The 142923-nt window shown below is 43.9% G+C and overlaps 5 protein-coding genes and 1 pseudogene across 11 annotated transcripts in view; 4 read left to right on the forward strand and 2 right to left on the reverse strand.

Moving 5' to 3' along the window:
- Positions 1-11994: 11994 nt before the first annotated feature.
- On the forward strand, positions 11995-19703 carry Ppp1r1a (protein phosphatase 1 regulatory inhibitor subunit 1A). The gene is made up of 7 exons (XM_021184174.3): positions 11995-12223; positions 15560-15620; positions 16475-16512; positions 16868-16931; positions 17489-17644; positions 18494-18600; positions 19001-19703. The coding sequence occupies exons 1-7, from the start codon at positions 12140-12142 to the stop codon at positions 19004-19006; spliced, it is 516 nt and encodes a 171-aa protein (XP_021039833.1). The 5' UTR covers positions 11995-12139; the 3' UTR covers positions 19007-19703.
- A 100-nt stretch (positions 19704-19803) lies between these two features.
- On the reverse strand, positions 19804-46436 carry Pde1b (phosphodiesterase 1B). The gene is made up of 16 exons (XM_021183379.3): positions 46277-46436; positions 46066-46188; positions 29876-29989; positions 28447-28629; positions 28216-28282; positions 27765-27881; positions 25478-25618; positions 25028-25128; positions 24812-24937; positions 24591-24692; positions 23532-23652; positions 23227-23308; positions 22823-22931; positions 22239-22369; positions 21626-21748; positions 19804-21155 (listed from the first exon to the last, which is right to left on the reverse strand). Exons 2-15 carry the CDS (start codon positions 46173-46175, stop codon positions 21645-21647), a joined length of 1608 nt encoding a protein of 535 aa, XP_021039038.1. The 5' UTR covers positions 46176-46188; positions 46277-46436; the 3' UTR covers positions 19804-21155; positions 21626-21644.
- A 4175-nt stretch (positions 46437-50611) lies between these two features.
- On the reverse strand, positions 50612-97734 carry Nckap1l (NCK associated protein 1 like). Its single transcript, XM_021182905.3, has 31 exons — positions 97590-97734; positions 96491-96601; positions 95651-95743; positions 88834-88890; positions 87390-87532; positions 86472-86562; positions 86247-86384; positions 84631-84679; positions 84383-84539; positions 78225-78281; positions 77887-77983; positions 76665-76774; positions 76372-76504; positions 75941-76022; positions 75691-75749; positions 75344-75489; positions 73549-73681; positions 73186-73305; positions 70836-70981; positions 70392-70523; positions 67467-67685; positions 66001-66131; positions 63209-63306; positions 62999-63092; positions 62767-62849; positions 62436-62516; positions 59553-59646; positions 58611-58727; positions 58077-58186; positions 56358-56447; positions 50612-52251 (listed from the first exon to the last, which is right to left on the reverse strand). The coding sequence occupies exons 1-31, from the start codon at positions 97689-97691 to the stop codon at positions 52120-52122; spliced, it is 3405 nt and encodes a 1134-aa protein (XP_021038564.1). The 5' UTR covers positions 97692-97734; the 3' UTR covers positions 50612-52119.
- Positions 97735-99246: 1512 nt separating this feature from the next.
- Positions 99247-105292, forward strand: LOC110310112 (MARCKS-related protein pseudogene; annotated as a pseudogene).
- Positions 101643-112300, forward strand: LOC110310856 (gametocyte-specific factor 1-like). 2 transcript variants are annotated; one of them, XM_021183975.1, is made up of 7 exons: positions 101643-101684; positions 106461-106558; positions 106752-106872; positions 107030-107131; positions 110055-110121; positions 111624-111691; positions 112195-112300. In XM_021183975.1, exons 2-7 carry the CDS (start codon positions 106466-106468, stop codon positions 112206-112208), a joined length of 465 nt encoding a protein of 154 aa, XP_021039634.1. In that variant the 5' UTR covers positions 101643-101684; positions 106461-106465; the 3' UTR covers positions 112209-112300. The 2 variants fall into 2 exon arrangements, with proteins under 2 accessions (XP_021039634.1, XP_021039633.1); XM_021183974.2 differs by lacking the exon at positions 101643-101684 and adding an exon at positions 103120-103240.
- Positions 112301-123227: 10927 nt separating this feature from the next.
- Gtsf1 (gametocyte specific factor 1) overlaps positions 123228-142923 on the forward strand; it is a 19784-nt gene continuing 88 nt past the window's right edge. The window contains exons 1-10 of one of the 6 annotated variants that reach the window (XM_021183899.2): positions 123422-123501; positions 123683-123818; positions 125281-125325; positions 127876-127976; positions 131976-132102; positions 132744-132827; positions 133260-133323; positions 135645-135739; positions 140602-140635; positions 142902-142923. The exon at positions 142902-142923 is cut by the window's right edge and continues 88 nt beyond it. In XM_021183899.2, the coding sequence (XP_021039558.1) occupies positions 125310-125325; positions 127876-127976; positions 131976-132102; positions 132744-132827; positions 133260-133323; positions 135645-135739; positions 140602-140618 (504 nt within the window). In that variant the 5' untranslated portion in view covers positions 123422-123501; positions 123683-123818; positions 125281-125309 and the 3' untranslated portion in view covers positions 140619-140635; positions 142902-142923. The other 5 variants (XM_021183896.2, XM_085831581.1, XM_021183897.2 and 2 more) reach the window with 5 other exon arrangements.

Consider the following 142923-nt stretch of genomic DNA (forward strand, 5'->3'; position numbering starts at 1 on the left):
TTAATTATTTTTTATTTTATGTGTATAGGTGTTCCCTGAATGTACACCTGTGCATCATGTGCATGCAGTGCCCTTAGAGGCCAAAAGAGAGCATTGTGTGTACCCTGAGACTGAGTTATAGATAGTTGTGAACTACCTTGTAGATGCTGGGGATTGAATTCAGATCCTGAAGGAAGAGCAACCGGTGCTCTTAATTGCTAAGCCTCTTGCCAGCCACATAAGTGGTGTTGATGGTATGATGGTGAGCATATGCCTTCTGGAACATTCTCACTGCTGTTTGCATAGCTGCCACCCTCTCCTCCTTCCAGGCTCAGCTCAAATGCTCTGCTCTTGGAGAAAGCCTCCTGGGCTACCTGACTCTTCTTTGACTTACATGTTGCTTTTGTCACCACACACTCATCAACCACTCCTAAACTTGCTATGCTTCCAAGTCATCTCATTTGTATATTTGCTTACTAGGTTGTACATGTTTTACCACAAAAAAACAAAAACAAAATCTCTATTCCATGGAACCTGGGAACTAACCGATTGTTCCTACTCACTACTTTCCCCCTGCACCTTGAATCGTGATTATATGGCGCAGCTGGAATTCAATGGATTAGTTAGAATTGAATTCTTGAGCGAAATGAATAAGTGGATAGATGGGTGATGAATCAGCCGTTCCTTTCCCAGCAAACAAGGAACAGAAAGAGACTCTAAGTGTCCATTAGCTCAGGAAGAGATTAGGTTCTCTCCTTTGGTGAAAGTGACCATAAAGAAAGATGGCAGATAAGGGCCTCTTACAGTGGCTGAGAAGAAAAGGACACTGGGAAGGATTGAGAAGGCCTCTGTGCTCCACTCAAGCTTCTGAAGGGTTAGAGGAAAGATGAGGAAAAAGAAAGCTGCTTGCCCAGAGACTGCAGTATCTGAAGTCCAGCCACAGTAAGAAAGCCTGAAGTCATGGTTCAGGAGGGCTTCTCAATGTTTCTGTATATGGGGTGGATTCAGGGTTTTGTAAAGGCATGCAGTCTTCCCCCTCTTCCAAACTTCTGTTATAGAGTACAGAGTTCCAGAATGTGGGGCAGAAGGAAGAATGGGACACCCCCACAGACCTGCACTATAGCAGGTTCTTCCCTAATGGGAGACAGGACAACCATTTATTCATATGGCCTGGCTCTGGACTCTCCTGGTTTCTGGAGCCCTCTCCTTTAGTGGATTCAGGATCTTTCACTCGTCCACCATAGTTTTAGAACCACTCAGGATCCCAAAGCAGGATCCAAGTTAGAAGGAGCTACCCTCCTTCCCCCACCACTCAGCTTCTGCTTCAGCACTTCCAGCTAGAGGTCTCTTCAACACAGGCAAGATGCTCCAGGCTGTGGCAGCTCCAGTGAGCAAGTCCCCTCTGAGCCATGCTGAATCTCCTCTCTTCTTCTAACTTGCATCACTTCAGTCTTAGAGAAAGCACAGAAGGTTTGGTTTAAACATCTGAAGGTAATTATCTCTTTAATAATGAGTGTTCCATTTGGCAAACTGTTAATAGGAAAGGAACAGTGCTGAGAACTTTGTGGGCCTTATCTCATGTGATACCCGCAATAATGCTAGGATATAGGAATTATTATTCCCATTCAACAGATAAAGAGATGGGCTCAGAAAAGCAAATCGCCAGCCCAAGGTCACTCAGTTACTAGAAGAATCAGGATTGTCCCAGGGCCAATCTGACTCCATGAAAGGTCTACACTCATCCCATTCATTAAAACTCAGCCTCCTGAAGCTGAGTCTCCTTCTGTGCTCAATAAACATCATATCTAAGTGTCTCTGCTCTGAGATTCTTAAGTTCAAATCCCCTATGGTAATATCAAAATCCAATAAAAACCCTTTCACCATAGAGCCTCAGATCCTCCTCCCTGGTACTGGAAAATGATCGCTTCCCACAGCTTTCAAGCTGTACCCCAGTCTCCCATCAGCCCTCAACACAGCTCCAGCAGCCCCAGGCATCTGTCTCCCCTTTTCCACCTTCCTTACTATGGCTCATTTTCCTCATCTCCCCGTACTCCCTCAATCCATCTCCCTCTTATTCTCACATTCTTCTTCCCTCAAGCCCTACTCATTTGAAAAAGAAAAAGAAGAGGAAGGAAGGAAACTCCAATTTGTTCTCCTTTGAAAACTTAAGCAGTTCCTTTAGCTGCTCTGTCCTCGGTGTTCTCAGACCTCTTTTTTTCTTTCGACCCTGACACCACAATTGCTGCTGCAGATCTCATTGCCTGTAGATTCTCAGGACTCCCTCCCCAGACTGGATTCACCAGGGCTGTGAGGGTGGCTTCCACCTCTGCACCCCTCACAATGTGGGTGCTAAGTAAGCAGCTGTCAGTGTCAGATGTGGACTGATTCGCTTTAGATACTTCAAGACGAAGAAGTATGTTAGACTTCAGAAATCCAGGGAACCCTCTGAGACTCCAGAAGAGTTGAGCCTACACCCACCCCCTTGGGCACCTGGTTTCCTGAGACTGGATAAAACAAATCCCCCTACTAACAAGAGGGAAATTGATGGCCTAGTCGGCCATCACTGGAGAGGCCCATTGGACTTGCAAACTTTATATGCCCCAGTAGAGGGGAACGCCAGGGCCAAAAAGTGGGAGTGGGTGGGTAGGGGAGTGGGGGGGGGAGTGTATTGGGGACTTTTTGGATAGCATTGGAAATGTAGATGAGGAAAATACCTAATTAAAAAAATTAATTCTAAAAAAAAAAAAAAAAAAAAAAAAAAGAGGGAAATCATGCCTAGCGCTGGAAATCTAGCCAGCTACCAAGGGTTGGAGAAGTTGTGGCTCTTACAGGAGAATCTACAGCCATCACTTTACTAAACCAGCACAATCCATAACTACATTTGAATTAAATAATCTTTTTACCATCAGACAAGTGTAGTTCCCACCCTTCATCCGTGAACTGCTCTCTGTAACAGAGACCATTGTAGAAAATCCCAATTGATTAAAATGTGGAGTTGTGGAGCTGAACCCTAACTTACACAACACATTTCCTATAGCTAAGGTTCATGGTACATTTTGGAAGGGAGGGGGCACAGAAGTCTTTTAAGAGCCTGAGAAACAAAACTCTGCTGTGAGACTGTGTCTCCTACAGATGTCAAGGAAGCTACACCCTTGAAGTCTCATCAACATGGCTGCCTAAACAAAGGCCTTGTTGATTCTGGGCCTGCAGTGAGGCAGGGCATATAAGCAGGAGTATGTTGACAGGAAACAAAGGAAACTGTAAGAGAAGGGGCCAAAGCAAGATGGAACCCCCAAGGTCATGTCACAGGGACCTACCTTGACCAGGCCTCACCTTCCCACTTTCATCATTTCTCAAGAGTATTGTACTGGCTGGTTTTATATGTCAACTTGACACAGGCTGGGGTTATCACAGAGAAAGGAGCTTCAGTTGGGGAAATGCTTCCATGAGATCCTGCTGTGGGGTATTTTCTCAATTAGTGATCAAGGGGGAAAGGCCCCTTGTGGGTGGGACCATCTCTGGGCTGGCAGTCTTGGGTTCTATAAGAGAGCAGGCTGAGCAAGCCAGTAAAGAACATCCCTCCATGGCCTCTGCATCAGCTCCTTCTTCCTGACCTGCTTGAGTTCCAGTCCTGACTTCCTTTAGTGATGAACAGCAATGTGGAAATGTAAACTGAATAAACCCTTTCCTCCCCAACTTGCTTCTTGGTCATGATGTTTGTGCAGTAATAGAAACCCTGACTGAGGCAAATTGGTACAAGCATAGTGGGGGATTCTTGTGACAACCTGGCCATATTTTGGGGAGGACTGTGGAAGGACTTTGGAACTTTGGGCTTGAAGATCCATTCGTTGTTAAGAGCTCTGTCAGATGTTGTGTAGGAGCTTGGAAGATAATGTTGAGAACAGTGCAGAAGAGGGAGGTCTGACTTGTGAAATTTCAGAGGGAAAATTAAAGACTCTTTTCAGGGCCATTGCTATTTGGGTTGTGAAGATTCTGTGGTTCTGGTCAGCTGGGGCTGAAGAATCAGCTGTGATTAACAAGATACCAGAACTACTAAAGCAAAAACTTTGCATTACTGGGACTATTGATGCTGGTTAACTGGAGCTAAGAAATTAACGGTGATTAAGAAGAGACCAGCATCATTGAGGTGACATCTTCTGGGAAATATTTTCTGAGAGCACAGAGGCTGTGTTCCAGAGATAGCCAAGGTTGTACCTTGTGCTGTACCTGGACTTGGTAATGTGTAAGAGTTACCCAGGTGGTACTGGTTTTGAAGGCATGAAGGGGTCACGCAGAACAGCTGAGGCTCGGCACTGTGAGAGGCCTTGGAAGGCCATTGGTGAAGGTCTGGACTCAGTTGCAATTGATGGCCCAGGACTGAAGGGGTCATGCAAAGGAGTTAAAGCTTGGCACCATGAAGAGAGCCTTGAGAGGCTGTTGGTGAAGCATAGTTACAGTGGAAGACAGCAGCGTTTTGGAGATGCCAGTACCATGAGAAGACCATCAAGAACAGCAGCAGCAGTGGAGTACAGGCAGCAGGAGCCTAAAAGACAGGCGTGTGCTACAAAGGGCATGGCTGGAGAAGTGACCCAAGCCCTTGGAGGAGCCCAGAAGATCGTGAGTTAGATCCTAGACATTAGAAGGTTGGAGTTTAATTTTTGCTTTTGATTGTGACTGTGCCCTGATATTTTTCCCTATTGAAGGAAGAAAATATTTTAGTGGATCCCACAGTTAAGAGACTTTTAATTGTAAAAAGACTTTGGATTTTAAATTGAACTTTTAATATGTAAAAACTGGGACTTTTAAAGTTGTTTAGATCTTGGGGATGAATAAGAACTAAGGGTTGAGGCTTACTAGTGATGTGTTTGTGTGTCAAGTTGACAAGGGGTCAATTGTACTGGCTGGTTTTATGTGTCAACTTGACACAGGCTGGGGTTATCACAGAGAAAGGAGCTTCAGTTGGGCAAATGCTTCCATGAGATCCAGCTGTAGGGTATTTTCTCAATTAGTGATCAAGGGGGAAAGGCCCCTTGTGGGTGGGACCATCTCTGGGCTGGCAGTCTTAGGTTCTATAAGAGAGCAGGCTGAGCAAGCCAGGGGAAGCAAGCCAGCAAGGAACATCCCTCCATGGCCTCTGCATCAGCTCCTGCTTCCTGACCTGCTTGAGTTCCAGTCCTGACTTCCTTCAGTGATGAACAGCAATGTAGAAATGTAAGCTGAATAAACCCTTTCCTCCCCAACTTGCTTCTTGGTCATGATGTTTGTGCAGGAATAGAAACCCTGACTAAGACAAGTATATTCAAATATTTTTAGACTTATGTGTATGGGTGTTGAGGTTTGGTCTTTTGCTATCTGTTGTAATGTTAAGTGTGAGGCCCCAAGACCTGGTTGTCCCAGATAGAATCCAAAGTACACCTTGGTCCCAACTTATTTCCAATTGGTAAATAAAAATGCCAACAGCCAATAGCTGGGCAGAAGAGACATAGGTGGGGTTTAGGTTTGTGGAGGGCATGGGGTCAGAGGAGAACAATGAGGAGAAGAGAAGTGCAAAAGCAGAAGGAGGAGAAGCCACATGTGTTAGAAGTCAAGAGAATGCATCCCTGAGGGCTAGCCAATTGGAGTCAGGAGCAGTCAAAATGAAACATTATCAATAGGAAAGTAAATCCTAGTAGCATAGAGACTAGGCAGCTGCCCAGCTATTGTATTGTTTACGGCTTATTGTAAATACAGAGGTTGTACGTGGTTTTTATCCGAGAATAAAATGGTATAAGATGGGGTAGAAATTCCATGCCAAGATTAAATCATTTCTACAACGTAAGGTATTTGGCTGCCTATGTGTCTGTGCACAACACACATGCCTAATTCCCACAGAAGCCAGAGGAGGGGATCATCCCTTGGAACTGAAGTTACAGATGACAGTAAGCTGCTCTGTGGATGCTGGGAATCAAACTTGGTCCTCCGTAGGAACAACAGGTGCTCTTAAGTGCTGAGCAATCTCTTCAGGCCCTCTGTTCACATTTTGAACATATCAGTGGATTAAATCATTGGTTAGTTCGGAGACCCCTCACAGACACACCCTGATGTGTTCACAACCCAGCCAAGGAAACAATCTAGATCAACTATCACAGGCAGCAAAGTGCTATAGAAGAGGCGTCAAAGAAAGGGCCCAAATAATCACATGGAGAGATAAAGGGAATTTTAAAAAAACTAAATCCCAGGTACCTCAACCAGATCAAGACTCTTGGAGTAGAGTGGAGTGTCTCAGTAAGAAGAGAGAGGCATTTGTGAGAAAGAACAGCATTCCAGCCCCATCCCTTTCCTTGCCCCTTAGCCTAAATCTCATGGGACACTGGTACCTGTTTTCCCTAGAACTGAATATGTAGACCCTGAGAAAAGCATGTTCTGGAGCCTGGGTGCTAATAGAAGCTTAGAAGAGGATCATTAAGGAACTGCAGCCAGGAAAACAGCTACTGGCTCTCAGAGTTTGTCTAGCATGGTGAGAATGAGACTGGGCTTCTGGTAGAGGGGCACAGGGCTCCTCATAGGTCTGTCTCGGGCCCATTTCAATGGATCTACCTGATGGGACAAGGGGATCCTAGCCACTGAAGCATCCTCTTTGAAACCTGAGACCTAGCCCAAGCTCACCAGGGTCCTGAGCACTTCTGGGGACAGAATAGAAGCCCAGAGTCACTAGCCTCCTGGGCCATCCTGAGCACAGGTACAGCATATAAGATGGCTGTCCAGATACTAGCTAGCCCTTGTCCTGTCAGGCCTTCCCTTCACTGTGCCAGGCTTAATGCATGTTCTCTGTAGAACCTCAGAAAGGCAACTGAGTCACTGATGTTGTCCTTGCTTGAGTGTCCAGGTGAAGTTGCCTTGAATTTAAGGTGGGCTATGTCCCTATAAGAGGAGAAGACATATAGAGACACACAGGAGGAAAGCAGGCACATAAAGATAGTTTCAGTAACTGAAGCTGTGCTGTCATAAGTCAAGAACATCTGGAAGTAGCTGGAAAAGGTAGGAAGTACTCTTCTCTGGTGCCAGGTTCTTCTGACACCTTGACCTGAAACCTCTAGACTCAGAACTGAGGATGAATTCCCACCATTGTAAGCCTCCCTCCCCCACAAATACTCTAGGAAACCATGGAGTCAGGTCCCTTCAGCCACAGCAGTGATGGATGGCTAGCCCTTGGAAAAAATGCAGAGCTGGACTGGGGCTCAGAGCTCTCAGACAAGCTATAACTTTCAAATGACCCCTCCTACAGCCACTCTCCCCTGCAGAGAGCCCCAGGAGGAAAGCTGGCATCTGTTCCCCCAGCCACCTACAACAACACACCAGAACCAAGGGGTGCCTTGGCCTCCCTTCTCCTGGTAACCTACCCTCATTCTATCCTGTGGCTAAGGAATTTTCCATCATCCCACCTCTAAGTCAAAGTCATTAGATTTAATCATTAACAGGGTTTGTGTTAATTAGTAGGGTAGGATGATCACCCATGCTGATAAGGACACAGCTGGACACTAGGAACAGCTGATCTGACAAGCATGGGGAGAAGCAGAACCTAACTTAAAAGAGACAGGAATGTCCTCCTGATATCCTCCCTCTGAATTCTGAAAGCATCAATAGCCCCTTCCTCTGTCCTGCTTTGGCAAGCAGGAAATGGATGTAACCCATTTGGGGACTCCATCAGTCCAATCCTTTCTATGTAACAGGATTGCCTGTTGTTAAGCCAGTTTTAACGCTGAGGAAATTGAGAGTTTGAAAAGCTAAGCAACTTATTTAAGGTCACAGACACTAAAGGATGGAGCTAGCATTTGAGCCCAGGTAAACCTTCAAGCTGAAGGGACCTAAGTATGGAGGAAAAAAGCACAGAAGCCCAAGATCATGCTAGCCTCTCTCTCTCTCTCTCTCTCTCTCTCTCTCTCTCTCTCTCTCTCTCTCTCTCTCTGTGTGTGTGTGTGTGTGTATGTGTGGGTGTGTGTGTGGGTGTGTGGGTGTCCTAGGAGTTACAGCATCTTGTCCCTCTGCTTTTATGACACTCCAGACTGATAGTAGTGGCCACCCACCACCAGCTGGCACTTAGGCTGACTGAAAGAGGTCCAGAGACAGACAGATAGTGAATCTGTTTTGAGTTCCACTGTACCTGCGGCTCTTAGTATAGTACCTGGCAGGTATACATCTTTGTTGAAAGGATCAATTCAACCTGTAAGAAGGTTGTGGTTAATCGCTACCTCTTGGTTGATCTTCTAATGAAGATCATCTGGGCACCCACGTATTTCAGAAAGTCATCTAGGTCATGCTTTGCCATTGGCCTCTAGCTTGCTGCAGCAAGGGCACTGACATGATGCCAGTCCCTAGGTCAAGTGCTTCTAGTCTCTAACCTGAGAATTTAAATGACTGCTCCTAAGTGTCTTCTACCTCAATCAGTGTTCACCATGGTTAGTGGAACAGTAAAGCACTTTGAAAGAGAGTGAATTGAATGAGCAGTGCCAGCACCATTCCCAAGAGCACCTGCGACAGACTGCCACCAGTGCCTGGCAGAACTGCAGTGACAGGGCTTTTTCACAGGCAAGTGGGCCTTCACAAGCTCCCTCTTGCAGCTCATCACAGAGACCATGCATCCATGCCAATGGGACTTTTGTACCTCCAATAGGTTCTAGAAATATCTCCAGCGGAGAGGCCTTTAGATGTGGGAAGCCTGCAGAATCACAGTCTCCAGAATGGTTCCCACTACTCTTCTCCAACATTCCTACTTCACAGGACTAGATTCTTAACGACTCTGGAATTTTCCAAAAGAGCAAAGTCACTCCATAGGTCAGAAGTCACAGTGAGGATGTTCAGAATGTATGCCACAAGCTCTGAAGTGGTTCCAGAAGAGGTTCTAGAAAGGTTTAAGAAACAGCAGCACCTAGCATGAGCACATGGCTTCCCAAGAAACCATGCAGATGGGCTTGTTGCTCCTTTGGGGGTGAAAAGCAGCTGCTAGCCTTCCTTCTGCAGAACTGTACAAGCAAGTGTGTACAAACAACTGTGTGGACAAGTGTGCAAGCACCATGCACTCCACCCCCACACACACAAACCCTCCCCCCCTTCACCCCCGCCCCCCCCCCCCCGCGGAGTGCACTTTGCTGCCTGACCAAGCCAAGGTGTCTGGAAGCTGAAGGCAAGGTCCTTCCTGCTCTCACCCTGACCCTGTGACTTCCTGGCTGAGGCTTGCTCACCTTAGACTGAACATTAGAACAGGAAGCTATCTTCAGGCTGCCTTGATTCCCAAAAGGGAGCAGGGGGCACTGGTAGCAGAGGAAGGTTTTGAACTTGACCTCCCAAATTCCAGCCTAGGTGACTCCATTTCTCTACAGCACCCTGGTTGACCCCCCCCCCCAGGCTTAGTTGTGGGGATTGGTGAAATTAACACTGAAGTTAATGGAGCAAGGAGGGTAGATCAGCAAAAACAAGGTGCAGTCCATTAACCTGGAAGACTACAAGCAGCAGGGAGAGTGGATCATTAGGTAATGGCATCACCAAGTCACATCCCTATAACTTTAAATATTCATAAGCCATAAGGGTGCCCTAGAGTAGTTATGGCTCTGCCACCTGGGCTGCAGCAGAGGGGTGACCACTTGGCCACTGCTCACATAGACACATTTGAAAAGGGAAAGAAACAGGTTCACTCTTACTCTCCAGGCAGGCACAGGCCTCTGCAACTCTCCAGACCTGTGTATACAATCCTCTCTGCTTCCCACATGCATAGCAGGTGCTCACAGCTACTCACTCAGCTCAGGGCATAAATAAAGGTCAAAACGACATGCACACACCTTCACAGTCACCCCTCCACTTGGCCTGAAAAAGCTGTGCTAGGGCCCATCCCACCTCCCTCCTGCCAGTCAGCCCTTTATCCTTGTGCCAGGTAGTTATCTTCCCACTGGCTCTCTTCTCTAACCACCACCTCCCCCAACCCACTATATTCAACCACCACCCCTCTCCAGCTGCTCTCAAGACCCCCTTTTTTCATCTCCCCTAAGTATCTCTTGGCCCCCACCTAGCCTGGAACTTTCAGATCAAGGAAAGTCAGAATCTGGGGGGTTGAGAAGGGAATCCCAGGGCTGAAATTTGAGAGATATAAAGGAACATGGAAGAAATCTAAGCAAACTGGACTACCCCATAATAGTGTAATCTCATAACAGCCCAAATAGAGAAACCCTCAAGCTGGAATTCTACATGAAACAAGCCAGTATTCCCCCCCAGCACTACATTAGATGTGGCCTGCCTCTGTGTCAGGTCCCTTGCTCCATGGATCCTCAGATATGAAACATGGAAATTCTAACACTACAAAGGAGATGGAGGCTGAGCTCCTGAATCAGGGGTGGGGACTGTGCCTTCAGGCCTGGCCAAGAGGATAGAGAATGTCCCTCTCTAGAAGCAACTATGCCCCTAAGTGTATGTGTGGGAGGGAGAAGCAAAGAGAAGGAAAATAATGGCCCAGCCCTAAGACACCCTGTCTGCCCTGTCTCCCATATTATTGATTCATCACCTCTCCGTGCATACTGCACTGGGATGGGGTACACAGACATTGGGATCCAGGGACACTGAACATTTTCCCTACTATCCAAACAGAGCAAAAAGGCTGGGAGAAGCATTCCCAGAGTCCTATTACTTCAACTAACAGCAAATGGAGGAGCAACTGGCTATAGAACCTTCAGGGCTGCTGAGTGGCTGCAACCTGGCCTTGCCCTGGAGAAAGCTGAGCCTGTCTGCTGTGTAAAAGGATCCCTAGGGGAGGAAGGGGGTGAGGGTGGGGCTATTTTTGGAGGGAAGAGGGGAAGGGGCCATGGAAAACACACCAGAGAACTCCAGACTGAGGTTTAAAGCTGCCCCCTAGAGTGGGGGATGACCAAGGCCCCATTCCCCTGGAGCCAAGCTTAAACCTAGATGGACCCTGCCCTCTGTTCAGTTTAAGACTACAAAGAAACTGATCTCCCCGCACTTCCATACCCCTCCTTCAGCACTATAGGCTTTCTCCTTCTCTATCTCAGTTCCACTGTGTCTCCTGAATCTATTAGGAACCCTCCCACCTCCCCAGCACCTACCTCTCTCTGTCTAGTGACCCTAACCCTAGTACAGAGCACTTCAGTTCCTATGAATATCCTGTCGCCCTCACTGGTTAGTACCGAGTGGCATGTTGATCCCATACCAACCCAGTAAGTTCTTCTAGTAGTCTAACTTCCATGCCAATAGTCACGGCAGAGCAGGGCAGAGCATTTTCATTGTCCTGCCAACAGTGAAAGTGGACACCAGCCATCTGTAAACAGGCCACCCCTGGTGGGGTGTCCTCCACTCCCCATCCCCATCCCTGTAATCCCCTTAAAGGCCTTTCACCTACTTTGCAGCCCACAATGTAGCAAGCAGAAAGTGAAATCTATTTCACAAGCAGGATTGGCTTTCACCTCCATGGCTTCTTCTTTACCCTAAATGGCCCTCCCCCCAAGCCCTTGGTCCACTCACACTCCAAAGAGTCTTACTCTGCAGACTCTCTGAGACCTTCCCCTCTTCTCTCTCTTGTCCGGGAGTGTTCCCTGAGCAGTAGCCAAAGGTCGCACCTGCCCTCAAAGTTTTCACATCCACTCTAGTAATTGACCTCAAGGGGAAGTTCCCTCCCAGTCTAACTTTAATCCCTCCTGCTGTGTACCTAAACCTCCTTTCAATCTTTTCTCTTTGTGAAATCTCCTTTAGATCATAAACATAATCTACCTATGGAGCTGGGTCCTTTCTTTTTTCCAGACCATGAAACCTGCACCAGCTTGAAGAAGTTCTTGATAACACCTTTCCACACCCACCCCCTGCCCAGAATTCTAAAATACCTGGATGCCGGCCCGCGGGTGGTCTAGGACAGCGACCCACCGGGGTCTGGCTCCTTAGCTTGAGGGGCGGCGACTTGCGCAGCCGCCAGCACAGCCACGACGGGGTTAAGGCTCGGGACTGGGGGAGGAGGGGGCCGGGAGGGACGTTGGCGAGCCAATCCGCAGCAACACAGTCCCCAAGCGGAGCGGGGCGCGCCGAGCCAGGAGCTGCAAGCCGAGCGCCGGGCTGGGGCCGGGGCCGGAGCGCAACAGAGAGGGAGCGCGCCCGCCCCAGCCCGAGGTCCGCCGCTGCCGGACCAGGAGCCATGGAGCCCGACAACAGCCCACGGAAGATCCAGTTTACGGTCCCGCTGCTGGAGCCTCACCTGGACCCGGAGGCGGCCGAGCAGGTACAGGCAGGGCGGGGCAGCGGGACTCGGCGAAGGACTGGGGACCTGGCCGTGAGACTTGAATCCCTGCCTTGCCCCAGCGCGGCACCGCACCTCTTCAGGAACGCACTCGCCCAGTTTATGGGGGTCTGCATACCCTCCCCCAACAACGAGGCCACACCTCGGTCACCAGTATGGGTCCCTGTGGCGGGTGTCTCCAAGAGCGTTGTTCACTCCCAGCCCAGCCATAGGGACACGACCCCTCCTCCCCCACTGGTGACCTTACAGCCCCTCACACCCAGTCAACCCCCAGAGTTTCCCGGCTAAGTGGCGTTGGTAAGCTGAAGCGTACCGCCGGGAGGATGTGCAGGGCGGGGGGGGGCGGCAAGTGGGCAGAAGAGACAGCTCTGCTCTCCTCCCCTCCGTGTCATCTGCACCTGGGCTCTGAGTGTGGCACCCAAAGGGATGAGGACAGCTATGGAGGAGTGTTAGAGCAAGGGCGGGGGGGGGGGGGGGTCCTGCAAGCTGATGTTCCCTTCTGCAAGTCGGAGCACGTGGGACCTGGGTATAACTCTGCCCTATGGAGTAGGGAGTGGGGGTGAGATGCCGGGCGCAGCGCGGCGATCTGGAGCGTCTGGGCCTGGGGTCCAAGCTTAGCCAAGAGCAAGCCACCGAGAAAGCTTGGCTCATCGGGTGGGAGTGCAGGGCCCTGGCCCAGCCTCCTGGCCTGGCCTATTTTTAGCTCTGAGCAGCCTGGCAGAGGCGGCAGTGTGTGAGTGAGCAGTGTGTGTCAGCGTCAGTGAGCGTATGGAAGGGGCTACTATCTGCAGCCTGCCTTCTTTTGCATTCCCTGGATTGTGAAGACCATCCCTCCCCAAGAGCATCCAACTCCCCAGGACTCCTGCCCCCAGCCACTCACCGTCAAGCTCTCCACCTGAAAGAATCAGACCTCTGGGGATGAGCAGGAGAAAGAGGTTTCCACATTGCTAGAGCCGATTCATAGAATTGGGTGTGGATGAAAAGGGACCCAGCAGGTGTACACTTTGAAACTTCTACTTCTCAGATTCAGGGAGGGACAGGTACCCAGCTTCTCCTCTCCCTACCTGGGGACCAAGGGGCTGGAGAGGGAGTTTGAGACCTCACACACCTGAGATGAGGAGAATGAAGGCTTTTTCTATGGACTCAAGAAATATGCCTATGCCCAGAAACAGCAGATTGGCTCAGACGACTTTTGAAACAGGAAAGCAAGCCCAGAAGTGGAGACTGTGGGAGCCAGAGGTTCTGAGATCTGCCTCCCAATGGCAGACAGGACCTGACACCTGCTTCTGTTTGGTGTCAAAGGGGTTTGAAGGAGGGCAGGCCAGCTGGTTTACAGAGCTGGGGACAAGGGAACACAAGAGGGCACATGACAGTGTTGGGGAGTCAAAGTGAGAGAAAAGCTGGGACTCTGTCTGCTCTTTTCTAGTCTTCAGAAATCTATCTCCTGGGTCTAAAAGTTTGCCCTGGTCCTTCCTGCTGTTACCAAGTATGTAGGCAAAAGCACCAAACATAGCAGGAGCTCCTACCCCAACTTCCATGGGGTGGGAGTAGGAGGGTGAAGAAAAAGTGGGAAGCTGAGTGTACAGCAGAGTGTGGGGGCAGCCCTCCTCCACAACCTTCAGATGTCCTTGAGAGCTAGGTTAGGTAGGGGCAGAAACAGAAAAGAGCCATCTCTCTTGGGATCCAGGGAGTCTGCCTCCTGCCTCCTGCCTCCTGCCTCCTGCCTCCTGCCTCCTGCCTCCTGCCTCCTGCCTCCTGCCTCCTGCCTCCTGCCTCCTGCCTCCTGCCTCCTGCCTCCTGCCTCCTGCCTCCTGCCTCCTGCCTCCTGCCTCCTGCCTCCTGCCTCCTGCCTCCTGCCTCCTGCCTCCTGCCTCCTGCCTCCTGCCCCCCTGCCTCCTAACACCACAATTCTCAAAGACTCAGAGTGCTTCAAATCCCTGTCTGGGGTTGGGGGGGGGGGAGTCTGTTAAGTAAGGTAAGTAAGGGTCTGTCCAACCTCATAGCCCTGCTGACCTTTGGTCATGGGCTCCTTGGGTTCCCAATACAGGTACTGCATCAAGTCACTGATAACCCCTTCCACAGTCTCAGTCACTTCTACTATTCTCCAGTGGCAACCCCACCCCCACCAAACAGAAAGAAAGGGATCAAAGGGATGGTCCCACTCCCCGAAGCATCTTGTACCAGGAGCAACCAGAGAAAATTCACATTCAATATTCACACACACACATACACACACACACACACACACACACACATACAGGTCTGGCTCTGCTGGGACCTTGAAATGTCACTAAAAGCAGATGCCACTAGTTTTCCCTGAAGCAAGAAGTCATTCTGTTCCATACATGCTGTTTCTTTCTTTGGAAAGAGCCCCCTCTCTGGCTCAAACAGTCCTTCCTACTATTCCCACTTTCTAGGTATCTTGTCACCTCCAGCCACCACTGCCAATGCTGATGATGACAAGAGACAAATATGAACAGATCTAAATCTGATCGATTGCGTCCTCACTGGACCCTGCTTCCCCAGGACTGCTAGCTTTACCTACCACAGCCCTGAGAGAACAGCAGGAGCCCCACCCATGTGATGCCACTCTCTTCCAAACCTTCCCCAGAAAAGGAAAAACTACACATCCCAAGAGTCTGTAGGATTCAGCAACAATCAGCTTAATAGATAGCAGGACAGGAAGAAAAGCCAGCAGCAGGAGGGGGGCGTTCAGTTGGAACTCTAGCCACCGGTCTGCTTTATATGATCATTTCCCCGGGGCTGGCCAGGATTCTACCCAGGACCCCTCCTCAAGTCCTGTTCACCATTGGGACCACTTCCCCTATTCCCTGGCCAATTAAAAAGCCATTGTGTCCAAGGCTAGTGAAACCTTAGAGTATTGAGGGACCATGGTGGCCAGGGGAATGGTGCACTCAGCCCTTCCTTCATGGTGGATGAGCCTAAGGGAGGCCTTCTGAAGACAGGTATGAGCCCACAAAGGGTTAATGTCTGCTTCAGGGGTGGACTGGAGTCTGAGGGAAAGCCCTCTGATCTCTCATGTTATTTCTGACCATTGATCCGGGATGGACAGAAATCAATGCACAGAGTGGACAGAGTTTCCGAAAGGAGAGCTGGGGAGGACAAGGAGAGGGTGAAGAAGCAGTACAAGGAAGGGACTGTGTAGTTTCTTGTGTCCCCAAGAGCAGCTCACCCCTGAAGAAGGGAATGGGCCAATGGAACTCCAGAGTAACCAGTAACTTTTGGGGGGATGTGCAGAGTCGGACTGGGAGGTATTCCTAGCGAACTTGACCTCTTATTCTTCCTCCCCTAACCCAGATTCGGAGGCGCCGCCCCACCCCTGCCACACTTGTGCTGACCAGTGATCAGTCCTCCCCAGGTAACCCCTTGTAAGAGGGGATGGGTGCTAGAGAGAAAGGGCAGACCTCAGTAATAGAGATTTCCCCACGCTGACTCAGCAAGATTTATTTTGCTTTTACAAATATGGAAGTCTGCTAGGAGGGGAGGGGACAACATGATTCCTAAGCCCCCAGGCATCAGGATGGTCAATTTGGTGCAGGTTGCTGTGACAACAGCCTTGTAGTTTTCTCCAGCAACTAAGATGTCGCTATCTCCACTCCAAATGCAGTAGTGACAGCTGTGAGGGGGGGAGATTGTCTCCATCATCTAGCATCAGGTCCCCAGAGGGTGAGGTTAGAAACAGCTCAGGGAGCAACTGGAATTCTGGTCACCAGACTGCCCACCCGTGTCTGAGGACACAAGGTCTTAGAGAATGTCAGAGGAGCTTGGTAAGTATAAAAAAGTGACCAGGCTAGTCTGAAATCGGGCCAAAGTCTCCAGCTCTCCCCACCCCAACTTTCATAAATGGAGCACATCTATGGACCCTGACCAGAATGAGTTTGCTATTCTCTCTCAGGGAGCCCTGCTCCTGTGAAGGCTCAGCTCTGGTCTGGGGGTGAAAGAATGACTGGAAGGGAAAAGAGACCTGGATGCTGCAGAGGAGGAAAAAGAAACAAAAACAAAAACGCTGAAGGGCCACACATTTGCCTTCACAGTCTTCAGGGCCTGAGGCCAGGATGCAGGCTTAGGCTGGTCAGAGGGTCCACTCTGTTTTGACAAAGCCAAGCCACAGTACAGGGGGATCTGCTGTGTACCTTCTTCTTAAGAACTTGGGTCTTGAGGAAACCTTTGGGTCTCCTGCTCTTATCACTGTTTTTCCCCTACTTCCCCCAGAAATAGATGAAGACCGGATCCCCAACTCACTTCTCAAGGTGAGCTGGCCCCTACCATTCAGCCCAGCCCTCAAAAGCCAAACCCTCATCCTCCAGATCTGGGGTGTAGCTCAGTAAAGAGAGCACCACTTAGCATATTCAGACCCGGAGCACCCAAGAACCCAAAACAAAAGCCTTGTACCTCACCAGTAGGACCTTTGATGTCCTCTTCTATGCACCCCAAAAAATGCATGCCCCCCTGCCATCATATACTGTCTCCAAGCTCACCCTGTTGGAAACAAGAATTTCCTCTCGCTCCTAAAACCCACCTGCCCTAATCTCTAATCCAAAATCATGCCAAAGCAGAAAAGGGTGGGAAGAGCTGGCACCCATCCAGGCTCTGTGTCCTTCACAGTCCACCTTGTCAATGTCTCCACGGCAACGGAAGAAGATGACAAGGACCACACCCACCATGAAAGGTTTGGCATCCCCTTCCCAATTTCTCCTCTGGCTGAAATTGGAGAGTAGATCTAGTAGTAACCCTTTGCAGGGAGTCCTTGGGAGGTTACTGGGTCTGCCTTTATTTGAGTGGAGCTATTGCGATGTGAAGAAGGCTCCTGTGGCTTGAGGAAGCTGGTCCCTAGACCAAACCAGAATACCACCTCCTCACTATGACAGAGAAATAGTACATGTAACCTCATCAGCACAGCACATGCAAGGTACTATATTCCCTGAGTCCAAACTGAGGCTTCTCTCCTGCCTCTAAGGAGACCACAGGTCCTAGTGCATTAGAAGAGTCTTCTGCGCTGAAAGGCTCTTCCCCTCTGTTTGCCTTTGAAAAGACATTATGCTCCTGCTTTCATCTCTCCTTATTGCCCAGCAAATGTTCCTCCTAATTTAGAGCCCAGTTCTGGGAAATTAAAGCACCCAGCAACATGCACAGACCCAATGGTAGGACTAGTGAATTTAGGAGACCTCTCACAGGAGATTTTAGGCAGTTATATCCAATGTTTCCTCCCTTTCTCTCTGCCTCCAGAGCTCCAGACGATGGTTGAACATCACCTAGGGCAACAGAAGCAAGGGGAAGAACCTGAGGGAGCCACTGAGAGCACAGGGAACCAGGAGTCCTGCCCACCTGGGATCCCAGACACAGGCTCGGCGTCAAGGCCAGATACCCCCGGGACAGCACAAAGTATGTACAATCCTGGGAGGGTAACAGAATGCAGTTCCCCAGCCTTGCAGGAAGACAGCTTTACCCAGTGGGGTATAGGGAGGAGTCACAGCCTGAGAGGGATGGAATAATAGCTAAAAGCCCAGTCAAGGACATGGGTGTATTCCATACATCATGATTTGACTCACTTTGTCTTATTGTAGTTACCACCTTAGACCCCAGAGGTCCTGCCCTGGCTGGAAAAGGAGGGAAACCCCATCAGACTTAGATCAGTACTTGACCCTGTATGGGAGCCAGGGCTACAGTTCTGCCTTCGCCGCTGGCCACTTTACCAGCAGGGCTGGCGTCTATTTTGCTGGAGTTGTTTTGGAGTCTTCCAATGAGTGTGGCTTAACACCTGACACATACAAAGCCTGCCATACAAGGAATGTGGTGCTGGTGGTGCTAATCCACAGCCACATTCCCTTCTCCCAGATGCGTTCCAGAATTCAGACCATTTCCAATTGTGTGAAAGTGATATAGTACACACATTTCGTGTTACATAACACACCCAGCAGAGCATCCTGTAATTAAGCACACTCTTTTCCTATAATCCAGTGTCTAACTGGGATAGGTAACATCACTTGAGTTTAAACTCTTTTATTTACATATTTAGTTAGTGAGTTTTTAGGGTTTGGGGGATTTGTTTTATTTTTACTTTTTAATCTGTGGTTACAGGGGGAAAATAGTGAAGCTATCATATTAACTGTGATCAGAAAAACCCCAGATGGCAAGGTAGATCTGCTCCCAATGGGTCTTGGGCCCATTCTCAGCAGCTGCACACCTCTATAAGGGTTGCCTCTCCCTCCATGACCCACTTTTCCTCCCTAGAGTCTGCAGAATCCAACCCCAAGATTCAGGAGCAGTGTGGTGTGGAGCCCAGCACAGAGGACCCTTCAGCCCACATGCTACCACTGGATTCCCAGGGAGCCAGCTTGGTAAGCCCCTTGGCCTAGACTTTGGGGCCTTCAGGAGAGCAGGCTGTATGGGTTAGTATTTGAAGCAAACGTGTAGACAAAGAAGCAGCTTTATTTATTCACTAAAAAGTTAGCCTTTGTGCTAAGAGACTCCCTCTGACAAAGAAAGGAGGGATTAGGTGACTGCAGAAAGGATCAGACCGAGAGTTTGTTGTGTGGACCTTCTGGAACAGGTGATGGAAATAGAGCATAGACTTAATTTTATTTTTTAATAAAGGGCAGTTGGAACCAAAGTACTGTGGGCCTAGAAGAGATGGGGCTCGGACTGAGATCCACAGCAGCAAGGTGAATAGCTGGGCTAGCCAGGAAGAAGGATGAGTCTATGGCCCTCAGCCACCTCCCCTTTCCTCCCCCGAAACAGGTCTGACAGACGTTGGTATCCGGGGATCGCCACTGCAGTGTGGAAATTCATGGACACTGGATGTTTCTTAATCTCTTGTTTTTAAAAAGTGATAAATTTGTTGTTAGGTCCTTGGAGCTTTTCTTCTTTCCAGCCCGGGGATCCCTTCCTCCTTCAGCTCTTGTCTGCACCCCACTGCCCCCACCCTCAGGACCGATTAAGGAAGGAAATAGCAAACTGACAAAAGCCTAGCCTCCACTAGCAACATAGAAAAATAGACGTCTGGAAGTAGGAGGTCGCCTCAAGGTTTTCCTTTCTTACTGTGGAAAGCTCTGCCCACAGAGCAGGGCAGCCTACTTGGGAGACTGCTGCTCTAAAGCGGGTACCCAGACCAGTGAGGGCTTGCCAATGCGCCATCTGCTGGACATAAAGGGGAAGTGCATCTTGTCCCTAGCTCCCTGAGAAACCTCCAATTGTGTGGCCACTGTTCCTTGTTCAAACCTGACACAAAGACTGTCAGAAAACACTGTGGCTAGAAACCCAAAGGGCCACCTCTCCCATCGTCCTACATGCTAAGGTCAGAGCAAGACTAACACCACGCACAAATAGAGAAACGGTCTCTGCTGCTAGCCAGGCTTCTGTTGTCGATTCTGATTTTCCCAAAGAATTAAAGCGATGAAGGGAGAAGACAAGATTCTTTCACCCCCCTTTTCTTCATCAGTATCACACAACTGAAAACAGCATAGCCTGGGCAGTGAAGAGCTGTGTACCCCACCCTACCCCACCCCCACCCCCCAGATAGGCTTCACTTGAATCCCTCTCCAACACTCAAGGAAAATACTATGGCAGGGTTAGTCCAGCTTAGAAGATCACTATAAAAGACACGTGAGAGATCTTCTACCTAATGAACACCACACACATCCAGCCGGTCTCCCTTCTTTATTGATCTCTGGCTATAGCAGGGGCCTGGGAGACCAAGAGCATGGGGGAGTCACATGCGGTTCAGAGTGGCAGGTCTAATGACCATGGAGATGGACTTCACAAGAACAGGGCCCACTGTACAAATGCATGTATTTACAAGAGAGGAGGAGGCAGTCACCTGGACTTGGCCTTATATGGGGTGACGTGGGGCAAGGAGCCTGAGGACAGGAAGAGGCTTTACCTGGCTGCACTCGCTCTGGGTGCTCCAAGTTGCTACCGCCCTGAGCCCCTCCCCATCTGCCTTCCACCCACCAGGGGCCCCAGGGAGGGGGAAATCTCTTAGTGGGCCAGTTCGGGGAGAAGGGAGGCAGGAAGGACCTGCTCTGTGTCAACATTACTGGGTAATACTTCCCCCTGCTTGCACTGGGGCTAGCTGCTCTCTCCTTCCTTTGCTTGTAAGATACATCCTGAAGGAAGACCTCAGAGCGTTTACAGACATTGGTCGGATGAGGGCTTCCTAGTTCCCGGGGACAGGAAGGAGGCAAAGGGTCAGAAACCCATCTAGATCAGGGTACAAGTCCCTCAAGCCCAGACCATCCCCAAGTTCTTGAGGACTCCAGGAAAGACTTCCCTCAGACAGAATCCCAATGGCTCCTCTCCTCTCCCAGCCACTGTCTGGGCACAGGAGAGAGAGAGAGAATTTGCAAGGGAATGGGGCTGAAGAAGTGCAAGTATGGGATCAAGAGGATGTTCCCCACTTCATCTTAGGAAGGAACCTGAAGGGACACCTGCCCTTCCCATGCAGGGCTTTGAAAACTGCCAGCTTCCTATCTTATTCTGGCCCTTTCTCAGGGAAGAGAAGGGAAACCCAGACCTGCCAGCTAAGATCTGGGGTGGGGGACTGAGGGAACCCCCAAAATGTATTGCTTAGAAACTTGGAGGCAAGAAGGATGGGGAGGGCCTAGGGGGCTGGCATCTCTGACCCTCCCCTCCAAACTGTAGGAAGCCTGCAGGGAGCTTACTCCTCCCAAGTGGCCGCTTGGCCAAAGAAGGAGTCCAGAGGCAAGGGATGGGCACAGTGACCACTGGGGGCCTGTGGGTGGGGAGGGGCCCTTCCCACACCCCACCCACTCCAACATTTGGCTCTCAGGTGAGCTGTCTCTCCCACAACCAACACACTCCCTTGGAGCAGATGGGGGAACCAGTCCTGATGGATAGTGCTAATGACATCGAAGACTTTGGACTCAGTGAGGACCTAGAGAAAGAAGGAGACACTTCAGAGTTCTGTTCTAGGATTTCATATCTAACCTGACCTTCCTTCTCCAAATTCCACCCAGTCATCCCTTGATCTCTATTTAGGTGCTAATGCCCTTCAAAAGCATGGCAGCCAATGGCGTGAGCTGGGCTGAAATAGAAATCATATTCATTCACCTGCTCTCACTGAGCCTTGCAACCAGACTTGGTGCCTGTTTCCTAATCTCACAAAGGCTGATGTATGTGTTGCCCTACCTGCACGGTCCTGTACTTTCTTCCTTCAAGAAACAACTGTGGGACCAAAGAAGGTGGTAGGAGTCCCTTGCTTCCCACCCCTACCCTGGCTTAGTCTGATGCCTCCAATTCTCTGCTTTACTGCCTGGAAAGAGGAGAATCTCCTGCTGAGTGGAGACCAGAGATGAGCCACCCGAAGCCAAACTGGCCTGGCTAACCTCCTGCCTCCCAGCTCACCTGGCCAGCCCCCAGTTCCCTAATCCAGATTCCCATTCTGGTTGTGCTCATCTTCTGCAGGGGAGGATGGGGCTTCTTCCTCACAGGGGGACAGTTCATCAATGGACATCTGGTTGGTGATGCCTACAGAGAGTTCCAAGAAATCTGATATTAGGCCAAGAAGTAGTTTTTCTAGAACCAAAGGTGTATGTGAAGAAAATAAGAGGACTGACCCTCATCTACCACCTGCATCAAAACTGAGCTACATGAACCCCTTCCCATATGGAACACTCACAGCCCCTGCACACATTGCAGCCAGCACCACCAAGTTACCCAGATCTCTAGGGGTGCCATTTGGAGACAGTTAGAGAATACAAGGGGTCCAAACGGAATGTGCACAAAGTCCCATGACTTAAATTACTATGGCTGTCCCTATCATCTCTTCAGCTCTTGTTCTAGAACAGCCCAAGTCATTCAAACAGCCTTTCCTGTGGCTTCCTATTTTAGCCAGACTGGTTCCATTCCCAACTCCAGGAGCCAAGGAGTTTCCTGGGACTTAACAAGAAGGGGACTGCTGTTGCGCTGCCAGTCAGTCCTAGAATGTTCACACATGTGCATACATAACAGCACCCACCGCTTGCTGCCCGTTCCTTCCACTTCTGTTTGTTCTCTTGAATGTACTTGGTCCAAGTGGCACGGAAACTGATCACATCAGGGTTGGGGTCTCCTACGTCCACATCTAAAGAAGGCTGGCGCCACTGGAAGCTAGGAATAAGACCCCATACACACACCCAATTCCAGATATAAGACCCAACCCTCTTCAGAACCTACTTCTTAGCCCTCAGCATAGAGATAAAAGATCAATAAAAGGCTGAGGGGTCAGAGTTCTCTTTTCCCTCTTCTAGATACCCCCCAAAATCCTTGTCTCTCTTCCCACAACTATACCCCTTCCTGTCCACTCTTTTTCTCCTGGTAGAAGAAAAACAAAAACAGTATTATCTGAAAGACAGCATAGACCCTTAAAGGAAAAACAAATTTTGGAGGCCTAGGTATAAGTCACACCCTTCTAGTCCCATCCTTTTGTGACAAGCAGAGAGGCTCTCAAACCTAAAGCAGCCCACCTCCCTCCCACCTCCTTCTAGCCTGTGTCTCTTCTCATAAAGGTGTCCCCTCTGCATTCAATGATCCAGGACACATGGTTACCCCAGCCACAGTCACCTGGGCTGACTTTTAGGCTTGGAATCATCATCTGCCAAGGGCTGGACACTCTTTTCTGCCATATCGGTCAGCACAGAGAAGGTTGGCTCCACAATGAAGTCAATGAAACCTGCAGGAAGTGCTTAATCAGCAAAGATGTCTCACTTGGAGAGCTAGGCAGAGGTGAGAGGAAGCACAGCTGTGAGACCCAATTGCAAATAACAAGGCCTGGAGAAATGACTTGAAGGAAGAGCTTTCCCATTGGGAACAACTTGGAGAGCCCAGAAAGATCCTTCTCCTTTGTCAGAGTGCCCCATCCAGCCCTTCATCCTTGCCTCAGCAAGAAAAGCAGTTTGGGGGGTTGGAGGCTTGGAACAGGCCTAGCCAAGCCCAGACATCTCCCTTCCTCTTCCCCTCAGACTCACCTATCTGGGACTGGGCCACCAATGTGGAAGTGCGATCACAGAGTGGAGAGAAGGGCAGGCCCAGCTCTGCCTCCTTGTCACCCTGGGGAAAGAGGATAGATGCCTCAGGGTTGGGAGGGCTGGGGAGATGAATGACTGCAATGGGAGAAAAGGATGCTGCCCCTATGACCTGAAAACAAGGGTGCATAGCAAAACCCAAAGTCCAGGTGGGCTGATAAAGACCTTACAGGGTTGGGATCCATTCAAGAGTAAAAGGTAGGAAACTTGCAGAGCAGGGGGTAGAAAGGCTCCACTGACAGGGTTACCTGGCGGAAGAACTCTTCCATTAGGGCCTTGGTCCAGCGGCTGTGGACTGACCACTGCTTAGTTGGGTGGCTGATGTCAGCAGCATGTAGCAGAAGAGATAGGGCCTTGGACTTGTCAATCCTGGTTAGGGGAAGTGTTAAAGAGAAAGAAGCTGATCTTCTAGGAAAAGGAAACCTTGGCCATTCTCCAACTTCCAGTCACACACACATACACACACACACACACACACACACACATTTCCACATAACTCTCTTAGAATCAATGGACATGAATTCAACTCCCTCTCATATCTACCACCCACTAGTTGTGAGACACTAAGCAAGTTACTGAAAATGTCATAATTCATCTTCTTCAAGACAAAAATGAGAAGCCACACATTGAGTTGTTCTGAGAATTAAATGACTTATAACAAGTATTTCAAAGTGTCTGACACATGATATGTACCCAGTGATGTTATTTACAATGATAATCATTGTTCTTGCTGTTAACTAGCCCCCAACAATGTCCTATGACGACGCCATAGTTTCTATCAGACACCATACACACAGGTCAACACATACCTCCAGGGTACCAAGTCCATTCTTGCTTATACAACACTTATCCATTCCCAGCCACTTCTAAACAGCATTAATTAGAATTATAACATTTGTCCTGTCTTCATTTTTGTTCTTTTTTAACCTCACACAACTCTCCCAGTAGCTAGAATAGGAGCTAGTGTGGAGGGAGGCACTTCACTGTTCCCATTTCAGACAAGGACATGTCCAAAAAGATTGATTTTATTTCCCAACATTCCAGAGAAATCATGTTCCGCAATTACAATAAAAGCCCATCCAAGCTCCTCCTGGTCAATGCCCTCCATCAGACCAGTTAGACACAAATCCAAAGCCACATTCACAAACACCACACACACTTACCCATGTATACTCAGATGAGTGCCTAGAGCCAGGAGAGTCTCTGAACCCAGGTAAGAACCCAGGCGTACCACTGCCCATTGTACCCTGATCCACAAGGCCTTCTCTCCGGCCTAGCCCTGCCCCACATCCCTCCATGTGTGCTACCTTTCCAACTGCTGCAGTGCTGTCTTCATAGACTTCACTTGCTGGAAATGGCAGGACATGTCTGTGGCCAACACCATCTCAATAACCAGGGCCCGCAGCTCTCTAAGTGGACAAACAGAGAAGAAACCAGTCCTTTCAGCAAGGGGTAGGACTAAAAGATAAGGGGGGAAAGAAGGCTTGGCTAAGAGTTTCGGGGATGGCACATGCTGGCCTGTACTCACGCAAATTCATCCTTGGTGAGATTGATAAAAATGTTCATCTCATCATCCTGCATCATTCGAAAGACAGAGCTGATGTGGTGATTCTCCAGCACCGATCGATCATTGTACAGGATGGCACATTCTGACCTGTGAAGCTGTATGTCATGCCCAGCCCCCTATAAAGGGCTCCTCTGGCAGCTTTGGCCCCTCCTGCTCCTGCCATGCCCCATTGCTCACTTGGTCTGAATGTGGAAGCTGTTGGTTGTGCCTGTGTGCTCATAGTCATGGATGGCTGCAGCAAAGATGATGGCCAAGACCTCAATCTCTGACAGGCAGTGCTAGGGGAAGAGGAAGAAAATGAAGTAGGGCCAGCACTCTGCCAATCACTCCCAGACATCTCCTCACTCCACCCATCATCAAAGCTAGCCATGTGTTTCAACTCTCAGAATTGCCAGGGACCTTCCTCTGTTCCCACCAGTCATATGCCAACTACACCCCATCATGTGCCCCCAGCAGTGCACAGGAAGTACACCTGGGAACTCTCTGGAGGAAGTGAATGCAATTTTACTCTGAAGGTGTTGGAATTCCAGGAAGCAGTATAAGTAAAAGGGCACTGAAAGAGCAGCCAAGGCTTCCTAGTTCTAGATCCACAGGCCCTAAACAGCAGGAACATGGTCAGGTACCTACCACCATGCCTGTGCGGAGAAGGAAGCAATGGACAGTCTGGGTCACATCGGCTGCGTGGATCTGGTTGTGGTAAGGATTCTTATATTTCCCATAGCCTGTCTCCAAGGCCTCCAGAAAACTCATCAGAAACACTGTGGGAATCTACAGGAGGAATAGTGACATCAAGGATCCACAAGAGTAATGAGACAGGCAATCCCAGCACTCTTTTCAAGGTAGTCAGGTGTGATGATCCTCACTCTTATCCCAGCACTTGGCTGAGGCAAAAAGTGTGCAAGCTCTAGGTCAGAGTGGACTCTATAGGGAGACCTCCACCTCACTTCATCCACCCACCTTCCCCAAAAAGAATTGGGAGTGACCTAAAGGACTAGCATTGGCTCTGCTAGTTCAGATTCAGGCTCTACCACCTGCAGCCTGTGTGACCTTGGATAATCCACATGTTTTCCTGTGCCTTCCTAGTTGCAAAATAAAGATACTACTACCAACCTGGGATTTAATGAAAAAAAAGTACAAGGCATTTAGTAAGTACTCTCTGAAGAGCATCTATAATTATTATTTCCATGGAGATTTCTAAGGAAAGGAAAGAAAGCCTCCCTCCTACCTTCCAACCACCTGCACCACCCCCAAATCTAATACCATGGAGAAGGGCTCAGAAACAAAGGAAGAATAAGATGAGCTACAGAGCATCCTTGTAGCAGATATGGAGCATCTGTTCCTCTGAGAATTCCTCCCTGACCACCTCCACCCCACATATGCCAATAGGCAGCCCACCAGACCCACAGCATTTACCCACATGTGCACATACCCCAAGAGCTAGGGCTCTAGCCATCCACTCTCAATTCTGTCCCTGACAATATATGCCCTTGGGATATCTCTGCCTCTTTCAAGAGACTCAAGGCTCCTAGAGGGCAAGGCTACTCTTCACCAGAGTCCAGGAAGGGATCCAGGGCTCAGGACTTAGGGAGGCTTCTGCAGATAAGCTTCAGAGTGACAATGGACAAAGAAGACATGCCACTAGTCAGTCCTGAGCATCCCCCACCCTTACCCCTGGAGGGCTGTGCCCCAAATTCAGGGAATTTTAAAGGACTGTTTCCATGACAACTGCCCTTGCTTTTGCGTTGCCATGGTGTCCCTAGAGGGAAGGGAAAAATAGGGGGGAACAGGAAGGGAAGAGACCATGGAGCTTGGGAAGGAAGCCTGACCATGATGCAGTAGACACCCCTATCGCTAACAGTTGTAAAGCAGTCAGGCAGGCTAGCTAAAGCCAACTCACTGCAGCTACTCTTGGGGGCTCCCTAAATCTAGCCCTTCCACATAGGGAGGGAGTTAGAAAAAGCTGGTATCTGAAGTACATCTGAAAACTACATATCGAAACTGGAGCTTGGAAAGGGAACCCACAGTTCTTGGCCTGAGGAGACAGAGCTGGAGTGGACAAGGAAAGTTCAGGGGGCCAGGTCTCATGAAGCCCCAGAGGAGAACCCGACTGAGCAGCTCAGTCAGAAGAGGAAGAGTCAAAGGTCAGGGAGAGCCTACATGGGCAATGTTCCAGTGAAGTAAGAGAGGACCACTAGGAGGACACCCCCGCCTTTACTACTCAGACCATACCCTTCAAAATCTGCTACTTCACCTTCAACATCTATTGCCACCCCAGGTGCCACCCCATGCATGCCCTAGAGCCACCTGTCAACCCTTCACACTCCTCTTCCAGAGGTGAGTTCCAAAGTGTTCGTTCCTGGCCCAATTCCCTCCCAGTGCTGTTCCCACCAGCCAAAAGACCTGGAGCAGACTTCTTTCCAGATTGTCTTCCTTTCTGCCAAGCATACAGCCCTTCCCAGTTCTGCCCAGAGCTAGTCCGCTCCAGACAATCCCCAGCACAGACCAGAGCTGGAGACCTAGTAGTCAGGTTTGCATTCTAGCCCCTCCCTTTCCCCCAGAGAACAAATGGAGAGACTCTAATCCCAAGGGATGACAGCACTGGGCTCTAGACCTCCAGAGTCCACAGACAGAAGCAGAAGGGGAGACAGATGGCAGCCAGCTAGAAGGGGACAGGCCAGGAAGGAAAAGGAACAATATCCCAAGCTAACTACTTGCAGGCTGATACCTCAGGAAGCAGTGAGTGAAGTGAGAAGCCAGATTACAGCAGTTTCAGGGGATGCAAGAATGGGATGGGCAGGGGTGTCATCCCTGACACTGGGACAGGATGAGGGAACTACGCATTGGGAACCTTTTAGGACAGAACAGAGAGGAGTGGGGAGTCCTGCCTGGAGGTAGAGGTAGAACACTGCCAAACCTTAAAGCGGCTGATGAGGCTATGCCGAGTCAGCAACTCAAAAACAATGGTCCTCAGAGCGTGGTCGTCGGCTGCCCGGTTCAAGGAAAAGACATCAAAGCACCAGAGGTCCAGGTTCTGTGGAAAAGCAATGGACTAGGCAGGAAAGCTCCCCTCCAAATCTCCCTTGTGATGGCAAGATCAGTTAGACTTCTAGGTGTACTTCCCAATGAAGCAAAAAAGCAAAGGTGGTTATGTGGGTCTTCTTCAACCCAGGTGTCTCTCAGTACCAGAGAGACAAGAAGACAATGGTTTGCCTCTTGGGTAAGTAAAAGTTGTCCAGAAGAACATAGAAATAGTTAAAAGAGGAAGAAAAAAAAAACCCACACCACACCACAAACAGAAAATCTGGTAGTCTCAATGGTTATTCAACCCCCAACCTTCTCCTCTTTCCCAAAAACCCAGGGGTCACCTTGAGACATTTGTGGACTGCAGTAGAATATGTGGGGCCCACAGAGGTATACGTTCTCCGGAACATCCTAAGAAAGAACATAGAAAAATCAGGGACAGCCTAGGGAGGAGAAATTTGGCCAATTGGGGCTGTGGGAATAAGTCTCAGGATAGGTAGGGTCATGAAAGATTAGGCTGACTGGGACAGAGGGCACAACAGAGGCCAGGGAGGTTGAGAATGGGCAAACCTCACCGCTCCACGAAGATCCCAGCCTGCACAGCATGCACGATGCTTCGGAACTTGGGTTTCTCTTCTGCCCTGCGACCTTTGGCTCGGGTCTGCTGGGTGAAGGTGGAAGCCAACCAGTCCCGCACCTCTGAAGGCACGGCATCTGACCGAAGTTCCCGAAGCTCATCTTCAGTGTCTAGGATTTGCCTGAGGACAGAAGGAAAGTCACAGCTTGAGACCCTGCACCCAGCTATACCCACTTAATGTCTCTCCCACTCAATCTTCATCTTTCCTTTATTTTACTACAGCTCTTTGTATCTATCTTCCTATGGAACATCTCTAACAGTGAAACAACCCACTGTGTATGGCCGTGAGATCACTATGGACATGACTTAGCAAAGGGGAACACTACTTTCCAGGGATGCTCAGGGCAGCATAGCCCATCAGAAATAAACTACAAGGTTCACATACGAATTTTTTTTTTTAATTTTAGGTATGGTGGAGGCAGAAGAACCAGGAATTCAAGTCAAACATTAGCTACATAGCAAGGTCAAGGCCAACCTGGGTGACATGAAGTCATGTCTCAAACAAACAAAAACGACAACAAATAAACTTAAATTATTCTTCTAGTAGCTACCTTAAAGTAGTAAGAAGAAACTGGTAAGGGCCTTAAGAGATGGCTCTGTGGTTAAGAACACTTGCTATTCTTGCAAAGGTTCAGAGTTCAGTTCCCAGAACCCACATCAGGCAGTTTACAACTACCTGTAATTCCAGTTCCAGAAGATCCCACACCCTCTCTGGCCTCTATGTTGGTACCAGACATGCATGTGGTGCACATATATCCATGCAGGCCTTCACATATACAAGTAAAATTAACATAAATATTCTTTTTAAATTTCAAGAAAAAGAATGTTTTTAAATTGGTAGAATGTTTCATGACAAATTTTATTTAAGCTAATCCATCTAAAATATTATTTCAAGAAAAAAAAAACTAAACATATAATGAGTGAATGGCATATCTTGTGTTCTGTTTTTCTATCTTTAAGAGCCAGCATATAATTTACAGACATATTTCAATTCATCCTTGTACTATAAGTCCTCAGTAGCCAAATAGAACCAGAGTCACCTCTCCTGGCCAACACGGGTCTAAAGAGGTATTCCATGTGGGTGAGGTTAGAACTAGATGGTTTCTAGGGTCCCTTGCATCATTGTTTCTACCTTTGTCTTTCCCAGCACTGGGGATCAGGCCAGGGTGTCAGGAATGTGAAGCAAACACTCCACCCCTGAGCTCCACCCCAGCCCTTTCCAGGCGTTGTCTATCTCAGCATCTCTCCACCTCTTTATCTCTGCCCCATCCTCTTTGTCTGCAGCCCTCATTCCAGCCCTTCCCTCCTCCCTCTCTGGGGCTCTGCCTATCTAACATCTTCCTTCTCCATCTGCATGCCTCTCTCACCTTGTCTCATCAATGTAGACAGCTTCCAGCAGGGAAGCTGTGTATTCCAGGTTTTTCTTCAGCTCCTCGATGTTAACCTCCCCATTCTCCAACTGCTTCACCATGTAGCGCAGCCTGCAGGGTGTAAGTACAGATGCTTAGACACTACAGCCCATTCAGGGGGGTTCCCCCATTAGGGGGCACTTTGCAGAAACACTTTCAGTCTTCTGAGATGTTAATAGTCCTAACATTAATGACAACAGCAGTCAGTGTTTTTCATTCCAGGCTCTGGCTTCTACCTATAAGTTAATATACACCCCCCTCCCCACCACCCCCCCCCAGTTTTAGCCTAGGCAGTTGGCAGTCCCAGGAGGGATGTTGCAGGAGGTGATTTGTTTCAGTCTCCATACTTCCCTAGGAGAGATGGCTTTGGGATCAACACCAATCAAAACAGTCCCCAGGATCCATTTATTATCTTGGTCAAGGCAGGGAGGGGGAACACATCCACAGCCCCTCGATCCAGGCAAGGATGGCAAAGGCACAGAACAAAGACCAATCTGAATGCTTTTGCCTGGCCTCACTCCACGCAGGCAGAGCTAATGGATTATGATTCCAGAATCCATCAACCAGGACAAAGCAAGTTAACCCCTGGCTGTCCAGGCCACAGATAGCCTCAAGCCGTCTCTGACCTAGCCAAAATTTAACCCTCGCAAAATGGTAGGGTGAAGCCAGGTTCTTTCTCATTCATCTGATGCCTTCCCCTTCACATTTTGCAGCTTTGAATTCTGGGGGGTCACTAATTAACTGAGAGGTTTCTTGGAAGTCTAGCAAAAGCAGCTCAGAGTTGTAAATGACACTAGGGCTCCCTCCCAACATCCACCCCTCTATACGAGGCTCTCCCATCCAGACTGGGTAAGACAGTAGCTAGGACAATTTCCCACTGAAAGGGGTTTCAGCAATCCAAGGTCACACTGTGAGTCAGGGAGGAAAAGAGAATGAGTCAGGGACCAGAGGCTGAAATTAGCATCAATTCCCAGGGATGCTGGGGGGTGGGGGGGGGAACAATGGCATTCCTGAACAGAATCGGCTATAGAAACCTGGGGTCTCAGCAGCTTTGGAATAGGGGCTCAAAATAGCTAGCCCCAGGAAGTATCACCAGCCAAGTTCCACCTCAGAGCCCAGCCCACCTGGCCCATATGTCTGAGAGTAAATAGGGCAGAAGGGAAAGGGGCCAGTCTGGGGGTGGGGAGCTGGAAGGAGGAGCCCTGTGCCTCTTGAGTAGGCTCTTGCCCACCTCATTACCCATGCCTCACTGGTTCCATGTAGAAACAATCAGTTGTCGACAAGGAGGGTAGGCTTAGGGAAAGCTCAGTCCATTTCTGCTACACAAGGAAAGAGAAACAGAAAAGGGACTAGACATCTTGGAAGGCTTTCCCAGCCAAATAAACAAGAAAGGGCCACCAGCCAGGAACTGCCAGAAAATCACAGAACAAAAAGGTGCACTCTTTGGGCCCAGACAGGGCCTCCCTCTCTACTTAGTCCTGGTAACACAAAACAGAAAGAAAATCTTCTACTGCCTGTGATTTAATTCTCCTCATATTCCACACCTTACCCTCATCTGCTACTTCACTCACCAGTCCCCCACCCCCACCCAAAAACCCTGTCCCCAGCATTCAATACCCACCACTGTCTTTTCCAACCAAGCTAAGGAAATATAAGGGCTGGCTCCCAAATGAACAGCCACACCCACGAGTTCTCATTTGCATTTATTTGCATAACTGCTAACAATGCAGCCAGCTCTACATTTTGAAAATGTTTTCTCCTATTTTATCTCATTTTATCCTCACAATGGGCCAAAGAGGGAGAAAGGTAGGGAAAGGATTGCAAACCACATTTCCAATGCACAAACCCAACTCCTTGACATGGTTTTACCACACTGTAGTCTTTGAGGCTGAAATCCCAGGTTCAAAGCTCACTTCCTGAGATACATCCCTGGACCAATCACTAATTCTAATCAATGTGCATTAAAATGTGGCCTCGAGATAAAATAAAAATAAAATGTAGCCAAGAGAAACTGGAGAGATGGCTCAGTGGATGAATACTTAGCTACTTATCCAGAGGACCTGAGTTCAGTTCCTAGCACCCCTGTTCTTCCAGCTCCAGAGGATTTAACACCCTTTGCTGGCCTCACACACAGTTGGTATACACATACCATACACAAAATCATACACACATACACATAAAAGCAAAATATTTTTTTAAAAAGCATGCCTGAACTCCCAGCACTTGGGAGGCAGAGTCAGGTGGATTTCTGAGTTCAAAGCCAGCCTGGTCTACAGAGTAAGTTCCAGGACAGCAAGGGTTACACAGAGAAACCCTGTCTCAACACTCACTGATAGATAGATAGATAGATAGATAGATAGATAGATAGATAGATAGATAGATAGACAGACAGACATATAGATAGACAGATAAAAGTGGTTTAGAGACAGCAGATACCAACATCACCTTGGATCATAATTCTAAATTAGTAGATTCTAAACCTCACTGAACATTTGCTAGACCAAAGGAAGGCATGCATTTTTAAAATTTAGTGTGTGTGTGAGTGTGTGTGTGTGAGTGTGTGTGTGAGTGTGTGTGTGTAAGGTAGAGGACAATTGGTGTACTCCATTCTCTCCTTTGACTATCACAAGAGTTATGTGGATTGAAGTCGGGTCATCAGGTTTGCCCCAGAAGCTCTTTACTCCCTGAGCCATTTACCATTTCCTTGTCACTGGCCCCCACTCTGCCCCAACCAGTCCTTTAAATCCAGCAAGCACTTGCCTGTTCAATCCCAGCCCAGGAGAAGAAATCCAGTTTAAATGGAGATGACAGAAAATGCCAGTGACTAGTGACTATACAATTTAAAACCTCATTTGAATCTCACAAGAGTTTTAGGAAATAGGAAGCACCTTGAGCCCAAGATCACAGGACTTGTCAGTTTCAGGTTGGCAAGGCTAACAACTCACACTAAAGTTAAGGGGACCTACCTATGTCCCTGTACATTGGTAGTATTAAGACAGCCCAAATCTGACAGTGTAATTAGCATGTGGAGAGACACAGGACATTGCACCACAGCCTCAGCCAGTACCTCATTAATGTTCTGTTGTCTGGACCTGTCAGTGAACTATAGGGCATGGCAATTATCAGTGTGGTACAAACAGTGCCTGGTTTACCTTGGTCTCCATACTCAGAGCAAGTTCATCAACTAGAGAAGATTTGGGAAGACTATCAAGTGAAAGGCCATCTGCCAAAGCTTACAAAATGGCACTACCCAGCCAGGCTTCTGAAAGACTAATGATGAGCCCTGGGACAGGAGCGAAACCGTAGGTTGACTTTAAACAGCCCATTCAAGTTCCACCTTCTGTGGCTGCTAGAACTGACCCAGGATCTTCTGTGGGAGTCTGAACAAAACATGATCCAGACACCAGAAAGACAGGGAGAGGGAGAAGAAGATTAAAGAGTAAATTTGATAAACAAGGAATTCAAGAAAAGGATCTGGACTCGAGCAGCTGAGAGGATCCCGGTGCTGAACTGCACCCTCCTAAAGCCAAATAAACACACACACACACCATATGCTAGGCAGCAAGGCCTCTTTTATCTCAAAGTCCTTCAGAGAGAAGACCCCCTATGCCTCACTAGCTACAGTCCTTTTCCTCACCTACAACACTTCTAGAACAGCCCTCTGTTTCAGACCTCAGAGAGTTCGACCCATGAAAAGCCCCTTCCCTTGAGAAGAGGTTCAATACTAACCAGCCCTTATCAAACTTCCACAAAAACTGAAGTTTCCCAGAATTCCTTCCATTCCCAGCCATACCAATTCCACCATCACTTTCTTCCTCCTTTACTTTTAGCCCTCCAGTCTTGACCCTGGCAGGCCCCAGACGCCTCTAACTTCAGTTGGAAGAAAGACTCTAGAAATAGTAGCCCACAGAGAAGACTGCAGCCCCCACCAGCCCATCTGGGGATTTCCAAAGCTGTCTGCCACTACTTCCAGTACTAAGACTGCCACAAAGATCTCTGTAAACAGGAGGCTTAGAAAAAGACTGCCTCAATCCAGAGGAGGGGGAGATAAACAAAGGGTTGAGGCATAGTAGCTCATCGGTGAAGCCCTTACTTAACATATACAAGGCCCTGTGCTCCCCTCCAATAATGGGGGTTTTAAAAAAATAGTCCTGGCACTTGGGAAGCAGAAACAGGAAGAATGCAATGCATTCAAAGCCAATCTGGCCTACAGAGAGAAGAGAGACATGAGGGCTGGGGGCTGGGGGTGCAGGTATATAAGATCTTAATGATGCCAGGGATCAGGAAGAACAGAGAGAACCCCTGTGAAAATACCTGTCATAGTCAAGCAAAAATAGCAGAGAGATATAGAAATAGGAGATATGATAAATAACAGAGAAATGGAAATATGAGAGTTTACAAGCAACCTGTCCTCACTCCTGCAGCCCTCTTCATGCCCCCCTTCCTGCCCTCCCCTCTCCTCCTCTCTCCCTGGCACCTACCTGAGGATGGGGCCCTGGAGGTGGCTCCTCTGGACAGGAACAGGGTTTGCCATGGAAATCAAAGTTCCCTACTTCAAAGTATCAAAAAGCTGACCCCAGGGCACAAGGGCCCTTACTGGGGAACAACTCCCTCTCGAACCCCCAACTTCCTCTTCCAAATCCCAACAGGACTGAGAAACTGACCAGAGAGCACTTTGTGAACAGGGAACAGAAAGGGCCTGGCTAGAAGGGTGATGAGACAGAGACCTAGCCCACAGGAACTGGGTGAGAGGCCGCGGGAAAAGTTTCACATCTGAATCAGACTGAAAACAAGAATCTGCTGTCAGAAGAGTCCCAGAAAGGCCAGAAATAGCACAGGCCAGCCCCTTGCTCTAAGGGGGTGGGGCTCCTGTTTGGGGAAAAAGGGATTAGCAGGCAATGTCCGGAGGCAGGGACAGGGAACCATCCTGAATCTGTCACAGAGAAGTCTATGGTAGGAGTGGAAGGAGACCATAGGGTCTAAGCAGATCAGCTCCTGCAAATCCCGGCTTCTTCTAGGGCCCTTCTTCTAGGATCCTTAGCGCACCTCAGAGAATGTTCAAGGCAGGAGGGCCCCACAGAATTACTTGCACTTGGGAAGGGATTTGCAGAAGTTAGAGGCCAGAGAAAGCTCACAGGCAGAGAGAAGTGCACCCCACTGCACAGTGAATGAAAAGTCGGGGGATGGAGGGAGACCTGTTCAAACAAAGAGAATGGAGGGGGTGGGCGGGAACTGGCAGAAAACAACAATCAAAAAAAAAGAAAGAAAGAAAACAGAAAAAAAAAATCCACGAGGCTGGCCAAATAATTCCTAGCCTCGATTTTTCTCATCTTACATACGGAGACTGGGGGACACCGTGACTTAACCAGAATGAGGTTAACACTGCTCAGAAGTGGAGGAGGACTGATCCCGGGAGGGGCAAAATAAGGCTTCCAAAAGACCTTGAGGACCAAGACCCCTCTTTCTCCTCCTGACACCCGACAGGAAAGAGCCTGGCGTCTTCATCGCCAAGTGGACTATGCACACAGCCCTAACAGCTTCCCGATTGGCTGCAAGATGACATCACCAATACAAGCTCATTGGGGCTATGATTGGTCCCCTGGGGTTGGGGCGGAGCTAAGGAGGAGGTAGGAGGGTTGAAGCAAAAAGTATCCTCAAATCTAGGGTCGTTTGATAGGCGAGGAATGAGAGAAAGGTCTCACAGGCACTAGTGTGGCCAGAAAAAAAGGGGGGGGGGGGGGAGAAACAGACCTAGAGTTTGGGTTTTATGACAGGGTCTTTTCCCTCCTTCCCTACCTCTCAGAAGCAGAAAAATAAAAAAGACTGTCACCGTGCCAAGGCCTTAAAGCAGTATAAACAAACGAAGTTTAAGGACCTGCTGTTTCTCAGCGGCTCTGAGTCTCTGAGAGGTGGGACAAGTGGAAGTGGACTGCAGTCCACGGTTGCTCTCTAGAGGACTGGTGGCCAAGAAAGGAGAGGAAAGGAGAGTGACCACTCTCTGTGCCCTCACCCTCCCTACCATGGCCACCAGCTGCTTAGTGCTCTCAGAAAGGATTAGACCCAGCATCAGAGTCTCCGGCCAAGCCATTTGGCTTGTTTTTCCATGCTGATTGCGAAGGATGGGTGAGAGAGGAGCAGGTGACAGCCAGCTGCACTCATTTCCAAAACAGCAGCATCCTCCAAGCTGTGCTTGCTCTCCTGCCTGCAGCCCTGTTCTGCTAATCTCAACTTTCCCACTGAGAGGTAGACATTAATTTAAACTGGAAATCCTTGAAGAGGCTATCTCATCATCTTCTGCTCTCTTGTCCAACAGCAGGAAAGATGCCTGGACAAAAATGACTGCTCACCCCCATACTAGATGCTGTGTCACCTATTCCAGCCTATGATTATAGACAGTTCCTAGTAAGGAGAGATTTAGGGGCAATCACTATCCCTTTCCTGTAGTGGGAGGATTCATACATTCATCCACACCCTGAACTGAAGCCTGAATCCACACACTTACCTCTAACTGAGCAGCTAAGTCATCTGGCTACGAGGAAAGACAGAGATATGAAGACCCCCACAAGAAGTCCAGTGTAGATTTCCCTTCAGCTCTTTCATATATTTTTATTAATGTTTATGTTAATATAAGAAGTTACAAGTTTCATTATGCCACTTCCAAACATGTGTCATTCTGCTTTGTTTTTGTTTTAGTTGGTTGGTTGGTTTGGGTGTTGTTGTTGTTATTGCTGTTGTTGTTGTTGTTGTTGAATGCTGTTGAGGTTTTATTAGGTTTTCTTTTGTTGTTGTTGTTGTTTGATTGTTTGTGACAGGGTCTCTCTCTCTCTCTCTCTCTCTCTCTCTCTCTCTACCCCTGGAACTCATGACGGCTGGCCTCAAACTCACAAACTCCTTTGCCTTCCAAATGCTGGGTTTAAACATATGTGTTATCACATCTGGCTTTCTGCTTTGTTCTTATTCACCCCTCTCCTCCACTGCTCTTTTCCATCCTTCCTGACCCTTCTTGCTAGGCCCTCTTCCCCTCCAAATCCTCTCCCCATTTGCTTTCATTCCATCACTTTTTTCTGCTCCCCTCCTTTAAGGTCTCTTCTTCCCCTCTTACATTACCCCTTGAAATTAGAGGTAGAGAAAGCCCAAGCACAGGACCTCCTTGTCCTTCCCACACCCAGCTTTCTCCCTCGTGTATCAAGGACTAATTATTGGCATAAAGGACAAAAGTTGGTTCTGGTCAGATAAAAGGAGAAGAGAGAGGACTGGGTAGTATTGGGGAAGAAAGTACCTAGATAATTTCAAGGATCCAAAAATCATAGAAACTGGAAACAAATAAACAAGGATATCAGCTAGGTCTCATTTTAATATGACTTGAGTAAAACTCAGGAGAATTTATTTGCCTCGATTTTGCTGACTGTGTAGGACCATGGGAAAATCTCTCTGAGTTCTAGTTTCCATGTTTAAATCTGGTAAATAACACACACTTCCCAGAAGTCTAGTGAGGACCTGATGAGATAGTTACGAAAGCACTTTGGGAACTATACAGTGGTACATCTGTGCAGACGGATATTGCCATTAGTCCAACCCTTTAGCTAGTTTTCAAATATTCATTGAGAGGCTTCCATAAACAAAGTCCCAAACGCCCACTAGTGCCCAGGACCCAATTTTCTCATGCAGTCCTCAAATGGAACCTGAGCTATGCATGGAAAACCTCCAATCTCTCCAAGTGTCTAGGGCTTTTCTCTTTCCCCTGTAAGTCCACACAAACTGGGAGGAAGCAGAGGCAGGGGCAAGGACCATGCAAAGCTTGGAGCTGCAGAATCCAAGAGCAACCAGATCTTTGCCATACATTCCCCTCCATCCCTGGTTCCCATTGCTATCTGAGCAACCCTAGTACTGGCAGCTGGCTGGGCAGAGTGGCGGGGGTGGCTCCAGAGATAAAAATAGCCCCCCTAGTGGCAGAATTCGGATGCCATTCTGGAAGATGGCAGACCTCAGGTTGACATAGTAGTCACGACAGCCATGGGAGATCTCTAGGCACTGGACAGAGAAAGGGGTGGAGAAGATGTACTGTCAATACTTTTCCATCCTGGGAGCCTACTGTCAATACCTTCCATCCTAAAAGAGCAAAAGGAGATGAGATAAAGGTGTAGAAAGTCCTGAAAGATAAACAGGTAAAGAAATTTGGGAGGTGCTACAGAAGTAGCCAAGAAAAACACTGAGGCACAGAGTGATGAGGTCTGCTTCTACCTTGCCGGTGTATGACAACTCCCCAGTCCCCTAACTAGAAGCCATTTCTAACAGTTGTTCCTAGCAACAGCCCCAGCACAGCCCAGACTGTGCTGTGGAAAGAAACAATTTAAGCAGTTCCAGTCTTAGATCAGACTAATACAAACCTGTATCCCAGTGCCTGACTGGATATAGCATGCAAATATACCACCTCTCCCTCAGACTCCAGCCCTTAACAAAGGGAGTAATTGGGAAAGGTTGGCAATAGCACAAGGTGAAGAAAGATGGGGGGGTGCCCAGACATTATCCAAAAGAGTGCTTCTCCAGCTCACGTGTTCATTGGCCCCTCCTTGAACTGTGGAGTTCTGCTTATTGACTACCTCCACAAACCACCCCACTAGTCCTTTAGACATCCCAGCAGATGTCTCCAGCAGATGTTCTGCTTCTAGGGGACTGACCAGATGCTTAAAGCAATCTAAGATGGGTAAGAGCTGGAAGTTTGGCAAGAATGGCTGCAGGTGTGTAGAGCAGCAGAAGGCTGGGTCAGCAGGACTGCAAATTGGTCCCAGTACTTTCCCCAATCCTATCAATTAGCTCCAGGAACCAATTGCTTCCTCTGTGGCCCATGTAGCTCTTGAATTTAGGGCCAGGCATTGCAGGCAATAGGGAACCAGGGTCTCTTGGCCTTGATTCCCAGGTTCTAGAGTCCTTCCTTTCTGACTAATTTACTGCTTCCCCCAAATCAGCATTTATCAGGTCTCAATGGAAAATGATAGCTTCCTTTTTTCTAACCTTTGTGAATTTCCCAAGAAGTTCTACTTCATATCTACCCTCAATACATTCTGCAGCAATCAAAACAACAGCCAACTTTGTTGACATTTCAAAGGCAAGCAGAGGAGATGTTACATATCTTCCACGTTGGAATTCCTAAAGCTCCAGCTTGGTGCAGATGCTCCAAGCTCTGAAACTTGGCAAGTGTGCTCACTCAGCTCAGGCTGAAGGGAGTTTCCAAACAAGGTGGACATAGAGGACAGAACTAGGGAGAAGATGCCAGGGTAGATGTTGGATGACTGATACAGAAGGGAGTGGGAAGCTGAGGATGTATAAGGAAAGGGGAAGCTTCATGGGCCCTTAATCCTGTCTGTGAAAGGTTCCCCAGGTACCTGACCCAGAAGGCCCACTCCTTTCCCAGCCTAAACAATGCCAATACCAGCTGGCAGCCTCTCGGCCCACTGCAGTCACTGTAACTATTTGCAAACCTGACTTCGCATTGCAGCTGCACATTCAACTGCCCTGAGAACCCAGCTCAGCCCAAAGCAACCCTAAATATTCCTGACTCTTCTCCCAGCCCGAGCCACAGGCCTCTCTGGATACACCTTGGTCTTTCTCTCTGACAAACTCCGCCAGTGTCCCTCTGGGGATTGCTAAGGTCCCACCCACATGCTGAAGTAGAATCTTAACCTAATGTTTTCTTCCCAACCAAGAATAAGAACCACAGTTAGAGAAGGAGCTAGGGAATGAGAGAGTGCAGAAACTACTGCAACAACAGAGGGAGGATGGCTAACAAGCACCACTTGGGGAGGCCTGCAATGAATGCTTAACAACCACTTTTCTCCTTACTGCAACACAGGACCTCCTCCCCCTATCCAGCTCAGCTCAGCTCCTCCCAGAACTCTCTCCCAGCTCTCTTGGACCAGCTGTCTTCCCTCCTGAGTGGACAATCTTCATATCTAACAACTTCAGCCTTCCTAGTGTCTCACCTCCACCCCACCTGCTGCCCTCATTTTATGCCTCTTTCTCTGAAGCTGTCCTGAAGAGAGTGGGAAAATAGCTACTCAACTTCCATACTTGAGAAAACCAGCCCCTTGAGACTCAAAGGCAATTACTTGGCTTCTTCCCTGGAGGAGCTGAGAGGATGAGGTCGCTGATCAGGCAAAAGAGAGGCCCTGCAGAAAGCAGGAGTTGAGTCTGGACTCTGAAGAAAGCCCCAAAGGGTGTCTTGCAGCCAACTTACCCCATAGTCACCACAGCAACACCTAGAGGGTGGACGCCTCTCCAGAGGTTCGCTGGCTCCCAGCCAGGAATGAGAATGAGTAGGAGGCTGAAAGCATGAAAGGGTGAGTGAAGACAAAAGGGACAGAGAAGGCAACTGGGATACAGAAAAGGAGGAAAAATTAGTGTAGGAAAGAAGGGAAACCCAAGAAAAATTGGGACAAAGGGGCAAAGTGGTAAGATGGTGTAGAAAGAGTCAAAGAGAAAGAAGGGAGAGGACAAAGGCCTTGGGATTTCTTCAACCATTCCTTTGCTGACTCAAAGACAGGCAAAACCTCTTGTCGGGGTTTGATACTGGCTGGCTAGCGGACTGGCTGGCTAGTTGGTCTTTTTATTTTAGAGACAGAGTCTCATGTAGCCCGAGTTGGCCTTAAATTCTCCCAAGTGCTTAGATTGTGGGAATGTACTACCACACCTGGTTTCAAGGTTTTCTTTTCCTCCATTCTAGTCTGAGAGGGCACGAAAAGGGAAAGGTCTAAAGAGGTCCAGGCTTTTCTCTAACTGAATCCCCCTTGTCTGCCAGGCCTATTACATACCCAACCTCTTCACCTTCTTCTGGGCAAAAATGACAAGTGCAAGCCATGTAGAACCACCTTGTCTCCCCAGCCTGCTTCTTGGGGCTCTTGGGCAAGCATAATAGTATTGGGGTTCTAAAGGACTTGTAGAGTTCTTCTAAAATAAAAAGTAGATATTAAAGTAGAGATAGAAGACATGGGGTGGAAGAGGGAGACTATAAAAACTAGGGAAGAGAAATTCCCTGGCCATAGCTGAGAATGAAGGAAGAAGAGCAGACCCAGGAGTGAGAACTGCCCCCTGCCCCCCACCCCCTGCCCCATTCTCCACGGGTCCAGGTAGCTGAGGGATATGATCAGCCTGATGATATTACTCCAAGCCAAGTATTTAGGATGAATGTAAAAGAGGAAGGGTTGCTTCCCATGCTGACCCTTGCTTACAACTAAGAGTGTTCCATCTTTGTCCTGTTCAACCATTAGGACTAGGTAACAAAGACTCCTGTTATCCTTTTCACATTAACCCACACCCTTCACAGTGTATCATCCTTCCAGCCCCATTAGCCTCTCATTCACTGAACTCGGACACATGTCCTCACCCCTCCCATGGGATCACTCATCAGCAAGACTCTACCAAATCATGCCCCAGTTAACTTGATAATTCATGTTCCTGTCTCCTGAATCTTCATCTTTTTCTCCCATCCAGTCATTAGTCCCCCATTCATTCCCTCACAAAGCAAGCTCCCCCATACTGAAAGGTCTCCACACTTTATCATTTAATGTTACTTTCATATAGATAATATCAAAAAACAAAGTCTAGGAGTTCAAGATCACACGGCACAGGATTGTCAGAGTGGGAATTTGAGCCTAAATTCATCTCCTAATATTCTCTCTGCCCTTCAGCTGTCACCAACCTCCACATACCTGTTCTGACCAGTCATGGGAAGTTCTTTCTTTTATCTGAATTTGAGTTGGCCTGTCTCTGGGCCTCTCCCCATCTTAGTGCAGAATTCCCTCTCCCTCTACAGCCCAAAAGCCACTCAGTCCTCATTCACACAGCACTATGGAGGAAGTAGAAATGTGAAGTGTCTGGTGAGAAAGAAAGAAGGTATAAAAACCAAGGAGGAGAGATTCCCTGGTGACAGCTAGAAATGAAGGAGAAAGGGCTCGTTCAGGGAAGACAGAAAAACAAAAACAAAAACAAAAACATAAACCTCCCACTGAGGACCAAGAGGCCTGGTGCTCATGTTTTCTAGAGTTGGAAGGAGCCACAGTTCATCCCGCAATCTTCACAGCAGCTCCACGGCTATATGCAGAGAATGGGTGAATGACAGCAAGATTTACAATACCAGTTAAAGCCACATAAGATTACTGGATAGGGCATATACAATATGAGAACCAAATGTCAGAATCAATCAATCTGGATCTAGTCCCTCAGCTTCCTCCTGCTGTCCTCTGAATCTCCCTCAGGATTGCCAAAATATTTGAATGTGTCACAAATACACACAAAAGATCATGTATACATCATATCCCATTACCAACATGCTCATTCACATACACTTATACTTCATCTTGTCCACGCCTACAACCACATGAAGCATTCAGGTAAGAGCATACCTTCCCAGAATATTAACTGTCAAACACACCATTCCTAACCGAGGGAGAGAAAGGGAGAGGAGAGAGAGAGAGAGATCATCACGGAGCTGTGCTTCCAGCATGCGTCACTCTCTATCCAGACTTATAGGTATACATGTCTCACACTCACAGTTTCAGTCTCTTGTTCACACAAAACACAACCTTTATATCTATGTAACTCATTCAGTTCCTGGCTCTGATCTGAGATCCCACTCCTGAAAAAACAGCAACCAAACCATCTCCCTTTCCTCTACCTCCATTTCCTGCTCACCCCTCCCTCCTGTGTGGAGGTAAACACGCACCACAGAGTCAGAGACAGAACTGGATGTCATGACTTCACCCACACATAACTAATTCATTTCTTTCTTCATTCCCTTATAATAGTATTTCTTGAGAGCCTATATTGTTCAAGGTGCCACCTGAGACTCAGATGAAACAAAGATAAGCAAAAAAATCACTTCAAACACATCCTTGTTCTAGACTCAGCTGTTATGACCTTGAACCTCTGGGGTCCTGAGAATGAAGCAGGGGAGAGACAAGAAAAGAAGATTGTGCCTACACTGCCCCACACACAGAGGGAATTTTTATCTGTAAAATGTAAAATCCTGAGAGAAACTAGGGCAGAGATGAGAGTGATGCTTGTATGCCCTGGGAGACAGAACTCACATCTGTGTTTTCATTTGTGTATGGCCCCCAAAAGAAAGACTTGGGCAGAAGCACAGAGTGTCAGAATTTTACCTCTTGTATAAACGTAGCAAGATGAGAAAAGGTGTGCCTTCCCAACTCTCCACAAGGGCAGGAAGCATATTCACTTCATCCAGTAACATAAGCCCAACAGCTAGTACTCTATCTGCCCTGAACAAGATGCCCAGACTGTTCTTGAATGGTTGGTTGGATAAATGAATGGATGGATAGATAGATAGCAAAAGCAGAAAACCAATTGGGGTTTTTCTTGATTCTAAACAGATCCTGAAAATTCCTTCTACATCTAGTTGTAGTATCTTTCCCCCACGATCCCCAGTGCCCTCTTGTCTTAGATAAGGGTGGACAGCCAGGTCAAATTGTTCTTATTCAGCTGGAGATGTTTAAATCAACATGACTAGCCCCTAATTTTCAGACTGCATTTCTCAGTCTCTTTATTTGTGAATCTCCTGAGTTAGAAAATTTTTCCTTCTAGCCAGAAGTAAAATCCCATTGTTGGAGAATTCCCTAACTCATATAGCCCTAGATTCTTAGTTGATCCTCAACGGGGTCCTAGTATGAGAAATGGGATTCCTGGATGTTCTTTTCAACAAGAAACTACCCTGAACAATTGGATTAGTGGAGGTTTTCTGTCCAGAGGCAAAAGCACCCTAAGAGTCTCTATTCCTAGATTAGAACTTTAAAGGGGGCGGGGGGGGGCGGGTAGGATGTGTTGTGTTTGAGAACCAAGATACATACAAAAAGATTCAGATATGTAGAAATCCCATCTGTCTCCTTTACCATTCAGTGCCCAGACCTGAGACAGGCATGTCTACCTCCCTGTTTCCAGACTAAATAGCCTCTTTTACCCTCACCCGTGAGAGAGAAGGGAGGTTCCATTTCCATTTTAGGGAATTCCTCCTTTCTCACCTCTTTAGAAACAATGACTAGAGGGCTGGGAAACTCCTCCCACCTAGAAAGAAAGAAAGGGTGGGAAAAAAAAAAGCCAGAAATCCTTCTTCAGGTTGTCAAAGCCGTCTCAATATTCAAATCCAGAAAGCCATCAACCTGGGCTCTACCGTTAAATCTTTCTGTGCCTTGAGAAAATGAGACTGAGAATCCACTCCTAGGGATGAACAATCAGCTAGCTAGTATTCCTTAGGACCAGCTTGCTGAAGTGAGATAGACCAAAGTCATCTATCTAACCAGTGAGGCCACTGATCCTTGCCCACCATGGAAGGCCATCTAAAAAAGGCACTATGGAAACCTCCACTGCTTTCTCTCTCCAGAGTTCAGTACCACCTCTGGGGTTCTCTTTTCTCACATCAAAGAGGGAAACAGCCATTAATTTTCAGGAAAGATTTATTTTTGTTTGGCTAGAAAAGTGTGGAGAGTGATGAAAATGAGGAAACCCATTCTACTACATGGCCCTGCTGCCTAGAATGAGAGCCAAGAGAATGTATGAGAAGCCATTAGTGCCATCCTGAGACGCTGGAATTCTGTCTGTAACCCCTGACTCCTATTTCTTCTCAGCCACGTTCTCACCTGACACTCTGTCCTCAGTTTAGTGACCATTGACAGAGCATCCTTTTCTATCAAGACCCACTCAACAAAAATCAATTCAATCCGTTTTTCCATTTCCTCATCCTCGAACTCATTCCAAAGCTGTGCTTCACAGAATCCAGCAAATTGCATTGGCCAGAGGCAGCAAAGGAGGAGGACAAAGGAGCACGTTTGGATTCTAAGCCTTGTTGCCCACTGTGCCTCATTCTCCCTAAGGCCTCTGTAAACAGCAAGCACGTTAACCAGACTCACCTGCCCAATATAAAGTCATCAGCTCATCACTGTTGGTAAAATATTTGAAGAACAAGACAGACATGGGCATCTGTCCACTCCCTACCTCCATTCCCTCTCTGTCAGAACCCAGAGAGAAATGGTTCAATACTTGCTGCTGAGGGAACTGGAGAAGAACAGGGTTTGGGAATGGTTACCATTTTGTTTCCTATCTATTCTCCTCTTTTTCTAGAGCTGCAGGGAATCTCTCAGGGAGATGTGCATCTTCTCTTATCTTCTGATTAAGAATCCACAGACTGTAGAGATTACCCAATGGCACCTGCCTGGGGGGTAAACATGGTACATGACCCAATCCTGTTCTGCTTTGAGGGGCAGGAAGAAAACTTCCTTTTCTCTCTCAGAATGGTGCATGAAACACCTGAGTTCGTCCTCTCCTCTTTCAGTCCTCTCCATGTACTCTAGTCCCACAATAAGGAATGAAGCTTACAAGTGCTTGGAGATCCTGAGAGATCCTATATAAATAAAAAGGCTTTGATTAAGCCAATCACGTTGTTCCTGTCAATCAATCAGTCTTCTTCACTATCAATCACCTGGTCCTCTAGCGTCCAGGTGACGGTTCCACCCACTCCTCCAGACCATTTAATATGCAATTTCCAGACACCAAAGCAGATGATCTTCTTAAGTGCAGGGCACCCTCATCCTGTTCCCTGTGGGATGCAGGGGGAACAACCAATCCCAAAGAAGATATATAGAACCCACAGGTTGGCACAAATATCTCTCTGTGCACTAGATCTGCATCGGTGTGCAAGTGCTCTTCACACCTCTGTGACCCATGAACACTCGTGCACACTGCATATGATGGGTCTCACATCTGCACAACCCTGCACATGGATATGTGTGAGTCAGCCTGGCACCTCCTGAACGCTGCCTGTCTGCAGCCCTGTCACACCGCACATACAGTGCGCTGCCTCTTCGCGCTGCTGCGTGTCAGCCTGTCACCCAAAGGACCACAAACACAAGCACAAGCTTTGCAACTCCTAAACCTGCTCTAACCAACAGACTCATTCTGCCGAGAACCCATACATGTGACCTGGACAAGGATGTCAGGGCCATGTTTCCTCGCACCTGCCAACATGTGTGACCAAGAGAATCTACCTGCCTGGTTCCAGTTGCAGCACCACATACACGCAGTAAGAGAGTTCAACACACACACACACACATTCCCCCCCCAACCCCCCCCCCCCGCCAGAGACTCACAGAGACCGTAGCTTAATCCACATTTTCTTGCTGGGGGCTGACTTCAGCTCCAGGGGTGACGGGCAATCCGACTCCAGCATCTCTGGAGGACTGCGGGGGGACAGCTCCATGCTCAGCCACTGTCTAGAGAACAGAAGGAGGAGACAGCCCCTCTGCTCAGCTTCGGACCCTTACCGAGAGACCCTCGCCCCTCATCCTAGACCCTTCCCACCTGCGGCTGGCGTGGACCAGCCAGGCCGGTGTGTTTCTGCTCGGCCCAAGCTAGCAGGGCTGCAGTTCCTGCGGCTGCTTCTCTCACGCTACCCAGCTGAGCTCTGGACTCCAGCTTCCAGCTCTCCGCGCCGCTGCCGCCGCCGCCACCGCCGCCGCCGCTACCTCCGCCACCACCGCCGTGCGCTGCCACAGCCGCCTCCTCGCCTCCCTCCTCCTCCGCCGGCCAGGGCCCCCTCCCTCCTCTCCCCTCCCTGCTCCTCAACCCGCCCGCCCGCCGGTCTACCGCGCAGTGTAGCCACTCCTCCCCCTCGCCTAGGAGCGCAAGAGAGCCTAGGGGTGCACACACTCAGGAGCGCCCAAGGGCGAGCGCGCTCACAGGCGCCCAGTACGAGTGGCTGCTGCGTGTGCCCTTGCGCGCGGGGGGCGGGGAGAGGGGTAGTGCGTGTTGACAGCGCGCGCGGGCGGCCCGCAGGACTTCGTGTGGATGGTGGGGTGGTTCCCCCTGGGTGTGTTCAGAGTTTCTGTGAATGCGCGCATGTGGTCCCAAGATTCCACGCGTGGCTGGTTGCCCGCGTATCCTCGGTGGTCCTTCTTTCTCCCTGGAGTACCAGGCCGTGGGTGGAGTGAAGCCACAATCCTCAGAACCTAGCCAGGCCAACCCCCACACGCCGCGGTCCTGTCTTTGAAAGGAAAAGTTCTGGTGGCTCTGAGCAATGCTGGCATCCCACAGCTGGCCTCAGCTCCCACAACCGGGTCTTCCGGACCTGCCTCCTTTGCCCGCCCCACAGTGCCTCCTGCCACCCGCCCAGAGGGAATTTCTATGTATTTTAAAGCTCTGCAGATCAAGCAGCCCCCATGCCTTCCTTAACTACCCAGTAACTGCACACAGACAGGAAAGCAAGCCTGATAGCTAGCCTGGACTTCAGGCCTGCAGCCGTTCCAGCTGACTTCATTTTATTCTGCATTCAAAGAAAAAAAAAAAAAAGTAAGAGCTAAAGGCCCAGTGTAGAACAGCCTCTCTGCTGAATAAACATTTTGTGACACAAGGAAGTAGAATTTGAACTCAAGACTGTGTGACAGGGCAAAACCTCTTCCATCCAACCGTGTCCCACCATGGGAACCAGTTCTGTTTCTCTGTTCTCTGAATGAACACCTACTTTGGCACCGTAGAAACTCTCATGCAATCTGCAAATAGAAATGGATTCACTGACTGCTGGTTTTCTAACAAGCCACTAATCCAGAGTTCCAGAATGTGACTTTTCATTTCAAAAATTCTGCGGTTTGGGAGGAGGGGTGACCGGTAGGAGACATATATTCTAAACTATGGAGTGGAGACTCCTCTTTTCTCAGGTGAAGGAAGAGAAAGGATCAGAGGGGAAGTGTTAGACTCCCACTGTGAAAAAACTGCCAGGAGAAGCAGCCACTGGGAAGCACAGAGATAGAAAGCTACAGCAGAGTTGGAGATAGAGCCAAAAGTGACAAGAATCTTGGGACCTCACCTTCTGTCAATCTAACTTCAACAAACATCACTGTTCCCTCCTCTCCAGAGAAGTAATCACAGACCAGAGACCTCAGCATCTGAGACTCTATCACTCTTGCACAATGTAGTTTACAGAATTTGTGAGCCAGCTCCTTTATCACCTGAAGAAGGGATTGGCTGGAAACTACACAAGAATTAATTATGAACTAGGATTAGAGTTAAAATGCTCTAACTCAAAGATTTTATTAGAACTAAGGATTTTTTCTGATACAGACAGAGTGTTCAACTGGAGGTGAAAGGGAAGAAGGGTTCCAGAGTATACTTTCAACATTTCAACACAAAGACAATTTCAACATGTCAACACAGTGACATGCTCAGCTCTCCTAGGCTCCCAATTCCTGACCCTTTTAAGAAAGGGGTCATTGATAAAATCTACCTCCCTTTCCATTTAACAAGAAAAGTGTGCACAGAAGAAATAACACAGTCCCACAGAGACAACCTGTAAGTCAAAGCCAAGTCGATCCGAGGCCTTTTCCACTCTTTAGCTTTCACTTTCTTTAGTCACATGTTCTGGTATTCAGCTTCACCCTCCTCCCTCTAGCTGAAGTGAAATCACATTTCAGCTTTATGAACTTCTAAAGAGACCAGAATATGAAGGTATTCTTGTCCCATTTGAGGGGCCAAAAAATCAGCTATTCTTCTCTCCCTGTCTTTTCCACCTCTCCTCCCCTCCCCCCCCATACCTTTCCTAGGCTTTCTCCCCAGCCTCATCGCCCTCCTTCCTGTTCAGCTTCTGCTGAACTGCCCTGCCATCACCCCTGGGAAAGTCTGCCTCCTCACACACCTTGCCCCACAATCCCTTCCAACAAGCTTGGAGTTTGATAAAGACCAAAAGTGATGCTTTGGCAGCAGGTGACGGATGGATGTGATCTGCCTCCTACAGGAATGCTATTTAAAGGGACAGCCCCACAATCCTCTCTCTCCAAAGTGACAAGAGAAAAGCCTGCTCTTCAGTCTCTACCATGCTGCAAACTCAGCTCAAGTTAACTTCTGAATTCCCCAATCTGCAACCTGGCCTGCAGCTCCTGCTTCCTATTCAGGTGGGAGGGAGAACACTTGACAATTCACTGAGGTGTGGGGGCTGAAGGGGGACTCATCTTCACCTCCTCTGATGACAGGTACTTGGGAGAGGCAAGAGGCCTTGTGGGGAGGAGGGCTGGAAGAACATTCTTCCCCCAACAACGTGAGCACATTTCAGCCATGTGCCAGCCTCTTCACAAAGTCAAACTTTGTGAGGGAAGAATTAACTAGACCCAGGTAGCAGGGTCTTAGATTAAGAAAGTTGGTCATTAGCTGGGACCACCCTTGCTTCAGGATCTGGTGTTCAGGCCACATTTGTTTCCTTCTTGTAAAATGTCAGAGGGAACCCCTACTTTCCTTGTCCAGACCTCAGGCTACACTTGGAGGCTGCCCTCTTTACCTGTTTCCTAGATAGAACAACACAGAAGAAGGCAGCATCCCTGCTGCTCAAACCAAAGATAGCACCTCAGCAGCTAAATCTCCCCCAGGCCTGGTGAGAGGAATAATTTCATCTCACTACTGCAAAGAAACTAATGGGGACTTAATGAAAGCACTACATTAATGAAAATACTGAGACTAGAGAACCAACTCTCTCTCTCTGCAATTAGGGTCAGCATCACTCCTCAGTTCTTCGAGGGTCTAAGTTAAACAAATCGAGGGATCTCAGAACAAAGACAGTCCATAGCTGATTGTGTCCTAGGCTGTAAGAAGTCAGAGACCCTCCTCATGGAAGAACAAGTACCTAAAATGCTGATGCATCCTGTTTTTTCCTGCATCCCTTCACCTTTAATTCCTGCTGGTACAGGTAGTGACATCCATACCTCTCCTCTTTGCTCCATCTACAGTTTTCTGAATTTTATAAAGAGGTACCCTGTCAGGCAGAAAGTCCAGGACTAAGCATCAGACTTGGGTTCCAGCTCAGTCCAACACATGGCCTGATTCATTAAGTCATTGTCACTGAATATGTCCTGACCTGCAGTATAGAAGTCTTCCCTGCCTAGTTTGCAGAATTGCTGTAGGTATAGAAAAATGATTTGAAAAAGTATAGGTGGTAGATAAATGTGTGGGCATAATTATACGTCTGTGAAAGGAGATTATGTCAAATTTCGAAATTTTAGCAGTAGAAAACAAATCTGTTGATGTGGGTGGGTTGCAAGAGAGAAATGGGGGTGATTATAAAATCTGTGTGGTAATAGAGTTAGTTACTCTGTGTCTTGACTGTCACAGATATACAAGCCTGCACATGATAGTGTTGCGTATACATACACAGGGAACCAGTGTAAGTAAAACTGGAACACCTAAATGAGATCAGTGAGTTATATTAATGCCCCATTATCCTGGTTGTAACCATGAACTAGAGTATTATGAGATGTTACCATTGAGTGAAATCGTGTGAGGGTAGACAACATGGTCTTTCTGTATTATGTCTTACAAGTACGTGTAGATCTTGATTTTTTTTAATTAACAAAAGGACATTATTCCTATCTCTATCACCTACCTCTCTAGCTATTCTCTGAGAGGTTCTTTGTAAATGATTCTCCATGCACATGAAAAAAGGAGTCTCTTTGCCCCCTCAAGAAGAAGAACCAAGTAGAGATATAAAGTGTAGGGTCAGCAGGGTATAATGATCTATGCCTAGAATCCCACCACTTGGAGGCTGATGAGAAGATTATAAATTTGAGGCTAGCCTGAGCTACATAACAAGACCGTGAATCAAGAGAAAAGAGAAGAGGTGTCATTGATCAGATATGCCTGAGCCTTTCTCTCCTCATCAGCTGTGCTTGCAGTCTCAGCTGGTCTGACACTGAGTTATCCCTTTGCACATAATGTCCTCTTCATAGGAAGGAAGGACAATTAGCTGAAGCATGAAGCTAGAGTCTCTGTTGCATCTATCCTAAAGAGCAGACAGTTGTTACTAACAAAAATGTTTGTTGATTATGTGTGTCAGGTGAAGGAAGTATTGGCTAACCCCAGGTCTGAAGAAATAAAAAGCAAACATCCACACACAATCCCAAAACAGCTATCAAATTGGTTTAATGAAAGCTGAATGGTTTTGCTGAAAGCCAACAACAATTGCTTCCTTTTCATAATGGAAGCATGGGCATGACCCTAATTAATCAACTGGCTAATTATATTTTCCCATTCCAACTACTCAGGACCTGTGACACATATGATCTGTTACTCCAGCCTCCCTGGCAATGACTGTGTGAATGAAGGATGGGGTTAACTGCTTTCTGCCACGGAGTTACTAAACCCAGTTAGTGCTATCTTAAATGCCCCAGGCTCTGTGACACTTGAAATTCTAATTAGTGCAGAAAAGGGCTAAGTTGAAACAGCCTGTACTCCCTCAAGGATCCCTACTCTTGGGCCCTCTGACCTAATGAGGTATGGGAAATTTAAGATCTACAAGAGAAGTCCCTGCCTGGAGCAACAGCTGTACTCAGACTGACAAGGGGATTAGGGGTTAAGTTAGTCCCACCCATTAGGAGGTAGAATACCGCCCCCCTTAATGGTGTAGGAGGGAAAGCCTGAGTCTGTTTTACTTGGCTGTCAGGTGATCTGGATTGCCCCTCTGATCTGGGCTATGGAGACACACAAGGAAAAGCAGGCACGGTGAGAACAGGGGAGATACACTTTTTACCCACAGTAGATAGGGGAGTACGCTGGCCATGATAACTCGGGAGGACACTTTCCCCTTGCCACAGTGGGGAATGGAGTCAAGGCAAGATGGACCAAGAGCCCTTGAAAGAGAAGTGGGTGCCTGTGCTGCTCTGTTGCAGAAGGAGCAGGCTGGACATTTGCTGAACACATTTGGAAAAGGAGGAGAGGAGATAATCGTCCTAATGAATGTGCAGGAGACAATAGCAGCTCCAGCGGGAGGATTATAAGCTCATTATGGTTTAATATGATGATTGATCATCTCTGCCCGCCAACATTATCCTAGAATAGTGATGAAGGTCGGAGAGGCCCATGCCTGTCAGAGCTGAAGCTGGAGTCACCAGAAGATACACAATATGCTTGTAGGTCACTGGTTTTTCACCACCACCCCATGGTTAAAAATTCATACATGTGGTTCCACACTCCTTTATCTATAAATTGTCCTCCATGGCCCCAGCCTGTCCACTTCTCCATGATTCCTCAGCCCTGGATATTCCTCATTATCCCTTTCAGCTGTGGGGCCTGACCTGTCTCTCCCTGGGCTCCCTCCCACTCTTCTCCCCTTTTGAAGAAATGGCTGCAACTTTCACTGCAGCATGGTTCTTGGCACCTCCAAAGGGCCCTCAGTGGGAACTGGCTGGCAGACGGTTCAAATAGAAGGCCCGGGAAACCTCCCGGTAGGCGTTGCGTAGCAGAACGTAAGGGAAACAGGACTCCAGCATGTCCAGGGTCAAGAAAGGTGACTCCTCCACCACCTGAAACATACAACCAAGAGGTGAGGACTCCCAGAAGACATCTCTGACAATGGCTTTCCCTTTGCAACTCTGAGATTTCAAAGTGAGCAAATCTGACTCACTCTTCCCCTACTCTGGCTCTTGATCTGGCTCCTGATCTGGCTCCCCAAGGCAGAGTATCCTCCTGAGCTCCATTTCAATGGCCCATCCCCTCCATCAGGGATAATGTAAAGGGCACAGAAACAGAAGGCAAGGGAAAAGAAAAACAAACAAACCATTTTCCTAGAGTCTCTCCTGTTCTGGATACTAAATCACACGTGGGCAGCACAGTTAAGATGGACTGCAGTGCTCACTCATCTCAAAGCTTTACAGTCAGAGAAACAATCACCACTGCAGGCCAGGGGGGCGGGGCGGGGGTAAAACCAAATGGGTCCTCTTATACTCTTATACTAGGCCACGGTTCCTCCCTTTCCCAGCCAGCACCTGGGGAGCAGTAAGGATGCTACATAAAGGACCAGGCATGATTAATTAGTTTAATTAGAAGCTTTTATGCTGTGGCAATCCCAGCAGTCCCCATAGCTAAACAGAAGATAGATCGGATGCCTAGATGAGACTAAGGGTAATAGTGAGGCTGTAAAAATGGGCAGAGATGCCATATGCTCAAAACAGCAGCACAGCCTAGGGTTGAGCTGGGTTTCCATCTGGGTGAGAGAAGCAGGGTGTATTTCCTTAGAACTTGTTCACTCTAAAAAAATTATAAATAAATAAATAAATAAATAAATAAATAAAAAGAACTTGTTCATTCAAGAAATCATGTCCCGGAGAGGAGTCCCACATCCTCTGGCAATCCACAGGGTGGGCCTCCCCCAATTTGTGTGGTATTTCAAGTTCTGCATATCCACTAAGGAACAAGAATCTATCGTGTCTGGTGTCACATGTTTCTACTTCTCTTCAAAGACACTTCAAGTTTTTACATCGGAAAGATTTTGCTATTCGAAAACAACACATTCACACACAGTGCACACAATGGCCTCAAAAGAGCAGCAACATAGCCTGGAGGAAAGAAAATCCTCTGTCAAAACCACAGCCCCAGTCAGATGTGGTGACTCATGCCTGCCATCCCAACTCAAGGCTAAGGCAGACAGAGTGTCATGAGATTGAGGCCAGCTTGGGCCACATACCAGGCTATCCAAGGCTGCATAGCAAACCTTGCCTAAAATAATTAATTATTTCATTAATTTAACTAAAGTTAAAAATTAAGATTAAAGAAATAATAACTAACAAAAATAAACTCTGAAGTCCCAAGCCAAAGTCCAGTAACAGAGGGAGTTCCTTGTTTACTGAGATTTCCAGCCCTCAGGCAGCAGATGCAGTCAGGGTGACAGCTTCACGAAAGAGTCACTGGTCCATGGCTTCCTATTCTCTGTGGCACTGAGAACAGCCCTAGACTGGTAGCCCAGTGACGTGGATTCTAGTCCCAAATCAGCCTATATAACCTGAATCTCATTCTGTTCTTCCACCATTTCTCTACCTTTAAGTTCAGATAATGGCTCTGACATCTAAGTTCTTGATTCTGAGAATGCCACCTCTTTCCCCAGGAACCCATGCCAGGAACAGGCTGTCAACCCTGGGGTGGGCCATGCTCATGTTGGACAGTAAGAACAGGAAGACCCTCAGGGAGGGAGGTGCTGGCCAGATTGTGGGATTACACAAATAGCCTTTTAACTCAGAACACAGTGCCTTCCCTGCAATCATCTCCAGTTTCTCTATGGAAACATTTGCATTTAAATTGCTTTGCAGCAGCTAGTCCCTCAATCTTCACCTCAGCAAAATGTGCCTGGTCCTGGCTCTGCTCCTGCCAGGGACAGGAACCTCCCCATCTTTTAGGGCAGGGTTGGGGGTGGAGATCATGGCACAGGAGGTGGGGCTAATAGGCAATTCACAGCACAGTCACCTACCACCTTCCAGAGGAATGTCCTCCTGAAACAAAAGTGAGCAGCAAACAGAGAGTGCCCCATTAATTGAGCAGTTAATGTCTACCATGAACTTCCTCAAATGTCTCCTAATTTTAACCATGCCATCGTGGATAAAGTGCCATGCTTTTGCTGGGCATGAAGACATACATCTGCAAACCCAGCACTCAGAGATTCAGGCAGGGACATTTTGAGTTCAAGGTCAGACTGATCAACACAGTAAAACTGTCTCAGAAAGTAAGAGAGAGACAGAAAGGAAGGAAGGGAGGAAGGATGGACAGACAGAAGGAAAGAAAGAGGAAGGGGGGCAGTGCTTGCCTACCACATTTCTAGCATCCTCCTTCCTGGAGCCCTCACACACCCTACACAAATGTGCACACTTCAAGTTCATTCTCGACCCTCTCCCCGCCCCATCATAATAAAAAAAAAATGGGTAGGCCTTTTTTCTGACTGAGACATAGATACCACTCAAGCTCTCAGTCTTTAAAGAAGGGAGCCTGAGGAGGCAGGTCCCAGGAATGTCTGTGTCTATATTTCTAAGCCCATATACCACATTAAATTAAATTTTAAAATAAACTGGGTATGGTGATATATGCCTGGAATAATAGCACTGTAGACGTAGAGGCAGGAGAACCAGAAAAATCAAAGTCATCCATGATTATATATCAAGTTCAAGACCAGCCCAGGACACATGAGAACCTCTCTCTAAATAAATAAATCTATTTTGTCATAGTTTTAAAATATACCTCTGTATATTCATTGAAGTCTAAGACTTAACTAAGAATACTTAGACTGGGGCTGGAAAAATGGTACCACAGTTAGGAGCACTGGATTTTCTTCCAGAGAACCTGGGTTCAATTCTCAGTACCCACAAGGCAGATCACAACCGTCTGTAATTCCAAGGTCTGACACTCTCACACAGACATACATGCAGGCAAAACACCAATGCATGTAAAACAAAAAAATAATTAATTAAAAAGAAAAAAGAAAAAGAATGTTTAGACTTGGGCCAGAGAGCTAACTCAGCTGGTAAAGATACTTGCTACTAAGCCTGAAGACCTGAGTTTGATCTCTAGAACCTGGGTGGTAGAAGGAGAATCAGCTCCTGCAAGTTGTCCTCAGAGCACACATGCACCACTGCTTGGACATATATACACACAAATGAATGTAAAATATTTTTTAACTCTTAGACTTATCAGAGTTCTATTCCTAACAAAACAAAAGAATAATTCAGTTTTAGTCAAGCACCCCTTTTCTTTCTATCCCATTTGAGGGGTTTGTATACATACAGACTTCTCTACCTGAACATCTCAGCTACAGCCATATATCCTTGGTACACCCACTGTCCATCCCAGTAGGGTGAGCTGGAGAACTCTAATACCATACAAATCTTGAGTGTGTCCTATGAGTTGGGGCACATCCTCTCCCACTGGGCCAGAGAAAAGTAAGTGGGGAAGGGGGTAAGAAGAGGGTAAGGGCAGGGCCTCTAGACAGACCCAGCAGCCCTACCTGCCCAACTTGGAGGATCGGACTATCAGATGAAAACGGTGAGTAAGTATGTTGAAGAGGGAAACGGGGTCATAAGGAAATCACATTAAAGTCAACTCAGCCAGAGCTCCAGGAACTTTCTGCCAAATGAGAGGCAAGCACACAGCTTGAAAAGCAAGGGAATGAGCATGAACTGCCTTACCAAGCTCCCTTCCTTATAACCAAAATTAATTCCTTCCTGTGAGCCCCATAAACTCCTTTAAGTTCTCTCTGTCTATCCAGTATTCTCTTCATAGTATCCTTGAAGACAAGACACTGGTAGGAAGTTGTCGGAGACAGCCAAAAGCATACTGAACAACCACCCAAAAAGGACATTGTTGCACTCCTCCATGTCAAACTCAGGAGCACTGCAAGACAAGGGACCCATGAGCTAGGGTCAAGTGACATCCCATTGTACCTAGAAGTCCTTGAAGGTTCAGCTCTCGGATCACAGGACAAGTCTAGAATGTTCACCAAAATGTGAACACAGATCCAGAGGAACCAGGCAGACTTAAATTCTTAGTAAATGTTTTGGTTATAATATGGCAGGGACCCAAAGACCCTAAAAAAGAATCTCCTGCTGGCCCTTTCTCTCTGTTCCCAGACCATCTTAAACAAGATACATACCAAGCGCATGAGCAGAGAAATGGATTCACGATTTCTGGTTTTGAGCTTGTCAGTCTCCTGGCCCAGCTGCAAGAGGCTGACAGAGGCCACCTGCAGAGGAAGCATTTATAAAGAAACAGATTTGTGTGGAGGTCAGAATAGAACAGCCTCAGGCTACAGGAACTTAAGAAAAGATCAAGGAGGAGCCTTAAGAAGTGCAAGGCTGTTCCTGAAAGCTCATGGTGGGAAAGTATCAGGTCCCTAGGTTTGAGAGACACACATTGCCTGCAAACCAAAATAAATCCCACTGGCTTAGCCTGCCAGTGCAGACAAAAGAAGCTCATCAAATGCCAGGAAAAAGGGCACGAGGGGCAGAGAAGAACCTAGAACAAAGGCTGGTAATGCTGTGCACAAAGAGTAACCTCTTTTCATCAGCAGCCTCTAGACACCTCTGCCATCTGACTGTTTACAGTTGACCCTGTTCCCCAATACTGAGAATGAACCTCTGGTTCAAATAGTAGTTTTAGTATTCTCCTCCTATCATCTCCCAAGGGGCTGTCACTTCCATTTACTGCCAGGCCTCCAATAGGTCAAGGGAATAGGTAGAAGCATGTATGAATCACATAGCCCAGACCCAGGTTACCTGAGCTTGGCAACCAAACAAGGTACAAGGGGACAAAGAGATAGGGTTGGGGATCTCTTTTCTTGGAGATCTTGTGGGAGTCTGCTTTACTTTTAAAATGGCTAGAGCTCATTCTGTCTCGTTGTTTGTCCCAGCTTAAACAGAGACCGTCTAACCAACTTAATGTACCTGGCATGTACTTTTCAGAATAAGGGTATAATTCCTGAAAAAAAAATGTCACCTGCTGTTTCCTTCTGGAAGAAGAAAGATAAGGACATAATTATTAAGTCAAGGCCATGCTTCACAAAGGAAGAGGCTCCCCATTGGTGAGAATGCTCAGGGAGCATAAGGGTGATGACTGTGAGGCAGAATATATGGATGGAAATCCTCTATAAGGATCCAGAGTGGAAAACTCTAGGGCCTCTTTCAACTATGGGAGGAAAATATTATTCAGTGTTTTTCCAGGGGCAAAACTAATATTGATGGTGATACAGAGAGTCAAACTTTGACTAAAAACATGTTCTATGAGTGTCAGACAAAATCTACACAGAATCTACTGTGGTCGTAAACTCCAGGCCTTGGAAACTCAGTCCAAGTGTTCTCAAAGTAAGAGTCAAAAATCCAAGCCCACTTGTTGAGAATGCTAGTGTTTCATGATTTAAACCCAAGCTTGAAAACTGGTGAATGACAGTATAGAGTTGGCAGGGCCCCCAGAGGGTGTGAAACTCAGCATTGCTATGACTTTAATGTATCTCTGATCTCCTGGAGACCAAATTAGAAACACGAGGCTAGGCCTCACTCTGTATTCTAATTTAGGAGGTCTGGGGTAGAGATCAGGAGTCTATTTTAACAAACTCCTTAGGATATTCTGATGTGCACCAACACGATGAATCACAAATCAGTTTAATCTCTTTAGTTTAAAGCCTCAAATGTTTGTCTGTCTGGAGGTCAGAGGACTTTATAACAAAAAACTTTCTCATTGTCCAATCATCTCCCCAAATATCTGGACAGAAGCTGAAGTCCCAGAGTCAGGAAGGTTAAAAGCCTCTACTCTTCCTGCAAGAATGCCATGGGAGGTTAGACTCTACAGAAGATGAAGTCAAACAACTTCCACTCACCACCAGAAACTCCTTGAGGTGCGTTTCAATGTTCTTGTTGTACAGAGTGAAGAGGGCAGCAGACACCTGAATGATGGCTTTGGTCAAACAGTGGATGTTGTTGTTGTAGCCTAGGTTAGCATGGAGGGAGAAGGGACAAAGAGGATGACAAAATGAACAGCCCAGCTGGCCCTACCTGAAAAATCTCTCTCTCTCTTTCTCTGTGTCTCTGTCTCTGTGTCAGTCTTTGTCTCTGTCTCTGATTCTATCTCTGTGTCTCTGTCTCAGTCTCTCTCCTCCCCTTCCCCCACAGGCTGGACCACCCTAATTGACACCAAAACAACTAAATGTCATTTGGGGACTAGAAGAAGTATATTCCTATGGTATTTTTTTTTTTGGAATAGAATTTTATGCACACATTCTCAAATGCTTTTTGAAATAGATATTTACACCCTTAAATAAGTCTATATGTTCCAAGTAACTTATCTTTAGTCTACCTCCCTCTCCAGCAGAAACCTGAATAGCACTACTCCTTCAAATCTACATCTTACTTACCATCTTTCTCAATGCTGAAGAAGGAAGACGGGTCAGTGGCAAGGAGTGGGAGGGAAACAGCAAGAAAGATCAAGAGTAGGCATGCCACCTTATACTCTTCTTCAGGGGATGAGTTATCTGGGGGGACACAAGGGAAAGTAAGCTCAGCAAACTGGAATAATCTCCTACAGGGTCCTACTTCACAGAAGTATAGTTGTGTGCGAAAATATCTCTAACATGATTTAGCATCTATTGTAGACAAGTTAAAAGTGACTAAAGGAGACAGAAGTACCCAGTTATAGTGAGCCTCAAATCCTAGAATCCTGCCCATGCCCATGGCAGAGCAAAACTCCCATTAAGAGCTCTGCTGACAGGCATCCAAGGATACCTGTCAGCTTCTTCAAGAGCTGGAGAGGCAGAAAGGGGAGAAAAAATTCTCACTGATCAAGAGAGGAGAAAACGGATGAATCTGGCAAATTTAAAGAGCTTAATATCAATCCCTAGATTCAGGTCCCTTTGAGGTATATATGACAACACATGGGCCAAATCACAGAAACGTGTAACGGAACATGTAAGAGTGGGCCCGGGAAAGGACTGGAAGGTGCACAGGATCACTGTGGGGAACTTGGATGTCATTCCACACAACCTAGTGTGAGATCATCTGCTATCTAGAGTTGTTCTCTCATTGATTTGTTTGCATGGATCTTATTTCCCCAACCTCACCATAAGTTTCCTGAGCAGTTGTTGAACAAGAGACTCTCACTCAGAACTATCTTCTTCAGCTTGATCAACAAAACCTAAATCACCTCTGTGAACATCTTCTGAAGGTTAGGGACTATATTTTGTCTTACATCCCATCTTACATCATCTAAATTCACAACCCCAAACAAAACCTTCTTTAATTTGACATTCCACCTGCCCAAAGTGGAGCACAAGCCCTTCCTTGCCCATTTTCCATCTTACCAGCTTTCAGATTGGCAATGGCAGCTACCAAGGCTGGGTCAATGTCACAGCTCACCCCTGCAGCACATGCCAGCTCAAAGACACTCAGGGTGACCTGATAGAGAACAAAACAAAATCCTGGAGAGAAATTCTAGCATAGGAGAGGTGCTTGATCAAAGCTACCAGCAGCCAGGAAACCTAGGTCGTGGTATTTTAACTTATAGTTTACTGTTATTTTTCTAGATGGCCATCTCAAGCTTTCTGTAGCCTGCAAAGGGCAAAACTGCTTTACAGAGCTGTGGAGATGGCTGTCAATAAAGTATTTACTGCACAAGCATGAGAACCTGAATTTGAATCCCAGCACCCACATAAAAAAAAAAAAAAGTTGTGCATGGTAGTGTACATTTATAACCCTGGCTCTGGGTCCAGAGTGGAGAGACAGGATGATCCTGGGGTTCACTGGCCAGTTATCCTAACCATATCAATGAACTACCAGTTCAATGAAACATCCTATCTCACAAAATAAGGTGGAGAAAAATTGAGGACACACATGCGCATACACCCATACGCACAAATGGACAAACCCACATGAATACACACACACTGCTTAGCATTCAAGGAAAACCTTATTTTCCTAAATGCTTCATTTAATCAGTTCAGCCAAGGTTACTTATTCACTTGTGCCAGATTACCACTTCCTTTCTTTCATGCTTTGGTCCAAGTCCTTTCAGTCTCTAATGTTGTTCCCTCTTCTCTGTTTACATCTGAGTTATGAGCACCCCTCAAGCTTAATTCAAGACTTGTAGGCCTCCCTGACTCAGTCTCAACTCCTCTCTCCTTCCTTTCTTGTTTTACTGACCAAGCACAGACCATACGCAACACCTGGTATTAGCTGTCTTTTCAGAGGGGAAGCAAAACATGTGGCTTCTTCCCAAACAGAGTCCACATTTTAAACATCCTGTGGCATAGTAGAGGGAGAAGGCCTTTTGGAAGTGAGATAGATCTTGGCTCAAATCTTACCACCACCATTTACCACCTTTAGACATCCCTGTGTCTAAAGGTTTTAACCTCTTTGAGCCTCAGGATTCTCATCTGTAAAAGGGGGACAGTGACACTTATAACAGAATATATGGGTAAAGCATCAACCTTAGTGACTAACAGAATTCCTACCCTCTTCTCCCTTTACTGTAACCAGATCTTTGCACTCTTCTTCATCTTCCTAGTGTTTTGCCTAGGGCTGAACACATATACAAGGCATCAATAGAGACTGACTGATTGATACCTGGATCTCTCATTCGTTGTACTCAGAATTGAGTTCTCAGGATGCAACTCAAATCATGACTCCCATCCCAAGCACTTAGACCTCTTTTGAAGGTTTGTTTTTCTTTTTTCTGGGGGGTTTTTTTGTTGTTGTTTTTTGTTTTTCTAAGGCACATTTTTTTCACAAATGCCCCACACATGTCATAGCAACACATTCTGTAAATAGTACCAATACAGAAGCCACCGTCTGCTCAGCCCTTTATTTAAATCCCTTAGACCCGCCTGCCTATGGCCACAGGCCAAGCATATCAGGGACATAATGAATCATAGGTGGTACTGAAGGAAGAAAGGGATGGTTGACAAGTCTCATTTTCCCTTCCTCTACTCTATCTCTGAGATAATAGAGACCTTCCTCCAGGCTTTCCCTTTCTCTACCCATCTGCCTATATTCTCAAGCAAGTTGAGCCTAAAAATCAGAACCGTCCAGATGATGTGAGCTGGACAAACTCCTGACTGAATGGAGCACTCAGCTTGTCATCAGCAACTGCTGGAAACCAGAGCTATGCATCAAATCAACCTTCCAACAGGGGCGGAGAACCCACTCAAGTGTCACCCTTCACCTGACCCCCAGGTGATTTGGGGCAGAAAAAGGAGGGAACTCTGTACAAGTTTTGATTCCCAAGTAAGGAAGTTCCTAACACCTTCTTTAATTCTTCCAGCTCACCACTTCAAGGATTCCTTTAAAGGAATCAATCATAAGAGAAATAGCCTGTTCATTATACCAGAAGGAACTTGTCCCCAGGCTTTGGCTGTATTTCCTGCATAACACATTTGTTTGTACTAGATGATTCAAAAGGCAAGCTAATTCCAAGGGTGGAGGGAATGGACAGTTAACTCCGTTCACATGCAGAAGCTGTTCTCTCTCTCTCTCTCTCTCTCTCTCTCTCTCTCTCTCTCTCTCTCTCTCTCCCTCCCTCCCTCCCTCCCTCCCTCCCTCCCTCCCTCCCTCCCTCTCTCTCTCTCTCTCTCTCTCCCCCTCTCCCCCTCTCCCTCTCTCCCTCTCTCCCTCTCCCTCTCCCTCCCTCTCTCCCCAAGTTCTCTTCCTCTCTCAAACTTTCCCTCTCCTATGCCTCATGGGTTCCTGAAACAGATGTTAGGGGAGGACTGATATTTAAGAACTGAGAGGGAGAAAAGGCTGAGGCAGGGGTACCTCTGAGGTACCCCTCAGAGGTGGGTGGGAAAGGAAGGAACAAATCTTACAAATAGTACTTCTGACTAAGGAGGGGATATGTTTGCAAGGAACTTGGCATCTGCTTTCCATATTGCTCATTTCAAGTGAAAACCTATACTACTCCAGATCTTACCCATCTCCCCACATAGATGTTTCCCCAAGTCTCTCATGGCTTCCACTTTCTTCTGTACCCAATATGGGTCTGTCCTCTCTCCTTCTCCCTCTCCTCCTTCTCTCCCTCTCCCTCTCCTCCCTCTCCCTCTCCTCTCTCTCTCCCTCTACCTCTCAAAGTCTGCCCACCTTGTTTCCCCCCTTAAGTCCCAACTTTTGTTCTTCAGAGCTCCTTGCAAGATACTATAGACAACTTTTGTCTTCACTAAGTCATCTAACTGAATCCCAAGTTGCACCCCTACCTTAATGTCTGTGTCAGGGGTGACAAACTCCTTCAGGCACTCAATGGGGCCCATGAGAAAAGGGCAGTGGGAAGAAAAAACCTATAGAGAGGAAAAAAAAAAAAAAAATGAGCGAATTCAAAATCAGAGATCAAAACTGACCTGAAGGGGGCCTCGACTTAAGAAGCCAGGATTCCAATCCCCATCCCCCGAGGCCCGGAAGTTCTCTAAATTCAGGTATCTGAAGAATCTCTGCCAAGCTCAGCCACCTCCCCTCCATGCTCACAATGATTCACATAAACCCTATCTGCAGAGAGGCCTAGGGATTTTGCAATAACCTTCCCCCACTCACCTCCTGAAGTCCCTCTTGGGCCATGGCCCTAAAACTGAGAATCACCCCAATGATGGTCATTCGTTTCAGCACATTTTCAGCCCCTGAAGAGGAAGTGTGTTGTGAGAAAAGAGAATAAGGGAGAATGGTGATGATTTTTGCTTTTCCAGGCCCAGCCTAATCCCCAGCTCCTCAAAGCCCCCAACATTCACAGTGACTCCCTCGTAGTTCCTTTAGAACGGTGTTTGTTTACCTGTTAGCTGGGGCAGCAGAGATGCCATTAATTCTGGCTTGCTGAAGTTGGATCTGATCTGGACCAGAATATCCATGTTTTCCACCACAAGCTTCTGCAGTTGAAGAAAACAGAGGCATACCGCAGGGAGATAAATCAGCAACACTCTATCTTCCAGCTCCCACGGTGCCAAGGCAAGACCTTTTCCCAGGCCCCTGCCATACTACCTACCTTCAGCTCCACAATCTGAGAGGTCACATGCCACATCAGGTTTTCACTCAGGAACTTCATGCCATAGGGACCAAGAATTTCAGCCAAGGCTCGCATCTCTGGAATAGAATTTCAAAGGGGACACAGGTCCTTGGATTTTTAAAATGTTGTCTAGGAAGGAAAGAATATGGGCAACCGGTGGGGGGGGGGGGGGAGGCGGGATCTCTAGTCCTATGTATAGGTGGCAGGCCTGGCTGCCTATGGGACAATTTCCCCACTTCTCACTGGTACCTATAGCGTGACTCAACTCACATGATGATAGCTATTTTCTTCTTTTTTAAAAAATCAAAATTGATGTGTCTGTGTGCCTGAATATATGTGCACCATGAACATGAAATTCCCATATAGGCCAGAAGAGGACATCAGATCCCATGAAGCCAGAGTTAAAGACCGTGTGGGTATTGGAGCTCAAACTCCAGTCCTCCAGAGGAGTAGCTGGTACTCTTAACTGCTGAGCCATCTTTCCAGGCCCCCATTTGCTTCTTATATGAATCTGTACTTCCTGGTCCCTTTCTCTGGGTTTTGCTATTGTTATCCTAGCTAAACTTTCTTTATTGGATGTGAAGCCTCAAAGTCACTAAACCTTTCAGAGCCACTTTGTTCCTCTGTAATGTGAAAAGAAATCATGAATTCTTTGGAGGTGATGGGAGCATAAGAAACTGCATTGATAAACACTGTAGGAAACTTGGTACAGATGAAAAGGGGGTATCTTACGTGGTTGTTACCAAAAGCCCTATGCAGTTTGAGGCAGAGGCACCTCACCATGGCTTTACAGGTGATGAGATTAGGTGCCTGACCAAGGTAAGTTAATCACATCAGAGGGATGTTCAGAAACCCAATGCAAAGCCCTCCCATCCATCCCTGCAGAGACAATGCATATGCATCTGAGGTCGCGTTTCTCAGACCTCTGGTATTTAATATCTCACTGGCCCAGTTTCCCCCTGAGCTGCCTTTTCTTTTTCATAATCAGCACACATTCCCCAGAGTCTCAGTTCTTTTTGCTTTAAATTATTTATTCTTCCAAATCTAGACTTGCCCCTAAGGCTTTATCAGTCCCACCAGCTTGCTTTTGCCCTTTCTGAGTTAAATCAAATTTGCCTGGGGGAATCCCAGGTTGGAAATCCTAGTGGCAAGCTCATATGGAAGAGACTCTGGCTGTGATCTTTGGCTATGGGCCATTCCAGCATAAGAGACCAGAAGTAACAGGAGAGCAGAGTAAGAAAGACACGTTCAACATCTTTAATCGGAATTCAGAAAGGAAGGGAAACTGGGGTTCCCGGCTGCAGTCTTTGGAGGAAGGTCCAGTTAATGCCATTCACCTCCACCAACTACAGAAGAACCAACTGCCTTGGTCACTGCAGTTAATGTGATGCCTGCTCCAAAGTAAATACTAGACATTTATAGAGTCACCAATTTACAGCCACAGGACTAAGCTGAGAATTGTAAAAGGATTTTACAATCAACTAGCTACCTCAGAAAGCTAACACTGCTGCCTGAGGGGGAAAGGGTCAAAATTGCCTTCTCTGAAACTAATGAAGAGGCAGCAGGCTGGTCTACTGGGTGGATCTGCAAAACCCTCTACTCCAGCCATCACTACCCCCAGTTAGTAACCCTATGGCATCCTTTTCTTCTTATCTATCTATTTTTGAAGTAACATTGCCCCATCACCATGGCAACCCAGACAAATTGGGGTGGGGGTGGCAGAAGGGTGAATGTGCACTGCCTCCCGCTGCTTGTCAGTTGTCAGCAAGACCTAAAGCAGGTTTTAGAGGCTGCCTACAGCTTGTGGGTAGAGCTGATGAAAGGGGGCATCTAAAACCTGCAGCAGGCAAAGTATAGTCTGTTTACGGATCGAATGCAGGGGATAGTAAGGAGGCAGAGATGGAAAACAAAGATATGTACTTTGGCTTCCTTGCCTTCCCCAGAAAAGGAGAATGAAGAAGTCTGAGTCGTGAGATACCTCTGCCTATCCTAGGTCCCATGCACAATCCATCATTTACATGGAGGTGAGAGAAAAGGGGAAGAAATAGGATCCTTCACTAATTCTCAGTTGGTACCACAAGTCTTAAGAAGGAATTACAGGGTTTCAAGTCCTATTTTAAAAAGGAATAGCTTTTCAACTCACCATACCTCCCTTTTCTGCGTGTGTGTGTGTGTGTGTGTGTGTGTGTGTGTGTGTGTGCGCGCGCATGCGCACGTGCGCGCACGCACACACACATTTGACTGTCTGAGTTGAAGTCCCACCATTTATGGATGTTCAACCTCAGCACCTCCCAACTCCTCAGTGCCTTGGTATGTTCATCTGGAAAATGAGGATAGCAAGAGGAGCTCCCTTGAGGCTTTTGTGTGGCTTGAATTCTAGGTGTAAGCACTTAAAACTTAGTCTTTCACCATCTCATCAAGAAATCATCAAGGAAGAAGACTCCAAGACATCAGACCACCACTTAATAAGCCTCCCATAAGAATGTCCTCCTCAAACTTTAAATCTGTCACTACCCTATAAGAACACATCCCTTCAGTGACTAGTGAGCCTGCCTAATTCCTAAACCTCTATCCTTTTTTCACTTCACCTTCATCCCCCAAGCCTTGCTTTAGAATCTCTTTTTACATGTCCCTAAAGTTGAGCAGAGTCCAGCATAGATACCAGGAGAAACACCAAATGGGCTTCTGGGAAAGCAGGAGGATTTAGGCCAAGGTACTGTTGAAGAACAAAGTTCAGTTCTGTGGCAAGGAGACCAGGGCCCTGGACTCACCAGAGATGTCCGAGAACTCCTCAGCACTGAAGTTCTGCTCACCATCTCGGGGAAGGCTGATGAAGGCCTGCATGGCTGGGGAGAGGACAATGGCTCCACTGCTTGCCTGTCTAAGGAGACTTTCTAGGTACCTGTGGAGCAGAAGGAGAGGTGGAGTCAGGGAAGCACGAGTTAACATCCAGTCATTTCTGCCACCACCATGGTAGAGTCAGGGAGACACCCTGCTAGGAACTAGAGTGAAGAAGAAAGACCGAAAGAAGACAATACAGCAATCTATTTAACACCCTAAAGCCTTTGGCTCAGAAGCAGAGATGTGATTCCACGTGGCCTCCAACCCGTAGGAATGCCACCATGCCTTCAATTCAGTGTCATGCATTGCCAGCCTTCAACCTTGCTCGCTTTGAACAACTGAATTTCCCTTACTCTTACCCTCTCTGCCAGGTAAGACGGGCTCACACTGGCATTTTTAAAAGTATTAGCTGGGTGCCTCTGAAATACACCTAAGCTATATCCGCTCATAAGAAGGCTAGACCCAGGATCCCAGAATCCGGTCTCAAATCTAACCTCTGGCTAAGAGCACCCATCACCCAGTCTTCAAATCTTCTCTCCTAACCTCTGGAGAAGTCAGAGGAGCTGACTCCAGCAGTGCCTGCAGACAAAGGCCTACCAACTGCAGCACTCACCAGGATACCAGTTCTGAGTTTGCATTTTACAGCATGATGGCTAACCACCAGTGAGCCAAACTCAGCTTCCAATCAGTGTTTTCCCCACTAATTACAATTAGTTGTCAAATTGAACATTTATATTAAAAAATAATTTACTGCAGCAGTATTCAGTGGGTACTAGAAGGTAACTATCTCTGTGAGAGAGGCAATCCTACTATAAATGCTCAAAGCCCTAGACTAGCTGGTGAAGTACACCCACCTAGCCAGGCTAGCCTCTTCCCAGTATTCTGCTAAACTGATAGTAGATTTAAAGCGCCACCCAGTGGCTTGGGGAAGGAGAAATCGACCTCTTGGCTCATTAAAAAGTTCAAAGAAAATGGTGCTGTCCAAGAGGGCCCCTTTCCCTGTTCAGAACAATCTACTGGACTTGACACAGCCTTGGCTGAGAATGAGGAGACAATGTGCAGGAGGGAGAGAAGCTAAAGCAAAAAAGAGAAATAAGAATGTCAGAAAGAAGAATCCTTTTCAACAGAAACAGTAAGAATCCAGAACAGGTAAGTTAAGGCTTAGACATTAAGAGGAACATAGTCAAAGAGCTGCAGGGTTAATGTGTAGAAAGTGATGTAAAAGCTAGACTAGAAGGAGATCCAGGTCTGCCTTTCATATTTCTGTCATCCACAAGCAAAAACAAACCTCCTCGCAGGTTCAGAGAGACGTTGCAGATTAAAGCACTTGATCATGAGGACCTACTATTCAAGGAAAAAGTACTAGTAGAGGTTAACAGGAAGAAAGAACACTGACCAGTTTGTGTAGAGAGTGGTGACAGTCTGCTCGCCAGATGAGTCCAGCGGCTGTGTCTGCTGCAGGAGGGCATTGCGAACGATTCTGGAAGCATCTGCACCCAAAAACTGTGCCAATGACTGGATGAAACTGATGTATGCTTTGACTCCTGCCAGCAGCTCAGAAGGCCTAAGGATCTCCTGGGTTGTGGCATTGTAGCCAGCCAAAGTCACGATGGCCCTAAGTGACAAAAGCCTTAATAATTACAAATATATTAACAACCACAGAAACAACCCTACATTCCTTATGCTACACATATTATCTCATTTAAACCCCCAGTGATTCACTAAGGTAGGCACTATTATCCCTATTTTGTGAATAATAAAACTGAGTAAGTAAATCACTTTCTGAAGATCACACAGCTGGCCGGTGGCAGCTTGGACTTGTGTCCATTGACATTTGATTCCTAACCATTTCTTTCTCTGGAGAAATTAGATCAGCTGATAAAAGACCCGAGCTTCCAAATGCCATCTAACTCTAAGGAAAAAATTAGTCCCAACTTCTGCCAAGAATGGAAAACCATGCTTAGAAATCCTTGGAGACACAGTACAGTCCCAGGCTGTCATAAATGCTAGACCAGATAGAACACTGCAGCCTACATCCTCCAGAGAAGACAGAATAAATGTCTGCTGCATACAGTCAAGTGCACAGTATGTTCCTTCCTCGGGGCTAAGATTTCCTGTTACAGCCAATCCTTTGAATTACAGCTTTTTCTTCATTAAGGTTAATAGCCAGGGTAGAACATAATCTTCAAGGTATATCTCTCATTTATACTACTATACATGAGTTCCTCAAATTCTTCCTAAGCTGTGAGATATTTGGAAGCCTTTGCTTGGTTGCCATTTTGGCAAAATGTTTATGGCAGGGCTTCAGGAAGCTCTGTTCCCACAAATGAATGGGAAATTTTAGAACCTTGGGTACCACTTAAAGGAAAATAACATAGAAAGGAAAGGTGAGAGACAAGCCTAATCAATATTGGAACTTTTAGCCAGTTGTGGTGGCACACACTTGTGATGCCAACATTCAGAGCAGTAAAGCAGGAGGAGTATGATCTAAAGTCTATCCCTGGGCTACATACTACTTAGGAAAGCTCTGTCTCAAAAAAGGATAGGGTAGAAGCTAACAACCATCTGTAACTCCAATTCCAGACAATTCAACATCCTCTTCTGGTATCCAAAGGCTCCAAACATGTGTGCATTGCACAGATACACATGCAAGCAAAACATCCACACACATGAAAAATAAAATAAAATTTCCATTAATTTTTTTTCAAAAGCTAAAACCTCTAGACAAACCCTGGAGCTCTTGGAATAATGACCCTGTGAAGCAAGAATCAGAGATTCCAGGAAATTAATGATCACGCCCTTACTGCTTCAGGGCCTGGAAAACACCACAGCTGCTGAAGGTGTGCACGGCATTTATCACACCATCATCTCCTTGACATCGTGTGCAACTGAAGCACTTCCTCCTCTAGAGTTAATGTGTACAGAACAAAAACAAGCTAATTTCACTTCACCCAGGCAAAACCCTGATAGGGAAATAAATCTGCATCTCTCACAGTTAAAACACAATTTATAACTGGTCTCCTGCTTCTGTTCTCATTCATGTTGATAAAGCCAGAGCAAACTGTGGATACAAATCTTATTACAGCTTTGCTCCAGATGAGCAAAGTCTGCATGTCTAGATGTGGCCCAGTCCTTACAATATTCTGCACAGTTGCTCCACTGCTGTTTAATCTCATGTCCCACCCAGATCACTAGGGTTCTGTTTCTGTCACCACTCTGCCTCCTTGTCCCTTGAATATGTCTTCATCTCAGCCTTGGAAACACTGGTTATTCCGCATACAGTGATTGTTCCCAGACAGTCACATACCACACCTGGCTTTATAGTTGTTTCAGGAGTTCATTCAGATGTCATTTTTTTTCAAGGTGGACACCATGAACATACTATCTAAAACTGCATCAACTCCTTAACATACACAGACTTCCTATGACATCTCCCTTCCCTGCTATATCTTTCTGTTTAGCATTTATCACTAACCTGACATGTATGCTACTCACTTATTTTGTTAGTCTGTTTCCCCTTCTACAAGATAAACTTCATGGGGCCAGGCTATGTTTTGTATGCTACTTTATCAACAGCCTCTAGAATGGTCCTGACACATAGTAGGTGTTCAATAAATACTTGTTAAATTAATTGCTCATATTCAAAGACAAAAGGACAATGAATTAGTCATAATCATTCCTCTCGATACCCTAACTACAGTGCCTCAGACATTAGTATCCTTCCTTCTTCAGACAACAATGGAATGAGGGGCAAAGTACAGGAAGGGAATTTATTTAACTAAGGCTTATTATATGGCAGGAACTTTGCACTCATAGTAATCTGTATTTGTCTACTAACCCTCAATTTCAGGTCATTCTCCATGATCTACAAGGTAAATATCATTATCCTGGACTGAGTAGGAAGGAAACTGACTCAGATAAGTTAGATAATCTGCTCCATTGTTATAGCTAATGGCTAGGATGTGGGCACAGTGCTGCAGGATGAACTGACTCTGCACTCTTCCCCCCTGCCCCCTTTTTTAAGGTCTTGTGTAGTCAGGCTGGCCTAGAATTCTCTAGGTAACCAAGGATGACCAAAAGCCCCTGACATTCTAGCCTCTATGTCCCAACTGCTGGCCTCTCTGCTCACTCTACTAAGCAAGGGGGATAGACCAGCTGCTCACCAAAATCTACAGAAGTAGGGCTCTTTTTTTTCTTTCCCACAGGGGAACCAGACTGTATCAGAGTCTCTATCTAGCCTGTGACATGACCACCAGGATGGATCTAACAGAGCCATACTGAAGACTGCCACAGAATACAAACATGGGCCAGAGAATGCTACCTGTTAAGCCTGGCCTCCAGGTGACTGCTGAGATACTCAGATGGGAAGATGGTGTGTTCAAACACAGAGAAACTGTGCACATGATTCATTGCCAGTGCCAATTCAGTCAAGTTTAGATGTAGTTTGTCCATGCTGAAAGGAAAAAGAGAATTTGATTATGGTGCTGGTCTGGTGCTGTCCATTGGCTTCTGGGAAGGAAATGCCAGGCTGTGTTGTTTAGAGCTCTGCTACTCTTGAGAGACACTCAGCCTAGAATGGTACACACTGATGCTCTTCAAACGCAAAGTAGGAAACTCACCTGGGTGCTTTTTTGTATCTATCAACTCACACCACCTCCCCTACTTCCACCCCCCCACACACACACACACCCAATCACATTCCTTCTTTCCCTTTTCTCCCTCCGTTAATACAGCACAATTTGGCCCTCAGGAGCCAGACCCTCACTTAGTGACAAGGCTGCGGTTCTTCCGATGACTCTCTGCTCCTGGCTTGTCCCTCTCAGGCTCTCCTTTCCTGGGAGCCTGCCTCTGCTTCATGGACTTCTTGTTCTTGGCTTTGCTGATGGTGGTGGCACAGTGCTTAGGTAGAAGCTTTGAAACAGACATGGTGGGGAAATAAGCAAAAGTCATTGCTAACAGCTGAGAAAAGACTCCTCCATCATCAGCTGCTCCTTTCCCCACCCACCTAGCTTCTCTTTCTCTAGTGGGGACTTTTTTAGAATGTGTTCACCTCTTCCTGTGTGTTCATAAATATTTCCCTATGTACATCCTCAAACCCTGAGATGCCAGTGTCTCTCAAGGATGAAAGCACTGCTCCCCTACCCACATCTGAGGTCTTTCCTAACAGAAAAATTTAAGGGAAAATAGTCAGAGCCAAAACTCCACTTACCTTATTTTGTAGGGTCCCAAAGTGGGGAAACAATACTTTTTGCTAGATAAACCTATCATCTCACCAGCTATACCCCTTCTTGTTCTGTCTACTGCCCAATCTACCATGGCTCTCCCAGTTCTCAAAGTTCACATGTTCAGTATCCTTTCCTTGTTTCTTCTTTTTCTTAAATATGTGTATATGTATATTTTTTGCTAGCTAGCTCAAACATCAATCCTCCATTTCTCCTTTCTCTGTGTAGCCCTACAGAAGATACAAACTATCACTTGATACTCAAATTGCCTTAGGGAATCACTTTGGATGAGCCATGCAGGAAAATTCATTTTGTAATCACACTTCCTATTCTTAAATACAAACTCAGTAGATTCAAAAAATTCAAAAAATAAAATAAAATCCACCATAGTAGACAAAGATACTTTAATACAAAAGTATTTGTGGTTGGTTAAAAAACCAGTATCCAAATATATAACCTTAATAGTAATAGCATCAATAATTATTTACTCAAAATGTTAACTCTGAAGGGCCAATACTCACTTGCTTACAACAGTTCTGTGCACAAATAATTATTCACACAAGGCTTAGTCATTCCTGACACAGCACTGAGTAAGCCTGCCTACCATACATGTAGTAGATATTCGTAGAGTATGATGAATACAACTGTAAGTATCCTCACTTGTGTATCTTCTGTGCATCAATTACTTACATTCTTTTAATCACATATTTGTATTTCCCTTACCTACACTGGGACATTCCCAAAGACAGGGATCATGTACCTTCCTTCTTGATCTTCACTCCAAACTATTAGCCTAAGAGGTTAGTGTCCATCAAGCTTCACACAATACAAGTGCTAACATTTATTGGCTACTGTATATACAAAATATTTAGTGTACTCTATTTCATTTAATCCTTACTGCAACTCTGTGAAAAATGTAATTCATCCTTACTTGACATATAAGAAAATGAAAAAGCTGCATGATACAATAACTGTTTATCTGTACTCACAAACTTAGACATATTACACATGTATAGACACACACACACACACTCACAGCTTACTTCCTCTCCTATAAAAGTTGCTACTATTCTGACTCAAATCCAGGAAGGGTAGGTAGTCTGGGAAATTCAAGTCTCCATAGACAAAAACAAAACTAACTTCTTATTCCTGATTTTCTGAAATGTAGGCTGATCTAATCATGACCAGGTGCTATGAGTCAGTAAAGGGAGAAAGACAAAAAATAAAAATAAAAAAATAAAAATCCAACAACCCAGAAGACAAGAAAGTAACTAGCACTAGAGTGCTTGAAAAGTTCAGTTAGTTGTAGACTGGGATGCTGATGAACAGAAAAACTAGACAAGATAGAGACCTGGGACCATTGTTGAAAGTATGTGAGCACCATGCAAAGGAGACAAAGTTCATCTCCCAAAACTCTCCAAATGGAGCACAGATTTTAATGGAGTTTATCTGCTCAAGTAAAAGTGTTTTCAGGTATTTCTATACTGAGTGTATCCAACCTACCACAACAGATCATGTGCAACCAAGGATAAAACAAAATCACAAACATTAAGACGTGTGTGTGGTGTGTGGTATTTGGTGTGTGTGTGTGTGTGTGTGTGCGCGCGCGCACGCGCGCGCGCCATTTTGTAACTCAGTTGTGGAGTTCTCCAGCATGAATTTTGTAAAAGACTACCTCAGGTCACAATGTCAAAAGGTTGTGTGTTGTGATTCTAATCCCAAGAGCTTATTTCAAGTGACTATACTGATAGAGGAATCCTGGCCTAAACCAAGTTCACAAAAGCCCTAGCCCTACTCAAGAAATGGAGAATCTATCTGACCTGTGAGAGAGAAACAAGAGTGGCCCGAGGAAAAGGCACTGAAGGTAAGAAAGGAGACTGAACCAGGGGATACCTGTTCATTCAGGTTCCGCTGTTCCGCACATATCTCAAGCACACAGTTGCTGGTCTGCTTGGCCATATCTTCCAGGAAGGAGTTGCAGTGGTGAAGACCATGGTTCTTCAGGTGAGGGTACTATGGAGAGGACCAGGAATAAACACATCATATGGAGGACACATCCCCTCCCCATACTGCTCTTGCTCCTTGCCTGAGCCATCCTCCTCTAAAGAGAGGATACATTCTATATCAAACAGAGATGTTTGGGACTTATTCCTGTTCCCTTCCCAGGATCAAAACCAACCCCTAGAACTATATTTTGAGAAACAGGAAAGAGACAGGGCTGGAGATGCATTAGAGCTTGAAAATCAAGGTGTCAACCTCCTCTGGGCACATTTCATGAACGCAGTGGACAAAATGAGCACAAATCAGGGGGAAGGCGATGGTGTAGCGAAGCATGGTTGGTTCCTCCAGGGTCGTAGCAAACATCTTCTCAAAGGTACGGAGATGAAAGCTGCAGAGAAAGAAGAAGACTAAAAACCAGGGTTTTTTATAACCAGACCCTTTCAACAATTTTCTTCTTTCTATTTGCTACTCCCTCCTTCTTTCTGTCCTAGAGGTAGAAGGGAACCAAAGAATCTTAACCTTTTCAGAGTCTTCAAATGGCTTTCAGAGAAGCGCAATGACAGACTTGCCTTTCCTGAACAAAATTCACAGTTCCCCTGTCAGTCATCAACTGATTCAGGCCATCCTCTCTAATTCAGTACTTCCAAATTCACATTCCCTCAAAATATGACACCAGAGCTCCAGAAAACCTAGTTGAATTGCATGAGACTTGCCTTTCCTTCATAAGTATTATGCTTATGAAGTTATATTTCTCGATTTCTATAGACTGCAAAGAGCAGACATGACCATCATGTTTTGTTTATTCTTGTTTTGGTGGGTTTTGTTTGTTTGTTTGTTTGTTTGTCTGTTTCGATCCTTCAAAGAGTAGAGTTACACATTACAGTGATCAACTAATTATTGCCAAGTGTCATCTGTTGAAGACAGATAAATATTCATTCTCCAACAGCCATAGTCTCCAGCCCTCTCAGTTCTTACTTTCCCAAGTTCCACAACATTCATGTTTCCTTTATTTTATTTTGGGTTTTTTTGTTTGTTTTTTGTTTTTTTTAAAGATTTATTTATGTATTTATTTATTATATGTAAGTACACTGTAGCTGTCTTCAGACACACCAGAAGAGGGCATCAGATATCATTACAGGTGGTTGTGAGCCACCATGTGGTTGCTAGGATTTGAACTTTGGACCTTCAGAAGAGCAGTCGGGTGCTCTTACCCACTGAGCCATCTCACCAGCCCCTTATTTTGGGTTTCTGAGACAGGGTCTTACTTCACAGCTTGGGATTTACTAGAAAGCTTAGGCTAGCCTAAAACTCACAGCAATCCTCCTGCTGCAGAATCTCAAGTACTCATGTTTCTTTGGTGTTTTTTTTTGTTTTTTTTTTTTGTTTTTTTTTTTTAGGATAGTCTCTTTGAGACCCATTCTTTCTTTCAGCTCATTAAGTAGCCAAGAATGACCTTGAATTCCTGATCCAACTGTCCTTACCTTCCAAGTGCTGAGATTATAACTATGTGTCACTACACCTGGTTTCCTGTCTTTTCAATCTAAATGTCGTAGCTGGAGAGATGGCTTAGTAGTTAAGAGCATTTACTGCTCTTTGAAAGGACCCAGGTTCAGTTCCAAGTACTCATATCAAGTGGCTCAGAACTACCTGTATAACTCCAGCTCCAGGGGATTCAACACCTTCCTTTGTCCTTTGTGGGTACCCACATACAGGTGGAATACACACAGAGAGACATATATTCATACCCATAAATGAAAATAAACATTTGAATTATAATGTCCTAAGAATTTAAAATAGCAAAACAGAAAAAAAAAAAAAAACTAAAGAAGTTTACAAGAAAACATGGACACATGCCTTTAATCCCAGCACTCAGGAGGCAGAGGCAGGCAGAACTATATAAGCCAACCAGAATGAGTTTCAGGACACCCAAGACTACACAAAAACCCTGTCTCCAAAACTCTGAGAGAGAGAGAGAGAGAGAGAGAGAGAGAGAGAGAGAGAGAGAGAGAGAGAATATCAAGTGAACGATGAAATCAGAAACAGGACACACCAGAAAGTAGAAAGGTCAGAGGTTTCCACCAGCATTTTCTCTACTGAGTCCAACATCTGGGAGTGAAAGATGATGAGGTTCATGACCTTGGCTAGGTCAGGGTTCTCATGCAGGTGCAAAGGTGCCTTCGACACGCTGGTATATGCCTGTGGTTGGAGTTGGGAAGAGTAGAGAAAAACAAGACAAATGAGATGAAGCTGAGGCTCGGGGCTACCATCTGATCTGAGTGTGTTGTGTCTTGTCTAGTCAGCAGTTTTCAAAGATTCTCTGATCTTAAGAAATTAAAAATGGTGGAGAAACTCAGATGAAGAATCAGAACAGAGGCCACCACCGGATGAGAGCCTTACCTGTAGGCGAAACCAATCCAGCCTTAATCCAGAAAAGTCAAATTTCTCTTCATTATCAACTATAAAAACAAGCAAATGTAAAAGAAAATGAAAAAAACAAAAACAAAAAAACCAGTACCAAGCACCTGGCTGCACAGGATAGCAGCCTCTTCAAAGTTCTCTTATCCAGGGCTCTGGCTGACAGACCAGTCTTCCAGGAAACCGTGTCTGCCTCGTAAGAGCTCTGCTGCCTCCTCCTTCCACCACTTACCTTGCTTGAGATTCAGAGAGGACAGTATGCTAACAAATGAGGACATAATGACAGACTCCTCCTCTGGACACACGGACAGATTCTGAAAGAAAAGTAGAAGGTGCAGTCAGTGCTCACAGGTTCATAGGATGGAAAATGCAGCCACGGGCTCAGTCTGTGTGTGAAAATGGAAGGAACTGCTGGCTACCCAAAACAGAAAAACCCAAGCAAGAAACAGACGGAGCTGCCTAGGATTCCTGCTATGAGGCATGCCATTTCTCTTCATTTTCTTTCCTCTTGCTTAGAGGGAAGAAATCTGCTGAGACTATTCATCTGTAGTGTATAGCAGCTTTATGAAACCCAAACTATAGACATTCAGCCACAGTGGCTCCAGAAGGAAAAATCACCAGGAATCATGCTGGGGTCTCTGAGATGTCATCAGTGGAACATACCTGAATGATGTCACTAAGCACAAGGACATCAAATCTGGCCAGGTACTGGAGGTGGTACTGCTGAATAACTTTGATGTGTCTTCTGACCAGAGCCCTGATCTCCTCCAACAGGAACAGAAGCTCTGCAATGCTTCTGTAAAGACAAGGACAAGGACAGAGACAGACATTGATAGAACTGTGAGAGGAGAGCACAGCCACTCAAGGCAGGGACTGAGATGCGCCCCCCTCCCAGATCATGTGACACCTCCTTGCCTGTTCTCACAGTCTAAGGACAAGGTTAAGTAAATACTAACGAGTCAGCATAGTCTTCGGGTGTCTTAGTCTTGGTGACATTTTCTGTATGGCGAACCAGCCAAGTGACCTCATCACGAATGAAAGACAGGGCCATGAAAGCAAAAAGGGCCTAAGAGAGAACAAAGCCTATTAGAATTTTCTACTTAAAAAGATTTCCTACTTACAAAACAATTTCTTTTTAAATTTTTAGTTGGTAGAGTGCTCACCTCTCAGGTACAAAGCTCTGGGTTCAATGCCCAGAACAGAGCAAAAGAACAGGGAGGAGGGGTGTTAAGCACAGAAAAACAAAGTATTGAAATAATCTATATGTGGATATAATTGGGTAGCCACACGAATGACATCTGGAAACAAGCATGCAGGCATACAGAAAGCTGAACCATATGACTCAGACACACACATGTTGGCCCAGGCTCACAGTCAATACCCCTCCCCCCTCACAAAATTAAATTTTAGAAATACTTAATGGGTATTTATATAGCTTAAAACAGAAAGCAAGCTCTGTCATCAATTAGTTTGCACTCAAATAGAAGATAGGCCAAGTATGCAAATAGCTGTTAGATGGCATGCTATGTTGCCAGGGGAAAACACGAAACATTTGGGCACTTGGGGAGTCACAGAATAGGCACACACACACACACACACACACACACACACACACACACACACAAATTGACCACAAGAGACTCAGGAGTGGGGCATGAGAGATGGTTCCATTGGTAAAGTCTTGCCATGGTAGCATGAGGATCTGAGTTCAGTCACCAGAACCCATGAGAAAAGAAGTCATGCACAGAGGCCTGCACTTGTAATTCCAGTGCTTAGGAAGCAAAGACTTTCAGATTCCTGAACTCACTGGTCAGTCAGCCTTGCCTAATGCATGAGCCGCAGGCCAGTGAAAGACTGTCTTAACAGAACAAGGTAAAAAGCCTGAAGAACAGGACCTGAGACTATCCTCTGGCCTTCAGACTCATGTATGCTAACATGCATGAGCACACATAAACACACACACACACACACAAATTAGAGAGGATGGCCTGAATCAAATAATGACTGACAGAGAGGAACTGTGAATTTTGTCCAGAAAAAGGAAGGCTGCTGTTGCACTGCTCTGAAGTGACTCAAACGTATGCATGAGGAGGTCTTGAAATGCAGTGACTCATAAGTGCTAGGTTACCACACACACATAGTCATTGGTCACCATCCCTCCCCCAACACTTCTCTTGCCTTAGGACCAAGCAGGCCTGGTTCATCATTTAACACAGTCTCCAACTCCTTCACAGCTGTCCGCAGAAACTGCCGGCGTTGACAGTGAAACTGGCCACTGAGGAAGGAAAACGTAAAATAGAGAATATTGTCTTTCCCTCCCTCACAAGTTCCCCCTGAAGTAGTGCAGAAGAGAGTGGCACTTGGGAAGATGTGTCAGGCAGGAGGAAGGCTCAGTGCTAAACTCAAACTTAGAAAATACAAACATCTGTGAGGCTGCAGGAAGTTCCTGGGATGAGCCCACAAGTCTGTATAGAGATTCCTATCTCAACCCCTCCAGGCCCACATCCCACCTTTACCTGTTTGTAATGGCGTGTTCCTTGCTCTCCTTGATGTCTGCCACTCGCTTACTGTACCTGAGGATTGACAGACCAAGCACAGTAGGGCGTCATGTCATCTGTTAGTAAGTACACACACCCTAACTAGCAGGGTTCTCACTCATTCTTCTCACACTATGCAAACAAGGCCATCCTGTGGCTTAGAGGCCATCTTGTGACTTAGAGACCATTGTGCTGTGTTTGCTTCATTCTAAGAGACAATCACTACAGGAGCCAAGCCAGGTTGTGATAATGCATGCCTGTCATCATTAGCAGTCAGGAGGCAGAGCAGGAGGATCATGAGTTGAAGGCTAGCCAGGGAGACATACAGAGAATCTGTCAAAAGACAAGGAGGGTGAAGGGGGTTAGGAGAAGAAAAAAAGGAGAAAAACGAAGAAAGGAGGAAAACAGAAGAGACAAAGAAAACGGAAAGGAAACAGTACACCACTGTGGGAAGGAAATGACTTGCAGTGGTCAGTTGGCCTCTGGTGATGAAGGTCAGGTCCTTTCACACACTGGATACTGCTGGATACTTTCCAGTCAACTACTCTTCCAGATTTGATTGGGATAAGGAAGGGAGTCACAAACCAGCACCTTCCCTCTCTCACCCCTGCTTACTACACATCCCATTCCCCTCCACCCACCCACTCTTCCTGGTGTTTAGCTCACCAGTTATCTGTCACTGTCTATCCCTCCCTCTCTGCTGCCTTATTTGCTTCTCTCAAGAAACAATTCTGACTTCTGGAGATCCTCACTTGACCCAGAACTCCACCCATTCTCCCACACCAGCAGCTCCTCCAGATATATACTCCTCCTCACCTCTCACTGACCCTTCCAGTCTCATAAGGCCTTCAACACTGCACAATCCATTCCTCTGAGGTCAATGTGAACTCTTGAATCACCAAATTAAATAACCTTTGTTATTACTGTGGTTCATCTGTTTGATCCTATCTTTTTCCTAATAGAGACCTGCCCCCGGAATCCCACACTAAGTGGCCTCTTGCTCCTGCCCCTACTATCTTCATTCATCCTGTCAGCTGCTGCCATAGCACTAGAAAGACTGTAACCTCTCATTTCCCTTCTCCGAGCCTCTCCTTTACTGAACTTAGCATGAAAATTAAAGACATTTGGAAGTGAGAACTATCTTAATTAAATCTGGATTCAACTCTATAGCACTGCTAATGGATAATTATTTCAACTTCCATCCAGTACAGGAGACAGATATAAGATTGAGAGTAAAAAAAAAAAAAAAAAGAAGCTAGAATTATTTCATATTCCCACTTCTCATTAACTGAGGGATAGTTCAGGCTGAGCCCCTGCCTTCTCATTTACATATATACTTACATACATACATACATACATACATAGATGTATGATATATTATGTGTGTACTATATATATAAATAATGTATACCTAAATTATTGTAAAGATCAAATCACATCATTCATGTCAAAGAACTTCTTGAACTATAAATTATACATATTGGCTGCTGCCCTTAGTGGTAGGAGCAGAACAGCTTCTCATAACACTAGAAAACTTCATATATACACATTGCTCTTTCTTGTGACTTCTGTTAAAGTTACAATTCTCTCAACTCTGGAAGGAATTCTTAACTATCGTCTTGTTTCTTTGTTCTTTTAAATGTTTCCTTTTTTCTTCTTAGTAATTTTTTTAAATCTATATATTTACTTGTGGGGTTGGAGTGTGCATGTGTCAAACACATAGAGGTCAGAGGACAATATTTAAGAGAAGGTTTTCTCCTTGCACCCTGCGGTTTCCAAGGATGGAACTCAGGTTGTCGGGCTTGATGACAAGTGCCTTCACCTGCTTCAGCCCTTGGCAATGTTTTAAAGCAGTTGCTGAGGAACCAGTGTTCATTCTCCTTTCTGTGTTTTGTTATGTTTCTTTTGTTTTAGAGGAGAGTGTTGTTTTGTTTCTTTTCAGTGCAGAGGATTACACTACAGGGTCTTGCACATGCTAGCAAGCTTTCTGCCTCTAATATCTTTTCTGCCTTAATATATTGTGAATAAGACAATCAGGAGGGGGACAAAATTTGGTAAAAATCTACTATTAAAATAGAGGCTTGGAGAAGGGAAATGAGAGGTTACAGTCTTTCTAGTGCTATGGCAGCAGCTGACAGGATGAATGAAGATAGTAGGGGCAGGCTAGGGATATAGCTCAGAGATGCTACAGCCTAGCATGAACAAAACTCTGGGTTTGATCCCTAGCTTGGGGGTCAGAGGAGAGAAAGAAAATTTGAAGTGCATCACCCTCCACATCTGAGAACTTACCCTACAGAAACATTTGAATATGTTCACAAAAATATGTTAATAAATATCCTCTAAAGCATTTGTTTAACTTAGGAGGCTGAAGCAGGGAATTGAGGCCAGCCTAATCTATACAGCAAGTTCCAGAATACCCAGGACTACGTAGAAAGACCCCAACTCAAAAAAATTGTTTAACATGATCTTTTCAAATGAAAACAGTTCAATTGTCCATCAACAGCAAATTAAGGAGTGCACAAGCCTACTGTTCAATCTTGGTGACCTCTGATTCACACTGGAGCACAGGTAAAGGTAGCAGGAGAAAGCAGACTCCACAAAGTTGTCTTCTGACCTCCATTGTGCAAGCCCCCTACACACACACACACACACACACACACACATGCATGCACTACACACACATCATATGCACACACACATATATCATATGCACACAAGCATATATCATATACATTTATACACATCATATGCATATACACACACATAAATATCCACACATATACATTATAGGCCCACATACATCATATAGAAATACGTCACATGCACATATACACAAAACTATATTTAATTTTAAAAAAATTATAGAAAATTCACACCCTATATGACACATGCCTTTAATCCCAGGACTTAGGAGGCAAAGGCAGGCAGATTTCTGTGAGTTCAATGCCAGACTGATCTACAAAGGGAGTTTCAGGCCCACCAGAAATTCACAGTGAGACCCTATCTTAAAAAGTGTGTGGGGTGTATAAATAATGTTCTAAACACAATGAAATTTTGTTCAATTGTTTTTACTTATTTTTACTTTGGGGGGTGTTCTGCCTACATATACATCTGTATTCTGAATGTATGTGTGGTACCCAGGAAGACCAGAATAAGAGTTAGAAACCATGGAACTGGAGTTACAGATGGTTTTGAGCTACTATATAGTTCTGAGAATCAAACCAAGGTCCTCTAGAAGAACGCCAGTGCTCTTAACTACTGAGTCATCTCTCCAACCCCTCAACTGTTAAAAAAAAAAAAAAAAAGTCTCAGGCAGGTGTCATGTTTCATGCTTGAATCTTAACATTCAGAGACTGAGGCAGGAGGATTGCAACAAGTTTGTGGCTAGACTGAGCTACAAAGCCACACCTGTCTCAAAACAACAACAAACAACAAAAAAGAGAAAACATTTCTATAAACTGATATTTAAAGATATCTAAAATATAGTAATAAATAAATATGATCTGAGGATATAATGTGGGATGTAGAGCCAATACTTTTCTATAACTTCTTACATAAGGTTGAAAACACATGCATACTTCTTTATATGTACACACGTGTGTGCACACGCACACATCTGGGGAACACACATCACATCAAACCATTCTGGGAGGTGAGGCTTCATTTCTTTCACATGTCCAACTGTTGTAATTGCCACCAGAAATAAACGTAGGTAATCTGACCTCTCCCTCAATCCCATACCTTCCTCCTTCTTCTTGGAACTCATTCTCCCTTCACAGTGACTACCTCCCATTTACTCCTCAGCCCATCAAAATCAGCTTTCATCCTCACCAGTCAATTGAGGCTGTTCTCAGGACACAAAGATGACCTCTGTAGCCAAAGCCAGTGAACGTCTCCAACCCTCGTTCTGTTTGTTATCTTCACATTGTCTGGCATATGGTAACAAGTTCTTCCTTCTTGCCATGGTTTCTTTCACTGGCTTAACTTTTCTCCTCAATGTCCATCATGGGCTTTCCTGCTTTCACTGGCCCTTAACTATCAATGTTCTCAAAAGGTTGGTCCCTGCTCTTCTTCTTTAACAGTCATACATGTTCTCAGGGCTTTGACTAGCATGTTGACCGTTGTCATCTTGTCCAGATAATATATCTAGTTACTGAATCACACAGCAGGAGGCTTGACATACCTAGCCTGTATGTCCTACAGACATTTCCAGTTTAGTTTGTTCAAAACTAAATCCACAGGGATCAACAGTTAAGAGCACTTGCTGCTCTTGCAAAGGATCTGGTTTGGGGTTCTAGCCTCCATATAGAGGCTCACGACCATCTCCAACTCCAGTTTCAGAGGATCCAACACTCTCTTCTGGCCTCCATGGGTGCTGCACACACATGGTACACAGGCACATATGCAAACAAAATATTCATACACACAAAATAAAAATAAACTGTCTAAAAATAAGAATTTAAATCACAGTTTTTCCCCACACTTACTGTAGCACTCATGCCTTTACCCTAAGGAATACCAGATGCCATTCCAGAGATCTTGACATCCTCAATTTTTCCTAATTTACTAAATTAATCCCTGCCTTTAGCTTTGCCCATCTAATCTTTTTCCCCTGGGGCAGTAATCTTCTCTAAAATGCAAATCTGATCCTTTCAACTGCCTCGTTTGAATTCATTCAATGACTCCTGATCCTCTTGAGCACAGATTCAAACTCTAAGGCAGAGCTTATGATATCCCAATTCACTGCTCCAAAACCAGCTTTCACACCCCCACCTTTGTAACCCAATCTGTCCAACTTGAACCTTTGAGCATATGTTCTTTTGCCTCAAAAGCTATGAACTTCAAGGTAGGTGTGGTGGCAAACACATTTAGGAGGCATGAGTTTGAGGTTAGCCTGGTCTACACAGTGAGTTCTGGGACATCCAGTGCCACAAAGAAAACCCTGTCTTCAAAAATGAGAGAGAAGTGGGGGAGGGGGGAGGGGATAGAGGAGAGCTGAGGGGTTTTTTTTGCTACAACTGTTTAAGTCATGTCTGCCTATCTCCCCCTCCCCACCCCTTTTTTTAGAACCTGAAAAGCCAGTGCAAATATCTTTAATGCCCTTCCTGCTTACACAACACTTTCAACCCCCTACTCAATAACAGTTTGCCTGTTTTCCAAAATCTTGTAAACTTTCCTTTTTAAGCTCAAGAACTAAGACCAGCAAGTGGTAATTCTCAGAAGCTACAGGGAGGAAGACAATAAGAGGAAGAGAGAAAGTCACACCACTTGAATTAGAACAGAAATCAGACACATGGTAGGCAAGCAACCTCAAAGCAAAAGGAGTGAGAGTAAACTTCAGGGAAAGAGTAAGGAAGCCCAAAATGTTAGGGAAAGCACAGTTAAAACAGAAAAGAAAAGGTTACGCTTTTCAGAATAATTCAGCATCTGCTACTCTTTATTTTAATAAGGTTTCACCGTGTAGCCCACATTGATCCTCCTGCCTTAGACTTATACTAAGTGCTGGGATTACTGGTATGTGCCACCAAACTCAGTTTAATACATTTAAAAAAAAGAATCAGGTGCATGATACAATGTACTAGACATTTTCCCAAATATTTTACATACCTGAACTCTTCAGAACACTATGAGGTCATAGAGAGATACATTTTCATACATTTTCATTTTGGTTTGGTTTGGTGTTTTGTCTGTGCCTACTTGATTTTGTTTTGGTTTTGAGATAGGGTTCTGTGAAACCCAGACTGGCCTGAAACTCACTGTGGAACAAGCTAAAGCTGACCTTGAACTCCTGGTCTTCCTGCCTCCACCTACCTGAGTGCTGGGCTTATAGGGGTACACCATCACAATCAGAAGGGAGGTACTACTTTATCTATAGTTTACAGATAAGGAAATTGATCCAATGGCATGGAGAAGTTAGGTAACCTACCCAGGGTCATCTAGCTAGTAAGTGGTTCAGCTTGAATCAAAACTAGGCAGTCTGTCCTCACAATATCTTAGTAATCTCTCGAGAAAACCCAGTGAGGCACCAACCAAGAGTAGGTATCTGATAAATATTTCAAAGTTAGAATTAATCCCTACCACTGATACTTTGGGAAAAGGGATATTGATGAGCTATAACTCCCAAAAGATCCGCTCACCCTTTCAAACTGCTGAACAGGTCCTCGGTGACCTTGTGCACTTGCAGCACATCTTCCCGGATGAGCGTGATGTACAGGGAACCCTCCAGACACAGCTTCCACAGCTTTTGGCACTGGCTGTTGGAGTTGAGGCACCCATGGCAAAGAAGAAACCCAACTGTAGGTTGGTAAGAACAAAGAGAAGGCTTTTAGGCAGTGCACTCCTGGGAATGCTGCCATGCCCTTCCCCAGGTGCTCCCACAACTTACTTATGATCCATCGCTCCATCACTTCCACGGACAGATACTCACAGGCCATCTATAAGAAGACAGGCAGAGAGGGTCAAGTAGCTGCTTAGGACTTCTAAAGAAAGGACAGAGCCAGCAAGATGACTCAACAGGTAAATGAACCTGCTTCCAACCTGAGTTTAATATCCAGAACCCACATGGTGAAGGGACAGAACTGACCTAAAGTTGTCCTCTGATTCCTGAACTTGTGCTCCACCCACATTCAATACAAAATAAATAAATAAAAGTGTAATAAAAATTAAATAAAAGACAGGGGGGGAGAACTCATGCCTAGCATGCACAAGACTCAGGGTAAAATCCCCAGCACTAAAAACAACAAAAATAACATTTCTTTTACCAGACTGGATTAAGACACTTTCATGAGACAACAGCTGGGAAGACTACCATGAAAGAAATGAGGCACTGTAAGGAGATTGAGGGGCAAAGGACATAGTTGAGAAAAAGAACAAGGTTGGCCTGGAAGAACAAACAAATAAATGTATAACATAACACCTCATCAACACTGAAATACTTTCAAAGAGTTTCAACCCAAAATCTCATAATTTCTTCCTCTATTGTGTTCTTTAATCACATTTAAAGTGTGAACATTCATTTGGAACTTATCAATGACCTCTGTGTACACAACCATGTATGTACACATTCCTGTGATTACATGTTCACATGTGTACACACATCTATGTGTGTACATATTCATACATATTTATATAGAAATCAGAGCTGGGCATCACCTGCATTCCTCAATCACTCTCCACTTTTTATTTCTGAGACAGAGTCTCTCACAGAACCCAGAGCTCATGGCTGATTGGTTTAGCTCCGACATTAAGCCTGTCTTCTCTCTCTGGTGCTGATTACAGACACATGACACTGTGTCCAGCTTTCTACAATTGCTAGGAATCTGAACTCAGGTCCTCACAACTGCATAGTAATAACCCCCAGCCCTCACCTCTCTCCACATATTTTATTGGTTTTGGTCTTTTGAGACAAGTTCTTGCTATATAGTCCAGACTGGACTCAAACGTGTGGCAATTCTCCCACTTCTGTCTGCCAAGTGCTGAAAACACAGGAATGTACCACCATGCTCTGCCATCCATTGCATTTCTTATGACATATCTTCATTTCAGGACTATAAATTCTTCGAGGGAAGGTGTCAATCCCGTCATGTCTGAATATCAACATTTATTAGTTAACTGGCTCCTAAAGTAAATTCCTACATATGCCTAATGACTCCGTTTCTCTTTTTGTTTGGGTTTTGAGTCAAAGTCTTATTATAGCCTTGGCTGGCCTCCTACGTGCTATGTAAGCAGGACTGGCTGTGGACACATGACAGTCCTCTTGCCTTAGTCTTCCAAGTGAAAGGGTCATAAGCATACATGCTACCACACTCTACAGACTTGGTTTCATCCTTTGTTAATTCAAATACAAACTAACCCTGATCCAATCAGAAGCTCAACATTAGGAGGCAGGACCTAGGCAGAGAAGAATGCTAACACAACCTGATGTTTCCCAAAAGAAGCACCTTCCAGAGAGAAGGCCTTGGCAGAGAACATCTCTCCTAACAGAAGGAAAGAGGAACTCACTGTGTCTGAATTAGCAGGGTTAATCATGGCCGGGGGGCTGCTGATGAGGCTTAGAAGCTGGGCACTGCGCCACTGCTCAGCTCCCTGGTTCCTCCTAACAAAGAGGAAGTGCAGAGAGAGCAGGGCTCCACTCACAGCCTGTGGGGAAAGGCAAAAATTCCTAATGTCAGAGATGAATATGAATGCTTTTGCCTGGATGAGTCTCCTCTCTCTCAGGGAGCTTGCCTTTGTGTGAGGTCCAAATTCTTCTGTCAGCTTCTTCAGAGGATGGTCATACTCTAATACCATCTGGCCCAGGCGAGCAAAACTGGGGTCACTGGAGGAAAGCAGAAGAGGGGGAATTATGGGTCGTTCCATACATAGGTTATGTTGAGGATAATGCATATGTGTACATAGGCTGGCATTACCTACCCCCTACAAAGATGACCTATGAATTACATATACTGATGCCCAACTGTAGACATACCGAGCTTTGGTTAGAAATAGCCACATCCTTTTAGACAAGTCCATGATAGTTTCTTCCTTGTAGGCATCCCAGACAGGGCCGGATGCATAATAGCTACTCTATACATTTGCATTTGCTAATCTATATCAAATATGCCTGCACCTATATCTCTAACAAACTCAAAGCTTATCTGTTAGCTAAAGCTTGTGCCAACACACCCATGTAGACATGATTGGGAATGCCTATCACACACACTGTGTTATAACTCACTCTCATCTTCCCAGTCTTCATTTTTCACCCTTTAAATGCTCACATTGCATTAATGAATGGAGACCAGAATTACATATAATCCAATATCTATTTGGCTTCCAATTATCCTTAATGTGTATTATCTTACATTTTTACCCCTAGTGGCTTAACCTTACTGGTATTAGTCCTAAATACTAAAAAGAATTGTCTTTGCCTTTTATAACCTGAAAAGCAAAGTGGAAGCCAGTCTAGGATTATAAATAGGTCAAAGATAATGCAGAGTGGATAATCCACTGGCAGAGATTCAATAGTCAACTATATGTGAAAGTGTATCTTATTTTGCCTGGGATACCACATGAATTATAGGCTCTCCTATGAGAAATCAAGTTCCTTTGTCTCCACGTACTCCCTGCAGCACAGGTGAAATTCCTAACCCCCTTCTAACTCACCTGTGCCCATGCAGCATCTCATGGGCACAGTTGTACATGCCAATGAGTATCCTGCGGTCCTCAATCCTTGACAGGAGTAAAATGACTGAGGTGTAAGTCACAATTAAGTCCAGGTAGCTCCGAGTGAAGTCAAAGTTGAGATTCTACAAGGAAAATACATAGGAATCCCAAGGTGGGTATGGTTAATTAACCTGGACCACTCCCAGCTTCTCCAACCACTACAACTCTAAACAGACTCAATGTCTACTAAAAGTGGGAACCAACAGTATTAGTTTTCAGAAGAAAATAGAAAAAAGGTTAGGAGCTAAATATGAGCTCAAGATGTAGGAGAGCCTGGTACATTGACACTAGCTTCTGACACTAGCCCTGATCACAGCTACTCAGGGGACTGAGGCAGGAAAATTACAAATTCAAGGCTAGTTCAGACTACAGAGTAAGCTGGGCGTGGTGGCACACACCTTTAATCCCAGCACTCGGGAGGCAGAGGCAGGCAGACTTCTGAATTCGAGGCCAGCCTGGTCTACAAAGTGAGTTCCAGGACAGCCAGGGCTACACAGAGAAACCCTGTCTCGGGGAAAAAAAAAAAAAAAAAAAACAGACTACAGAGTAAGTTTAAGGCCAGCTTGGACAACTTTGTGAGATCCTGTCACAAAATAAAAACGTTTAGCCAGGCATCGTATCACACACCCTTAAATCGATCACTCAGGAGACAGAGGCAGGTGAACTTCTGAGTTAGAAGCCAGTCTGGTCTACAGAGCAAGTTTCATGACAGCCAGGGCTATATAGATAAACTTTGTCTTACTAAACCAAAAGAATAAGGAAGAAGGGAGGAATGTAAGAGATAAAGAGAGGAAAGTGTTAAAAATACAACTAGGAATCTAAGTAAATGGTAGATCTCTTACCTGGATATACTAGGCCCTAGTTTCAAAGTCCAGTACCAAAAATAAAGAAATGATACAAAAAAACTAGGGAATAAGGTACTACTAAAGGATTTAAGGATATGAAATGAAAATACTGCTGTGTAATTTTGTGTTATTTAAATCACATTGATGATCTGCTTGCTATTTAACAGCATTTAACCTTAGCACATTTTTAAAAAGAATTACAGTACCTAGGTAGTAAAAAGCACTTGCTGCTAAGCCTAACTACCTAAGTCTGACCTCTGGAACCCACATGGTAGAAAGAGAGAACTGATTCCCACAAGTTATCCTCTAATTTCCACATATGTGCTCTAGCACATGAATACATGCACCACCCCACCCACATACATACAATAAATAAATACATATTTTAATTAAAAATAAGAGAACTATAGCCCTAAGAAGAAACAAGTGAAACAGGAACATATTTGTTCAACTCTGCCCCACTCTCCCTTGTCTCAGTTTATACCTGGCCTTTTCCTTAATTTTCTTCTACAACAGAAAAACATTACAAAGGCTCTTACAATATCAAAATGACACTGGCAGGCATCAATGGTGTTGAGAAGTTCATACACATGATCCTGAGGAGAGAAGTAAAGAAGAAAATGAGTAAGAAGAAAGTGATGTGTGCTACCAAGCTGGGGAATGAAGTAACTTCTTCCCCAGAGTCCCTGAGGATCCACCTTAAGGAAGGGCAGTGTTCAAAAGAGGAAACATTCCATCTATCAAACATCAGTGGCCTCTGTTAGACTGCCTGCTGGTGCCACAGGCCACAGGCACAGGCACTGATGATCATGTACATAATGCCTGATTTACAGTTCCTGGGTCCCATTTCCCCACAAGGTGATATAAAACAACTTTTTAAAGTTTGGCATTTAAAACAAATAAAATAAAATTGACACTCTTTCCTAAAGAACAAAAGATTTTGAAAGTTCTCCATGCAAAGACATGATAGTGTTTATAACATAGAAATGCTAATTATCCTAATTTGATTACAATATACTGTGTACATATATCAAACAAGCATACTATATCCTAGACAAATGCGTAATGTATACCGGTTATTTTAAAAATTGGAAATCTCAAAAACATGAGATGTATTCTTACCATGTGGTCCAGTGAAATGAAAACCATATCCCTACAAAGATTTGTACTTGACCTTGAATGGCAATTTATACGAACTAGCTCAAATCCAGAAGCAACCCACCAACCAGGAAATAAATAATTTTATCATATCCATACAGTACAATGGTCCTCAGCAAAAATAAATAGTAAATCACTATTGCATGACACAATATAGATGAATCTCAAAACACAAAATAATACATGTTGATCAGACTCCACTTCCCTGAATCTTTAGGAAATAGACATCATTCTAGACATTCTAGACACCAGTTTAACAGTTGCCTGGGACCTCCTAGTGTAAGATAAGAACTGACAACTTTGTTGAGTCAGTCCTCAACTTCCAACTTCTTTGGGGCTGCTTCTTGGCTTTTTGTGGTTTTGTTTGTTTGTTTGTTTTTGTTGTGCAGTTTTGTTTTGTTGTTGCTGTTTTTGAGACAAAAATTCTCACCACATAGCCTCTACTAGTCTGGAACTCAAAATGTAGATCAAGCTGATCTCAAACTTACAGAAGTCTGTCTGTGCTAAGATTAAAAGCATAAATCACCACACCTGGCTGGGATCACGTCTCGTTTGCTGCTGTATACACCAAGCCTCTAGGCATTGCCCTGTCTTTGTCTCCAACCCACCATAGGAGCACCAGGAGCAAAGATACGCTATGGTATTTATGGGCTTTACCTGGGTTCTGGGGGTCTGAGCTCAGGTCTTCACACCTTTATAGTAAAAAATTTACCCACTAAACCATCCTCCCAATTAAAAAAAAAATGTGTGTATGTGTGTGCCTGAGCCTGAAACTGAAGTTATAGATACTAGAAACCAAACCCAGGTCCTCTAAAAGAGTAACAAGTGCTCTTAACCACTGATCCATCTCTCTAGCCCTTTTCATCTCCAGTTTTTTTTTAAACACTCATAATCCCACCATTCAGAAATTCCAATCTTCTATATATGCATATTTATCTATGTAAATATACATTTTAAAGGTAAACTATATCTTAATATGTATTGTAATTTTCTCTTATTATTAAACAATATGGAAAAATGTTTTGTATGCTAACTAATGCAAATATATGTGATTACATTTAACAACTGCATAATATTTGTTTACTTATCATGAGCTTTTAACTGAATCTCTATTTTTATTGGCTATATCAATTATCACACTTATACTATTATAAACAATAAAACAGAGTAGATTCTTGGACTTCTGTTTCCTTTAGACAAGTTCTAGAAGAATAATTACTCCATTAAATTTTCAGTTATGAAAGACATTATTGCCGGGGCCTAGCAAACACAGGAGTGGATGTTCACAGTCAGCTATTGGATGTATCACAGGGCTCCCAATGGAGAAGCTAGAGAAAGTAACCAAGGAGCTAAAGGGATCTGCAACCCTATTGTTGGAACAACATGATGTACTAACCAGAACCCCGGAGCTCTTGTCTCTAGCTGCATATGTATCGAAAGATGGCCTAGTCGGCCATCAATGGAAAGAGAGGCCCATTGGACTTGCAAACTTTATATGCCCCAATATAGGGGAATGCCAGGGCCAAAAGAATGGGAATGGGTGGGTAGGGAAGTGGGGGGCGCTATGGGGGACTTTTGGGATAGCATTGGAAATGTAATTGAGGAAAATATGTAATAAAAATATTAAAAATTTAAAATAAAAAAAAAGAAAGACATTATCAATTTTCACCTTAGAATGCTCTATGAAATGATTTTTAAGGTTTCCTTAACTTCAAAAAAAAAAGCAGTAAATAATTATGCTTTAAAATCCAAACAACCATGCCTGACCTAAAGATGTACTACAGAGCAATTGTGATAAAAAACTGTGTGGTACTGGTATAGCGACAGACGAGTAGACCAATGGAACAGAATTGAAGACCAAGAGATGAACCCACACACCTATGGTCACTTGATCTTTGACAAGGGAGCTAAAACCATCCAGTGGAAAAAAGACAGCATTTTCAACAAAAGGTGCTGGCACAACTGGTGGTTATCATGTAGAAGAATGCGAATTGATCCATTCCTATCTCCTTCTACTAAGGTCAAATCTAAGTGGATTAAGGAACTCCACATAAAATCAGAGACACTGAAACTTATAGAGGAGAAAGTAGGGAAAAGCCTCGAAGATATGGGTACAGGGGAAAAATTCCTGAATAGAAGAGCAATGGCGGGGCTGGTGAGATGGCTCAGTGGGTAAGAGCACCGGACTGCTCTTCCGAAGGTCCAGAGTTCAAATCCCAGCAACCACATGGTGGCTCAAACCATCCGTAACGAGATCTGGCACCCTCTTCTGGAGTGTCTGAAGACAGCTACAGTGTACTTACATATAATAAATAAATAAATCTTTAAAAAAAAAAAAAAAGAAGAGCAATGGCTTGTGCTGTAAGATCAAGAATCGACAAATGGAACCTCATAAAGTTGCAAAGCTTCTGCAAGGCAAAAGACACCATCAAAAAGACAAAAAGACCACCAACAGATTGGGAAAGGATCTTTACCTATCCTAAATCAGATAGGGGACTAATATCCAATATATATAAAGAACTCAAGAAGGTGGACTCCAGAAAATCAAATAACCCCATTAAAAAATGGGGTTCAGAGCTGAACAAAGAATTCTCACCTGAGGAATATCTGAAAAAATGTTCAACATCCTTAATCATCAGGGAAATGCAAATCAAAACAACCCTGAGATTCCACCTCACACCAGTCAGAATGGCTAAGATCAAAAATTCAGGTGACAGCAGATGCTGCCGAGGATATGGAGAAAGAAGAACACTCCTCCATTGTTGGTGGGATTGCAAGCTTGTACAACCACTCTGGAAATCAGTCTGGCGGTTCTCAGAAAATTGGACATAGTACTACCGGAGGATCCTGCAATACCTCTTCTGGGCATATACCCAGAAGATGTTCCAACCGGTAAGAAGGACACATGCTCCACTATGTTCATAGCAGCCTTATTTACACAATGGTACATTTACACAATGGAGTACTACTCAGCTATTAAAAAGAATGACTTTATGAAATTCCTAGGCAAATTGATGGACCTGGAGGGCATCATCCTGAGCGAGGTAACCCAATCACAAAAGAATTCACACAATATGCACTCACTGATAAGTGGATATTAGCCCAGAAACTTAGGATACCCAAGATAGAAGATACAATTTGCTAAATGCATGACAAGAAGAACAAAGACCAAAGTGTGGACACTTTGCCCCTTCTTAGAATTAGGAACAAAACACCCATGGAAGGAGTTACAGAGACAAAGTTTGGAGCTGTGATGAAAGGATGGACCATCTAGAGACTGCCATATCCGGGGATCCATCCCATAATCAGCTTCCAAACGCTGACACCATTGCATACACTAGCAAGATTTTGCTGAAAGGACCCAGATAGAGCTGTCTCTTGTGAGACTATGCCGGGGCCTAGTAAACACAGAAGTGGATGCTCACAGTCAGCTATTGGATGGATCACAGGGCCCCCAATGGAGGAGCTAGAGAAAGTATTCAAGGAGCTAAAGGGATCTGCAACCCTATAGGTGAAACAACATTATGAACTAACCAGTACCCCGGAGCTCTTGACTCTAGCTGCATATGTATCAAAAGATGGCCTAATTGGCCATCACTGGAATGAGAGGCCCATTGGACATGCAAACTTTATATGCCCCAGTACGGGGAATGCCAGGGCCAAAAAGTGGGAGTGGGTGGGTAGGGGAGTGCGGGGGGAGGGTATGGGGGACTTTTGGGATAGCATTGGAAATGTAATTGAGGAAAATGCCTAATAAAAAAATTTAAAAATAAAATAAATTATTACATTATAAAAAAATAAAATCCAAACAAATATCACTTATGTCAATAGCTATCAAAAGCTTTGAACAAGACAAATCCAAACTGAGACATACTCAGAACAACTTTCCTGGAATCTTCTAAAGGTAAGGTCATGAAAGACAAAGGCAAGAATTATTATAACAAGAAAATGCAAATATGGGCTCTGCATTAGCCAATAATATCAGAGAATATTACATTTCCTCAGCATGATAATTGTACTAGGATTACATAAGAACATATTCCTGTCCTTAACAGATGCATACTAAAATATTTTGGGAAAGGAATGTCATAATGTCTGCAAATAAGGAAAATGGTTTGGAGGAAAAGTGGGTGACAAGCAATATGGCAAAGTATTGACAATTAGGAGATCCAGAAAAAAAAGTAGCATTTATTATGCAAGTTGACTATCCCTGAACCAAAATGCGTAGGACCAAAAGTGTCTCATGCTTTGGATAGTTCACATTTTAAAATGTTTACAAATATATATATAAGACCTCTTAACACTCAACAACAAAAACAAAACAAAACTGGTTCAAAAAATGTACAAAGAAGTTGAAGGAGATGTTTCTCCAAAAAGATATATAAATGTCCAATAAAAAATAAAAGATACACTGCATCACCAATTAGCAGGACATAAATTGCAATAACAATGAGGCAAGGGTATAGCTGAGTGGTAGAGCTTTGCTAGCATTCGTGAGACCTTAAGTTTGATACTCACTACCCCAAAAACAGAAAACAACAGTTATTAATCAGAATATTGATAAATTGTATCCCTTGTGTACTATTAGTAGTCAATTAAATGGTACAGCCACTACAGAAAAAAAAGAAGAAAACAGGATAGTAACCAACTCCTGAAGCTGCCCTCTGACTCCATGTACAGGACACATGCACACTTACATTCACACATACCATACACACATGATGATAATAAATAATTTTAAAAAAGAATTACCAATAATCTAACAGTTCCACTTATGCATATATCAAAAAAGAATTAAAATCAAGATCTGAAAGGCAGTTGAACACCCAGATCATTGCATTAGTCACAACAGCTAAAACATGGAGGCAACCCAACTGTTCACTAGTGGAAAAATAGGGAAGCAAAATAGAATATAACCACAGAATGGAATATTTTCCGGCTTCAAAAAGAGGAAATTCTCCAATATCCTAACACATGGATGAAACTTAGCCTATACTACTAAGTTATACAGGCCAATCTCAAAAATACAAAAGGTACCACTTACACAAAACAGCATACTTAAAAGTCATAAAAATGGAACTAGAATGGTTGTCATCAAGGGCCACAGTACAAGAGAAATGAGAAACTATTGTTTAAAGGGTGGAAATTTTCAATTTTACAACATAAAAAGACAGGTCTGCATTATCAATACATTTAATATCACTGAACCATATACTTAAAATGGTTGAGAGTAAATTTTATGGTATGTATACTACAATAAAAACTAAAAAGGAGCCCAGGGAAATGGCTAGACGAGGTGGAAACAGAAAACCAAGTCCTGAAGTTTGTTCTCTGACCTCCATGCACATGCCATGACACATACACACTCACACTCATGAGCACACATACCATACACACCGTTAACACTTGTGGGTAAATGCATTAGCCTCACAAGTCTGATGATCCAAGCTCTATCCCTTGAACCCACAGATGTAGTGGCATTTGTCTGTAATCCTAGCACTCCTACAGCAAGATGGGAGGCAGAGATAGCAGATTCCATGGAACGTTCATGAGCCAGCTAGCTTAGTTTACAAAACACAGTAACAGAAATAATAGGACCTGAAAGGAGAGAACCAACCTCCAAAAGTTATCCTGTGACATTCACACCCACTTCTTGGCATGCACATGCCTGCAAGTGCACACACAACACACATACATAAATACATTTTTTTAAATTGAGAAAACTATGATTCAGTAAACTGAAGTCAGCCATAATCAATCACTAAATATATTTAATTTTGGTATGTGATATATAACATTCTAAATGCTTAGAGTGGCTATGTTAATACTACCTGATATAAGTTTATATTTTGTTTTGTTTAATTGTTTTTGAAACAGGATTCTGTGTAACCCAGGCTAGCCTAGAACTCAATATGTAGCTGAGGCTGACTTTGAATTTCTGATTCCCTTGCCTCTACCTCCTAGGTGCTGGGACTGTAGATTTGTGCCACTGACCATATCCACTTACATATTTCTTGAAGTAATATGGTAAATAGGGTATTTCATATATCATTTATTAACACTATAAGTTAGACATTTTTGAATACTAGTGCCTTTCTCCTTTTCTTTCAAGAACCTACAATAAGCAACATAAATGAACACCTACTAAAAAGGCTCAGCCCCTGAAGCCCATTTTAACCCTGGCTACAGAGGACTCACCCGAAATTCCATGACATCCACAAATGACTGGTAATAGTTAGTGAGGAATCTAATTATCTCAGCTTTTTCACGATGCACTGGTCCTAAATGTTGCTGAAAGAAACACAAATCAAACAAGACATGTAAAATTTAAAAAAAGCAACTGCTCCAAGTAACTAAAAACCAAGAGTAATATCATTCTTAACCACTGAGCTATCTCTCCAGCCAATCATTAGAATTGAAAATTTAAATACCCAGTCATTCTTTAAGGGATGAACATGCTAGGGTGGTATCAATAGCTCACCAGCATTCTCCAGTCTCTAAACAGAAATTTTCTATCTGGATTGGATGGCCAGATGTGATTCAAACTACAGTCAAAAGACTAGCTGAAAGGAAATTTTCAGTTTCATTTCAGTGAAGACATTTGCTATATAAATCAATAGGAAAAGAAGCAGAGTATAAAGATACTATGAATAGAGTGAGAGAAATCTAGAGATAACACAGTACAGGAGTATTGTGTTGTATACAGAAGTACAAGATATGCCACTGGATGCATAGCATCCATCAACAAAGAAGCATGGTGTAGATCAAGTGCTACAGTAAGAGATGTGCCCAGCAAGGTTGGTGGAGATGCTTCTCTGTGTACCAGGTGTCCTCATGAACCTGGCTGGCAAGACTGTGCCCCAGTTCACCATGGGAGGCTCCCATCTGAGCTTACGACCCTCAATGCCTGAAGCCCCGAGTCTCAGTCTAGGAAACTAGAGGTGGCTACACAAAAGACAAGACAAAGTGGAGAGTCTGCAATAATCTGCCATGCAAGAATAATGTTACAGAAAGGGGAAAATGAACCCAAGTTCTCACCGTACTATTTCGGACATCTATGTTGGGAAATTTCTTGTTGATGTACTTGAGACATGATTCCATGGACTTTTCCAGTAAAAAAGGTGGCTTGGATTTTGAATCTGAACAGGTCTACACACAAAAAAAGTAATATTAAACTACCATACTATTTTTCCATTTAGATACAAGCCTTTGGCTGCATCATTCATTCCCACTATCTCTTTTGGAAATGGCAGTCTGAGATTTTATTATAAAAGCATGAGGGTAGGTGAAAACCAAGTTCGTTCCAGACAGTGAACTAGCACTCCTAAGAGCTAACAACCTGGCATCTTGTCTTAACTGAGGCTTAGCTCTAACACAGAGAGGAAGCTGCTTCCCCACCCCTCCTCTGAAGCAGGAAGTAGTGAGAAAAGTGGCTGATCACAAGTTGGACTTTATATAAAGCTCTGGGTCCCAAGAGACTTTACAAACGACATGACAGAAACCATATTCCTGGTGCTTTACTACAAAATGCACAAAGGTCCGTTTCCACAAGTTCCTTCTTTCTCTTCCTGGAAAGACTCACAATTACCCACCTTTATCCTGCCTCCTACAGTCCCTGGCTCACCTTTTGGCATCATCTTTGCCCAGTTTCATAGTTACTCTCCTAAGCAGACACACACAGCATTCACAGCCCCAAAGTACCTTAGAAAACACCACTTCCTTAAATGTTTCCCCTTTTAAGGAAATAATTACACACAAACATACACATACACACACAAACACAGTTTTTGCCAGAGACACAACTTGAAAACTCAAAAACTAGAGGAACTGACAATAAGTAAACCCCAAATTCTAGACCCCAGACCCTTAATCAAATCACTCACAACACAAATATTCTCATTCCCACCCAACCCTAAGTCATAGGGGAAAGATGATGCTCTCAAAAAGGCAAGAATCATACCTAGAAAGGACAAGCCTTAAAAAGAAGCCTCCCTCTATCTCCCCAAACTGTGAGAACCATACCGTCTAAGTGGCTGAAAGCCGCTTAAAGCAATGGAGAAAAAGATAAGGCTTGACTATTGGGCCTGCAGGCCTCCAGGTTCCTGCCATGATTTGCTAGACGTGTTTTCTTGCTTACCTTCTTGATGTTGTACATGCGGATGAGAACTCCTTGTCCTCGGTCATTCAGGATCGTGAGCTTCTCTGCTAATTTAAGCTGATAGGCAGAGGTCAAAGACATGATGGCCACCGAGAGAGAGGACCATCCAGATAACAAGACTCAAATGCCCCAAATATTCTCAGCCTGGCTGGCAACACCCTCTGTGTAAAAGGACCCGCCCTGGTTGGTGCACCAAGCTTCCGGTTGCTTCTGTAATTGGCTCATGGAGGATAGCAGTCACTATGGCTCACAGGCCTTCAGAGCCCTCTTGTGCTTCCTCTTGCACCCTCAGCAGAGGAGACTTCCTCTTTCTGGTTGTGCAGTACTTCAGTAAGAAGTGGGCGGAAGCTGAGGAAAAGAACAGGCTTTCACGGCTCCTCACAATGCAGTACCAACTGTTCTGGCCTTCCCCCTCCCCAAATGTCCCAGACAAAGCACACACCAAACAAATATCTACTACCAGCTCCATTCACCTCTACACTTACCCTTTAAATCCTGGTCAAGAATGCCTGTTATTTTCTACTGACCCTTAGGCCCCAGCATCCTTTAGGACCCTGGTCTCTTTCTAACTATTCCATTCAATGACATGTTCACTATATTTTATTTATAAACATAAAACATAAATATATTTATATATAAACATATATACATTCTCTCTCTCTAACACACACACACACACACACATATATATATATATATATATATATATATATATATATATATATATAATCACATGGTTGCAAGGATTGAGAAAGTCTTGTAAATCCCAGGCTATACTCAATCTATCTCCTTATGTAGTTGAAGATAAACTTGAACCTCTGATCTCCTACTTCTACCTCCAGTGTGCTGGGATTAGCTTCCTTGTTATATTTTTAAGCATATGCTTTCTCTCTCTCCCACCCACATCATATGCTCCTTCCTACTGACAGATATGATATCTAATATTGATATCCTTTGTAGTATTTAGTACAGTGAATCAGTAAGCATGATCCAGCAGTAGCAGCAGCACTTGGAAACTTGTTAGGTTCGATAAACAATAAAACAAAATATTTTAAAAGAAACTTACTAGACACACAAATTCTTTGACTTCACTCAAGACCTACTGAACACAAAATCTTTTTTTAAGATTTAGTTAGTTAGTTAGTTAGTTAGTTAGTTAGTTAGTTAGTTAATGTATGAGTGCATCTGCATGTACACCTGCATGCCAGGATATGGCACCAGATCATATTATAGATGATTATGAGCCACCATGTGGTTTCTGGGAATTGAATTCAGGACCTCTGTAAGAGTGTCCAGAGCTCTTAACCACTGAGACATCTCTCCAACCCTCAACCCAAAATCTTAAGGTAGAGCAGGCATGTTTTGGTTTTGGTTTTTTGTTTGTGTGTGTGTGTGTGTGTGTGTGTGTGTGTGTACACTCAAACACATGATAAAGGAGGACAGAAGAGAACATCAGATACCCTGGAGCTAAAGTTACAGGTGGATGGTGTGAAACTAACTTAGGTTCTCTGGAAGTGCATCAAGTACTCAACCGCTAAGCCATCTATCTCTCCGGCCCCTAACACATGCTATCCTACAACAAATTCTCTGGGAGACTCCAGTGTGCCCTCAAGTCTGAGAACAATCCTACTTAACAATGGTAACAAAGGTATGTTAAAAAAAAAAAAGGTATAACAAAACTTTTCCTGGGGAGACACAACACACATGTCTACTCTTCTCCAACATAGGACACCCATAACATTCCAAAGTACAGATACCACCAGACTCCAAGTTAATGAACCATGAGCTTTATTAGGGTTACTTACAGGAATATGGGTGAGGGGTTATTTATAGAAATACAAGAAATGACTCAAGGACAGCTGCTTCACCAACGTCCATCCAAACATGGATAACAGATCACAAAGCTGGGAACCTGGAGAGCCCCGTGCAGCTTGCAGGCAGCTCAACTGGTTGGAGAGTGTTCTCTCCAAGTGCCTCAGTTGGTCTAAACATCTTCCAGACAATTCAGCTAGTTTCTACTTCTTCCAGACAGCTGGTCCAGTATCAGAGTCTTTGCAGATTGGCACTCTCTTCTGAGAAGCACTCTCAGTTTTTATTGCTTATTCTGGAAGAGAGGGGTCTAGTGAATCTAATCAGTTTCAGGGACTTCCCTAAGCTCTTTTTGAGTTGTTTACCTTCCTGGTTAAAGGGCTTCCCTACACGGTGGAATGTAAAAATTTCTAAGAGGAAGCTGTTGCACAACAAATTGAGATCAGTTTCAGCTCTCAGAGATTTGGATTGATAACCTATAGTAGGACCTGAATTTCCAGGTACCTAAGGAGGTCTTGGTGCAAATGTCGCAGGGAACACATCTGAGAAATACCCATGTTCAACAACCTCTCTTAGATACAGCAACCATTCAGCAAATATACTGGTTATAATAACTTATTGAGGGCTAGAGTTATGGTTCGATTGACAGAATTCTGGCCCAACATATATGAAGTCCTAGGCTTGATTACCAGCACCACATAAAACCAGGCATGGTGGTACACACTGTAATACTATAAGGATTCAAAAATTGCTGAAGGAAAACCTCCAGACTCAAATAGTATGCAAAGACTGTAGGCACAAAATTTTTGTAGCCTACTTTTAATAAGGGTCCAACTCTTCCTTTAGCTTACCACCCAGCAGAGGTAGTGGAAGAGAAAAGTTATTAGGATATGGGGGGAAGTGGACTTGTTCAGCAATAGTTCTTTGGTGTATTAGCTCAGTCTTCTTTGGCAGCAGTTCAGTCCCGTAGCAAACACCAAATACATCTTAGCAGCTGCAGACTAATCCTCCAGCCAGGCAGACACCAGGCATGAACCAGAAGCTGTAGTTCAATCCTGAAGAAGCCACTAGTGTCACCAATCAACCTGAGGTGAGGCCACAGAAGTGACAAGCTGCTGCAGGTACTTCTGTGTGAGTTTCTCCCAATAGCATCTTTATCACAAGCTGAACACAACAATGCTATGTAAGGTGAACCAATACAGGATGTTAGTGAAGACTAGCAAAGTGGAGCAAACCAAACCAATGCTCAGTGCTCATCTCCCACTGTCTGTGGGATCATATTTATAATCCTTCATCCTGCATTCTTTCACGTGTTTGCTATATCCAAACATCCTTTCACCTGTGTCTGCTTCAGGAAAACATTGTTCCATGTGTCTGCTTTAGCAAGACATCCTTCTACCTGTGTTTCCCAGCAAAGCATTATTTGACGTAACTACTTTCCAAAGAAACTAAACGTTTCTACTTCAAAAGACAAAGAGCATTTATTCTGCAGAAACATCCAGTAATGTGGGAACAACCAGTCTCCAAAATGGCAACCCCAGACTAAGGCATTCAAGTCTTCTTATAGGGAACCAAGGGGAACTCTCTATAAGGATTAAGTAATCTAAAATTTCATTGATGGGTGCTAGGGGTCACAGGTGGTCAGTGGTCTGCATTCTTATAACATTAATGATTGACCATAGGATGAAATAGGGCTGCCTATCACAGATGGCCCATTCTGAGATAAGATATTTCCTTTTTTTTCATTATCCCCAGGCTGTTCTTTGGGAAGGAGTTTGATGATCTTATTCTGGATTTTATGGTCTGTTCCTAGAGCTAATGTCTTGTGGCCTAGTTTCTAGGACTTATGGGTCTGGTCCTGGAGCTGCTGCCTTACAGCCTTTTTTCTAAGTCAGGCTTGGTTCTTAAATGGAGACAAATGGGGTTTATGGTGTTCTTGCAATACCAGCATTCAGGAGGGAAAAGCAGAAGAATCAGAAGTTCATGGGAACCTGTTTTGAGAACTCAAAGATATAAAACTAATAATTTATTTAATTATTAAGAATAAATTGATAAAAAAAAACCATGATGAAGAGTCAGATTATATCAGTAAGAAAATGTAGAGAGACTTTCTTATATATTGTTTGGATGTATCATAGCCTATGCCTATGGCTTAGGCAGGAAATAGAAGGTGGGACATCTAAGAGGAGAAAGAATTCTGGGATAGAGCCAGGTGCAGGAAGATCCAACCAAGAAGATATGAGAAGACATAGTTCCTGAGCACAGGTAACCAGCTACGTGGCAAAATGTAGGTTAAAATAAGTGGGTTAATTTTAGTTATGATCTAGTTAGAAAAGAGTCTGGCTATATGACTAAGGTATTTGTAAATATATTTTGAGTCTGAATCTTATTTTGGGGAGCATGGGGTTGGTAGGAAGAACCAGACGTAACTTCCTCAAGGGAAAATCAATAATGATTTTTGAATCTTAGATATTTGAATAAATCTTAACACTGAGATAAATCTTATATTCCAACTAAGCCTGAGCCCTCTACCTAAAGAAACTTTCAAGTTTCTTTCAAGGCAGAAAGTAAAAGATCCCAGGGAAGTGGTAAGTCTGAGATATCTTTGTATCTACTTCCTTCCCACAGCCTTTTCTCTACTGTTTAATAATCCCATTTTTTCCATATCAGGAGTTTTCACATGAGCCTAAAATCCTGGGTGGAGGTGGGAGAATGGAGTCCCATTTCATATTATACCCCCTCCCCACCTTCAGTGAATATTGCTGGAATCTGGCAACACCAGCTGCAGCTAGTAGGGGGAAAACCTACCCTTAGATACCAGTCAGAATCAAACTCTTAAAGTAGCTCAGTGCAATGAGCTGAGCCTTATGACTTATTGTCTAAGAGCCCAGGTCGCTTGAATTTGCATCTCAACTCTGTCAGTTACCACCTAGTTCAGTTTATATACCTTTAAATGGGACTACATTGATAGTAATTTGTATCTCATAAAACGATTGTATTATGTTGATTAGTTTATGTAAAGTGATAACATAGCTGTTTGCTACATATCAGATCTTTCAGTTTCTATGTGTCTTGCCCCAAACAATATTAATAAGGATACTGAAATACGTGCAAGCCTTTAGGCTATACTTAATAAGTTGGTTTTCCTCGTCCATTAAATGATGATAATTCCTTACACAAGTATGGAAGAGATTAAATGATTTATTATTATTTAGCTCAGGGCCTGGTATATTGGATATGGTATACCAAAAATAAACTAAAATTTTGATTTTTGAGTGTGTAATGAGCTTGTCCTATCACTTTCTATGGTTCCCCATAAAGAAATGGAGCAGACTTAAAGGTGGGGCTTATTGTGGCAACGGGTAGTTTTTAGGGATTTACTGCGACGATTATACTGTAGCTCCTTTTGTGAAGTTGAAGAACCATTCTAAAAACATTTAATTACCTAAGAGCAAAGCCTAGTAATGGTGGCAGTAACCTAGTAACCTAGTTCAGAATCTCCTGAGAAACTCTTAAAGGCATACTCAGCCAGCCTGTATCCTTAAGATTCTGACCCCATAGTTCTGAAGTAGAACTAAAGGCTCTGTCACTTTAAAACTTCCTGGTGATCCCCACGTGCAACCAGACTGAGAACCACTTCTCTAAGACATTACTATGACATCAAAGCGTTCTGAACTTCTAAGAAACATAGAATCCATGGTGAGAGGAGAGGGGCTGAACGGCAAGCTTGGACAGCAAGCTGATTCCCTTTGTTAACTAGAGGGTGCTCTGCTCTCTGTGTTCCTAAACTTCTTGCATTGACACAGTACTTCGAGAATAAGGTAAATCTCACGATCCTTATGCTACGTTTAAGTATGATGGTGGCTTCAAGGAGTCTAACATAGTCAATCAAATGGCCTCTATCAAGTCATGACCTCCCTCCATGGGAAAAGGGATTTTTAATTAATGAACAAATCAATATTACCTATTGTCACTGTGTATCCTCCAACAATCTTTTTTTATTTATTTGGCTTATTAATATCAGACTTATAAGTGTGGCCAAAATTCATGCTTATCTAAGCCATTGGCTGAAATAACAGATTTTCTGAAGACTACATACAAATATTAAAACACCTTTTCCATTATTGTTTTTTAATCTAAAGATAATCATAATAGCAGGTTTTATGAGCTTTAATTTTTCAGAAAGTCAATTCACTTCATTATAAGTATCCATGGTTCTAATATATTCATTAATATGCAATGAAAACATAAAGAATCATCCTGGCTTGTGTTCCCAAAATCACCTCAGTCTTTTTTTTAATATATAAATTTTTAAGATGTATTTATTATTATACATAAGTACACTGTAGCTGTCTTCAGACATGCCAGAAGAGGGTGTCAGGTGTTTGTGAACCACCATGTGGTTGCTGGGTTTTGAACACAGGACCTTTGGAAAAGCAGTCATGGTATTTTACCTGCTGAGCCATCTCTCTGGCCCAAGCTACCTCAGTCTTAATCCCTAGGTTTAATCACTAAAATGCCCTGGGAAAATCTGATATTTAGCAGTCTACCTCCATACTCTTTGTCTACGCCTTAGCCATGGTACACAGCCAAATTGAAATGTGCTATTCTAGGGTACTTTTCTAACCCTATCGCTTATACCACTCATACTTGATCTTTTCTGACACACACACACTACCACCACCACCAAACTATACATCACTGCTTTGTAGAAATCTCAGCTATAGTTGTTGCTTAGAAACTTGGAAGTCCTTGAAATGAATGTCTACTTGGATAGCTAAAGACAGCTAGCCATGAGGGGGAGAGTCCTTCCTATTGGCAGTAAAATGCAGCAAAATTGAGATGGTTTATTTTTAGTTCACTTTTCTGATTCCTTCTCAGTGGTTATGCTGACTTAGCTGACAATTAGTAGCTCAGTTTTAGAAAAATTGAAGATGAAGAAGAGGGATGGACCCTTAAGGAAGCAGCTTCCCGAGCCTTGCTTTCTCTAGTGCACAAGTGTAGAATTTAATCATATCCAGGTCTGTGGATTTTTCCAGGAATTCTTGCCTGTTTAATATTCTATTTGAGAAATAAGCACTCTGTTTAAAGCAACCTACAAGTATGTATAATGTTAAATTAAAACAAAGAACAGAGACTTTCCCCTATGGTCTAACCAGCTAAGCTATTTTTTTATTATTATTATTATTCTAATATGTCTGTGTGGGTGGTGTGTGGGTGTGCTCACGTACATTCACACACTTGAGGGTGAGTATCCCTAATGGTAAGAAGAAGGTGTGGGGCGGGGGGGGGGGGGGCGACGTGACCGCCGAGGAGGCAGTGGGCGCTTCCCCCGCGAAGGCCAATGGACAGGAGAATGGCCACGTGAGAAGCAATGGAGACTTAACCCCCCAAGGGTGAAGGGGAGTCACCACCCGTGAACGAAACAAATGAGGCAGCTAGCTGGGGCTACTGGTGATGCCATCGAGCCAGTGCTCCCTAGCCAGAAAGCTGAGGCCAAGGGGGAGGTCGCCCCCAAGGAGACCCCCAAGAAGGAGAAGAAATTCTCTTTCAAGAAGCCTTTCAAGTCGAGTGGCCTGTCCTTCAAGAGAAATCGGAAGGAGGGTGGGGGTGATTCCTCAGCCTCCTGGCCAACAGAGGAAGAGCAGGAGCAGGGGGAGATGAGCGTCTGCAGCGACAAGGGCACTGCCCAAGAAGAAAAGGCCGCTGCCAACCCTGAGAGCCAAGAGCCCCAGGCCAAGGGGGCAGAGGCTAGTGCTGCCTCCAAGGAAGGAGACACAGAAGAAGAGGCAAGGCCCCAGGCTGCAGAGCCATCCACTCCCTCGGACCCAGAGAGTGGCCCCACACCTGCCAGTGCTGAGCAAAATGAGTAGGGGTGGGGACAGGTGGGTGATTTCTAAGCTGCAAAAACTGTGCTGTCCTTGTGAGGTCACTGTCTGGACCTTGTGCCTTGGCTGCCTTGCTGTGCCCAAAAAGGAAGGGGCTTGTTGCTCCCTCCCAGCCATGCTCCCTTTTTGCCCTCCTGTGGATTCTCCCATCAGCCATTTGGTCTTACTCTTAAGGCCAGTTGAAGATGGTCCCTTGCGGTTTCCCACGTTAGGTTAGTGATGTGAAATGCCCTGTCCCTACCTCCTTCCCGAGCCCCATCCCTGCAGAAGGCAAATTGCTGGGTTTCCAATTCTTTTCCAAGTTCGTCTTGTTTATCCTACTTCTCAACCCCCTGAGCCAGAAGTGGGGGGCTTATACTCCCAAACCCTGAGTGTCCAGCCTTTCCCCTGTTGAATTCTTAGTCTCTTATGCTGTGCCTAGTGGCACCTGGGCTGGGGAGGACATTGCCCCGTCTGGGTTTTTATAAATGTCTTACTCAAGTTCAAACCTCCAGCTTGTGAAAACAACCAAGTCTCTGACTTGATAAGCAAGTGTTAGGCTTCAGGAGGGAGGGAGGTCTGTAATGTGAAACAACTTCTTGTTGTCTTTTTTTTTTCCTCCCATTTTTGTAAATAACTTTTAATGGCCAAACCCCAGATTTGTACTTTTTTTTTCTAACTGCTAAAACCATTCTTTCACCTGAATTTACTGTAACATTTGGAAAAGGAATAAATGTTGTCCCAAAAAGAAGGAGGAGGAGGAGGAGGAGGAGGAGAAAAGAAGAAAAGGAGAAAGGAGAAAGGAGAAAGGAGAAAGGAGAAAGGAGAAAGGAGAAAGGAGAAAGGAGAAAGGAGAAAGGAGAAAGGAGAAAGGAGAAAGGAGAAAGGAGAAAGAAAGGAGAAGGAGAAGAAGAAGAAGAAGGAGAAGGAGAAGGAGAAGGAGAAAAGAAGAAGGTGTGGGATCCCTGGGAGTGGCATTTGTCAGTCATCCAGAGTGGGTGCTGGGATCTGAACTCCAGGCTTCAAGATTGAGCAGAAACCAATCTTAATTGCTGAACCATCTCTCTCCAGCCCTAATACCACATTGCTTTTAAGAATAGAAAATAGGCCTATGTCAAGACTTGATCTTAAGTGGTAATCTTTCCTTTTCTAACCTATGATTCTTGACTTTTAGGACTAATGGAGTTGGAATCCATAGAGCTCTGTCCTTATGATCCAAACCACAAGATACCTGCCAGCAGGTTACAGTACCATCTGGCATCATGCAAAAAGGTAAGTTTCCCCAATAATAACTGTAAATTTCAGAGTATAAAAAGATAGTTATTTGGTTTTGCTTTTTGCTTCTGATCATAGCTATAAACTAATTGTTCTTAAAGTTGAGATATAATATCTCTTCAGAAATATTCAGAAATGAGTGAAGGATGGAACACAGGAAAAAAAACCTAACAAGAATTATTCCTTCTAGAAAAATCCAAAGATAGCTAAAAAGATGGCTAACTGCAAATATAATGCTTGTCATGTGGTCCCAATCAAAAGGCTCAAGGAACATGAGGCCAACTGTATCAACAGGACTGCAGTGGATGATGGTAAGCTTTTCACTCAAGATCAGGTAGATAAGACCAAATTTCTATGGCTTCCAACATCCCCACATCTCAGGATGATTTCGAAGCCTTAGTCAAACAGAGGAGATAAAAGTTTGACTTTATATTCTACTTCAAGAACTTCTTTTCTACTTTGTTTCAGAGCCACTTAATCTTCAAAAGATTACTCACCCAGTTTTTGAAGAAAATGAAAACTTCTCCAGTGCTGGGAGTCAATTTCCTGACCCTGATGTCTGGAACGTGGGTGAGCAAGGGTGAAACGGAACAGAACTGTGAGCAGAAGTGTGCTTTAGAACTAGCAGATAGTAAACACAGACTAAGTAATAAATACTTATGCTCTTCTCACAAAAACAACTCTCTACAAATCACTAAGACTAAGAATGTCACCTGTCTCTAGAAGGATGGCCCAGTCAAAAACAGTAGTCTAACCGAGCTGTAGTCCAGCATGCCATTGTCACAGCCTTTGACCAGGATGAAACCTTGATCAGCCAAAGAGGCTAAATCATCCTGATTTACATGGTAAAGATTGTGCAGCTGAAAATTCAGACTCAACACATAGGCCCTTATTCACATAGTGCAAATTACGTGCTAGGAAACTATCAAAAACTGGCCATAAGCACATCCCCAATTGGAGATATCCCCACCTTCAACTCCATGTACAAACAGTCTTGTGCTACAGGGGTATTTTTGTTACTGCCCAGCCACTCTGCTCTTTTCTAATGTACTCAATGAACAACTATTTCTTACACAAAAGTATATTCAATAGCTATTGTTCCTTTTAAAAAAAATAGTAATCTAGCTAAAATCTAAACTTACATATAAAAATTAAGGGTTTCCCATCTTGCCAGACATTGTAACTTACCTGTAATCTCAGCACTCAGGAGGCAAAGGCAGGAGGATCTCTGTGAGTTCAAGGTCAGCCTGATCTACACAGAAAGCTCCAGGACAAACAGGACCACATAGAGGAAACAATGTCTAATTAATTAATTAATTAATTTTAAAAACAGAATAAATAAAAAGACATCATCAGTTTTCAGTCTGAATGAAGTCATTTCTTAAACACATTTTCAAAATGCCCATCTATAAAAGTCTGCTTCATTTGTGGAGAAAGAGGAACACTCCTCCATTGCTGATGGGATTGCAAGCTGGTACAACCACTCTGGAAATCAGTTTGGTGGTTTCTCAGAAAATTGAACATAGTACTACCTGAAGACCCACTAATACCACTCCTGGGCATATACTCAGAAGAAGCTCCAACATATAATAAGGATACATGCTCCACTATGTTCATCACAGCCTTATTTATAATAGCCAGGAGCTGGAAAGAACCCAGATGTCCCTCAACAGAGGAATGGATACAGAAAATGTGGTACATTTACACAATGGAGTACTACTCAGCTATTAAAAACAATGAATTTATGAAATTCTTAGGAAAGTGGATGGAACTAGAAAATATCATCCTGAGTGAGGTAACCCAATCACAAAAGAACACACATGATATGCACTCACTGATAAGTGGATATTAGCCCAGGAGCTCAGAATACCCAAGACACAATTTGCAAAACACATGAAACTCGAGAAGAAGGAAGACCAAAGTGTGGATACTTCGATCCTTCTTAGAAGAGGGAGGAGTTACAGAGACACACTGTAGAGCAGAGACTGAAAGAATGACCATCCAGAAACTGCCCCACCTGGGGATCCATCCCATATACAATCACCAAACCCAGACACTTTTGTAGATATCAACAAGTGTTTACTGACAGAATCCTGTTATAGCTGTCTCCTGAGAGGCTCCAACAGTTCCTGACAAATACAGAGGTGGATCCTCGCAGCCTACCATTGAACTGAGCACAGGGTCCCCAGTGAAGGAGCTAGAGAAAGGACCCAAGGAGCTGAAGGGATTAGCAGCCCCGCAGGAGAAACAACAATATGAACTAACCAGTACTCCCAGAGCTCCCAGGGACTAAATCACCAACTAAAGAGTACACAAGGAGGGACTCAAGGCTGCAGCTGCATATGTAGCAGAGGATGGCCTAATCCATCATCAATAGGAGGAGAGGTCCTTGGTCCTGTGAAGGCTCTATGCCCCAGTGTAGGGGAAGCCAGGGCCAGGAAGCTGGTATGGGTGGTTTGATGAGCAGGGGAAGGGGGGAGGGAAACGGGGTTTTAGGAGGGGAAACCAGGAAAGGGGACAACATTTGAAATGTAAATAAAGTAAATATATAGTAAAAAATGCAGGAAAAAAAGAAATTTTAAACTTTAAAAAAAAGAGTCTGTCTCATAATCAAACTTAATATTGAACATAGGAAAGAGCTTTGGCCCAGGGGCACAGTTCATGCCTAACATCCACAGGGTCCTAGGTTCCAACTCCAGCACAACAAAACAACAAAAATAATTAAACATACATATTGGAACAATACTTCTTCCCATAATATAAGCTCTGAATTTTGTTAATGTTATAATTTAAAATGTCAGTGCAAGTACTGTACTGACTAGTTTTATGTCAGCTTGACACAAGCTAGAGTGATGTAAGAGGAGAGAACGTCAATTGAGAAAATGCCTCCACAGGATATAGGTAAGCCTGAAGGTCATTTTCCTGATTAGTGACTGATGTTGGAGGCTCCAGCCCATTGTGGGTAGTTTCACCCCTGGACTGGTGGTTCCGTGTCCTAAGAAACCAGGCTGAGCAAGCCATCAAGCCGCCTCCTTAGTTCCTGTCTCTAGGATCCTGTCCTCACTTCCCTCACTGATACCTGAAAGTGTAAGCAGAATAAACCCTTTCCTCCCCAAGTCACTTTTGTTCACTGTCACAGTAATAAAGAACCTGAGACAGATTCAGTCGCTAATAACGACATGAGGATACAAGCTTGTTTCAGCTTGTGGCTGTCAACCTTCCAAATTTAGTTTCCAAAGATGACACAAAAGGAGACTGGAAAGGTACCTGATTTGAAAAGATACTTGCATTCATATTCCCCTGGTAAAACAGCTGTATACTCACACCTAACTGTAAGGGGGTGAATATGTGGTGTCCCTGTCAGAGCAACCGCTTCCCAGCAACAGTTATACAGGAAGACTAAAGAAAGGCTCTGCTACCAGCTAGCCTTCCCTACAACAATCTGAAAATGCTCAGGAATTGTGTTTCTTCTTTCTCATTCTTTACTTTCTAGATCATGCGCATCATTTTCCTTCATTTGTTCTTGAGACTTTTGCTCCAAAGAAGCTAGTTTGTGAGAGGTAAGATAAACTATATGCTCATTGCCATCGTTCAAGTTAACAAGTGTGACTTTTTAAATGTTTGTTTCAAACTCAGGTTTCAAACTCAGGTTGTAAGGCCCAAGGCAGTAGGTACTTTTGCTCACTCAGTCAACTTACCAATCCTAAAGTTAGTCTTTTAAAGGGAAAATGGCCATTAGGCCATAGGCTTAAAATACATGAGCTTCAGTCACTAACTTAAAGATTTGTGATCAGGTGGTGTAGCTCAGCTGGTAAATGCTTGCTGCACAAACATGAGGACCTGAATTCAGATCCCAGGCTAACAAAACAGTAAGGTATGGTGGTGTATACCTATAATCACAGCACTGAGAAAGCAGGGACTGAGAAAGGAGGTTCCCTAGAACCACCTTTCAACAAACTCCAGGTTCAGTAAGAGACCCCATATCACCACCACCACCACCACCATCATCATCAACAACAACATCATCATCATAATGTGGAGGACTGGTGAGATGTTCCAGAGGGTTAAAGGGTGCTTGTTGCCAAGGCTGGCACCCTGAGTTTGATCCCCAAGACCCAGATGGTGATTGAACTACTCCCATAAATTGTCCACTGACCTACACACACACACACACACACACACACACTTTAAAATAGGAGGCTAGCCGGGCGTGGTGGCGCATGCCTTTAATCCCAGCACTCGGGAGGCAGAGGCAGGCGGATTTCTGAGTTCAAGGCCAGCCTGGTCTACAGAGTGAGTTCCAGGACAGCCAGGGCTACACAGAGAAACCCTGTCTCGAAAAACCCAAAAAAAAAAAAAAAAAAAAAAAATAGGAGGCTAGAGAATGGCTTAGGAGTTAAGATTACTTGCTGCTATTTCAGAGGACCCAGGTTTGATTGCCAGCCCCCACAACAGATCACAGGTCACCTGTAACTCCAGTTCCAGCAATCCAACATCATCTTCCTGCCTCCATGGGCACGAGACACACATGTGGTGCAAAGACGTATATGCAGATAAAATACTGATATACATAAAATTTTACATTTTTTAAAAATAAAGTAGAAAACAATTGAAGAAACATTCAACACTGACCTCTAGCATGCAGGTACACACACACACAATGTGTGTGGCTCTGGGTAATTTCCTTCTCAACACTTCACTCAAGACTGTATTCTATCAAGGCCTATACAATGGTCATAATTCTGTAAAGAACAAAATACCAACTTCTCAGACTTAAGGAGACCATCTATATACAAATAGCTCAAGATCCCTAGCCAAACAAGCTGAGAGAGCACACACAAGAGTTATAGGAGCCACTGATGGAGTCGCCTACTACATGAGAATGGAAGGCATAGAGGAACCATATGAAACAAAAGACAGAAATCAAATGATTCCTACTATAACCCTTAGCAATTAATATAAATTATGTTGGATAATGTAATTCTGACTGCCTGGAACTGGATATATCAACAGATTCCCCATTTCTGCCTCCCTATTAACTTTCTCATGGTTCTCTCTATAGTGACTCGAGAGACCTACAAGAGGCTATGGCTGATAAGCATCCTAACAGCTTCAAGTCTTGGGGAAGAGGTAAAATAACCTTTGTTGGGTTAACATCAAACTTTTAACATTGTGACCTAAACTGGAAAAGATTCTTAGACAAATCTTTCTTTAAACATACATATTAAAGCTATGGAGTGTGGTGGTGCACATTTTTAATCCCCAAACTCAGAAGACAGAGGCAAGCAGATCTCTGTAAGTTCAAGTCCAGCTTGGTCTACATAGTGAGTTCCAGTACAGTCAGGGTTACAGAATAAGATCCTGACTCAATAATAATAATAATAATAATAATAATAAAAACATTGGTCTGGGGATTCAGCTTAGTGATAACACCATTGCCTCATATATAAATGATCCTGGTTCAGTGCCCAGGAGGAAAAATTATTCTGCTCCTCCTTGACTGACAGTAGGACACAGGGCAAGTCCTGGGGACTTCTGATCAGACTGAGGAAAAGGCTGTTTCCAAATGCTACTGGCACATCTCAAGCTGTGAAAATGACACTACTTCAATCGTTTTTTTTTTCTCCCCACAGGTCAGAAAAACTGATGGAGACATTGCCAATTAAAATGCCCACAGACAAATAGAAGTCATTTTTTAACCCTAGGAAAATCTCAACGTTTAATAAATTTGCGATTGTCATCTTAGCATGCTTTTATTTAAATAAAGAATATTTTCCTTTAACAAACTTACTTGATTTCTTATTCCTTCTTGTTTTCACATTCTTGTGTGTCACCTAAAGACTATGGAGCTTATTTGCCTATTTCTATTAATAGAAGGGGAAATACCATCATTCTATGAGCTAATAATCTAATAATCTATGGAATAATATGAAATTATTCCATGGATTATTCCCCAAGTTTTTCCTCACTCACTGTCACTTATTGTGTGGTCCTCCAATCACATTTCTTCAATCTGCTATACAAATATAAATATAAATGATATAGTTTTTATGACAAGCTGAGTTTGGAACATAACTCTAGATCTACTTTTTTAACTGTCATCTCAATTTATTCCCATCAGATTACACCTTACTTTCCACTCTGTGCCTTTTTAAATATCACCCTTCACCCTTCAGCCATTTAAATACCCATTCTAGTTTTTTTAAGTTCAACTCTCTTGCCACACTAAAACCTTTCCTGTCTCTTTTACTGATTTCAAACCTGGCAGTTAAATATAGAAAATTTTCTCCCTTCTACCACACCACCAATCTCAAGAAAAGTCAGAATTGTGTGTTTCTTACATGACCAACCTAGCTCTGTATGTGTAAAATATATCCAACGCTGGACACTTTCTCTTGAGGAAGGATCCCACTGTAATCCAGACTGGCAAACAGCATCAACTTCTTTTAAGCTGTATCTCTTTATTGAATTTACCTTTTAAAATAATGGCACTAAGAAGTGGGGTTTTTTTAGTTTTGTTATTCTAGTTTGTTGAGATATAATTTGTTACAGTTAGCTTGTTAGACTTACAATTATAAATATATTATCGTAGTCAAATAAACTATTGCCTTTTTGAACTTCATCCCTACACAAATTTAGTCTTTTCAAATAATCTTTTTATCTCTAATTATGGCAGAAACAAAAGGAAACTGAACTTTGTTTCTACTACATACATCGCACAAAGGAGACCTACTGATGTTCTCACTTAAATTTATGGCATACAAGCATTTTTGTTTGCTTTTGAGAGTTTCTCAATACAGAGTCCAAGCTAGCCTCAAACTCAAAATTCTCTGTCCTTAGCTTCCTGAGTACTAGAGTTACAAGTGTTTACCACTTTGTTTGTTTTGTTACCCAAGCTTATCTTGAACTCCTGAACTGAAGTGAGCCTCCTCACTTCCAAGTGAGGGCTTGAGACTACAGACTTGGACTGAGACCAGCTGTATTCAGTTTGCTTTCATTTCCTAACTAAGGCATTGCACATTTCAATGTGTTGTAGTTTTGGGTTTTTTTTTCATATATGCTTTATGCTTATACAGTATTGGTCAAGAAATAATTTTTTTATTGGGTATTTATTTCATTTAGATTTCCAATGCTTTCCTAAAAGTCCCCCACACGCTCCCCCACCCACTCCCCCACCCACCTACTCCCACTTCTTGGCCCTGTCGTTCCCCTGTACTGAGGCATATAAAGTTTGCACGACTAATGGGCCTCTCTTTCCACTGATGGCCAACTAGGCCATTTTCTGATTCATATGCAGCTAGAGACATGAGCTCCAGGGGGGTACTGGTTAGTTCATATTGTCGTTCCACCTATAGGATTGCAGATCTCTTCAGCTCCTTGGGTACTTTCTCTAGATCCTCCATTGGGGGCCCTGTGGTCTATCCAATAGCTGACTGTGAGCATCCACTTCTGTGTTTGTAAGGCCCCGGCATAGTCTCACAAGAGACAGCTCTATTTGGGTCCTTTCAGCAAAATCTTGCTAGTGTATGCAATGGTGTCAGCGTTTGGAAGCTGATTATGGGATGGATCCCCGGATATGGCAGTCTCTAGATGGTCCATCCTTTCATCACAGCTCCAAACTTTGTCTCTGTAACTCCTTCCATGGGTGTTTTGTTCCCAATTCTAAGAAGGGGCAAAGTGTCCACACTTTGGTCTTCGTTCTTCTTCAGTTTCATGCGTTTAGCAAATTGTATCTTATATCTTGGGTATCCTAAGTTTCTGGGCTAATATCCACTTATCAGTGAGTGCATATTGTGTGAGTTCTTTTGTGATTAGGTTACCTCACTCAGGATGATGCCCTCCAGATCCATCCATTTTCCTAGGAATTTCATAAATTCATTCTTTTTAATAGCTGAGTAGTACTCCATTGTGTAAATGTACTGCATTTTCTGTATCCATTCCTCTGTTGAGGGGCATCTGGGTTCTTTCCAGCTTCTGGCTATTATAAATAAGGCTGCTATGAACATAGTGGAGCATGTGTCCTTCTTACTGGTTGGAACATCTTCTGGGTATATGCCCAGAAGAGGTATTTCGGGATCCTCCGGTAGTACTATGTCCAATAATCTGAGGAACCGCTAGACTGATTTCCAGAGTGTTTGTACAAGCTTGCAATCCCACCAACAATGGAGGAGTGTTCCTCTTTCTCCACATCCTTGCCAGCATCTGCTGTCACCTGAATTTTTCATCTTAGCCATTCTGATTGGTGTGAGGTGGAATCTCAATAGTCACAAATAATATAAAATACCTTGGCGTGACTCTAAGGAAGTGAAAGATCTGTATGATAAGAACTTCAAGTCTCTGAAGAAAGAAATTAAAGAAGATCTCAGAAGATGTAAAGATCTCCCATACTCATGGATTGGCAGGATCAATATAGTAAAAATGGCTATCTTGCCAAAAGCAATCTACAGAGTCAATGCAATCCCCATCAAAATTCCAACTCAATTCTTCAACGAATTAGAAAGGACAATCGGCAGATTCATCTGCACTTGATCTTAGCCAAAAGGCCGAGAAGCGATAGCAGATTAATCTGGAATAACAAAAAACCTAGGATAGCAAAAACTCTTCTCAAGGATAAAAGAACCTCTGGCGGAATCACCATGACTGACCTAAAGCTGTACTACAGAGCAATTGTGATAAAAAAAAAAAAAAAAAAAAAACTGCATGGTACTGGTATAGTGACAGACAAGTAGACCAATGGAATAGAATTGAAGACCCAGAGATGAACCCACACACCTATGGTCACTTGATCTTTGACAAGGGAGCTAAAACCATCCAGTGGAAAAAAGACAGCATTTTCAACAAATTGTGCTGGCACAACTGGTGGTTAACATGTAGAAGAATACGAATTGATCCATTCCTATCTCTTTGTACTAAGGTCAAATCTAAGTGGATTAAGGAACTCCACATAAAACCGGAGACACTGAAACTTATAGAGGAGAAAGTAGGGAAAAGCCTCAAAGATATGGGTACAGGGGAAAAATTCCTGAATAGAACAGCAATGGCTTGTGCTGTAAGATCGAGAATCGACAAACAGGACCTCATAAAGTTGCAAAGCTTCTGCAAGGCAAAAGACACCGTCAATAAGACAAAAAGACCACCAACAGATTGGGAAAGGATCTTTACCTATCCTAAATCAGACAGGGGACTAATATCCAATATATATAAAGAACTCAAGAAGGTGGACTCCAGAAAATCAAATAACCCCATTAAAAAATGGGGCTCAGAGCTGAACAAAGAATTCTCACCTGAGGAATATCGAATGGCAGAGAAGCACCTGAAAAAATGTTCAACATCCTTAATCATCAGGGAAATGCAAATCAAAGAAATAATCTTAAACCATATAGAAAGACAAAAAGCACAATATGCAATAAACAGTGCATAAACAAGGTGTAAGAATTAATGAATGTATTTCTGGTTGTAATGTGTTATCCTATGATATTGAGACAATAAATTTATTTTTTCTTTTTTTATTATTATTAGGTATTTATTTCATTTACATTTCCAATGCTATCCCAAAAGTCCCCCACACCCTCCCACACCCACTCCTCCACCCACCCATTCCCACCTCTTGGCCCTAGAGTCCCCCTGTACTGAGGCATATAAGGTCTGCACGACCAATGGGCCTCTCTTTCCGCTGATGGCCGACCAGGCCATCTTCTGATACATATGCAGCTAGAGACACGAGCTCTGGGAGGGGCGGGGGGTACTGGTTAGTTCATATTGTTGTTCCACCTATAGGGTTGCAGATCCCCCCAGCTCCCTGGGTACTTCCTCCAGTTCCTCTATTGGGGACCCTGTGATCCATCCAATAGTTGACTGTGAGCAGGGTCTGGATGGAGACTGGCATATCGTTCACTGCTTTATAAAGTGCTTTCCACACATTATAAAGGTCTGAGTTCACATCACCAGCACCCACATAAAAAGCCAGGCACAGTTGCATACACCTGCAATCCTAGCTCTGGAGACAAGATTCCTGGATCTCACTAGCCAGCTAATCTTGCCAAGTCAGTAAACTCCAGGTTTAGTGAGAGACACTGTCAAAAAAAGTATGGTCATGTGGCTCAGCTAGCAAGGACTCTTGCTACCAAGCCTGACAACCAAAGTTCCATCCCTGGAACCTACAAAGGAAAGAACAAACTGTAGCATGCATGTAAAACACACAGGAGCCAACAAGATGGCTCAGTGGGTAAAGGTACTTGCTGCCAAGGCTTACTTTACTAAATTCAACCCCTAGGACATGGTAAAGCACTCCTGAAAGTGCTTCTCTAATATCCATCTACATGTTGTAGCATGCACACACCCATACAAAAACATACACTAAATAAATAAATAAATGCAACCTAAAAGTTAAAAAAAAAAAGTAGAGAACAATAAAAACACATGACATTAATCTCTGGCCTTCACATGAATCTACACATGTACACATCCACCCCTACACACATGTGCATATATGCATGAATGTGTATACATGCACATATCACATACACATGCACAGGATTATAGTACAATTTTAGAGTTTCAGTTTCTTTGAAAAACAATATTGTAAAAATATGTTTTTGTTTTAGTCCCAGGTGTGGGATATGGGACTCCTTTGGATTATCTGCAGCTGCTGACTCTGATTCAACTCATGCTCCAGTAGAGGTGTGGTTTTGCCAATGGCAGATAGGTTTTGAAACATTTGTGTGGCCAGGCGTGGTGGTGCATGCCTTTAATCCCAGCACTCTTGAGGCAGAGGCAGGCAGATTTCTGAGTTTGAGGCCAGCCTGGTCTACAAAGTGAGTTCCAGGACAGCCAGGGCTATACCGAGAAACCCTGTTTTGAAAAACCAAAAAGAAAAAGAAAAAAAGAAAGAAAGAAACATTTGTGTGACATTTGGAATTCTGGGGACTTTTCTGGAGATATATAGATACTAGGGCCCCAAGAGGTGGGATGAGTTGGTGGTGGTTTGTTGGTTGGTTGTTGGTTGCTGTTGGTCAAAGTTTGTTAAGTAGTCATGCACAGGAGCCGGGCGTGGTGGCGCACGCCTTTAATCCCAGCACTGGGGAGGCAGAGGCAGGCGGATTTCTGAGTTCGAGGCCAGCCTGGTCTACAAAGTGAGTGCCAGGACAGCCAGGGCTACACAGAGAAACCCTGTCTCGAAAAAAAAAAAAAAGTAGTCATGCACAAAGAAGAAACAACAAGAAGAAGAAATTAGATATCCTGGCAGAGAAGATCAAACTTGTCCCAAGGAACTTGCTGCTCCAATCAGCAGGAAGTAATCCAATGATAACATTGCCCCCTTTCTGACCCCTGACTTTATTCAGGGTTCTCTTTCCTTTCCACTCCATCCTTTTTTTCTCCTCTCTAGTGTTAGAAGGTTGAAAGGGTGGAAGAAAAGGAATGGAGAAGGAAGGAAGAAAGAAGAAACTACAAAGCAGCAAAAGACAGCTACTGGGGATCTCATGTAGCTCAGGCTAGCCTCAAATTCACTATGTAACTGAGAATGACCTTCAATTCCTAATCTTTCTGTCTCCACCTTTCAAGTGCCAGAATTATAGGCATCTCCCATCATACGTGGCTCCACATTCAGGTTCTTAAAATTCACATTGACTTTTTAAAGGCTGTAAAAGCAAAAGAATGTTCCCTAGAGCCAGGCGTGGTGGCACACACCTTTAATCCCAGCACTTGGGAGGCAGAGGCAGGTGGATTTCTGAGTTCGAGGCCAGCCTGGTCTACAAAGTGAGTTCCAGGACAGCCAGAGCTATACAGAGAAACCCTGTCTCGAAAAACAAAAAAAAAGATAAGAATGTTCCCTAGGAGTATGGCCAAATATTATCAGCTTAGACCTTGATTATATCATTCTATATAGAATCATCCCCTAATAGACAGGTGGATGTAAATTCAAGGCCACCCTGGTCTATGTAATGAGTTCCAATACATCCAGCTACAAACTCAGAGATCTGCCTGCCTCTACCTCCCTTGTACTAGTATTAAAGGTACAGGACAGCACCGCTGGGCTATTTGTTACCCTCTAACATAACATTTTTGTCAAGCTTTAGTAAAACCCAGACAAACTTATGGAGGTAAGGAGTATTTATTCTGAGTGGAAAAAGGAAATAAATTTTAAATTCCCTTTTAGATTTACTTATTTTATGTGTAGGAGTGTTTTGCCTGTGTGTGCATGTCTGCTGCCTGCAGAAGTCAGAAGAGGACATCAAGGTTACGAAGTTATAGACTGTTGTGAGCTGCTATGTGGACGCCATACCCAGACTCTCTGCAAGAACAAAAAAATGCTCTTCTTCACTGAACCATCTCTCCAGTCCAATAGCAGTTTTAACATAATTATCTCAAGCTGGAAATGCAGACACACAACTTTAATCCCAGTACTCAGGAAACAGTGGTTATTGGATATCTGAGGTCTAAGCCAACCTAGTCTACACAGCAAGTTCCAGGACAGCCAGGGCCATACAGGGAAATCTGATTCAAAAATAAATAAATAAATAAATAAATAAATGTAATTACTTCAAATATTTCCCAAATCTCTCAGTGTTGTAGCTATTCCCATATGCTCCCATAACAAATAGTATATGTCTTTAAATAGCTTTGTTTCTACTTTATTATCATTAAACCATGGAATATTTTAAGACAGGCATGATCCTGAGCCCATAGTTAAAGCTGCTGAATGTGAAGAGCCTTTATAGACATAATGAGGTAAAAATTAATAAATAAGTGAGAGAGAGAGAGAGAGACTCAGTACTCTGGGCTATTTCTGTCATAATAAATCAGTCTTTCAAAATTCTTGGTGACTGGATTCTCTTTTTCAAAAACTCCTACCAAGGCAAGTTATATCAATGGACTAATAACAAGACTTTCTAATTACAAAGTTTCGTGCCTGAAGTCAGGTTATCAGCTTGTCACTCTTCATTCATAATATAAATGGGGGAGGAGTACATTCCTCATGCCTTATGAAACATACCCCACTGGTCCCACATCATCTCCCCTGTTGTCTATCTATACTCCTATGCAGGCTTCCCAAGCAGCTGCAATATAAAATAAGGAGAGAAAAAGATTCAAGTATTGTAGTCTCTTCTTGTCTCACACTCATTTACAGAGTAGATGATTTCTTATAGACATTGCAACACTAGTTAAGTACACCCACATTCTCAAATGAGTAAAATCTACTCTGAGACACTGAGAACTGTATGGGGAGCCAGGCAGTGGTGGTGGTGCACGCTTCTAATCCCAACACTTGGGAGGCAGAGGCAGGCAGATCTCTGTGAGTTCAAGGCCAGCCTGGACTACAGAGTGGGAAGAAGTAAGTAGATATTGGTTGAAGCCTACGCGTATACAGCTAGATAATGTTAGTTCTAAAGATCTAACTATAAAGTATGGCAGCTATAGTCAATAACAATGTGTTATTACCTGAAATTTGTTTAGCAAACCTTAGGTGTTATACACACAAACATGTGTGTGTGTGTGTGTGTGTGTGTGTGTGTGTGTAGGTTTCTACATGAGTGCTGAGGATATGAACTCAGTCTTCATGCTTGAGAAAAAGCACCTTATTCATAAAGCTGCCTCCCCAGCCCCATATGCCCTAATTTTGACAGATTTTGCAACTACATCTATGGAATACTTTTTATGTTTAACTATATGCTTAAATGTTAATCAGAAATTATAATTAGATGAGAGAGCAAGGACTCAATAAAATTCAAACCAGAAACAAACAAACAAACAAACAAAATGCTTAGTCTTCTGCCAGATGAAAGTGTATTAGGATTTCTGAAACACTGAAAGGTTCCTTTTATTAATTTTACAACACTTATTTATTTGGATGTGTGTTCACATGTATATCATGGTGCACATGTGGATGTCAGAGGACAACTTCCAGGAGTTTGTCCCAGGGGTTGAACTTGGGTCATCAGGCTTGGCAGCAAGTCACTAACCCACTGAGCCATTCCATCAGTTTATCGAATATTGAATGTTGAATTTCTGAAGAGTCTCATGAGTTCTTCTTACTCATTGACCATTGGCTTTACTTATTACTATTTATAAATTCATTTTTATATTATATTATATACATATAATTTAAGGATGATAGTATATGCACAGAACCAGCAAGGGCCAGATTCAGTTTTGGATAGTAATCTTAACTAGCTCCTAGAATGAACTTTATGTAAATTACTTGGTCTCATTGTTTTTCCATTTTCAAATAATATCAACCTGGATGGGAAAAAAAACAGTCTGAAAGAAAACTCAGCAAGAATCTCAGATAAAACATAATTTTTTGACATAAAAAAAAATGAACTAAGCATTTAAGAATAGACGGAACAGATGTGTGCACATCTTTATTTCCAAATCACCACTAAAAGACAGCTTTGGCTCTTGTTTATAAGTTAGTGTGGGCTTATCTGCTGGTACTAAATGGAACAGCTCCAACAGCAGAGAATCCTGCCACTCTGGCAAGGCATCAGGGACTACCGCGGAGCCTAATTAGGGTTCTGGTTTAGGACCAACTCCCTGTTCCCATTCTCTCAAGTCCTTAGCTCTTTTTTCCTCAGAAAATTCAATCTATAAGTATCTAACTGAAAAGTCCATATGGGTCATAGCAACAGGGATAAAAATTGCACCAGAGCTCTGTGATTTAAAGCCTTAAAAAATAAGTTCAAACCACTCTGACCTCACTAATTCTACACCAATGATATTGTGAGAAATTCAAAATTCGGGATCTCATAAGAATTGTTTTAAGCTGTTTCCTAACAATCTGAAGTGAAGTTGCCAGAGACAAGAGAGACAGAGAGAGAAAGTCAGCTTTTCCTAAAATGCTTTGTGCTAAGTTTTCAATGAAGCAATTTGTCTCTGAAAAAAGAACTTAACAGCTTGTTTCTGTGAATCATCCAGGCCATCCAGGTGAAAGAAATGCTTTTGTAAATTCAAGTCAGTGCCTAAATCAGTGGTTCTTAGTCTGGACACACATTAGAATCATCTGGGTAAGTTTTAAAAATAGCTATGCCTGGCTCTCTTCTGATTAAATAGTCAAGGAGGGGAATTTACATGGTCTTGGGTGGGGAGGGGTTGGGTCTTTGGTTGGTTTGTTGGTTTGTTTGGTTTTTTATAGCAGGGTTTCTCTGTGTATGTAGCCCTGGCTAGCCTTGAACTCAGAGATCGCCTACCTCTGCCTCATGAGTGCTGGGATTAAAAGCTGTGTCATCACCCAGCTTCATGGTGTGTCTTAAGCATTCCCCAGATGATTCTAGTACACAGACATAACCAAGAACCATTTTCCTGCAGTAAGAATGTCTTAAGCCCATCTCCTATCCACAAATTCTTTTCAGTGTTTTGGTTGGTTAGTTAGTTGTTTGACTGGTTTGTCCTGGTTTAGTGGGTTCGGTTTTTTTGTTTTTGTTTTGTTTTGTTTTGTTTTTTAGTTACTCTGTGGTTTAGGTTCTTCCAACTGGTCTCCAATCCATGGCAATCCTCTTGCATCAGCCTCCCAAGCGCTGAGGTGGCAGGCTTGTTGCCTCTACCCCGCAGCTCTTTTTAGGTTATTCTGTGAAGCATACACTTTTTAGCCTGCTAACTGGAGAGGGTCAAAGCTGGTAATTCATCTACGTATTCATCATGTAAAAATAAAATGTCACATTCCCAAGATTCTATTTACCTTGCCCACTAAAATGTGTCAGAAGTCTCAGTATTTCAGCAGCCAGCCAACTATAGGCTGCCTGCTAGCTTTGGACAGCACAAAATTTTCTATCGATGTATTTTTACAACTCAATGTTTTTAAAACAGTGTTGCCAGATCTACCCACAGTGTCAACACCTTTTCAAAGGCTATAAAATTTATAGCCTAAATTTATAGTATAAAGTTTACAGTATAAATCCTTTTTCTCCCTAGTGCTTCCCCAGGTCATCTCAGGCCCTACTAATTTCTTCCTTATAGCAATTTACAGTCTCTCTACCACTTCCTGGCATAAGTTGTACTCCCATTTGATCATCAGTACAATTTAGTACCTGTTTCCCTAAGAACGTTGTGGACAAGTATATTTAGGTAGGTATATAAACAGTTTTAGAATAGTGTGTTTTCTGAACAAAGCTCGCAGTGTTTTGAGTTTCCTGTTTTGAGTTCTTTGACCCATCTGTCCTCTGTAGCCTAAAACTCCCTTCAGTCCCACCAACACTGTATCATACTCCCAACTATTCTGAGACTATCGCTGCCTTTTCAATTGAGAGCCTACATGGACACAAAATCCCTGTCCGTTTTGATTTTTCTTTAAACAGTTGTACCAGTCTCCATCATTCCTCTTTTGAACTCTCAAAATCTAAATTACATTTCTGTCTCAACAACAAGTCTCTCATTTCTTTCAAGTCTCTCATCAACTTCCACAAACAAGGCTTCCTGACAAACAGCTTGCTACACCAGCCAGTCCCATTCTTTCCCTGATTTTTCTAAGATGGACGCTCAAAAGTCACCAAAGGAAGTTCTCTACCCATGTACGACCCTTTAGGCCAGGGGGGTAGAGGAAGGTTGGTGGCTAAAAGCAAAGATGCCGAAGACCCCCAAGAAGCCGCCTTAGGCTAGCCTAGCTGCACTGGGCCTGCGCAAGCCACAGTCACAGGAAGTGCGGCCACGCCCTGGCATCAGGCCGGAAGTGGGCGTTGCCGGGGCCTGGCTGTGAGGCGAAGTCGGCGGTGGGGAGAGCTTCTGGACTGAGGTAGGAAAGAGGCAAGGGAGAGCTTCTGGACTGAGGTAGGAAAGAGGCAAGGCGGTATGGTCTTGGCTCGGGTCAGCCCTTGTAAGCCGTTCATGCAGATACCTTCGAAGCAGTGTCTTCCCTCACTTTTCAGCCTTAAGCCCTGAACACCAGCTGCGTCGGCCATCGTCTGCTCGACGGGCTGCCTGGTACCTTTTTCTGCCTTGTTTTCTAGGTAACCTCCTCCTGGTTCTTTTTGCTTGAATCTCCTTAAATCTGGGGTGAGGGATGAGGGGTGGAGGTAGGGGAGTCCTTTTTTGTAAGGGGAAAGAAATTACTGTTTTACTGAGACCTGCAACTTTTTTCAGAGTTTAAACAGTAGCTTCAAATTCTCACTTTGTCCAATTCACCGACAGCCTGTTATTGGGGAAAGGGAATCAAATCACCTGTTAACAATTTGATGGGGAAGATAAGAGACAGCTGAATGATGGTGTTATGAGTTCCAGCGTCCTTGGCCTACTTGGAATCGGTCTGTTTGCTAAGAAAGAATAGGTCAGCTCTCTAAATCGCTGAATATCTTTACTCATCTTTAAAAAAAAAAAAAATGTAATTCTTGGTTTTTCCTTAAAACCTTTTTTTATTTTTAACAAAGTATGACATAACTGTAATAGAAGTTCCATACGGGTTAAGATAGTTTAACTAATTCTCAGATAGTTTCCCTAATGATTGCCATTAACAAATGGGCTCTGGAGCAAAGTCCGAAACTAGAGTTTAGTTGATCACCCCTATTGCCTAACAAAGGTTCTAATGCTGCCTATGTCATAGAATGGGGGGAAGGGGGTGTGGAATTTTTGTGAGAGACCAAAGGAGAGCTTACCTAGAGACAACAGCTGTATGTTCATCCAATTTTCAGAAGATTCCTATGGGAAAACTAATACAAAATTAGTTTTCCCATAATAAGTGAACTAAATCAGTGTTCAATAGAGATTCCAGTAAAAGAGAATTCAAACTCAGAGACATTTCCTCTTTTAATTTTTTTCTTGTTTGTTATATTTGTTCTCTTAGATGTTCTCTGTGAGCTCTTAATTTTTTTAACATCCACATATATTCCCTCAGTGCAGTTAAGTAATCAGTACTGACTAAAACATTATTTATCTTGCTATTATATAGGAAATGAGAGGAACATAATGAAAAATGGCTAGAAAGAGAGAATATTGGTGTGACGTTTTCTGATCATGATTAAGTTACTAAGCCGGGTATGGTTGAAAATGCCTTTAATCCCAGAACTCAGGAGGCAGAGGCAGGTGGATCTCTGTGTGTTCAAGGTCAGCCTGGTCTGCATATTGAGTTCCAGGACAGCCAAAACTATACAGAGAAACCTTGTCTCTTAAAAAATAAGAAAAAGAAAGGTCATTAAATGAGATGTATCTTTTATTTTTACGTGTGTTTGTGTGCATTTTGCCCACAGAAGCCAGAAGAGGGCATCTGATCCCCTGAAACTGGAGTTATAGGCAGTTGTAAGCCATGTGGGTGCTGAGAATCAAACCCAGATGTCACTAAGAGCACCCAGAGCTCTTAACCATTTAATCATCTTTCCATCTGGAAAGAAGAGCTTTTAAGTAGTTTATCCAGAAGTTTAAAAACTGGTATTTTTATGACCTTGACTTGGCCCCCATTACTTACGTTAAATACCATAAACCCTAATAGCATGTAAACAGTGGCAGGTGTTGTAATACCACTTAAAATAGATTGTTATGTTGTCACCTGAATGTAGTTTGTCAGTTGTCATATTTGACCTAGCTATTTATTCCAAGAATGTGAACTATGCAGTGATGCTAAACTTAGTCATGGGAGTAAAGAACGCCTTTAAGAAGAAACTGGAGAGAAGGTTGTATGCTAAGGGTTTATTTTATTGAACTTGGGGCAGCTTCAGGTCCAGGAATGACTCCACATCTTAGGGCTACTATTTGATGCGTTTCATTTCTGATTCTCTGAACCATGCTTTTCCCTCTAGCACTTGAACAGGACTCCTTTGCCATCAGCATGGAAGACACTTACAGTATGTACTACTTGCTGCTTTTAGAAAATAATACATTATTTATGTGTAGTTTGATGCCTGACTAGACTGTATGTTGTGAAAACTTCAGATTCCTCCCTGAAATGCTGAGAAAGAAAGGTCTGTGTGATATTGAAGTATACGGATGCTCAAATTTTAAATAAGTAACTTTAGTCTACAGCCATATTACCCTGAAAAAAAAATGGTCTGAAACAAGCACTTTAAACTTAATTAGACATATGAGAACCAACTGTAATGATACACAACTGTAATCCCAACTCATAGGAAGCTGAATCATGGGGATCGCAACTTCTAGGCCATCATGGGCGTCACAGAAAGACCATCAAAAGATAAACCAGTAGCCCACTGAGATGGCTTAAGGGTAAAGTGCTTATTACCATAAAAGCCTGACAACCTTAGTTTGAATTTTAGAACTCTTGTAAAAGTAGGAAAGAAAACTGAATCTATAAAGTTGTCCTCTGACCTACACACAGACCACAAACAATAATAAGTACAAAATTTTTACAATACTGGGGATGTAACTCAGTGGTAGAGCATTTGTGTAGCATTCTCAAGACCCATATTTTAATACCAAGATAAGAGATAGAGAGAAAGAGATATGAATGATTGATTGGTGGTTAAATTGGTGACCAAGATGGATGGGTGGATGGATGTAGATAAATAGATGGATCATTGATAGATAGATTCTTTTCAGGGTAGAACAGTAAACTAGAGCTGACCTAAATTGCCAGACTAAATAAAGCATTTATGGTAGTCCTCATTATCAATTTTGACACATGTTCTATATGGGCAGTTACAATATGTGTGAATCATGGGGTACCTCTGTTCTGTCAACTGCTGACATTTGCTAGTGATAGAATGGATTAAATGAAGGAAAACTAATAAGAATTTCATCTGTGACTGCTCCCTGGGTGTTCTGAAGCTTCAGAAATCAGAAGAGATTGCTGGCTAAGAGCTCAGTGGCACAGTAAGCGTGCCTGTCCTCTGGGGCCTTGCCTCCCTGATCGTTCTGTCCTTCAGATCACCTTTCAAGCTGATTTGCATCATGACCGTGGTTAGCAATTTATTCCATGTTTGCCACTCTTCCAGCGAAACTGTCAGTTTCAATTCCCCTCTGGTTTCTGATTTTCATTGCAGTCTCCTGGTTTATAAGCTTCTTATCAATGGTGAATTGTTTGTCTTGCTTTTATCCTTACCTTCTGGGTTGGCAAGAGTGTTTTATTAGGTGCCTTTTGCTCTCAGAATGCACTATTTCTTTCCTTAACCAGGCTTGTTAAGATTTGGGGCATAGCCTGAGGGCAGCTTTGAATAACATGGTATAGGTTCAGGGTTTTCTTGACACAGCAGTCTGTGTCTACAATTGTCTTAGCTGTAGGAGGTTCTGTCTTTACAGATTATTTTTTATTTTAGCTGGCCAGTTTGGTAGTCATTAGATTAAGGAACTTTTTTCTCATCTATGTTCCAAAACATGAAAAGTAAAATCACCTACCTGACAAAAGTAATGAGATCATTGTCAGGGGAACGAGAGCCACCAATACAGCATAAGGAAGGAGTAAAGCAAAGAACAAATTGGGGGGGAAACTCTAGTTATTAATACTTCATAGAATACTCAATTGAAGCTATCAACTTCTTAACTAGAAATAGACAAGGATGCTAATGAGATTATTCTCAAACTACAGCTAGCTAAATTGAGAGAGTGTTGGAAAGTGCAGTGGGCCACACTGGTTATATTGGTACACCAGCAATCCATTCCAACTTTAGTGTGCTAGTTGGGAAACTGTGGTTGGAATATCTAGAGAATGAAAATGACCACAAATTGTTACTTTTTTTTTTTTTGCTTTTTTTTATTAGATATTTTTTTCATTTACATTTCAAATGCTATCCCCAAAGCCCCCTATACCCTCCCCCAACCCTGCTCCCCAACCCACCCACTCCTGCTTCCTGGCCCTGGCATTCCCCTGTACTGGGGCATATGATCTTCGAAAGACCAAGGGCCTCTCCTCCCATCGATGGCCAACTAGGCCATCCTCTGCTACATATGCAACTAGAGACACAGCCCTGGGGGGGTACTTGTTAGTTCATATTGCTGTTCGAGGAAATGGGGGGACTAGAGAGATGGCTCAGAGGTTAAGAGCATTGACTGCTCTTCCAGAAGTCCTGAGTTCAATTCCCAGCAACCACATGGTGGCTCATAACCATCTGTAATGGGATCCGATGTCCTCTTCTGATGTATCTGAAGAGAGCAACAGTGTACTCACATAAAATATATAAACCTTTAAAAAAAGGAAAAGGAAACAGTGTGAATGTCATTTTATTATAAGAATGAAAACTGTATTAAGCCATATGTGAGTGAAGCCTCAGTACACCATTCCTGATACTACTGTACTTAGGAGCCAACAGTAACACAATTTTATTGTCTCATAGTTCATTTTAGACTGCCTTATTCTTTAACTATGGATTTATTGAAAACACTTATGTGGTCTAGTTTTACAGAGTCCTATTATACTTAAACTGTATTTTTCTCTCTTTCAGTCGACTCCCTGGACCCTGAAAAGTTACTACAGTGCCCCTATGATAAAAATCACCAGATCAGGGCCTGCAGGTTTCCTTATCATCTTATCAAGTGCAGAAAGGTAGGGTATTATTTTTATAATATGCACTTTAATGCCTCTTGCGTTCTTCTGAAGAGCCAAGCTTTATAAGCAACAAATAATTTAACATAAATATTTTAATTGAATGCCAGATTGTTTGGCAAATCTACCTTTGTTAAATTTCAATATTTACAAGCTTTTGTTTTATTCTCTAAAGTATATAAAATTTTAATCTTTTATTTTCTTCCTCCTAACTAGCAACAAAGCATTGTTTAAAAACAGTGTCTCTAGAGTATCTAGGCATGTACAATCACACATGGGTTTTGTGGTACTAGAGATTGAACCTATTATTTTAAGACATTAAATATGAATTATATATAGTTTGGATTAAATACTAAACTTTTGGTATCTGTATCTAACATTGCTATTCTTTTTTTTTTAAATTAGGCACAAATGTATTTAGCTTGTTTTTTGGAAAAACAAAGGAATCACTAATTTTTTCCTAGTATCGAGAAACTTTCCCTTATTAAGTTTGATGTGTTCATTATTTCTTTTAAAAATAGTTTTAGATTTATTTTTATGTGTATGGGCATGTGTGTGCCTAGTGCCTGTGGAAGTCTGAAGAACGTATTGGATCTTCTGGAAGGGTTAAAGGATAATTACTGACCATCATGTAGGTGCAGGAAACAAATCTGGGTCCTCTGAAAATGTAACAAGTTCTAACCACTGGGACATCTCTCCAGTCCCTCTATTACATCTCTTTGATTTTTTGTTTAAAATTGTTAGGCCTTGTTCACATCAATAGGAGGAGAGGCCCTTGGTCCTAAGGTCAATGCCCCAGTGTTAGGGGAATGCCAGGACCAGGAAGCAGGAGTGGGTGGGTTGGTGAGCAGGGAGAGGGGGATGGGATAGGGGTTTTCAGAGGGGAAATCAGGAAAGGGGATAACATTTGAAATGTAATAAAAGAAAATATCTAATAAAAAAAGAAAAAAATTGTTAGCCCAAGAAAATACTGTTTCTAAAAATAACACCCCAAATTTCAACATCTTCTTTTACCTTTTTTTTATTCTTTGTTTCACATCATGTATCCATGTCCTACTCATCTTCCTATCCCCTTGCATCTGCACCTCGCCCTTACAACTTCCCCCCCCCAAAAAAAATAAAAACCATGGTAGCTGTAGTGTGTCACAGTATACCCCTCTGTCCATGTCTTCACTAATGAATGTTCATTGCAACAGTTTTATTTTTTTATGATTTTTTTAATGTGTAAGTTTGTGTGCACATTGTGCACACAGGTGCCCATAGAGGCCAGAAGAGGGCGTTAGATCTCTTGGAACTGGAGTTAACAATAGGCAGTTCTGAGCCACCATTTAGACAGGTCCTCTGCAAGAGCAGTAAACACTGTTAACCACTGAGCTATCTCTACGGTCCCAAAACTTTTTATTATTATTATTTATTTATTAGCATTCCTCTCTGATTACTACTTTATAGACTTAGCTAATGTAACCTATTCAGGTCCTTTGTTAATTAAAAAGTACTTGTATAGAGTTGTTAGAATACTGATGTCAGGGCTATAGAAATGGCTCAGTGGTTAAGAGTGCTTGCTGCTCTTCCAAAGGTCACAAATTCAGTTCCAGCTACCCATGTCAATCAACTCACAACTGCCTATAACTCCAAACATACAAAATCCAGTGCCCTCTTCTGGCCTTCCACAGGCACCTGTACTCGTGTGTAGATACACAAAAACAATACACACAATTAAATGTAAGATCATTTTTTAAACATTGTTTTAAGATTTATATTTTATGCATATAAGTGTTTTGCCTTCATATATGTCATGTGTGTACCTGGTGCCTGAGGAAGCTTTGTAACTGAAGGAAACTGTAACTGAGGAAACATACGGAACTGAAGTTACATATGATTATAATCTGCCACGAGGGTGCTGGGACTGAATGAATCCAGGTCCTGTCCAAGAGCAGCAGTGCTCTTAACCTCGGAGCCATCTCTTTTTTTAAGTAGAGCTTCTTGTAGCCATGGTTGGCCTCACCTCAGTAGTAAAGGAGGACCTTTACCTGCAGATCTCCCTACCTCCACTTCCCAAGAGCTGGGATTGAAGGTCTGTACCACTATACCTAGCTCCAGTAAATATGGTGTATATGGTATGTATACACTTGTGTGCACAAGAGGAAGCTACACTCTACCTTATTTCTTTGAGACTGGATCTCTCCCTGAACCTGGGGCTTATGTTTTTTGCAACTGGGCTGACAGCCAGCAAGCTATCTCCTATCTTTGCTGCCTACCAGTGCTGGCATTACAGGCGTGCAAGACCATACCCAGCTTATTTATTGGGCAACACATTTTAACGTTTGTGTATTTGCAAGCACTTGTGGACCACAGTGTGCTTGTGAAAGCAAGTCAGCCCTCTCCTACTATGTAGGTCCTTGATATCAGGGATATCAAATTCAGGTTGTCAGACTTGGTGACCAGTGCTGAATGCCTCCTTGCCACTCTTTTTAATTTGTGTGTGTGTGTGAATACCCACAGAGACAAGAAGACTGTCAGATTACCTGGAGCTGGAGTTACAGGCAGTTGTCAGGCCTCCAGTCTGACTGCTACTCTTTGAGAGTAGCAGCACTCTTAACTCCTGAGCCATCTCTCCAAGCCCACCTTTCTTAAATCTCTTTATTGCTGGTACATTTGCCATGACATTTTAGTGATAATAAGTACTTAGTTTGGGTTTAAAACAAGATATTGGGGGCTGGTGAGATGGCTCAGTGGGTAAGAGCACCCGACTGCTCTTCCGAAGGTCCAGAGTTCAAATCCCAGCAACCACATGGTGGCTCACAACCATCCGTAACAAGATCTGGCGCCCTCTTCTGGAGTGTCTGAAGACAGCTACAGTGTACTTACAAATAATAAATAAATAAATCTTTAAAAAAAAAAAACAAGATATTGTATAACTAAATAAATGAATGGATGGATGAATGGGGCTAGAGAAATGACTCCACTGTTAAGAGCACTGGTTGCTCTTCCAGAGGTCCTAAGTTCAATTCCCAGCAACCACATGGTAGCTCACAACCATCTGTAATGGCTCTGATGCTGATATCCTCTTCTAGCATGCAAGTCTGCATGCAGATAGAACGTCCATACATTAAATAAATAATTTTTTAAAAAAAGATACTGGCCCACAAAGTGTATATCATTTGGACTTTTCCTAAATGAAATAGCTGAAATTGTTTACCAGGCAGTGGTAATGGCATACCTTTGATCCCAGCACTTCAGAGACAGAGGCACATGGATCTCCAAGCTCAAGGCTAGTCTGATCTACAGAGCAGAGTTCCAGAATAGCACAGAACTACACAGAGAAACCCTGTCTCAAAAATCAAAACAAAAAAACCCCGAACCAAAAAACAACAACAAAAAAAGGTTGTTGTTCGGTTCCTCACTTCAGAAATCATTACTTTAAATGTCTCTGTGTTGGCCTGAAAAAGCATTAGCTTGTCTCTGCAGCTCCCTTACAACAGCTATTTCCCAGCATTGTTAAATTGCAATAGCAGGCACCACTGCAGTGTGGTCTGCCTCATTGTTACTGTTGATCCTGAATTTTAGCTTTCAAAGACACCCAAAGAACTCCAGCACTGCAGGCTGTGCTGTCTGGAAAACAGAGTGAAGGAAAACAGAGTGAAGAGATGGTTAATATTCTTTATAAGCCACTAAAATCTGTGTGTGTGTGTGTGTGTGTGTGTGTGAGAGAGAGAGAGAGAGAGAGAAAGAGAGAGAGAGAGAGAGATATTATCCCGGCAGTCATAACCAAAAGGTTTGCATTTTGACAATATTGAGATAGGAGCTGCATGGTCTGTATGAATGATAATTCCCTCTCAATTTTCAGTGATAAGTGCGCCTACCATTGCCACCACACCTGAGATACAAACTTGTTAAGGGGTTTCAGGGAGCCATTTATAGAAAAAAAAAGCTGAGCTAGTTTCCTTGAATTTTAAGAAATACAAAGAATTGATAGATCTCTTAATTTTGATTCCACAGAATCATCCTGATGTTGCAAACAAATTGGCTACTTGTCCCTTCAATGCTCGGCACCAGGTTCCCCGGGCTGAGATCAGTCATCACATCTCGAGCTGTGATGACAAGAGCTGTATTGAGCAGGATGTGGGTAAGCCAGACTGGTTGAAATGCCCTAGGATTCCAGGGTTAACTGCTCAGTTTGGAGTTATGCTACATCATTGTCTTGCTTTCTGGCTTTCACCATTTCAAAAGAATATTTTTCTGCCTTTGAGATGATTATATCATTGTAGCAGTGGGTTGTTAGCTTCTATATAGGTCAGACTGCTTTCTCTTCTGAACAGCCTGATTCATTTTACTATTATAATAAATCGTCTAAAAATAAAGTCCTTGAGGCTGAAGATGGAGCTCAGTGGGTCGAGCACTTGCCTCCCATGGATAAAGCCCTGGGTTCCAGCTCCTGTACCACAAAATGGGCATGGTAGTGGTGACTTACAATCCTGTACTCAAGAGGTAGCAGCAGCAGGAGGTTCTGGAGTTCAAGGTCACCTTGAGTCTGAGGCCAGCTAGGAACACAAGACCCTGTCTCAATAAATAAATACTGCCATAAATATGGTAACAGTCTTTGTTTCTGATTCTTGTTCCAGTCAGTTCTCACCCTATCCATATTTATAAACAAAGATTCAATAGGCTACCTTGCTGCCTTTAAAGGCCTTAAATCCCTTAAGCAGAATAACCTAGCAGATACCACACCCCCTGCCCTTTATATATCAAATCTCTATTGTCTTGCAGTCAACCAAACCAGGAACCTTGGACAAGAGACTCTGGCTGAGAGCACATGGCAGTGCCCTCCTTGTGATGAAGACTGGGATAAAGGTGAGATACCTCTATGTTTTTTTTTCCTTCACATATTTAAATCTCAAATCATTTGATTGAGACAGAAGGAAAATTTTCTTTTTTAATGAACATACATGTTGTTTGGAACACCTTATTTTTATTGGGCCCCCAAATTACCACATTTGTATCACTGTGCAGACACATAGAATAGCCTACCCCCCTTGGAAGAAGTACTTCTTTACCATCTGTGCTTGATGGTAGCAGGGCACATTTACTATTTATTATTTATGGTTCTTGCATTTATAGCCTTCATTGTTCTGTATCACTGGTTCTGTATCACTTGAGCAGGTACTCAATAAATTTTTACTCACACCCCTCAAAACTTAGCTGTATTATTTTTCATTTGACAAATTTAACATAGATCAGTGTTTTATCTAACAGTATCACAGACTGTTTTGCTTCCTTTGGCAGATTTGTGGGAACAGACTAGCACCCCATTTGTCTGGGGCACAGCCAGTTTCTGTGGCAACAACAGGTAAATTAAAAGGTCTTACTCTCATCACTACCTCCCCAAATCCAGGTGTGTGACAAAAAATTGAGAGTTGGGTGTGGTGGTGTGTGCCTTTAACTCAGTACCCGGGGTAGAGGCAATGGAATCTCTTTAAGTTCGAGATCAGCCTGAGCTCTACAGAGCAAGTTCCAGGCCAGCCAGAGCTACACAGAGAAACCTCCTGGGGGTGGGGGGTGGACTGAAGGGGTGACTTCAGGAGTTAAGGGCATTTGTTGCTCTTTAAAGCAACTGCTTATAACTCCAGTTGGATCCATACCCTCTTCTAGGCTCTGTGGACACTCATACACATGTGAATCTTTTTAAAATCCTAAATGTTGAGATTAGAAATCCAGAGCATCTTAATGAGAAAGAAAGAAGATATATCTTTTTACTACTAATATTCTCTATCCAATTTAAAACTAAGATTTCTCATTATACCCACATTCAAACCTTAGAAGACCAAATTTCAAATACAAATGAGACTATTTCAGGGTTAGAGAATAAAGGAATAAAACGCTATGCTTTATTTTTCCCTAAATGCTTGATTTTGTATTCTTTAATTATGTGTGTAGAGATAATGAGTACGTGAGTGGAGATGCCACAGAGGCCAGAGGTGTCAGAGTCCGGAGGCAGAACTACAGGTGGTTGTGAACATATAGGGGCTGGGAATCAAACTCAGGCATTTGAAAGAGCATGCATGCTCTTTAACTGCTGAGCTATCTCTCCAGCACTCATAAAATGCTTAACTTTTTTTCTTAGTTACTGAAGTCAGCTAATTTTAAATGCATACTATTTTGAACCAGAAAACATAGAAAAACTTAGATTAGTTTTATTGGTGGCAACTTAAACTTGATTCAGTTCTTGAGAGATTTATTTTAGGGGCTGGAGAGATGACTCTGCTTAATTTTCTGGAGGACTCCGGTTCAATTCTCAGACCCACATACTGGCTCCAACCTGTTTGTGACTCCAGCTCCAGGGGAGTGTATAGCTGGTATTTGCTTCTTTGTGGGTTCATTTTCCCACCCTTTATCCCCCAGTTTTACCCCATTGTAGATAAGAAAGAGGGGAGAGAGGGAGAGAGACTCTGAATCTAATTTCTCTCCTTTTGTTTCTTTTTTGAGCATAACTTCTAACAAACTGAAACCAACCCCTCTAAATGACCAGCAGTCACCAATCCCACCTGTCCAGGCTCTAACATTTATACCCTCTGAAAAGTTGCCAGAATTCCAAATGTCACATAAATGCAGAAATTTATCTTCAGCTAAAAAAAAAAAAAACCACACTTTTGCTAGAGCATGAAGCAAATCATAGTCAGCTGTGGACAGTCTGAAGCAGCCCCACACCTTATACCTGGGATTAAAATGAAAGTATATCCTTACAATATTTTTGTGTTTTTTAAATAAACCAAAATTCCAGAAATTCTTTAAAATGTCAGTATAGGGATCTAATCTCCACTGCGTTCTGTAGGCACTAAGCACACAAATGGTGTATAGATACATGTAGACAAAACCCATACAAATAAAAATAGTAATTGATGAAGAGATTGGATGCAGCCAAGCATGGTGTCACATACCTTTAATCTCAGCACTCACACTCAGGAGGGCAAAGACTAGCAAATCATTTTGAGTTTGACAGAAGCCTGGTCTATGTAGTGAGTTCCAGCCTAAAATAGACAAACCCTGTCTTTTTGCTGGGGTAGCATTTTGTCATACTACTGACTAGTAGATGGCATTGATGTTTATCTCAATTTCTATAAAATTTAAATGTAAGGAGCTAAGGAAATGTCTTCGCAGTTAAAAGCACTGGGTGCTCTTCTAGAGGATCCAGATTCAAATCCCAGCACCTACATGGCAGCTCACAGCTGTCTGTAACTCCAGTTCCAGGAAATCCAACACCCTCCCACAGATGCATGCAGGCAAATTTAAAAAAAAAAATGTAAATGTAAAACTATCTTTTGTTATTTTTGTTTTGCTTTGCTTTTTGAGACAGGGATTCTCCATGTAGCTCTAGCTATCCTGTAACTGGCTCTGTTAGACCAGACTGGCCTTGAATTTAAAGGTCCTCCTCCCTCTGCCTCCTGAATGTTGGGATTAAAGGCATGTGCCACCACACCATCTTAATACACATATGGAACATTCCAGAGAAATGGTAATCATTCTAATTGCAAGAATGTTTTGAGAGAACTATGTTCACATTTCAGATGAGTGGTAGATGTTCCCTCCATTTAAAAACACATTTTGATTGTCTTGTTTGTGTGCCTGAAGAATACGGATATGATGACATCAAATTATTCCTTTTTCTTTCAGTCCTGCAAATAACATAGTTATGGAACATAAGAGTAACCTTGCTTCAGGCATGCGAGTTCCCAAGTCTCTGCCCTATGTTTTGCCATGGAAAAATAGTAAGTAAAGTAGAGGTCAAAGTGTTCTTGCACTTTTCATTGTAACAAAAACAGTTGGTTTGATTATTTTGGTATGTTCAGCCTAATGCTGAAAGTAGTGCGACTCTTAAATTTTGTGTTGAAAGCACCTCACTTACCTCATGGTACTCCTAGGCCTGATTATAAACAAGAAATTAAGAATATCTTGCAGCCAGGCATGGTGGTGCATGCCTTTAATCCCAGCACTTGGGAGGTAGAGACAGGCGGATTTCTGAGTTCGAGGCCTGCCTGGTCTACAAAGTGAGTTCCAGGACAGCCAGGGATACACAGAGAAACCCTGTCTTGAGAAAAAAAAAAAAAAAATCTTGCAACTACTGCTCTTCTAGAGAATCTAGCCATAGATGGTTTCCAGCATCTATGACAAGTGACTCAACTTCCTGTAAACTCCATATTACAAATAATCCAACTTCTCTGGCACCGGTTCTCATATGTATATACCTCCACAGCAACACACATGCTTATAAATAATGAAAAATATGAATATTTTTAAAAGAGAACATGCAAGAGCACAAAACCCAAAAGGGTGTGAATTCCTGAAGTGGGAATGTCAGTGTACTAATGTACTGAGTACACTAATGTCATCCACTGATGTCAGTGTACTGAGTAGATATACAGACCGTTAGAGTAGCTATTAATTTTGGCTAAGAAAAAGTCATCTTATTGTCAAGGCATTCATTTAACAAAAAATAGTATTTCAGTAACCTAAAAGACAATGGATAGGGAAAGGAAAGTGCTAAGAAGCAGCATAGAGAATGGAATTCAGGTGTCTTCCCTAAACATCTGAGCCTATGCTGGGTAAAAAGGCATGAAATTCCCACCAATCTGCCTTGATTTTTTAAAAAATCCACATTTGGGGGCTGGAGAAATGGCTCAGTTAAGAGTAGTTGCTGCTCTTGCAGAGAACCCAAGTTTGGTTCCCAGCACCTGTATACCAGCTCACAGTTACCTATAACTCCAGTTCCAGGGGCCAGACAACTTCTTCTGGCCTCCACAGACACCAGACACACATGTGGTACCATGTGTATATACAGACTGTCTTAGTCAGGGTTTCTATTCCTGGACAAAACATCATGACCAAGAAGCAAGTTGGGGAGGAAAGGGTTTATTCAGCTTACATTTCCACATTGCTGTTCATTACTGAAAGAAGTCAGGACTGGAACTCAAGCAGGTCAGGGAGCAGGAGCTGATGCAGAGGCCATGGAGGGATGTTCTTTCCTGGCTTGCTCAGCCTGCTCTCTTATAGAACCAAGATTACCAGCCCAGAGATGGTCCCACCCACAAGGGGCCTTTCCCCCTTGATCACTAATTGAGAAAATGCCTTACAGTTGGATCTCGTGGAGGCATTTCCTCAACTGAAGCTCCTTTTTCTGTGATAACTCCAGCTGTGTCAAGTTGACACATCACTAGTAAGCCTCAACCCTTAATTTCTTATTCATCCCCAAGATCTAAACAACTTTAAAACTCCCACAGTCTTTACATATTAAAAGTCAATCCCTTTAAAATGTCCAATATTAAAAAAAAAAAAAAAAAAAAAAAGGACTGGAGAGATGGCTCAGTGGCTAAGAGCGCCAACTGCTCTTCCAAAGGTTATGAGTTCAAATCCCAGCAACCACATGATGGCTCACAACCATCCGTGATGAGATCTGATGCCCTCTTCTGGGATGTCTGAAGAGAGCTGCAGAGTACTTACACATAATAAATCATAAATCTTTAAAAATAAAATAAAATGTCCAATGTTTTTTAAAATCCAAAGTCTCTTTACAATTAAAAGTCTCTTAACTGTGGGATCCACTAAAATATTTTCTTCCTTCAAGAGGGAAAAATATCAGGGCACAGTTCAATCAAAAGCAAAAATTAAACTCCAACTGTCCAATGTCTGGGATCTAACTCACGATCTTCTGGGCTCCTCCAAGGGCTTGGGTCACTTCTCCAGCCCTGTCCTTTGTAGCACACGGCTTGTCTTCTAGGCTCCAGCTGCCTGTACTCCACTGCTGCTGTTCTTGGTGGTCTTCTCATGGTACTGGCATCTCTGAAATGCTGCTGTCTTCCACTGTAACTTGGCTTCACCAACAGCCTCTCATAGGCTCTCTTCATGGTGCCAAGCCTCAAATCCTTTGCATGCACCCTTCAGTCCTGGGCCATCAATTGCAACTGAGGCTGCACCTTCACTAATGGCCTTCCATGGCCTCTCACAGTGCCGAGCCTCAGCTGTTCTGCGTGACCCCTTCATGCCTTCAAAACCAGTACCACCTGGGTGACTCTTACACATTACCAAGTCCAGCCACAGCACAAGGTACAACTTTGACTATCTCTGGAACACAGCCTCTATGCTCTCAGAAAACACATCCCAGAAGATGACACCTCAGTGATGCTGGTCTCTTCTTAATCACCACTGATTTCTTAGCTCCAGCTAACCAGCATCAATAGTCCCAGTAATACCAAGGTTTTGCTTTAGTATCTGATATCTTGTTAATCACAGCTGATTCTTCAACCCCAACTAACCAGAACCACAGAATCTTCACAATCCAAAATAACAATGGCCCTGAAGAGAGTCTTTAATTTTCCCTCTGAAATTTCACAAGCCAGGCCTCCAACTTCTGCACTGTTTTCAACATTATCTTCCAACCTCCTACACAACGTCTGACAGAGCACTTAACCTTAACACCGAATGGATCTTCTAGCACAAAGTTCCAAAGTCCTTCCACAGCCCTCCCCAAAACATGGTCAGGTTGTCACAGGAATGCCCCCCTATGCTGGTACCAATTTGTCTTAGTCAGGGTTTCTATTCCTGGACAAAACATCATGACCAAGAAGCAAGTTGGGGAGGAAAGGGTTTATTCAGCTTACATTTCCACATTGCTGTTCATTACTGAAAGAAGTCAGGACTGGAACTCAAGCAGGTCAGGGAGCAGGAGCTGATGCAGAGGCCATGGAGGGATGTTCTTTCCTGGCTTGCTCAGCCTGCTCTCTTATAGAACCAAGATTACCAGCCCAGAGATGGTCCCACCCACAAGGGGCCTTTCCCCCTTGATCACTAATTGAGAAAATGCCTTACAGTTGGATCTCGTGGAGGCATTTCCTCAACTGAAGCTCCTTTTTCTGTGATAAACTCCAGCTGTGTCAAGTTGACATAAAACTAGCCAGTACACAGACACACTTTTTTGTAATTTTAAAAAAGGGAAGGGGCGGGCTGAAGACAAGCCTCAATGGTTAAGAACACTAACTACTCTTTTAGAGGTCCTGAGTTCAATTCCCAGCAAGTGTTGGTGGCTCTCAACCATCTGTAATGGGACCCAGTGCTATTCTGATGTGTCTGAAGAGAGGAGAATGTACTCACATACATTTAAAAGAAAGAAAGAAAGAAAGAAAGAAAGGGCGTTGTTGGCGCACGCCTTTAATCCCACACTTGGGAGGCAGAGGCAGGTGGATTTCTGAGTTTGAAGCCAGCCTGGTCTACAGAGTGAGTTTCAGGACAGCCAGGGCTATACAGAGAAACCTTGTCTCGAAAAACCAAAAAAAAAAAAAAAAAAAAGCCGGGCGTGGTGGCGCATGCCTTTAATCCCAGCACTCGGGAGGCAGAGGCAGGCGGATTTCTGAGTTCGAGGCCAGCCTGGTCTACAAAGTGAGTGCCAGGACAGCCAGGACTACACAGAGAAACCCTGTCTCGAAAAACCAAAAAAAAAAAAAAAAAAAAAAAAAAAAAGGAAGGAAGGAAGAAAAAAAGAAAATGCTACATTTAGAATACCCGGGTAGGGGCCAGGAGATGGTTCAATCAGCTATAAGCACTTACCATGCAAATCGGACAACCTGCTTTTGATCCTTGAACACATAGTAGAAGGAGGGGAAAAGCTCTTCCTACATCATACCATATATATTCATACACACACACACACATACACACACATAACAATTGTTTAAAAGACTTTTGAAAAGAACAAAATACCTAAGATTGTATGATCTTTATTTCATCCAGACTGTCTGGTATTATTCCCAAATCCAAATTTACTTGAGTCCCTTGATTTCAGACTTTGTTACTATTTAAGTTTTGAATGAGTAGAACGAATTCCCTTAAAGAAGCTAGAGAGATGGCTCAGCAATTTAGAGCACCTGCTGCTCTGGCAGAGGATGTGTTTTGGTTCCTAGCACCTATATCAAGCAGCTCACAATTGCGTGTAATTCCACTTCCAGGAGACCTAATGCCCTGACTTCCATGGGCACCTGCATACACGTGGTGCACATAAACTCACAGAGGTGCATATGCATACACAGGCAAAAAATTTAAATACTAGAACACATTTACTTAAATATTTGCATTTCCCAAAAGTGAGATCATTAAATAGTATACCAAAAGGCTTGATACAGTCAGCCATAGTAGCATATACCTGTAACTCCCAGCACTTGAGAGGTAAACTGGAGAATCAAGATTTTAGCCTTTAAGACTGTGTCTCAGAAAAAGAAAAAGAAAAAAAATAGGTAAAAGACTATTTTCTTTTTCCATGATTCTCAGTGGAATCCCATTGCTAGTTTTGAATTCTGCTTTAAGATTACTACCCTATATATTCTAAAAAAGAGTAATTTGTATTTATGCCAGGCAGTGGTGGCATAAACTTCTAGCATGTGGGAGTCAGAGGCAGGTGGATCTCTTGAGTTAGAAGCCAACCTGTTCTACGGAGTGAGTTCCAGGACAGCCAGGGCTACACAGAGAAACCTTGGCCTGGGGGGCGGGGGGGAAGTAATTTGTGTTTTTGTATTTAGTAAGCACTGAGGGTAGAATGAATTTCAGTCGACATGATTTATTTATTTTGAAATGTTTTTCCTTGTAGATGGAAATGCACAGTAATTGAACATCTTTTTCAAGTAAGTATTTCGTTCCACTATCTCTTCAGGTGGTAGCAAGATTTAACTGGACATAAAGCATTTTGAGTCCAATTTTCTCTCAGATTATGATACCAAATTAAAGCTTTGGATGTGCATGTGCTTTTTATGAATATAGCCTCTATAATAACTTTACATACTAATGAATAGGCATTTACTACTTAAATTAGAATTCTGTTACCATGCTAAGTTCTTTTCCCTGATATTGTACTGTTTTGTTTGCTTGCTTTGACATTGAAGTTGCAGTCTAGAGCTATCCTGCCTTTTGTAATGGAGTAAGATTAATCAAACAGCTGTGATTCACTGCTCTGCAATGCTTTCTCAATGCAGTACTGTTTAACTATCATTTTTTTTAATCCATATTCTTCTAATTGGGCATTTAAATTTTTGTGTTCTCTTAAGAGTCTTGCAATATTGATATTATTTAGTTGTTTTGGGGTGTGTGTGTGTGTGTGTGTGTGTGTGAAAAACCTCACAAAAATCTCCTTTTCCCAGATGAAACCTGGAGGCTCTTCCCTGTGTAACGTAGGGCTAAGCTTGGCTGCCTTGCGTAAGATTGGCTGCCTTGCCTAAGATTGCCCAGCCCTACTGCTCATGGGATAGAGACTTTAGGAAGGCTGGGATAGGATTCTATTTCAGCTGTCTTGCAGATACTAGCCCTTCAGTGAATATTTATCAGATAAATGAGTAGTTAGCCAGGACCCATCTCAAAGTGAAGCAGATAAATCTGTGGTGGAGTCCATTTTAAACCAGACTAATGTTTTTCCTGATTAGAACTGGAAAAGCTAAGTGGAAACACCCAGCCAGGCATGGTGTCTCAGTCTTTAATCCCAGCATTCAAGAGAGTCAGAAGTAGGAGAATATCTGAGTCAAAGGCCAGCCTGGTCTACAGAGTGAGTTCCAGGACAGCTAGAACTAGATAGTGAAACCCTGTCTCAAAAATAAAAGTTTAAAATAAAGCATTAAAAAATAATAAAAAGAAATACTCTTTAATAATCATTGCTAGAAATTTATCAGTTTCTTCTAGCAGTTAGCCACTTTTCATAGGTTTTGACCTTTTTCTCTTTTTTTTCTGAGACATGATTTCTCTATATAGCTCTGGCTGTTCTGAAATTTGCTCTGTAGACTAGTCTAGCCTCAAACTCAGAGATCTGCCTGCCTCTGCCCGCATAAGCACTGGAATTAAAGGTGTGTGCCACCCATACTCAGCTTGGTAGGTTTTGACTTTAAATTGTTAAATACATTTGGAAACAAGAAAATGAACTTTGGCCACAGAAGAAAGATACACTAAGGTGTATCAGAAAGAATACATTGAACAGACCTGGATAAATATAAGGAACTTTGAATTGTTCTCTTAATATGTTGTACAAAATGTCTGATGATCAATACAGTATATAGCTGTTTAGTAAATAAAAAAGACAAGTCTATAATGAAAGCTTAGGAGAAGCTTCTCATAAGATAAAAACAAAGTGCTTTCTCCCACTCACCCCAACCCACTTTTTTGAGACAAGGTCTCTTGATTATGAAACCCTAGCTGTCCTGGAACTAAACCAGGCTGGCTTCCAACTCATGGAGATCCATCTTTCTTTATCTCTTAAGTGCTAGGATTTAAGGCGTGTGGTACCACATCTGGATGGCATTTGGCTTTTTAACTTCACTATTACACATGCATGCTTGTTGCCCATGGAGGTCAGAAGAGGGCATCAGATTCCCCAGAAATGGAATTATAGGTGGTTGTGAACCACCTTTTGAGTGTTGGGAGTCAAACCTGGGTCCTCTGCGAAAGCAACAAATGCTCTTAACTACTGAGCCATTTCTGCAGCCCTGAATGAATATAATTTTTAAAAGTCTTCATACACACAGATACATATATCAATATTTTTAATTGAGTAATAAAGTATTTGAGAAGAAAAATACCAAAATTAAGTTAATTAGAATTTATTTATTGAAGAATTGTTCAAAGTAGTCAGTTGCCTACAGATTCAGTTCTCACTTGAGAAGCTATTGACACAAAAATGTACATTAATGACTGTGAAGAATGTTTTTAATTCAATTAGCAAATTTACATGTACACAGAGGTACTAAAGAAAAGAAGGTCAGCAGGTACTCGGTGTCCTGCCATTAACAACAGTAAATTTCTGGGACAGCTCTCATAAGAGAGTTTGAGGGGTTGTGTCAACTGTGTCAGATGTAGTTGGTACTTCTGTCACTGAAAGGAAGTAAAAACTTTTTTCTCATTTCCTTGCAGATGCCAGACTGTGGAAGACTCT

This window comes from Mus caroli, unplaced genomic scaffold (genome assembly GCF_978045245.1).
Source record: "Mus caroli unplaced genomic scaffold, Mus_caroli_1 scaffold_16, whole genome shotgun sequence".
NCBI classification, from domain to species: domain Eukaryota; kingdom Metazoa; phylum Chordata; class Mammalia; order Rodentia; family Muridae; genus Mus; species Mus caroli.

Excerpts from the sequence above, each read along its gene's own strand:
- Ppp1r1a (XM_021184174.3), top strand. The coding sequence starts at position 12,140 with ATGGAGCCCGACAACAGCCCACGGAAGATCCAGTTTACGGTCCCGCTG. Across the intron at positions 12,224-15,559 it reads ACCCGGAGGCGGCCGAGCAG|ATTCGGAGGCGCCGCCCCAC; the intron begins GTACAGGCAGGG and ends CCCCTAACCCAG. Across the intron at positions 16,513-16,867 it reads TCCCCAACTCACTTCTCAAG|TCCACCTTGTCAATGTCTCC; the intron begins GTGAGCTGGCCC and ends TGTCCTTCACAG.
- Pde1b (XM_021183379.3), bottom strand. The coding sequence starts at position 46,175 with ATGGAGCTGTCCCCCCGCAGTCCTCCAGAGATGCTGGAGTCGGATTGC. Across the intron at positions 23,309-23,531 it reads TGGAAGAGTTCTTCCGCCAG|GGTGACAAGGAGGCAGAGCT; the intron begins GTAACCCTGTCA and ends CTCTTTCCCCAG. Across the intron at positions 21,749-22,238 it reads GAAGGAACGGGCAGCAAGCG|GCATCACCAACCAGATGTCC; the intron begins GTGGGTGCTGTT and ends AACTCTCTGTAG.
- Nckap1l (XM_021182905.3), bottom strand. The coding sequence starts at position 97,691 with ATGTCTTTGACCTCTGCCTATCAGCTTAAATTAGCAGAGAAGCTCACG. Across the intron at positions 78,282-84,382 it reads CTGTTCAGCAGTTTGAAAGG|GTACAGTAAGCGAGTGGCAG; the intron begins GTGAGCGGATCT and ends GTCAATCCTCAG. Across the intron at positions 58,187-58,610 it reads CTTCAGCATTGAGAAAGATG|GCTACAACAACAACATCCAC; the intron begins GTAAGTAAGATG and ends ATGCTAACCTAG.
- LOC110310856 (XM_021183975.1), top strand. The coding sequence starts at position 106,466 with ATGGAGTTGGAATCCATAGAGCTCTGTCCTTATGATCCAAACCACAAG. Across the intron at positions 107,132-110,054 it reads CCCTGATGTCTGGAACGTGG|ATCATGCGCATCATTTTCCT; the intron begins GTGAGCAAGGGT and ends TTTACTTTCTAG. Across the intron at positions 110,122-111,623 it reads AAGAAGCTAGTTTGTGAGAG|TGACTCGAGAGACCTACAAG; the intron begins GTAAGATAAACT and ends TTCTCTCTATAG.